This window comes from Oncorhynchus nerka, linkage group LG28 (genome assembly GCF_034236695.1).
Source record: "Oncorhynchus nerka isolate Pitt River linkage group LG28, Oner_Uvic_2.0, whole genome shotgun sequence".
Taxonomy (NCBI): Eukaryota; Metazoa; Chordata; class Actinopteri; order Salmoniformes; family Salmonidae; genus Oncorhynchus; species Oncorhynchus nerka.
Genome location: NC_088423.1, coordinates 60,668,287 through 60,812,465, shown reverse-complemented (window position 1 = coordinate 60,812,465; position 144,179 = coordinate 60,668,287). Strand labels below are relative to the sequence as shown.

Sequence of the window (144,179 nt, the reverse complement as noted above, 5' to 3'; positions counted from 1 at the left end):
ACTAAATGGATTTAACAAATGTGGATCCAGCACCCAACTTTTTTTGAAAGAATAATTTGTAAGTGAGCACATTGTCTATTATCTCATCTTAATTACAGCGAATAGTGAAACAAACATCAAAACAGAACATCGGTCTCGCCCCTAAATAAACTATAGTGGTATGAGAGAGGGCACCTGCCATCCATCCATCACACTTCCCAGCCCGGGGACAGTGTCAAAAGGTGCCAGCCTGATGCTGATCTCGTCAAACCTTCTAACAGCCCCTGTGAAAACCTCTTCACCAGCCACAACCAGGATGTATCTGTCAGATCTCTCAGTGATGTTATGAGCCTAATCCATATTCACCGACATCAGATTTATTTCCCAGATGTATTATTTATTTATAGGAGAATAATCTTCTCCGCTCAATTTCTATGCAGTCGAGGAATGCTTTCTTTATGCATCCGCACATGCAGATTACGAACATTACTGGGAATGAGTGAGTTTCTAATGAATGGGTGTTGAGACGGGGTAGATGTAACGATTCTGACGAAGAGGAGTAGTAGGAAGGATTGGAGGACCAATGCGCAGCGTGGTAAGTGTCCATATTGTTTAATAAGAATAATGAACACTGAACGACACCATGAAATAACAAAACCGAAACAGTTCCGTGTGGAACAAACACTGACACGGAAAATAATCACCCACAACTCAAAAGTGAAACCAGGCTACCTGAGTATGGTTCTCAATCAGGGACAACGATAGACAGCTGCCTCTGATTGAGAACCATACCAGGCCAAACACAGAAATAGAAAAAGAAAATAGAAAAAGGAACATAGACAACCCACCCAACTCACGCCCTGACCATACTAAAACAAAGACAACAAAAGAACTAAGGTCAGAACGTGACAGTAGAGGATGTATGTGAGACTGACACAGGGACACAAAACTGGGGTTAGGGGAGGTGTTGGCTCATCGCAAGTCTAATCCTGCAGCCATTGTCTCCAGAGGAATTAGATGAGATTAGGGGAGAAAATCCCCCTTGAGGACAGGGTGTAAGGACATCATCCATCTATCACACATACACACACTCATAGATCACTCCCCCCCACACGCACATACTGCTTTTACATAGGATTTAATGGTATTTTGCCTATAAAAAAAGGCCAATGTTTATATGACACCCTCACAAACAGGCCCATTTTTACCGCATTCTTGCCGGCATATGCCTTTTATACCTCCCGTGTGCATGCCTGTGACAAGTGGTAGTAGTGGTGCGCAGATGTGGGTGGGCGTTTATTTGAATAAATCCATTGAATATACATCATCAAAAGTAAATCCATTATTCAATTGTTTAGGTGGGTGCTAAGAAACATTATAAGACTAATAAAAATGTATTTTTAAAACAATTGCATGGTATATTTTGAATTGAATTATGTTACGTTCAAATGAATTAAATCAATAGTTAATTATTTTATTCATTAAAACAGACAAAGCACACCTGCCTCGATCACAGTCAACACACATACTTTGTAGTAAGTATATAATGGAACTTAACAGAATAAAATACAACTTGTGTCACGGGAAGATGCTTTCATTTGAAAAAAAGTGATAAAAAGCCCATGTCTCATCTTTTTCCTACCCACTTTGTTAGGGAGCAGGCATACAGTCTTACATTGAGAGTATCTTCATCATGATACTGATAGAAAATAATAGCAATCCTATTTTCAAAAGCATGTGACCCCTGCGTTAATATTTCAACCTCGCGGGCTTGTGTCGTTGCCTATATGCGATCGTGCAAAATGAAAGGCCTAAACTTGATTTGGGCTACATTATTGCATGCTGAATGTTTCTGATCAGTGATAGATGAGCAAACGAATAGATGAGCTATACCACATCCACTTGTTTTTTTTATTTAACCTTTATTTAACTTGGCAAGTCAGTTAAGAACAAATTCTTATTTACAATGACGGCCTACCCTGGCCAAACCCTAACCCGGACGACAGTGGGCCAGTTGTTCGCCGCGCTACGGGACACCCAATCACAGCTGGTTGTGATACAGCCTGGAATCAAACCAGGGTCTGTAGTGACGCCTATTTCACTGAGTTGCAGTGCCTTAGACCGCTGCGCCACTCGGGAGCCCAACCAGAAACCATTTTTTGCCCAGCCAGAAACCAATTAACCAAATAGCCTACACAGACAGAGATTCAGTGAAACAAACTCACATTGATTGAGTCAAGAGAAGGCCTAAGCTACTAAGCGCCTGAAGAGTAAAAATCATCCACTTGTTAAACTACATAACATGCTGGCAAAATGTTCCAATAGATGAGCCAACTAGACAAGATGATCATGAGCAGCACTCACCTCAATTTAGCTAGCATTTCCCCAGCGTAATTGTAGGCTAACCAATATGAAAACGGAGATTCAGTCCCAGCAATGGATCTGTCCCAATCAAAACGGTGCTGAGCTCATCATCTAGTTGACCACACTATTGCTTGGATGACTTTGGGAGTTTCAGTAAGCAACAACTTGATACATGCCTTGAATTTCAATAGCCTACTTTATTCCAATATTTTTGCCATTCAGTGATATTTATTCCCACTGCAATTCTTTATGGATCCATCCAGTTGGGGTTAAGAAAACAGTGCATGCTTGGTGGTGGGCTATGCGGTGAGACATGACATGCTTGACAAAGTTTAGAACTGGCAGGAGGATGGTTAACTGGTGCTGCCTAGCAACCATCAAGAGAGAACCATTTAAGAGCATAGTGCGTGCCAATGCCGCCTCAGCATTAAGGCTACGTTTCATACTAAAGGCATGCTTCGGTTCGGCTGGCGCTTAGCAAGTGTGCTCGCAAACTCCCTTAAAAAGATATTTGCTTGAAAAAACGAAGAAGAAAAAGAAAAAAAATCGACAATATTTCTGTGTCTATCTTGAGACGCCGTAGCCAGAATAAATCTAAAATAACTCAAGAAATCTGTCATTAATTTTGACGTTTTTGCCAAGGAGATTTTAGTCGCACAACTTTACATCTAACTAAAAGGTTTGGTGAATAATCCCTACTGTTGACTAATCACCAACGTACCTACTTCGGCTTGCCGCGAGACAAAAATTGTGTGCGCACGAACAGCCGGAAAACCCTTGTTGCAGACCAAAACGAACAAAAACATCACATAAAGGTTGTATATATATATATATATATATATGCACAAACTTTTTCAGATGGGAAGTATAAGTATTCTCGCTATACACCAAGTCACTTGGCTCTGTCATAACTTCACATGGTCTCTCCTATCATTGCTATGCAGACGACACACAATTAATCTTCTCCTTTCCCCCTTCTGATGACCAGGTGGCGAATCGCATCTCTGCATGTCTGGCAGACATATCAGTGTGGATGACGGATCACCACCTCAAGCTGAACCTCGGCAAGACGGAGCTGCTCTTCCTCCCGGGGAAGGACTGCCCGTTCCATGATCTCGCCATCACGGTTGACAACTCCATTGTGTCCTCCTCCCAGAGCGCTAAGAACCTTGGCGTGATCCTGGACAACACCCTGTCGTTCTCAACTAACATCAAGGCGGTGGCCCGTTCTTGTAGGTTCATGCTCTACAACATCCGCAGAGTACGACCCTGCCTCACACAGGAAGCAGCGCAGGTCCTAATCCAGGCACTTGTCATCTCCCGTCTGGATTACTGCAACTCGCTGTTGGCTGGGCTCCCTGCCTGTGCCATTAAACCCCTACAACTCATCCAGAACGCCGCAGCCCGTCTGGTGTTCAACCTTCCCAAATTCTCTCACGTCACCCCGCTCCTCCGCTCTCTCCACTGGCTTCCAGTTGAAGCTCGCATCCGCTACAAGACCATGGTGCTTGCCTACGGAGCTGTGAGGGGAACGGCACCTCAGTACCTCCAGGCTCTGATCAGGCCCTACACCCAAACAAGGGCACTGCGTTCATCCACCTCTGGCCTGCTCGCCTCCCTACCACTGAGGAAGTACAGTTCCCGCGCAGCCCAGTCAAAACTGTTCGCTGCTCTGGCCCCCCAATGGTGGAACAAACTCCCTCACGACGCCAGGACAGCGGAGTCAATCACCACCTTCCGGAGACACCTGAAACCCCACCTCTTTCAGGAATACCTAGGATAGGATAAAGTAATCCTTCTCACCCCCCTTAAAAGATTTAGATGTACTATTGTAAAGTGGCTGTTCCACTGGATGTCTTAAGGTGAACGCACCAATTTGTAAGTCGCTCTGGATAAGAGCGTCTGCTAAATTACTTAAATGTAAATGTAAATGTAAGTATTCGGACGCCTTAAGCAGAAGTTTACTGAAATGATTACTAGGTTGTTAGGTCGAAATAAAAGTTTCAGCTTTGATACCGGCAATACACTTCAGATATAAGGAAAAGTTGGCGGTATGGTAAAGTTGGCAGAAAAAAACGTCTTGGTATGAAAGGGATCTTACACAAATGCAGAAAGCCCATTCAGAACGCACCTGGCACACATCTAAGCATGCATACAGCCCCACACACACCTACACAAGCCACTGGGCTCACTCACATCATGGCGTTAACACAGTATAGCAGGTGAATAACGGCGAAGGGACTGGAATCGCAGTATGAGTAATCTCGTCACTAGCTTTCTCTGACAGGTGTTGGCTACAACCAGAGAACTTGATTAAGAGGGAAAGCAAGGAAAGTGACAATGGTAAAAGAGAGTGGTAAATGCAGATTAAGACAGAGAGCATTGGGGGCACATGTCAGGTCAGTGGGCAGTTTTTTGTGTGTGTGTGTGTGTGTGTGTACTGTGCATTACTTTGTCTTTGATTATAACCAAAGCCATTTCCTTCCCAAGGATCATTCCTCATTACCCTCTCCACGTTAGATTGCACTAGATAGTTCAGCAGATACAAACACATTACTGCCTCATATCTGTCTTGCATTCACGTGTAATGGATTCCCGGTTCCCAAGGGTATATAATCATCCACTTAACCTGGCAGTATAAAGAATGAGAACCAATATGCTGTTGTTTGATTATGGTAGCTACCAGCTTAGCAGGCCTTTCCTGGTGCAGACAGTGTTGCTGGTGAGCTAAGGCCAAACAACATGGCCAATGGCATAGGGCTACACTCTCAGAATATAGGAGAACCCTTTTTGCTTCTCTTGGTTCCTCTGTGAAAAGGGTTCCACCTGGAGCCAAAAAGGGTTCTTCAAAGGGTTCTTCTATTGGGACAACCAAAGCACCCTTTAGGTTGTAGATAGTTCCTTTCTTTTTCTAAGAGTGTAGAATTCAATCAAACTCTCACTGCAGGCGTAGCTCAACTGTGGTAAAGCTGGCCTCATCATAATCAGTGCAAGCTTAGAGACATTGATTTAAAACTGTTAGTGGGAAATGCAGAGGTCCTCAGAGGTTCTCACCATATAGAATTAATTATCGTAGAAATATAATTAGACATTCTATTGCTGCAGTTCACACCCCCGCTGTGGGAACATAACAGAGTTCCGGTGTCGTAACCCGGACGATCGTGTTTACTAGTTGAAACATCGGCTGGTAAGTAATTAATGTTTGAAATGAATGAATTATATTATAGTCCTCTGCATATGCTCCCCCACATTTCCTAACAGAGTGACTGGTCGAAACACACATCATGTTTGTTTCGCAGTACTGGTCTGATAGAATCCAGCCCTAATTATGTTCACTTCAGTTAGCGAGTGTTTGCAATTTAGCTCGCTTCAAAAAAATATATAACAAAATAGACTAACACAAAGGAGTCCGAAAAAGTTACTCACAGAAGACAATCAAATACACTTCCCACTGGGCAAAAAACAGGTTGAATTAAAGTGTGTGTGTCCCCCCCCAAAAAATAAAAGTTAATGTGATGATGTTCAATCAACATGGAAAACTGATTGGATTTGAAAAAAAGTCATCAACATAAGGGATTTAAAAACAAACAAATGATGTAACTTTTAACCTAAATCCAATGACATGGTGAATCTTTTTTGTTCATTTCCCATTGAATTTCCCGTTGAACCAAATGTAAATCAAAACTAGACGTTGAACTGACGTCTGTGCCAAGTGGGTTGGATGTTTAGTTGATGTACTAAAATGTTAATTGAAACAACACCGAAGTTGTTAGGTAGCAAAGAAATTGAGACTAGTTAACAGTGGCGGTATATTCTTACGAATTCTTTCAAGGACAAAAGCCTGTGAGAACATAATTATCAAAATCATAATTACTGTTGGTGGAGTTAGTGGAGGACTGTTGGCATGGAGAAAGAGGATGCTAATTAGTAGACTCACACAGAACCGTAATAATAATAATAAACAATAGGAAAACAATCAAATAGAAAGAACAGTAATATAGAGAGATAAGCACTCCAACAGATTGTGGGCCACTCCTCCACACATCTTTTCCAATAAACATATAGTACCATTTCAGTCATGTTGTCTTTACCCGTGTAAAAAAAATGATGCACGTATGACTGTACGTCTCTTTGGATAAAAGCATCTGCTAAATGGTATATATTTTTACGTGATATAAAAGAGTACGATTCAGTTTGAAATAATACAAAAAAAGTGGTGAGTCCAACATTGATCTTCCCTCTTTGCAAGGCAGGTCTATAGCATATCTTCACAGCCTGAGTTGCATTAAAAAACCCTCTTTTTTTAAATTTTTGCCCAAAATGACATCCCCAAATCTTACTGCCTGTAGCTCAGAACCTGAAGCAAGGATATGCATATTCTTGATACCATTTGAAAGGAAACACTTTGAAGTTTGTGGAAATGTGACATTAATGTAGGAGAATATAACACATTAGATCTGGTAAAAGATCAACTCAGCAAAAAAAGAAACGTCCCCTTTTCAGGACCCTGTCTTTCAAAGATAATTCGTAAAAAATCCAAATAACTTCACAGATCTTCATTGTAAAGGGTTTTAACACTGTTTCCCATGCTTGTTCAATTAACCACAAACTATGAATGAACATGCACCTGAGGAAAGGCCGTTAAGACACTAACAGCTTACAGACGGTAGGCAATTAAGGTCACAGTTATGAAAACTTAGGCCTCCTTAGTGTCCTTTCTGCTGATTCTGAAAAACACCAAAAGAAAGATGCCCAGGGTCCCTGCTCATCTGCTTGAACATGCCTTAGGCATGCTGCAAGGAGGCAGATGTGGCCAGGGCAATAAAGTGCAATGTCCAGACTGTGAGACACCTAATATCCTGACTACAGCGATGCGAGCGTTGAAAAATAAATTTAGAAATATATATTATTCAATTATTGCACCCACACTGCTCCCGTGCGCCAACGAGCATCTGCGTTGCCAAGGGTTCAAATGGAAGTCAGTTCTATTTGTGACACAGATCATGCTGCAAGTCCTGCCTCTCTCATCTCCTCATTGGTTTATAGGAGCAGGTACCCTGAAAGACGAACGAGGTCGGTGGCGGTAATGCACCTAATTTATGAAAGTTGCCAATCGCAATATAAAGTCCAGAGAAGAAAAAGCTCGGAAGGAGGAGAGATGCCTAGAAATTATTCAGTTGACTGTTTTATGTGTGGATTAATTGTCAAAGTGTGCATTTCAGGTAAAATAACTCAATGTTTATATCTCAGGACAAATTAGCTAGCAACAGCAAGCTAGCTAAATAGGACAAATTAGCTAGCAAGTGCAAGCTAGCTAGCTAATGTGCCAAAAATGTTAAATGCTTTTCGACCGGTTCCCAAATTAATGTAATTGGTTCAGAGTTTTTTATATTTTAACCTGCGTGACATGAACGCGTTTAGTGTGGGGGGCCAAAATCCATTTATGCATGATGGCGCACATGCGCAGTCGGTTTGGGTTCCGTGTAAGACAGCGCTACAGGGAGACAAGATGGACAACTGATCGTCCTCGCAGTGGCAGGCCATGTGTAACAACACCTGCACAGGATCGGTACATCCGAACATCACACCTGCAGGACAGATACAGGATGGCAACAATTGCCCGAATTACACCAGGAACGCACAATCCCTTCATCAGTGCTCAGACTGTCCACAATAGGCTGAGAGAGGCTGGACTCAGGGCTTGTAGGCCTGTTGTAAGGCAGGTCCTCACCAGACATCACCGGCAACAATGTCGGCTATGGGCAGAAACCCACCATCACTGGACCAGACAGGGCTGGCAAAAAGTGCTCTTCGCTGACTTGTCTCACCAGGGGTGATGGTCGGATTCGCGTTTATCGTCGAAGGAATGAGCGTTACACCGAGGCCTGTACTCTGGAGCAGGATCGATATGGAGGTGGAGGGTCAGTCATGGTCTGAGGCAGTGTGTCACAGCATCATCGGACTGAGCTTGTTGTCATTGCAGACAATCTCAATGCTGTGCGTGACAGGGAAGACATCCTCCTCCCTCATGTGGTACCCTTCCTGCAGGCTCATCCTGACATGACCCTCCAGCATGACAATGCCACCAGCCATACTGCTCGTTCTGTGTGTGATTTCCTGCAAGACAGGAATGTCAGTGTTATGCCATGGCCAGCGAAGAGCTCGGATCTCAATCCCATTGAGCACGTCTGGGACCTGTTGGACCGGAGGGTGAGGGCTAGGGCCATTCCCCCCCAGAAATGTCCGGGAACTTACAGGTGCCTTGGGGGAAGAGTGGGGTAACATCTCACAGCAAGAACTGGAAAATCTGGTGCAGTCCATGAGGAGAAGATGCACTGCAGTACTTAATGCAGCTGGTGGCCACACCAGACACTGACTGTTACTTTTGATTTTGACCCCCCTTTGTTCAGGGACACATTATTCAATTTCTGTTAGTCACAGGCCACATGTGCCTAATTGGTTTATTAATACATTTTCAAGTTCATAACTGTGCACTCTCCTCAAACAATAGCATGGTATTATTTCACTGCAATAGATACTGTAAATTGGACAGTGCAGTTAGATTAACAAGAATTTAAACTTTCTGCCCATATCAGATATGTCTATGTCCTGGGAAATGTTCTTGTTACTTAAAACCACGGTTGAGCTAACATAGGTGTCAGATATATGTGTATAGCTGGCAGGGAAGTCAGGCGCAGGAGTCAAGCGGAGTGTAAAATGGAGTCTTTTAATAAATGTCCAAGTAACATGCTCCATAACACTAAATAGAAAAAATGAATATAAACAAATATGGGTACGAAGACCCGTCGCGCACCTATACAAAAAACACTACACTGACAATAAAACAATCTCTGACAAAGACATGAGGGGAAACAGAGGGTAAATACACAACAGGTAATGAATGGGATTGAAAACAGGTGTGTGGGAAGACAAGACAAAACCAATGGAAAATGAAAAATGGATCAATGATGGCTAGAAGACCGGTGACGTCGAACGCCGAGCACCGCCCGAACAAGGAGAGGGTGACAATAGGCTAATGTGATTAGCATGAGGTTGTAAGTCACAAGAACATTTCCCAGGACATAGCTGTCCAACATGACTCCAAACCAAAGATGTTAAACAGTAGGCCTACACAACAGTGGTGGCTGGGAGAGGTGGGGAGGATGGAGAACTTATTTAATCTGCAGACAATTTGCTCCAACAGAATGTTGATAGTCATAATACGTAATAAATCCCAATTGGCTTATTTGTCTCAGGTCGGTCTATTTTTTTTTCTTCGTTTTTCTGCATATCTATCTGACTTATGCTAATGTTCTGGTGACTGGTGAAAAGAAATAGCAGGAAAGAAAACTGGAGCACATATGGAAATGAAAGGAGGTGAGAAAAGAGGGGGAGTGTAGAGTAGAACACCTATTTATGTTTTGGGGAATGAGATCGACAGAGGGTAATTGTGGGACGAGGGAACCAACTCCAGTAGTTGATGTAATGATAAAAAGGGCAAAACACTAAATAACTACCAAACACACAATCCCTCAGACTATTTCATTCACACACACTACCATAATGTTTCTTGACAATGTTTAGATGAGGTGAGACACACTTCCGTTTGACTATCTTTCCCACTGGTGGTCAATTTAAACCCTGCACGCTCACAGAAACGTTACACTATATCCCGACAGTGTCAAACCTGCTGATGCAGTAAGTCCTTTGTGGCCTCATTCAGCTTTTAAATCAAAGTAGCCATAACACCACTGTCACCCAGGAAGTAAACAATGCCAGAGTGAGCACAAAATATATGTGTCTGTTTCATAAATAACGTCCCCTGCCTCCCTCTCCAAGCATAGGAACGCTTGACAGCCGGCGTGTCATTATCCCTAATTGCATCTTCACTCTCTCCAAAGACACCAGGAAGAGTAATTCAACTGCACAAAAAACAATGAGAGTCAGTCAACTACTGCAGATTAACAATATCGAATCAGGCTAATCTATTAAATGTTCAGAAAACAATTGAGAACACATATACTGTCAGACAGACAGACAGACAGACAGACAGACAGACAGACAGACAGACAGACAGACAGACAGACAGACAGACAGATAGACAGACAGACAGACAGGCAGGCAGACAGGCAGACAGGCAGACAGACAGACAGGTACGTACGTACTGAGAAGGAGAGAGAGGTACTGAGAAAGAGAGAGAGGTACTGAGAATGAGAGAGAGGTACTGAGAATGAGAGAGAGGTACTGAGAAAGAGAGAGAGGTACTGAGAATGAGAGAGGTACTGAGAATGAGAGAGGTACTGAGAATGAGAGAGAGGTACCGAGAAGGAGAGAGGTACTGAGAAGGAGAGAGAGAGAGAGAGAGGGGGGAGAGAGAGGTACTGAAAAGGAGAGAGAGAGAGAGAGGTACTGAGAAGGAGAGAGAGAGAGAGGGGGGGGGTACTGAGAAGGAGAGAGAGAGGTACTGAAAATGAGAGATAGAGAGAGAGGTACTGAGAAGGAGAGCGAGAGAGCAGGAGAGGTACTGAGAGTAAGATGTAGACAGAGAGAGCAGGAGAGGTACTGAGAGTAAGAGGTAGACAGAGAGAGCAGGAGAGGTACTGAGAGTAAGAGGTAGACGGAGAGAGCAGGAGAGGTACTGAGAGTAAGAGGTAGACAGAGAGAGCAGGAGAGGTACTGAGAGTAAGAGGTAGATAGAGAGAGTCCGAGTAGGAGAGAGAGACTTTGCCCTGGGACTTTGATCAGGCTCACAATTTTTTCAAAAACAGAGGGAATACTTGATCTAGGAAAATCTATGGCTGTGTGAACCGTGTCGCAAACTTTACCCAGAACGTATTTTCGAAAGAAAGCTTCAGCTTTCAGGTTCAGCATCAACACACTCTTCCCGATTTCCAACAGATTTGTTGCCATGGCAACTAAACCCAGAGCTGAGCAAGTAAAACAGCACCTTGTGAACTTCTCAATGAGGGAGCGAGTCACTGTGGACTGTGGTGTGGGGGACCATGCATGCTAATGATATAATGGAGGACCTTGTTACGGGTGAAACTAATAGAAGCAAACACATTTACAGAAGTTTCCATTTGGTTGATTTGATTTGTTGCGTTTAGTGTACTTCCTTGTTCCAACCATGGATCTCTATTTGCCTCAATGAAGACAGCAAATCACCATCGAGCAACTCTTCGCAAGATGAAACACCCATCCATGACGGGTGATCTGCATGTACCCTACATAGAGTCCGGTGTGGATCAGTCGGAAAAGCGCGGCACTTGCTGAGTTGTGATCGTCGGTTTGATTCCCACTGAGGCCACCCATATGAAAATGTAGACATTAAGTCTATAAGTCACTTTGGATAAAAGTGTCTGGTAATTGGCATATGCTGTATTTCACTTTCAATACATTTGCAAATAATGTCTAAAAACTTATTTTCACATTGTCATTTTTATTTATTTATTTATTTTACTAGGCAAGTCAGTTAAGAACAAATTCTTATTTTCAATGACGGCCTAGGAACAGTGGGTTAACTGCCTGTTCAGGGGCAGAACGACAGATTTGTACCTTGTCAGCTCGGGGGATTCGAACTTGCAACCTTTCGGTTACTAGTCCAACGCTCTAACCACTAGGCTACCCTGCCGCCCATTAATGGGATTCTGTGTGTAGATAGATGAGGAAAAAAAATCTATTTAATTAATTTTGTATTGAGGCTGTAAAACAACAATGTGGAATAAGTCTAGGGGTGTGAATACTTTCTGAAGGCACTGTATACCTCACATGCGACCTACGAGCTGACAAGGTAACAAACAAAAAAATGTCGTTCTGCCTCTGAACAAGGTAGTTAACCCACTGTTCCTAGGCCGTCATTGTCAATAAGAATTTGTTCTTAACTGACTTGCCTAGTTAAATAAAGTTAAAATAAAACATTTTAAATGATAAGACTATGTCATGTGTATGTCATCAAAGTCTATTAAACTGAATAGCTGACCATTTAACATTCTAGAAAAACCGTGTGCAATCAAGTATTATGTGTTTAGCTGACTAAGATCAAGGAATGGTCATGAGAAACAAATATCAAAGCAAGTATTTTAACTTTGCAAAAATGAATGGATTCACAAACAAGGCATAACGCTTAAGCTACAAGGCAATACTGACATTAACAAAACATAATTATAGGCATTTTACAGTGCATTTGGATAGTATTCAGACCCCTTGACTTTTTCCACATTTTGTTACACTACAGCCTTATTCTAAAATTGATTCAATTGTTGTTGTTTTTTCGCCCTCATCAATCTACACACAATACCTCATAATGACAAAGCGAAAACAGGTTTGCAGACATTTTTGCAAAAAATACAAATATAATATCACATTTACATATGTATTCAGACCCTTTACTCAGTACTTTGTTGAAGCACCTTTGGCAGCAATTACAGCGCCGAGTCTTCTTGGGTATGACGCTAAAAGCTTGGCACACCTGTATTTGGTGAGTTTCTCCCATTCTTCTCAGTAGATCCTCTCGAGCTCTGTCAAGTTGGTTGGGGAGCGTCGCTGCACAGCTATTTCCAGGTCTCTCCAGAGATGTTCGATCGCGTTAAAGTCCGGGCTCTGGCTGGGTCACTCAAACACATTCAGAGACTTCCCTCCGAGGCCACTCCTGCATTGACTTGGCTGTGTGCTTAGGGTGATTGGCCTGTTGGAAGGTGAACATTTGCCCCAGTCTGAGTTCCTGAGTGCTCTGGAGCAGGTTTTTATCAAGGATCTTTCTGTACTTTGCTCCGTTCATCTTTCCCTCGATTCTGACTAGTCTCCCAGTCCCTGCCGCTGAAAAACATCTCCACAGCATGATGCTGCCACCACCATGCTTCACCGTAGGGATGGTGCCAGATTTCCTTCAGACGTGAAGCTTGACATTCAGGCAAAAGAGTTGACAGGCAGAGAATCTTATTTCTCATGGTCTGAGAGTCCTTTAGGTGCCTTTTGGCAAACTCCAAGTGGGCTGTCATGTGCCGTTTACTGAGGAGTGGCTTCCGTCTGGCCATTCTACCATAAAGGCATGATTGGTGGAGTGCTGCAGAGGTGGTTGTCCTTCTGGAAGGTTCTCCCATCTGCACAGAGGAACTCTGGAGCTCTGTCAGAGTGACCATCGGGTTCTTGGTCACCTCCCTGACCAAGGCCCTTCTCCCCCAATTGCTCAGTTTGGCCGAACAGCCAGCTCTAGGAACAGTCTTGGTGGTTCCAAACTTCTTCCATTTAAGAATGATAGAGGCCACTGTGTTTTTGGGAACCTTCAATGCTGCATACATTTTTTTGGTTCCCTTCCCCAGATCTGTGCCTCGACACAATCCTCTCGGAGCTCTATGGACATTTCCTTCAACCTCATAACTTGTTTTTTTCTCTGACATGCAATGTCAATTGTGGGACCATATGTGTGTGCCTTTCCAAATCATGTCCAATCAATTGAATTTACCACAGGTGGACTCCAAACATGTTGTAGAAACATCTTAAGGATGATCAACAGAAATAGATGCACATGAGCTCAATTTTGAGTCTAATAGCAAAAGGTCTGAATGCTTATGTAAATAAGGTATTTCTTTTTTATACATTTGAAAAAATTGATAACCTGTTTTCGCTTTGTCATTATGGGGTACATTATGGTGATCAATGAGGATTTTTAAAATTTAATCGATTTTAGAATAAGGCTGTAACGTAACAACATGTGGAAAAAGTAAAGAGGTCTGAATACTTTCCAAATGCACTGTAGATCTTAAGGTTAACTGACAAGACAAAGCATGAACAAAGAGATGCCCACTAGGCCAGAGGCTTAGGAAATTAGAATTGATCATTCAACCTTCCTCCGTGGACTAGATATAGTATAAGAGACAGAACAAAGGTGTTTAATTCCATTGGTAACATCTGAAGGTCAAACGATGTATAACATCTGAAGGCCAATCAAACGATACCAAGTTTACAGTAACCTGAACACCCATAGGGTGTCACAGCATATAAAGGCTTGTGTGGCGGGATGAGACCAACGTAAATAAGACAGAATTCCAGAGAAGACAATAAAATCCCTTTGTATAGAGTCATTTAGAGTTCCACCGGTACAGATACAAGTTACCATAGAGATCCTACATCCATATAGGACGGCATAAAGGTTATCCTCAGAGGACAAGTTTAGATAGATTCCAGACATGGCTGCTGTAGAATTATTATATCACGTTAAAATCGGTCCTCTGGATACTGTAGAGAGAGATATATATTTTTGCCCTTTTGAGGGGGGAAGGGCTGACTGATCCTTGGGAATTGTCCGTTGTGTCTTCCTTGTGCGCCTGGGCCATTTGGAATTCAGCCCCAGATGACAGACAGCACATACTGTATCTCATTTACATAAGTATTCACACCCCTTTGCTATGGCACTCCAAATTGAGCTCAGGTGCATCCAATTACCTTTGATCATCCTTGAGATGTCACTACATCTTGATAGGAGTCCACTTGTGGCCAATTCAATTGTTTGGACATGATTTAGAAAAAAAACACACCTGTCTATAGGGTCCCACAGTTGACAGTGCATGTCAGAGCAGAAACTATACCACGAAGTCCAAGGAACTGTCCGTAGATCTCTGAGATGAGACATATATCTGAGGAAGGGTATAAAACAATGTATAGTGTTGAAAGTTTCCAAGAGCACAGGGGTCTCCATCATTGGGAAATGTAAAAAGTATGGATCTACTCAGACTCTGACTATAGCTGGCCATCTAACCAAACTGAGCAACCAGGCAAGAAGGACCTTGGTCAGGTCAGAACCCAATGGTCACTCTGCCAGAACAACAGAGTTCCTTGGCTGAGATGGAGAATCTGCCAGACAGAGAACAGTCTCTACAGCACTTCACCAATCTGGGCTTTATGGGAGAGTGGCCATACGGAAGCCACTCCTGAGAAAAAGGCACATGACAGCATACCTGGAGTTTACTAAAAGGCAAGTGAAATCCTCTGAGAACATAAGGCAAAATACTCTGTGGTCTGATGAGACAAAAATGTAACTCTTTGGCCTGAATGCAAAGTGCTATGTCTGGAGAAAACCAGGCACAGCTCATCACCCGTCTAACACTGTCCCTACCGTGAAGCATGGTGGCAGCATCATCATGCTATGGGGATGCTTTTCAGCGGCAAGGACTGTGAGACTGGTAAGGATAGAGGGAACAATGAATGGTGCCAAATACAGGCAAATTATTGATAAGAACCTGCTTCAGAGTGCAAATGACCTTAGATTGGGGCAAAGATGTGTGTTCCAACAGGACAATGACCCCAAGCATACAGCCAAAGCAATGCTGGAATGACTTCAAAACATGAATGTGAAATCCCTTGATTGGCCCAGCCAAAGCCCAGACTTGAATTCCATTGAAAATCTGTGGAAAGACTTGAAGATTGCTGTTCACCGCAGCTCCCCACAGTGCCTTGCGAAAGTATTCGGCCCCCTTGAACTTTGCGACCTTTTGCCACATTTCAGGCTTCAAACATAAAGATATAAAACTGTATTTTTTTGTGAAGAATCAACAACAAGTGGGACACAATCATGAAGTGGAACAACATTTATTGGATATTTCAAACTCTTTTAACAAATCAAAAACTGAAAAATTGGGCGTGCAAAATTATTCAGCCCCCTTAAGTTAATACTTTGTAGCGCCACCTTTTGCTGCGATTACAGCTGTAAGTCACTTGGGGTATGTCTCTATCAGTTTTGCACATCGAGAGACTGACATTTTTTCCCATTCCTCCTTGCAAAACAGCAACGGGCTCAGTGAGGTTGGATGGAGAGCATTTGTGAACAGCAGTTTTCAGTTCTTTCCACAGATTCTCGATTGGATTCAGGTCTGGACTTTGACTTGGCCATTCTAACACCTGGATATGTTTATTTTTGAACCATTCCATTGTAGATTTTGCTTTATTTTTGGATCATTGTCTTGTTGGAAGACAAATCTCCGTCCCAATCTCAGGTCTTTTGCAGACTCCATCAGGTTTTCTTCCAGAATGGTCCTGTATTTGGCTCCATCCATCTTCCCATCAATTTTAACCATCTTCCCTGTCCCTGCTGAAGAAAAGCAGGCCCAAACCATGATGCTGCCACCACCATGTTTGACAGTGGGGATGGTGTGTTCAGGGTGATGAGCTGTGTTGCTTTTACGCCAAGCATAACGTTTTGCATTGTTGCCAAAAAGTTCCATTTTGGTTTCATCTGACCAGAGCACCTTCTTCCACATGTTTGGTGTGTCTCCCAGGTGGCTTGTGGCAAACTTTAAACAACACTTTTTATGGATATCTTTAAGAAATGGCATTCTTCTTGCCACTCTTCCATAAAGGCCAGATTTGTGCAATATACGACTGATTGTTGTCCTATGGACAGAGTCTCCCACCTCAGCTGTAGATCTCTGCAGTTCATCCAGAGTGATCATGGGCCTCTTGGCTGCATCTCTGATCAGTCTTCTCCTTGTATGAGCTGAAAGTTTAGAGGGACGGCCAGGTCTTGGTAGATTTGCAGTGGTCTGATACTCCTTCCATTTCAATATTATCGCTTGCACAGTGCTCCTTGGGATGTTTAAAGCTTGGGAAATCTTTTTGTATCCAAATCCAGCTTTAAACTTCTTCACAACAGTATCTCGGACCTGCCTGGTGTGTTCCTTGTTCTTCATGATGCTCTCTGAGCTTTTAACGGACCTCTGAGACTATCACAGTGCAGGTGCATTTATACGGAGACTTGATTACACACAGGTGTATTGTATTTATCATCATTAGTCATTTAGGTCAACATTGGATCATTCAGAGATCCTCACTGAACTTCTGGAGAGAGTTTGCTGCACTGAAAGTAAAGGGGCTGAATAATTTTGCACGCCCAATTTTTCAGTTTTTGATTTGTTAAAAAAGTTCGAAATATCCAATAAATGTCGTTCCACTTCATGTTTGTGTCCCACTTGTTGTTGATTCTTCACAAAAAAATACAGTTTTATATCTTTATGTTTGAAGCCTGAAATGTGGCAAAAGGTCGCAAAGTTCAAGGGGGCCGAATACTTTCGCAAGGCACTGTAATTTAACAGATTTTAAGAAAATCTGCATGGAAATCTGGGAGAAAATCCCCCAATCTAGATGTGCAAGTCTGATACAGACATTCCCATAATGACTCAAAGCTGTAATCATCTAAATGGTGCTTCTACAATAAAAATCATTCTGATTGGCTGGGCCTGGCTACCAAGTGGTTGGGCCTATACCCTCACAGGCCCACCCATGGCTGCGCCCCTGCACAGTCATGTGAAATCTATAGATTAGGGCCTAATGAATTTATTTCAATTGACTGATTTCCTTATATGAACTGTAACTCAGCAAAAATCTTTGAAATTGTTGCATGTTGTGTTTATATTTTTGTTCACTGTAATATGCTTAAATGCGAACGATGTGCGACAGACACTGGGAGCTAATTGAGGATATAATTACATCAAACACCCTGAACTGGAATGGATATTTGTTCAATGAGGAAGTGTCATATTAGCTGCACTGTGACACTTCAGCTGTATTTATAATAATTGCAAACTGGAGGAGAGCAGTGGGGAGGATGAGGTGAAAAGGGGAGTGGAAAATGAGTCTTTTAAAAAAGGTCTTATTTGCAATAACTAGATAGATAATGCAGCAACCATGTCGCTAAATCTAGCACTCTGCGGCCTGCTGACTATCAAGAGCAGGCTCTTCAACAAAGTGCTTGTGGATTGTGCTGACATGCATGAGGTCCCTGGTTCAAGTCCAGCTCCTGGCTCTATCCCCCAAATTCACAACAGCGTCTTAAGCTTTTTTTTAGTGTTATAATACTTAATGTCATACAGTGAAGAGCTTTTTTGCTCATTAAAAGGCGCTATACAATATAGCATAAGAGCATTATCACAGTATACACCAGGCATACACAACACCACCTGATCAAACCGATCAGATCTGCAAGAAAGATCCTCAGTCAGCTGATTACACATTCATGTGTGACAGAGTTTTACCATCGGAGTATTGAGTTGTGGACTGAATGAAGCCGCCATCTTTACAAGCACTCAATCTCACTACTATGCCAGATTAAAGCTAAACTCTTGATACCCTGTCACTCTCCAGAGGTCTAAATAGCCCCATGTAAACCATCAAAATATTAATGAGCCTTCTATTGCAAAGTGTACTCATTTTGAGGGAACTTCCCACAGAATGATTGGCAAGAAAAAACATTCATTCGTGACATTCTGGACAACAGCGTTTGAAATGCAGCAAAGAGTAAATCAATGTAGTCTCACTGAAATACAAAATAAATATAATTGAAAACGAGAGAGAGAGAGAGAGAGAGAGAGAGAGAGAGAGAGAGAGAGCATGAAAGAAGAGAGACTGAGCAAGAGACAGATGCTGTCATTGTTGCCCAAATGTTTATTGATGTGTAAAGGGTGTGTTGGTGAGACTGTTGGTGAGACTGAGAGGGAGGAAGAGTGTGTGGTTGAGGCATTTGGTTTTACACTCCACTTAACGTCAGCACTCTCCCACACAATAGGAAACAAACAAAAGACACTTCAAAATAGGTCCAGCATGGCCTTGATCACATCGGCATCTGATTTCACAACCAACCTGACAAGAGGCACAATGGTACATTTTGTGAAGTGTGTGTATGCAGTACAGTGCCTGTCTAGTACTAGTACATTTCCCTCTCCCTTTAGAAGGCAGTACCTGTATGTACGAATGTTTCCTTCCACTTAAAAGGACTTCTCTGTGCATTGTCCAGGAACGAACACACACACACACACACACACACACACACACACACACACACACACACACACACCTTTAGCCTAGTGGTTAGAGTTTTGGGCCAGTAACCAAAAGGTTGCTGGTTCAAATCCCCCGAGGTGTATCATCTGTCTGTTCTACTCTTGAGCAAGGCAGTTAACCCCCCACAACAAAAAGCCCCCCCGCACATCTCCAATTCAGAGGGGTTGGGTTAAAGAGGGGTTGGGTTAAAAGCAGAAGCAGAGTTTCGGTTGGGCCTCGTGTGCAACTGATGATACAAAACATGTATTATTTATTATGACCTCTTTCTCCCTCTCTTTTACACACATACACACTCCTACTATACAGAGTTGGGTTGGCATGTTCACCCTCAGTGGAGCCAGTGTTTGTGATAATTATCCCGACCCGAATGTTGGCACACCAAGAGGGAGCTACAAGTCGCCCACAAAACTCTCAAGGACAAAAACAACACCAGCTGCAGGAGCATAACGTAAACACTCCCTCTACTTTCTCCACCCCCCCTACCCTTTTTTTTTATCGTTCCTGTTAAAAACTGATTTTCAAATACTTTTTTAAAACCTTGGCCTTGTTAGGGAACACAACAGGAGAAAAAAAACATGGCTAAATAGAAAAGGCCAAAACTTGGGTTATGCCTGTTCCATTTGCTCTCGGCTCGTGCAAGTCAATGTAAACAGTGGGCTACAGCCAACTGAGAAGTCAGAGTTCATCAGTTCACCCGCGTTGGCCTGTTGAAGCATGGGAGCGCATATGGAGGAGGCGGTGTCTGTGCCCTCACTACGTTTACTCAGCTCGGCATTGTCATAACACCGACACGTTCTTAAGCATTTTGCTGCAATATACAACATCAACAACAAGACTTCCATTGATTTGAATGACAAGTGATGGTCCTCAGTTGGTTGGTCAAAACACACAGTGCATTCGGAAAGTATTCAGACCCCTTGACATTTTAGACATTTTGTTACATTACCGACTTATTCTAAAATTGATTAAATTGTTTTTTTCCCCCTCATCAATCTACACACAATACCCCATAATGACAAAGCAAAAAAACTGTTTTTAGACATTTTTGTACTTCGTTGGCAATGATTACAGTATTCTAGGGTATAATGATACAAGCTTGCCACACCTGTATGTGGGGAATATTTCCCATTCTCCTCTGCAGATCGTCTCAAGCTCTGTCAGGTTGGATGCGGAGTGTCGCTGCACAGCTATTTTCAGGTCACTCCAGAGATGTTCAATCGGGTTTCAGTCCTGGCTTGCCCACTCAGAGACCTGCCGTGAAGCGGTGTGTTGGCTGTGTGCTTAGGGTCATTGTCCTGTTGGAAGGTGAACCTTCACCCCAGTCTGAGGTCCTGAGCACTCTGGAGCAGGTTTTCATCATGGATCTTTCTGTACTTTGCTCCGTTCATCTTTCCCTCAATTCTGTCTAGTCTCCCAGTCCCTGCAGCTGAAAAACATCCCCACAGCATGATGCTGCCACCTCTACGCTTCACCGTAGGGATGGTGCCAGGTTTCCTCCAAACGTGACGCTTGGCATTCCAAGCGGGCTGTCATGTGCCTTTTACTGAGGAGTGGCTTCATTCTGGTCAACATAAAGGCCTGATTGGTGGAGTGCTGCAGAGATGGTTGTTCTACTGGAAGGTTCTCCCATCTCCACAGAGGAACTCTGGAGCTCTGTCAGAGTGACCATCGAGTTCTTGGTCACCTCCCTGACCAAGACCCTTCTCCCCCGATTGCTCAGTTTGACAGATGGCCAACTCTAGAACGCGTCTTGGTGGTTCCAAACTTCTTCCATTTAAAAATGATGGAGGCCACTGTGTTCTTCGGGACCTTCAATGCTGCAGAAATGTTTTGGTACCCTTCCCCAGATCTGTGCCTTGACAAAATCCTGTCTCAGAGCTCTATGGACAATTCATTCGACCTCATGGCTTGGTTTTTGCTCTGACATGCACCGTCGACTGTGGGACCTTATATAGACAGGTGTGTGTCTTTCCAAATCATGTCCAATCAATTGAATTTACCACAGGTGGACTCCAATCAAGTTGTAGGAACATCTAAAGGATGATTAATGGAAACAGGATGCACCTGACCTCAATTTAGAGTATCATAGCAAATGGTCTGAATACTTATGTAAATAAGGTATCTGTTGTTGTTTTTTATATACATTTGAAAACGTTTCTAGAAATCTGTTTTCACTTCGTCATTATGGGGTACAGTGGGTAGATTGATGAGGACATTTAAATATATATATATATATAAATATTTTAGAATAAGGCTGTAACGTAACAAGATGTGAAAAAAATCAAGGGGTCTGAATACTTTCCGAATGCACTGTAGAGAATTGAAGTTAAGACATGTGTAATAAAAAAAAAATCCAAAGTTCCTATACCAGCCTGTAAGACCACATAAAGTATTCTTGTCCTATGATGAAATTGTACTGTAGGGCTGATCAGCCTGGCTTTATCTGTGGGTATGAGTTGGGCAGTCAGTGGGGCTCAATGTTCCTCTTCCAAAAGAAGGAAAGCCAATACAAGGGATGGTGACAGCTCCAGGAATGCTTGGAATTCTGAAATGTTATTCTCTAGGGAAAGTTTATTTCTGTATTTTATCCTGAACCAGGGGAATGTTTCTCTCTAACACCCATTCTTGTTCCTCACTCCACAGCTACACACTGTATATTATAGCCTCATTATTGTAATTTTATTGTCTTTTTTTTTTTTTTGCTAAATATTTTCTTAAAACTGCACTGTTGGTTAAGGGCTTGTAAGTAAGCATTTTACTGTAAGGTCTACACTTGTTGTATACAGCACATGTGACTAAAAACAAAACCTGAGATAATTTTGAATCATCACGTGGTTGCTATGGGATTGGATAAATATTGACTTAGTAAATTAGTAGCCTTTGTGAAGGAAAGATACCACTATAATGCTAACTCCCCTAGGGGATATTTGTGTGATTTTTGAAGATGTTGCCATGATGATAAGAAATTGCTTGTTGCCATGACCATGTATCCAAAACACTTCCCAAAAAGTATTAAAGTTGCAGTCATAATAATAAATAGTTATTATCTGTGTGTGTGTGTCAGAAAATATAAAATTAACATTGTTTGCCCAGCACATTAGCATCAATTAGTATGTTAGCTAGGTCTGTAATCTGGGAATTGGCTGAAAATAGCAATATTGACAGGGAAATGTAGGCTTACCTCTATCTTTTCTCGTCAAGAATGGTCCTCCCTGTAGGATACTCGGTGAGTAGCCTAACTTTCAGTCTCTCTCTCTCCCTCTCTAGTTGTCTCTCTTGTGCGTGAGGTTCCCGTTGTAAAACTAGAACCGCTTTAAAATATATCAGTACTGTAGAAATAGTAGTTTACACATTTGAATCCCCATTGGGCGAACACGTTTCTGGAACTCCGCAATGGTGATAGGCTACATTTCAATCAGTTTACATTGCGCTCCTTCTCCAGTACAGAAGGTGGCGGTAACACCATTTCTGTTTCCCTGTTTTACTTTGTGGTTTTAGACTCAGTTCCAGGAAGTGTTGATTAACGTCATGGTAGCAACACTAGCTGGATCACGATTAATACTTCCGGTTTTCAAATTTAGCCTCCAAAATAAAAGTACGCTGTAAACGCTATGTGTATGCTGTAGCATCCCATTGGTTCCTGCATTAACGCCACACCTAAGTGCACCACATTGGTTCCTGTATGAACACACCCGTATCCCCCGTACGCCTCGATCACACCGACAGGGTTTCACATTTTGGATACACCAGAAATACATTCATTTCTGATGGAACTCTGCGTTTGCCTTGCATCATTGCTTTGCAGAGGCAGTTGCAATGCGTTCTCTGTGGTGCGTACGTTGGATTTATCGAACATATGTGTCAAACTGTATGTGAACACAGAAATGGTAGCAGAAGGTGAATGTTGAACTTTTGTTGCACATAACAAGATGATGCGTGTGTAGCATTTTGTGCCATAACACTGTAGGTGTGATCATGGCATAATAAAAGCCTACTGGTAAAAAAAAATCTGCAATTCATATTTTGTTTAATAATCATTATTTGCGTTGTATGATTCTTGTTTATTGACTGGTGCTGTTGTTAAAGGATGCGATTTTGAAATGTCATGTTTATGAAAAGTCTTACTGTATATTTGTTGTATTACACAAACAAATTGCACTGTATACAGGAAAAACAATAGATTATGTGTCTATAAAACTCGGGTCCAGTCTACTCACTAGAGTCCCTAGAATACAAATCAGATGAGTTTGAACAAAAAGAAACTAGGTCATAGGAAGTGTTGCTGGGCTTTTACTGTGGTCAAATGAGGTGCCTGGACAGTATTTGGTACAAATATAGCACTGTACATGAAAAACTATTATTTGTGCCGATGTAAAAAAGTGGGGTGGGGAATACTCAGTAAGGTTTGTAGAATCTATATATATATATATGGTTTCATTTCAATAATAATATGGAGTGTTGCTGGCCTTTCACTCCACCCATTACATTGTCCACAATGCAAATCACCTCAGTGGTGGTCGGTGCCGTTTAAAATGAGTGAGGATGATTTTTTTTATGAGCATGGCCTTATTTCTATCACAGCATATTGGATAACTGTCGTTCATTTGCCCAGCTCAATGTAACATTGATAGGTTTAGGCTACCCATCATGAGGTTGCTACAACCTAGCCCATGAATGAAAGTTTACAACGTAGGTAGACGGGTCGAACGAATTTTGAGTAATCAAAGTGACTGACAGTGACACATTCAATACCACCTTGCACACTCTTGCCTGCATCTAGCTGATTTAGGGTGCAATCATTAGTCCAACAGTCACAAATCAGAGTTTCTATTGGCAGTAGAGGTGCGTGGATAAAATCACTGGGGAAGTCAGTGACCTTTGTGTTGTTATAATTGTGTTGTTTGCTCTATAACCTGTTAGTTCATATGCCTTGCGACCGTGATATATATTATAGGCCTAAATCAGAGACAATAAGAAGACACAGTGGCAGAATAAATTCTTATACCACAACTTTGTTTTATCACAAAACCAGATAGCAACCTCTTTCCAGTGAAATCCACAAAGCATATTGCACGTACAGTAACGGACGGGTACATGACCTACAGTATGGTCAAGCAAGTTCATGTGTTTGACATTTTCGGACCACTAAACAACTATTGATATTGAACCACAGAGAGTTACAGCAAGTCGCAAAGGAAACAGGAGCTGCCTCCACTATTCCAGCTCCATTTCAACATAAATCACCGACGCTTAGTCTAATACAGTGACAACTAAAAGATACCAAAAACAATTTAGTCCAATCAACGTAAGCTAAATATGATGTTGCTGTCCATGGTTCTGATTTCTGTGTGTGTGTGTGTGTGTGTATGCGTGTATGCACGTTCACGCAAGTAGAAAACATGTTGACTCACCCTACTTGTACAGAAAAGCCAATGCCATCCTCCTCTCTTTAATGTTGACGAAACGTCCTACCACTGTCACACAGTACACACTTTTATTTTTTGTTGTCCTAGGCTACCGGGCTAAAATGCTTGCTCGCTAGACTAACTTCCATTCATGGGCAAAGTTAGCTAGTTAACTCTAGCCTTCTACATCTAGCTACATATTGCACTTCCATCCACTCAGGCCAGGGGCACAGCAATGTATGAATTAATGGTTGGATCAGAATCGAAATTATAATTATATAATAAATAAATTATATAAATTATATAAGTCCAAATCCCTATTTCCATCCATGGCTAATTTTGGAAAAGGACATTTTTAGCTAGCTGGCTATCTAGCCCTCGGAGGACAAAAACACAACGAGATGCAACAATTCAAGTGTTTCTGTAAATTACAAATGTTCTCAATGGGATTTGATAGGATTCCAACTGGCTTCACTTGTCACTTTGTTTTGTGCTCCAGGACCATTCACAATTGCGCTCGCTTAGTTTAGCTCAAAGCTGATTGGCTAATTTTATACTTTTATTGTCAAGGGACGCCAGATGCTAGCTGGCTTCTCTTGCCTTCAATGTTACCGGCGGCAACAATGGAATACTCGTTTGGACCAGACAGCATCAGATACATGGCCTACACGTAGAGACAGAGGGCGCTGTTTCGCTCGCTTATAGGCCTTCTCCTGTGAGATGCATTCAGCCTCTTGCAAATTGAAGAAAAATTATGAAACACAGAGAGACGAACGATACATATTTTTTATATATATATTTTTTTATTGGTCAATTTTGGGTGGAAGCCTGGCTTCCCTTGGCATCTATGAATTTGCGTCCGTTTCAGAAATGTTTTTCAACATAATCGGTAGAATGAATTACATCCCTGATCACACACACACAGTTAATTGTCATAGCAACCACATAAAAACAGCATGATCACTTTCCTTGTTGTATATATAATTCCTTCTCACAACTATCTACGTGTTCTCCTCCTCTCACCTTTTCACTTTGCTTGTGGACTTCAGTGCACAACACATCAGCTGTCTCACACCAGGCAAAAAACTTCTCTCTCGGCATGTCCAGCCCACTCATTATCTCAGCCAATCATGGATAGTGGGAAGGTTGCCTCTTGTTCTGTGGCTTAACCAACAAGTTTCGTAATTGAACCATTTTATTCATATGGCATACAAGTTTGTTATTAAGGCACATGAAAGTTCACATGTCCCAGAAGGCATTTCTGCCCAAAAACACATTTTTATTTTAAAAATGTAAAAAAATTGACTCTCCTGTGAAGTTGAGACTTTCGGAGATGAGGAGATGGGAGAGGCAGGACTTGCAGCGTGATCTGCGTCACAAATAGAACTGACTTCTATTTTAACGCTCGGCAACGCAGACGCTCGTTGGCGCGCGCGAGCAGTGTGGGTGCAAAAATTGAATAATATAGATTTCTACATTTATTTTACAACACTCGCGCACACGACGCGGGAGACAGAGAGCACGTTCTAGAGAAAGGCAGCCTACTAGTCTGTCTTCGCCACACACCCCTTCACTAGAAAACAGACAAACAGGTCACTGACCATCTCGAATCCCACCGTACCTTCTCCGCTGTGCAATCTGGTTTCCGAGCCGGTCACAGGTGCACCTCAGCCACACTCAAGGTACTAAACAATATCATAACCGCCATCGATAAAAGACAGTACTGTACAGCCGTCTTCATCGACCTTGCCAAGGCCTTCGACTCTGTCAATCACCATATTCTTATCGGCAGACTCAGTAGCCTCGGTTTTTCGGATGACTGCCTTGCCTGGTTCACCAATTACTTTGCAGACAGAGTTCAGTGTGTCAAATCGGAGGGCATGCTGTCCGGTCCTCTGGCAGTCTCTATGGGGGTGCCACAGGGTTCAATTCTCGGGCCGACTCTTTTCTCTGTATATATCAATGATGTTGCTCTTGCTGCGGGCGATTCCCTGATCCACCTCTACGCAGACGACACCATTCTATATACTTTCTGCCCGTCATTGGACACTGTGCTATCTAACCTCCAAAAGAGCTTCAATGCCATACAACACTCCTTCCGTGGCCTCCAACTGCTCTTAAACGCTAGTAAAACCAAATGCATGCTTTTCAACCGATCGCTGCCTGCACCCGCATGCCCGACTAGCATCACCACCCTGGATGGTTCCGACCTTGAATATGTGGACATCTATAAGTACCTAGGTGTCTGGCTAGACTACAAACTCTCCTTCCAGACTCATATCAAACATCTCCAATCGAAAATCAAATCAAGAGTCGGCTTTCTATTCCGCAACAAAGCCTCCTTAACTCACGCCGCCAAGCTTACCCTAGTAAAACTGACTATCCTACCGATCTTCGACTTCGGCGATGTCATCTACAAAATGGCTTCCAACACTCTACTCAGCAAACTGGATGCAGTCTATCACAGTGCCATCCGTTTTGTCACTAAAGCATCTTATACCACCCACCACTGCGACTTGTATGCTCTAGTCGGCTGGCCCTCGCTACATATTCGTCGCCAGACCCACTGGCTCCAGGTCATCTACAAGTCCATGCTAGGTGAAGCTCCGCCTTATCTCAGTTCACTGGTCACGATGGCAACACCCATCCGTAGCACGCGCTCTAGCAGGTGTATCTCATTGATCATCCCTAAAGCCAACACCTCATTTGGCCGCCTTTTGTTCCAGTACTCTGCTGCCTGTGACTGGAACGAATTGCAAAAATCGCTGAAGTTGGAGACTTTATCTCCCTCACCAACTTCAAACATCAGCTATCTGAGCAGCTAACCGATCGCTGCAGCTGTACATAGTCTATTGGTAAATAGCCCACCCATTTTCACCTACCTCATCCCCATACTGTTTTATTTATTTACTTTTCTGCTCTTTTGCACACCAATATCTCTACCTGTACATGACCATCTGATCATTTATCACTCCAGTGTTAATCTGCAAAACTGTAATTATTCGCCTACCTCATGCCTTTTGCACACATTGTATATAGACTCCCCTTTTATTTCTACTGTGTTATTGACTTGTTAATTGTTTACTCCATGTGTAACTCTGTGTTGTCTGTTCACACTGCTATGCTTTATCTTGGCCAGGTCGCAGTTGCAAATGAGAACTTGTTCTCAACTAGCCTACCTGGTTAAATAAAGGTGAAATAAAAATAAATTAAAAAAAATAAAAATAAAAATTGTGTTGACATTTTAAATTAGGGATGTCATTTATGAAAATATTAAGCTGCATTATTTTAGACTTTTAGAGTTTAGCCTACAACAGAAAATGCATGTGAAACATTAATGTTCACTGCCTGGCAGACAAGTCTAAACAATTCTGCTGGGTTGCGCAGCAATAAAGCGCTGCATTTTTTTCATCTTTTTCTTTGGATACCTATGGGTATACCCGATACAGACCTGACCCGATTTGGATCCAAATCTCCCTCATCTCGGATATATTTTGAGTCGGATCTGGTCCACCTCGGACCTGAATCGAATGGGGTTTTGATTTTCACGCAAAACAATGTGGGTCCTGCCCTGTGTCGGGATGGGAATTTCACAGATCCAATTCGGTTCCGATTTCAATTTCTGTATCTGAGAAGACCTCTAATATACAGTACTCACAGTCACTGGTTCAACTTCAATAAGAATTTCTCATGGTGAAAATCACAAACCTGGAACTCAGCCTGCAGAAAGACAGAATGCATAGTCATGGTAAAAATGTTTAATGAAACCCGAATGAACAAAATAGCTACTTATTTGAAACAGTGAATAGTTTTCAAAGTGAATGAAGCTCACTCACCTTTTGCAAATTAAAGCACGTTCTTCCTGAAGTCTAATGACTGGTCTCCTTTCAAAATGATAATTTTCTTTTTTTTTCTCCATTCAATTAGTCTTTTCAAAAACAAGACCAGGCATCAAACGTGAATAGAAGGCCAAGGGAATCTACAAATGATTGAGACCAAGCCCCAGCCCTTTTCCTGACAGCACATTTCGTGAAAAAGCTCCATATTGGATTTTAAAACAATATAAAAACAGGTAAGCACGTGGAACCCTTCACATTCCCAACTACATGTGGTACTGAATGGACAAGCGTTATTATTCGACGTTCAACAGTTACTGACACTACGTTTGGACATCATTAGGCTATACGGTAGATCCTAAAATAGGTATATAATGTAACTATATTAAAACTTGCATCTACTTCTTGTCTGAACTCTTGTCTGAGGTTGCATTGCTGTTTATCTTTCACCAGTCTGAATACAAAAGCTAAAGTGGCTAGAAAGAAAATTGTCATTTTTTTGAAAGAGCTGTCAAGGCAATGCCATGCTATTAAAATGTTCTGTACTGTGGTTCATTAGTTCATTAGTAAATAAATAAATAACAAACAAATATATAAAGACTAATTCATCCAGTCTGTAATGTCTATTCCTTTACAATTTCTATTCGTCTGCAGGTGTGGCAGTGAGCTTTTCTTCCTTTGCCTACGCTGTCTGGGATGCTTTCATCATTGACACTATTTTTTGGTTCATCCAAAAAGGTCAGCCAATCCCAAGTGGGATTCTTCTTGCACATGTCCATGCCTTCAATGGCAATACTTATTGCCTATGGCTTAGCTTTTTGCAATTGATCGAATATTGCCAAATCCTTCCTGAATCGATAATTTTTCTTTGACCGGAGATCTAGATCGACTGGACGCATCATACAGCATACCTTCAGAAAACTGGCTTGGATCAACTCAACAATCTGAACAGTCAACTCAAAAAAAAGTCTGTGTCTGACCACACGGTAAGCCTGTCAAACACAAGTTTCTTGGGTTCCTCAATGTCATCAAACAAGCATACATTTCCTTCAACAAGGTCTCTTCCATCTTCCATGCCATTCATTAAGCTTGGTAACAAGGGTTTGGTATCTTTCTTCCGTCTCCAACGCGTTCCCCTTCAAAGTTAAGGCTCTCCAGAGAGGATCAATGATAAGCTTGCAAACCAGACCCAGAGCTCTGCATCCGGCCTTGAACTGTAGAACCTCCAAGTCAGCAAGTCAGCAAAACCTGCTGCAGCAAACTACTCTCAGCTCTGTACGTACTGGTAAACTCAACCAAATCATCCTGTACGTACTGGTAAACTCAACCAAATCATCCTGTGCGTACTGGTAAACTCAACCAAATCATCCTGTACGTACTGGTAAACTCAACCAAATCATCCGGGATGCTATACACCCCAGCATAATTATGAAACAGACCATCAATTCTGTGTCCAATGGATAGAGGCAAAGGAACTTCATCAAATTCTCCTTTTTTTCTGGTCAAAAAGGTTTCGAACGCAACGAGCTGACCATCCTCTGCCCATCCAAGCTCTTGCACAGCATCACACACATAATTCACCAAACACACTGTTCCAGACTGTTCCAAACTCTGTTGTCCCAATGTTAGGGGAGCTATGGAATCCTACTTCTTTATCTCCTAAAATCATATTCTCCCAAATTACAAGAGTCGTTTTTTCCTGGTGAACTAAGCCATCAATCAAATGTAAGCCACAGAAATGCTGACTTACAAGGGACATCATTGTCTTTTCAGTGGAACTCAAGGCAACATGTTTCTCAACTATCAGTGGTAGGATGTCTGATCTGTATTCAGAGAGGATTTGTTCAAATTTCTTTTCAGAACCGGTCCCAATACCTTTAATCAGAAGTCAGTGGGTCCATTATCCTGGCTGTTTCATCGGTTTCGATAGAGGTGGTCTCTTCAGCATGCAGAGACCATACAGTTCCTGCATCAACGACCAGATATTTCAAACCGATCTTGCTAACCATCTTCTCCACTGTATCATTTGCCTCGTGTATCCTTTTCGAATCCAATCTTTTTGACGATCTTGCAGGTGGAGTAGCTTCTTTTTTCTTGCATTGTTTAGCCACAAGAGGTATTATAAACACTTACTTTTAAAATTCTTCATTTGTGACATGTTTTTCTTAAAAATGCTACTTTCTCCCTCACCTCAAACTTTCTAAATGCCTGTTGTTTTTCAGTTACAGCTCATGAAGTACACTTCATCACCTTCTCACCCTCATCTCCGTGGCCAGGCTTCTCACTTACCTCTTCACTAGTGTTCTGGGGACACGCAGCTGTAACTGGAAAACTGCCTTTCCACTCTCTGCTGTCTTTCAAGAGCATGCGATGTTGCTGTAACTACTGTAGCAAATCGGTTGTCTCTTCTCTCTTCAGTCACATGCTGCATTCTGTTGTTATGTGAACGATTGGCTGAGCCTTGGATACAGCCGGTATTGCTCCAAATCGGCATCACTCGTTCGCTTACAGCCAATAGTGATCCAAAGCCCCCCTCAATAAAACTTTTCTCATCGGATCTACACGAATCACGTAGGTCGCCAAAAGGTGACTAGTTTGCATCCCTGACGTTTACAGCTGTTTGAGGTTGAGCACCAACAGTTGTTGAATTCGTTTTAATCTCCCTATCACTTGATTTTGTATCTTCTAACGGACCACAAATAAGGCTTTGTTTTGTTGTGTCGTACCAGTTTTCAGCATATGAATAACCTGCATCAAAGTGTCAGACCAAATGATAACTGGGGATATCTCCACCTCCTCCTCCTCTGGCTTTATATCTACATCCATCTCACACCAACTAAACTAGCTATCTGGGTGACAGCCAGGGTCCATTTAAATGAAGTAAGTTAGGCTAGACCTAGTCATTTCCAAGTAGCTGACCAGGCCTATCTCCTTAATCCTATCAATCAAATTGATTTTATAAAGTCCTTTTTACAACAACAATGAAAATGAGGAGATTCTGAGGAAATAAGTTCTATAATATTATAAATAATGTTAGTGGTGTAAATACAGTTGGTTCCAAGTGTAACGTTAGGCCTATAACAACTGACCAAGAGAGTAGCCTTCCATACGAAAAAAAATGTTGGTCCTACGGCAAAATACCCCATCTTCCAGGTGGGTAACTGGTTAACTGAGTCCGACGGTGCATATCGAAACATTTAAAAGTCATTCGAGACACTTAGCTAGCATCTTAGTCACAAAAACATAGACAAGTTGTGGTTCCGGGTGACCTAGCTTCCTTTTCCGGATGTGGGAACTCCACTCAAGTGTTATGATTCCGGGTTCGTCTTTCTCGCTCCAGATTCAAGTATGATTAATCTCATACTTGGAGCAAAGATTTTTTATAACTAACCCAAGATAGATCCTGTCGTTTCCAATGGGAGCAAAGGAATGATAGAACAAGCAAGGAGGTGTGCAGAATCACGCACGAGATAGTGAAATCCTATTGGTACGTTTTAGTATTTATTTGCATATTTCCGTTAGGGAATGACTACTCTGATGTGCGCGTGTGCAGTAACTCAATTTGCCCTTGCAGTCCTTCTAAACAACACTACTTTGGCAAAGTCTACAAAACGCAGTCCACGTTGTTTGTTACAGATTAGAATTTGGGAAACAGAAAACTGTATGGAGATCAATTGTTTCATCGATGAGAAAATGTGCAGAATGTAGGCCAAAATCCATCTCTCTCCATCTTCTCCCACTTGCCGGCCCCTGGGCTTCCTCTCATCACCATATTTAGCAGTGAGTGGAAATGCCAACAGGATGCTTCACATTTATACATCCCGTGAAATATCTGGCTCATTGTTCTATCCGTGCCTTGAGTGTGTCTGAAAGTGGGCGTTGCAAAAGAAAGGGGTGATTAACAGCAATGGTGTAACATCAGTGGGTGGATCAACAGCGATGGGTGTAACATCAGCGTTCCATTATTGCTTAGACTGGCCATAGGGTGCAGCGGGGGTCAGCTTAATGTTTATATAGCAGGCTAAGAGAACTAACATAGCAGCTGCCAAAGAAGAAGAAGAGTTTGCTCGGGTTGGAACATGCTGCAAATGGTGAACAAGAAAAAAAGGAAGGAAGTGGAACATTTTATGTATAAATATGGAGTAGGGGATTGCATATCTGGAATATCTGGTAAAGGAGAAGACGGCGGACAAGAAAAGAAGGAGAAAAGTGGAATATGTTTTGAGTGAATGGAAGATTAAGTGCTTTTGGAAGACTTTGAGGAGGAAGTTTAACGTGACGAGAGTGAGGATGAATTGACTGTGGCAGTTGCAGTGATGACTGCTGAGAAGAAGTTGAGTGTAGAGGGAAGTAGTATGGTGAGGAAGTTTGGCATTGAGTGCAAAAAGAGGGATACACTCCCAAGTACTTCAGAGATGGAACCTGGCGAGAGTGAGGATGAAGTACCTGCGGTGAGGACCCCCGAGTTCGGGCCTCATCCCGAGGATGATAAGGATGATTCAGTCCCAGTAAGATTTGCAGAGAGAATAGATCCTTGCATTTTGGCTGATCCATATTTTTTTTTACCTTTATTTAACTAGGCAAGTCAGTTAATTAAGAACAAATTCTTATTTACAATGACGGCCTACCCCAGCCAAACCCGGACGACGCTGTGCCGATTGTGTACCTCCCTATGGGACTCCCAATCACGGCTGGATGTGATACCTCTTGCACTGAGATGCAGTGTCTTAGACCACTGCGCCACTCGGGAGCCCATATGTGGTGTCAGGCTGGGTGGGGGAGAGGTTGGGAACCTTTGAGTTGGTGAAGGTAACTCGGAGTAGACTCATGATGATTTACTGTCTTTCCTCCACTCAGAGGGAGCGGGTGCTCCGGATTACGAGATTATTGACAAGAATTGTGACTTGCTTAGCTCTCTGGAGCAGGGCGCCCATGAGAGGTGTTACAACGGAGTCGGCATTAAGTGTTGAGGAGGAGCAGTTGAAACTGAAGATTCCCGGTGTCTTCGACACCTGCCGTTTGGTGAGACGTAGAGCCGGTGGAGATTGTGGGGAAACGGAAAAGGCATTATCTGTCATGCTGAGTTTATATGCCAGATAAGGTCAAGGTAGGAAATGTTAGTTATCCCGTGAGAGCTTTTGTTCCGAAAATACTATGGTTTTAGGTTTCAAGTGTATGGGTATGTTGCAGCAATGTGTAGGAGGGAGATGCCTAAATGTGAGAAGTGTGCAGGAGGGCATGAGACGATGGAATGTGTGGTATCTGTGGAGAAAGTTGTGTGTTAGTTGTGGGGGTGTGTGTTAGATCGGAGGTGTCCGGTGAGAGAAAGGCCGATTGAGGTTTCCATGGTTAGAGTAGTTACAGAAAGTGTTAGAGTAAAATGGGTAGAGGGTGATGGATCCTGAGAGGATTTGTGTGAGTAGGCAGGAGAGAGTGATGGGAAGAATATGTTCTTTAGTAAGGTGGACCTTTTTTAGCGTGTATAGCCATGGTTGTCAATTGTACTGCAGGAATGGATGGAAAGTCACAGAAAATAGTGGTAGCGGTGGCAGCGGCAGAGAAGTACTTGGGATTGAGAGGATTTACTGCATAACAGCTACAGGGGGTGTTGAGTGGTAGTGTTATGTTCTCTCAGACCGTTGGTCTGGAGTAGGACTAGATTGAAATAAATAGTGTCTCCTGACCCCTCCTGTCTCAGCCTCCAGTATTTATGCTGCAGTAGTTTATGTGTCGGGGGGCTAGGGTCAGTTTGTTATATCTGGAGTACTTCTCCTGTCCTATTCGGTGTCCTGTGTGAATCTAAGTGTGCGTTCTCTAATTCTCTCCTCTCTTTCTTTCTCTCTCTCGGAGGACCTGAGCCCTAGGACCATGCCCCAGGACTACCTGACATGATGACTCCTTGCTGTCCCCAGTCCACCTGGCCGTGCTGCTGCTCCAGTTTCAACTGTTCTGCCTTATTATTATTCGACCATACTGGTCATTTATGAACATTTGAACATCTTGGCCATGTTCTGTTATAATCTAATCTCCACCCGGCACAGCCAGAAGAGGACTGGCCACCCCACATAGCCTGGTTCCTCTCTAGGTTTCTTCCTAGGTTTTGGCCTTTCTAGGGAGTTTTTCCTAGCCACCGTGCTTCTACACCTGCATTGCTTGCTGTTTGGGGTTTTAGGCTGGGTTTCTGTACAGCACTTTGAGATATCAGCTGATGTACGAAGGGCTACATAAATACATTTGATTTTATTTTATTTTGTGATATTTTTTTTGAGAGGGCCAATAGTTAGCAGGGCAATTTAAATTTTTCACAATTTTGTATTACTGTATCAAAGAATTTCATGTAGTTAGGCCATGAATTACCTCACACACCAGTACAGTAGGTGGCGGTGTATGCACCTAAAAATTGGATGCTATCCTCCAACCAAATCCCAAAGAAGAAAAATGTAGCAGGCTAGGAGAATTAACATGGCAGGTTGGGAAAATGAGGTTATTAAGGTTAGGAAAATGATTAGGCTTAGCTAAAATGCGTAGCAGGTTTGGATAATTAACATGGCAGGTTAGGAAAATGAGGTTATTAAGGTTAGGAAAAGAGTTAAGGCTTAGCTAAAATGCTACAGTTGTCAACGATCTACACATAGTGAAGCTCAGACACGCAAAACTGTCTTGAGTGGCAACAAATCTGCCCAATTAGCTGATTCACTTTCCATACACCCACTTCTGCTGATCCTCCCACTTTTGTTGACACGCCCACTTTCAGACACACTCCATGTATGCAGCCCATGATACTCTAGATTGGACATTTTTTAGCATTTACAGTCATAAGCTAATTTGTAGAAAGCTGTAAACATATTTATTGTATGTGCAAGCAGCTAACTCTCCCTTTTTAAGTGTTGGTACCTTTTGGGTGAGGAAAGAGTCCAATTCATCTTTAGTTTCTGTGTACATTTGTTTCCAAAAGCACACTTTCTCCTTTAACTTCACCAACCTGGGGTCTGTTTCAGTTCTCACATTCTCCCTCGTTACACACAGCCATCTTAGAAAGCTTCTTGTATCTACTGAACAAGAACTTGTTGTCCCTATAAGCTCTCTGAAGTTGCACTCCTCTCTCTTTCTTTGCCTCTTGCCTCTTTCAAATGATCTTTGTGCTCTTTCAGGGTGTCACATTTTTCTCTTGATGACAAGTCGCTTTCTATCAATCGCCTTTTTGAGGTTGTATTCGTCTTTCACTAGAGATATGGTGCTGCCCTCAACGTCGATGTCGGTTTCACTGGACATCACTGGTGATAGTACGCCTACACCTCTAGCATGGGGTCACTTTTTGGGGGGTTATTGGTATCAGGCAATGTAAACACTTGCTCCTGGTATGAAAGGTTCTCTGCCAAGCGGACAAACACCTTAAATGGACCCCTCACTCTTTTAAGTTTTAAAACTACTCTCTTAGAGAAGCCTATTGTCTGTTGCTCACTGTCCAGACAAAGATCAAAATTGGACTCTTAAATACTTAGGGCTGCATATCTGTAAACTCCATCTGACTTTTTGGCCCAATTGTGAACTTCATACCTTACGCCATTTGTCAACACATGCGGGTCAAGTTTTTTATTTTCAGTAGACTTTGATTTCAAATCCAGGTCAAATCCTATTTGCTTGCAGAGAGGATAAGAGTTATTGTCGTCTTCTGTGGTAGATACTGAATTGCACTGATTTGACTCAGTACTAGTGCCTTCCCTAGCCTCCAACTAAGCATTCACTTTCCTGATTTCCTTTTGCATTAGAACATTCTTTCTGGCTTTTAACAGGAGGAGCAATCCGTGATTGATCTTGATTTTCCAGTGCATTATTATGACTCAAGACTGTAGATAGTGGTTGCAATACAGAGGGTTGGGAACAGGTGTGTCCAAACATTTGACTGGTACTGTATGTATATTTGTTTTGTTTAAATGGGTGTGTGCATGTGAGTGTGTGAGAGTTAGGTTATATGGAGGAGATTACTGGAGTAGTTTGGTTCATCAGTCTGACCCCCAGTCTTCCCTTGAAGTTGTTGAGGGATGATGACGTTTTGGCAATGTGAAGATGAGAATTCCAGACTATGGTACCTCTATATCTGATAGAGAATTGATTATGTGAGGTGCGGCAGTGGGGAGGGTGAAGGTTATCGTGACTTGTGTTATATAGATGGATTTAAGAATTAACTTGGAAGAATCCATTGAAGGGTTTAGGTAAACTGTCTGGGAGGTAAGAGTATTTGTAGATGAAAGTGCATAATGGGCGTACATTAATGTCGTAAATATAGAAGATATTGAGTTTCTTAAATAAAAGGTGCAGATGGCGCCAGGTAATTAGAGGGGGAAGCTAGTCTTGGAAATGTATTTTGTATGATGAGTAATTTGTGTAGGTAGGTGGAATACAGTGCATTCGGAAAGTATTCAGACCCCTTGACTTTTTCCACACTTTGTTACCTTACAGCCTTATTTCTATATGGATTAAATCATTTTTCCTCATCTACACACAATACCCCATTTTATTTGCACATTTACTTAAAAAAAATGAAATATCACATTTACATAAGTATTCAAATCAAATGTTTTAATTGTCACATGTGCTGAATACAACAGGTTAGAGTGAAATGCTTTACAAGCCCTAAAAACTTCTTCGGGATCAGTGTCCCTTCCACGGGACGGTTGAGCTAACATAGGCTAATGCGATTAGCATGAGGTTGTAAGTAACAAGAACATTTCCCAGGACATAGACATATCTGATATTGGCAGAACGCTTAAATTCTTGTTAATCTAACTGCATAGTCCAATTTACAGTAGCTATTACAGTGAAAGAATACCATGCTATTGTTGTATGAGAGTGCACAATTTTGAACATTAAAAGTTATTAATAAACAAATTAGGCATATTTGGGCAGTCTTGATACAACATTTTGAACCGAAATGCAATGGTTCATTGTATCAGTCTAAAACGTTGCACATATACTGCTGCATCTAGTGGCCAAAATGTATATTGCACCTGGGCTGGATTATGGCCTTTCTCTTGCATTTCAAAGATGATGGTACAAAAAAAATACAAAATAACGTTTTTTTTCTTCTTTGTATTATCTTTTACCAGATTTATTGTGTTATATTCTCCTACATTCCTTTCACATTTCCACAAACTTCAAAGTGTTTCCTTTCAAATGGTACCAAGAATATGCATATGCTTGCTTCAGGGCCAGATTTGAGTATGTCATTTCAGGCGGGGAAAAAAAGGGTTGGATCATTATTAACCAACAACGCAGTTAAGAATAAAAGTGTTAAGAAAGTATTTACTAAAATAAGCTAAAGTAAAAAACTAATAAATGAAATAAAAAACAAAAATAACAAATAATTACCCAGCTAACAAGGAACGTAACAAACATTTGTAACGTTCCCCATTAAGTCTTGTAGAGGTATTGAATGTCATAGCCCGTTTGGGACATTATAGGCACATTCATAACGTTTCTAATAAGTATTATAGAGGTTATAAATATCCGGTCGCTATACAGACATCATGAGAACATTAACACATGAAATGTTCTGAATATCATGTTATTTTGGAGATATACTAGGAACATTTCATGACGTTAGATTTAGAGTTATGGTTTGTCTTCATATAACGTTACACTCGGAATGATACAAATACATTTTGGAACGTCGTCTGTAAGTCAAGTGGTGGTACACTTGTAGCGTTGTCTTATAAAGTGTGTAGGAACATTTGTTATGTTCTAAACAAGTACTTTAGACATTCTGAATGTCAGGACACTTTGGTGACATTGTAGTAGTATTTGTAACGTTCACAGAATGTTCCTAAAATGTACTGAATATCGGGTCACTTTGGCAATATTTTACATAACGTTCCCAATGAGTCTAGTAGATGTTGTGAATGTCAGATCCCTACATGTCAGGATATCATAGTAACCCAGCTCAGAAAATTACGTTTGAGGACGTGACCACAAAGTTATTTTAGTCCCCACATAAGTCATGATAACATTATTGTGAAACGTGCCTTGTACGTAGCTGTGGTGTCAGCTGACAAAAGTTACGTCCAAAGTCTTTTCATGACGTTGAAATATCATGGATCTTAAATAGCTAAATGACGTTATTTAGTAACGTCATAAGAGATGTCCATTGTCAGTTAGTCGAGTGGTGGTGCACTTGTAACATTGTATTTCTGACTACATATGAGTATCAGTTACGTTTTCAGTAAGACTTCAGGACACTTTGGTGACATTTTAGTAGTATTTGTAACATTCACAGAAGGTTCCTGAAATGTGCTAATTGTCAGGTCACTTTGGCAATATTCTACATAACATTCCCCAATGAGTCCAGTGAATGTCAGAACACTTTTGGGATATCAAAAGGACATTTAGGAATGTTCCTTTGAGAGCCCTGGTGTTTCTCCAAACAACATTGCAGTTGTGTTACGCAAAAGACTTAGGAATATATATTTATTGTGCAGTACGTCCCTTACTGATCTATATGTCACATTTTCTTTCTGAGCATAAGGGGACATTATAAAAACATTTTTTTTAAGTCTAGGCAAGTTAAAAAATTACTTAAACAATATGATGATTTTGGTGACATTTTGGGAATCTTCATAACATTCCCAGTTAGTCCTTTCAATGTTCTAAATGTCAGGTGAATATTGGGATATAACAATTCAAAGCATTTGGTATAGAGCCATGCATAGTTACATCTAAAGTTGCAATGAGAATTATACATAGACATAATGGAACATTGTCAGTAGGGCAAGGGGTGGTATATCTGACTACATATGGATATTAGTTATGTTTTCAGAAAGTACTTTGGAGGTTCTGAATGTCAGGACACTTTGGTGACATTGCAGTAATTGTAATGTTCACAAAAAAGTTCCTCAAATGTACAGCATGTCGGACTACTTTGTGAATATCCAAAGAACATTTTGAAATGTTCATTTGAGAGTTGTGATGTGTCTACAAACAACGTTGCAATTGTGTTACTAAAGAAACATTTAAAAATGTTACTTAACATCTTTCTAAACATTTCATAATGTTAACAGAGATATATACATAAAGTAATAAATATCCTTTCTGGAATATATACACTTAAAGTAAATACAGTGTTTATCATAATACATATATTAAAACAATACTAAATCAAATAAACATAAAGTAAAATGTTGCTAGGGCTGTCTTTTGTCTATTCTCTAAAGAAGACATGCAGGAAAAGTCAGGAATTTAAGTATCCACCTTAACTTGAATGTAGCACAATGCAGCTTTGCTTTCATGTCAGGGACCAGATTGCCAATGGCCATGGATGACAGCCTGCATGGACCCTGGAGAGTGCTGCTTGTGGTTGTGGATCCATGTGAAGTTGTTCCATGTGTAACGGAGTAGCCCTGTGTGTGAATAAACCTGAAACCGAGCGAGGATAAATACCTGACTGCTCCACAGTAGTCTTGTAGCAGCAGTGACTCTGGGGAGGAGCTGGTCTTGGAACCTATCTCCAAATACAGTTGAAGTCGGAAGTTTACGTACACTTAGGTTGGAGTCATTAAAACTCGTTTTTCAACCCCTCCACAAATTTCTTGTTCACAAACTATAGTTTTGGCAAGTCGGTTAAGACATCTACTTTGTGCATGACAAGTCATTTTTTCAATAATTGTTTACAGACAGATTATTTCACTTATAATTCACTTTATCACAATTCCAGTGGGTCAGAGGTTTACATACACTAAGTTGACTGCGCCTTTCAACAGATTGGAAAATTCCAGAAAATTATGTCATGGATTTAGAAACTTCTGATACGCTAATTGACATAATTTGAGTGAATTGGAGGTGTACCTGTGGATGTATTTCAAGGCCTACCTTCAAACTCAGTGCCTCTTTGCTTGACATCATGGGAAAATCAAAAGAAATCAGCCAAGATCTCAGAAAACAATTGTAGACCTCCATAAGTCTGGTTCATCCTTGGGAGCAATGTCCAAATGCCTGAAGGTACCACGTTCATTTGTACAAACAATAGTACGCAAGTATAAACACCATGGGACCACGCAGCAGTCATACCGCTCAGGAAGGAGACGCGTTCTGTCTCCTAGAGGTGTACGTACTTTGTGTGCGAAAAGTGTAAATCAATCCCAGAAAAACAGCAAAGGACCTTGTGAAGATGCTGGAGGAAACAAGTACATAAGTATCTATATCCACAGTAAAACGAGTCCTCTATCGACATAACCTGAAAGTCCGCTCAGCAAGGAAGAAGCCACGGCTCCAAAACCGTCATAAAAAAGCCAGACTACGGTTTGCAACTGCACATGGGGACAGAGATTGTACTTTTTGGAGAAATATCTTCTGGTCTGATGAAACAAAAATAGAACTGTTTGGCCATAATGACCACTGTTATGTTTGGAGGAAAAAGGGGGAGTCTTATAAACCGAAGAACACCATCCCAACCGTGAAGCACGGGGGTGGCAGCATCATGTTGTGGGGGTGCTTTGCTGCAGGAGGGACTGGTGCACTTCACAAAATAGATCATGGGGAAGGACAATTATGTGGATATATTGAAGCAACATCTCAAGACATCAGTCAGGAAGTTAAAGCTTGGTCGCAAATGGGTCTTCCAAATGGACAATGACCCCAAGCATACTTCCAAAGTTGTGGCAAAATGGCTTAAGGACAACAAAGTCAAGATATTGATTGGAGTGCCCATCACAAAGTCCTGACCTCAATCTCATAGATAATTTGTGGGCAGACCTGAAAAAGCGTTACACAAGCTCAGTTACACAAGCTCTGTCAGGAGGAATGGGCCAAAATTCACCCAACTTATTGTGGGAAGCTTGTGGAAGGCTACCTGAAACGTTTGACCCAAAGTTAAACAATTTAAAGGCAATGCTACCAAATACTAATTGAGTGTATGTAAACTTCTCACACACTGGGAATGTGATGAAAGAAACAAAAGCTGAATTAAATCATTCACATTCTTAAAATAAAGTGGTGATCCTAGCTGACCTAAGACAGGGAATTTTTACTAGGATAAATGTCAGGAATTGTGAAAATGGAGTTTAAATGTATTTGGCTAGGGTGTATGTAAACTTCTGACTTCAACTGTAGGTCTGTAGCAGTTTGGGTCTAGAGTGTCTCCCCCTTTGAAGAGGGGGGTGACAGCGGCAGCTTTTCAATCTTTGGGGATCTCAGACGATACGAAAGAGAGCTTGAACAGGCTAGTAATAGTGGTTGCAACCATTTCGGCTGATAATTTTAGAAAGAGAGGGTCCAGATTGTCTAGCCCGGCTGATTTGTAGGGGTCCAGATTTTGCAGCTATTTCAGAACATCAGCTATCTGGAAATGGGGAGGCTTGGGCAAGTTGAAGTGAGGTGTGCAGGGCTGTTGACTGTTGACCAGGGTAGGGGTGGCCAGGTGGAAAGCATGTAGATAAATGCTTATTGAAATTCTCAATTATCGTGGATTTATCGGTGGTGACAATGGTTCCTAGTCTCAGTGCAGTAGGCAGCTGGGAGGAGGTGCTCTTATTCTCCATGGACTTTACAGTGTCCCAGAACTTTTTGGAGTTTGTGCTACAGGATGCAAATTTCTGTTTGAAAAAGCTAGCCTTTGCTTTCCTAACTGCCTGTGTATATTGGTTCCTAACTTCCCTGAAAAGTTGCATATTGCGTGGGCTATTCAATGCTAATGCAGTACGCCACAGGATGTTTTTGTGCTGGTCAAGGGCAGTCAGGTCTGGAGTGAACCACGGGCTATATCTGTTCCTGGTTCAATGTATTTTTAATGGGGCATGCTTATTTAAGATTGTGAGGCAAGCACTTTTAAAGAATAACCAAGCATCTTCTACTGACACAATGAGGTCAATATCCTTCCAGGATACCCGGGCCAGGTCGATTAGAAAGGCCTGCTCCCTGAAGTGTTTTAGGGAGCGTTTGACAGTGATGACGGGTGGTCGTTTGACCACAGACCCATTACGGACGCAAGCAATGAGGCAGTGATTGCTGAGATCCTGGTTGAAGACAGCAGTTTTTATTGGAGGGCAGGTTGGTCAGGATGATATCTATGAGGGTGCCTGTGTTTATGGTTTTGGAGTTGTACCTGGTAGGTTCATTGATCATTTGTGTGAGATTGAGGACATCAAGCTTAGATTGTAGGATGGCCGGGGTGTTAAAGCATGTCCCAGTTTAGGTCACCTAACAGCACAAGCTCTGAAGATAGATGGGGGGCAATCAATTTACATATGGTGTCCAGGGCACAGTTGGGGGCAGAAGGTGGTCTATAGAAAGCAGCAATGGTGAGAGACTTGTTTCTGGGAAGATGGATTTTTAAAAGTAGAAGTTCAAATTGTTTGGGCACAGACCTGAATAGTAAGACAGAACTCTGCTGGCTATCTCTGCAGTAGATTGCAACTCCACCCCCTTCGGTAGTTCTATCTTGTCAGAAAATGTTATAGTGAGGGATGGAAATTTCAGGGGTTTTGGTGGCCTTCCTAAGCCAGGATTCAGACACGACTAGGACATCAGGGTTGGCAGAGTGTGCTAAAAGCAGTGAATAAAACAAACTTTGGGAGGAGGCTTCTAATGTTAACATGCATGAAACCAAGGCTTTTACGGTTATTCTCCACACTGGCTATTATTCTATTGAGCCCTGCCCCCAAACAACATATTTTGTTTGGTCTGGACCGGACCAATCACAGATAATCAGAAGTCACAATCACAAGTTTGCCACATAGTACAGCACAGTAGAGCACAGTGCAGTATAGTTTGGCACAGTACAGTACAGTACTGTACAATAAAATGTGGTACAGTAAAGTAGAGTTCAGTACAGTAGGTTTAATACAGTAGTGAACTACAGTACAGTAGAATACAGTAAATGATACTGTGCTCTACTTAAGTGTGTGCCACTGTACTAAGTTATACTGTACAGAACTATATTGTACTGATTTATACTCTACTTTGTGTACTTCTGTGCTGTCCAAACTTCTGAAACAGACTTGGCCATGCGGTAACGGAGACACATTTCCAGAAAAAGGCTTTTGAGGTCGGCTTTTCTCCCATTTGATGGGTGTGGCGACGTGTGGCCTGATTAATATGGGTGTGGTCATTCGAAATCGCAAAATATGTTCAGCACGCCATACACAATCGTCCTGTGGTTGTTCAGTACAGTTTCCGTTGAATTAAACTCTCTACACTATTCAGTTGTAGTGAATGCACACCTGGTCTACTCAGAATTCGTCCATCAAGAGTATTTCCTTGAATATCCCATGCCTTGCATTTGGCATACACCTATATATAGTTGACCTCTCGGACACGACACATCCATCGTCTCTTGCCCGTCCATCGTCTCTCAGCCTGAAGACGATATTGACAACCATTAGGAAATTCTGAAGTATCTGGATGTGTAGGGGTTCACGCTGTTGCAACATGGTAGATATGGGATCAAACTGTACTGCTATTTTTCTCATAGTCTTCTATTTACCTGTAGATAACACTAAATTATTTCATTAATGTATTTTATTGGAATTATATGACTGGACAATTTGAGGTGGTGGCTGCATGCATGCTATATTGGGTCAGTTTGTAATTCAAGCCTATTTCGTAAAATTGCTTCAGTAATCCTAGTCCAGATCTATCCATTTATTGATTACATTTCTTCATCTATCAAATCCCCTCATGTAGACCTATACCTCAATCCCTTTATAGATTATAGAGAACAACATAATATTTCGTGTCTGAATGTAGCCTACTCGATTTATTTTAAGCATTTTGGCATCACAGCATATTTTATTAATTTTAAGATTTGCATGATCATTTAAAAAAGTATATGAGTAAAATGTGCAACTGGTGGATGTCGACTGTGGTCTCTCGTTTGAGAATCCAGTTTGAGAACCCCTGGACTTCACCAAAGTGTTTAAGCATTGTTATGAGACGCAATGTGGATGGATGATTCAGTGATTGCCAACTCATCTCTTTGGATTTCTCATCTTCTACACAGCGCAGATGTGTGGCCACTTGGTTTATGATTTGCCGAATGGACACCTGCGCTTTTATGCATATATTTATACATATTTTCTGATAAAAGGATTGACAACCATAACCCGAAAATGTTTTGACTGTCCATGGGTAGGCTATGCCTAAAATATGGGAAACTTGTCCCCCCGCACGTGAGGAATTATGCATTGAGACACTCTTCCCAATTTCGATGTCTACGCGATCTACGGCCGACTCTGTGATGCTGAGCGGCCGTGGGCATGTGCAGCGCGCAATGCATTTCGATTTACAGTACCACAATCACAGCAGCTCTCCTGCGGACGTTAAATGGAACACGATCTACCGCTGTCAGGCGGACGTCGGCGAGATGTATGTGTCGCGTCTGGGATGTAAATATAGCCTTTTATTTTGCTGGCTTTCTCTAAGAACTCCCCCTGTTCTGCCACCAATTTGCGCGCATCGCCCTTGTGCCGCAATGTTTGCAAACACAGAAAGGGGTCTATAGTCCGATGAATAAAATAAAACTGAGGGATTGTAGGCGGGACGTATACTGTGGCCCATATATACAGGAAATTGTGGTCGAAGGGGAGGGAAGTTCGCCAGTAAAATAAAACGTTTTCGTTGTCCTCTCGTCACAGTTCTGGCTGTACAATGGATTGGAAGGGAGATACTGGCGTAAGTTGAACTTTACAGTGATTCTTGATTGAAGAGGAAGGGAATCATTGTTTTCTATTCAGAGCGTTGCTAAAATAGCCAGCATGTGTAGCTGCTGATAGTTAGCTGCTTCCTGAACTGGCAGCAAGTTTGGTGGAAATGCCATTGAGAAGAGGCAGCAGTCATGCACGCCAAGGCGAGCTAACGTTCGCTTGCTAATAACGTTAAAATAACTAAACTGGCACTGATCAGTAGGCATGTAATGTCAGATTACCAACGACGTTTCAGACAACTGTCATCGTCTATGCATCTGGCGTTAGTATAGCTAGCTAGGTTGGTTTGGTAGCTGTATCACAACCGGCGGTGATTGGGAGTCCCATAGGGCGGCGCACAATTGGCCCAGCGTCGTCCGGGTATTTGCCGTTGAAGGCCGTCATTGTAAATACAAATGTGTTCTTAATTGACTTGCCTAGTTAATAATTTTATTTATTTTAATATCTGGATATGTGTGTCGTAGAACTGGGAAACTGTATTAGTTAGCTAACTTCCTAACAAAGCTGCAGTATAACTAGTTTAGCTAGGTTTGATAACTGGTGGGATCAAGTCACTATTGTTCGAGTCACTAGGTCCGTGTCCCAGGAAGAACAGGTCGAGTCAAGGCCAAATCGTGTTTTGTTAGAGAGAGTAGAGTCCAGTCAAGTTTTTTTTTTTTTTTTTACATCTAAAATCAAGGGGGGAAAAGCAATATATTTATTGAAACTACCACACAGCCCTGTTCATTATGTTGTCTACAACATATTTTGATTATGTAATTATGATTTTTTTTTTTACAAGAAATTTCAAATGCACGTTTCATAAGTTTATTTTTATTTTTTAAATGACATACCAAAAGACCATTAGGCCAATGCTAGTAATTATTGCTTGATGCCAGAGTATGTGAGCCCAATTTGACTGGAGCGCAGAGCAAGTTTCCCTAAAGCTGGAGCGCTCACATCACCATCCCCAGTGGCTCTGCAAACAGTGAGAGGTGTTTCTCCGCTGCTGGCCTGCTCTCCAGGCACCATCACATGAGCCTGAATCTACAGACTGTCCAAACTCATGTTTCTAAAAGTGAATTCAAAGGCACTGTTGGCTGAGCCTAATAATTTAAACAAAGTCAGTCTATATGCACCATTTATAGACAAAAATCATGATTTCATACAACAAAATGGTTAAATGCTGAGCGCTTAATGTTCCTGCCAGCTTAGTGTGTCGCACTCGCAAATGCTTCACAATGTATTTATTTGTAGGCTATAGCCTTGAAATAATTTAAATAGGCAAAACAAATATAGCCTCAATAATTCATATTCCTTCCTTCTCTGGCTACCGGTCTGGCTCCTGACCTATTTAGTGTTTATATGCTGTTTAATACGACATGTAGCCTATTTAAACTTATGAGTGCTTCTTAGTCACCTTTTCATGTTTTATTAAAATACTTTTTATTAAAATCGTATGGCCTGGTTTTAATACTTCAAAACCAAATGGTAGGTCCAGGTAGTCCACAAAAATAGATGGGTGTTGGTTAAATGGTGATTTTAAAAACATTTTTTTTTTTTTAAAGAATGGAGCAGATGTTACAAGTGGTTGGAAAGGCGTTTTGAGTGGGATTTCCGACCGCTTAACTCTACTCACATACTCTGCTTGATGCCTCATTGCTGGTGAGCTTGCAAAGTAAACCATTTCTATTTTTGATTACCAAACCATTTTTGGAGCTGAATATTTATTTACGGTAATCCTCTCCCTACAATTGGGCACCCGATCCAGTAACTGTACAGCAAGTCATTGTTAGTATTCGATATCAAGTAGGGATACCATGTCGCTTCTCTGGAGTCCAGAGCAAGCAGAATCATACGGCCCATCTACCTGTATGCAGTGAAGATTGCAGGATCGGAAGGAAAGCATGGTCTGTCTGCACCACACTATCACTTTGGAAGGCTGCCTGCCAACTGGGGAGGCCTTTTCTTCCTCACAAATACTGCAATTAACATGCCAGATTATGTTACTTCTTCATCCCATAATATTGAAGGCAGTGCAATGTTAGAGCCAGTGGTTTAGTGGTGCCTGGAAAAGTGTGTATACTCAACACTTTCTCTTATTATTAAAATAGATAAATGAGACTGAAATTCAGATTATTCCCCCAAAAATTCAGTCACACACTTTTAATAGCAAAATAACTAAACGGAATGTTCTAAATCCACAACAATGTTTAAACCACATCAGGAGAACACTTTTGAGGTCTGGAAAAAAATCTAAGAAATGTATTTGAGTGTAGTTACCCTTTAATTAAACTGTGCAGGCACCTAGCAAAAAAAGAAATGTCCTATTTTCAGGACCCTGACTTTCAAAGATCATTTGTAAAAATCCAAATAACTTCACAGATCTTCATTGTAAAGGGTTTTAACACTGTTTCCCATGCTTGTTCAATGAACCATAAACAATTAATGAACATGCACCTGTGGAACAGTCGTTAAGACAATAACAGTTATCAGACGGTAGGCAATTATGGTCACAGTTAAGGAAACTAGTGACACTAAAGAGGCCTTTCTACTGACTCTGAAAAACCCCAAAAGAAAGATTCCCAGGGTCCCTGCTCATCTGTGTGAATGTTCCTTAGGCATGCTGCAAGGAGGCATGAGGACTGCAGATGTGGCCAGGGCAATAAATTGCAATGTCCAATTTGAGAGACGCCTAAGACAGCGCTACAGGGAGACAGGACGAACAGTTGATCGTCCTCGCAGTGGCAGACCACGAGTAACAACACCTGCACAGGATCGGTACATCCGAACATCACACCTGCGGGACAGGTACAGGATGGCAACAACAACTCCCCGAGTTACACCAGGAACGCACAATACCTCCATCAGTGCTCAGACTGTCCGCAATAGGCTGAGAGGCTGGACTGAGTGCTTGTAGGCCTGTTGTAAGGCAGGTCCTCACCAGACATCACCGGCAACAACGTCACCTATGGGCACAAACCCACCGTCGTTGGTACCAGGCAGGACTGGCAAAAAGTGCTCTTCACTGACGAGTCATGGTTTTGTCTCACCAGGGGTGATGGTCGGATTCGCATTTAATCGTCGAAGGAATGGGCGTTACACCAAGGCCTGTACTCTGGAGCGGGATCGATTTGGAGGTGGAGGGTCCATCATGGTCTGGGGTGGTGTGTCACAGCATCATCAGCCTGCAATGACAACAAGTTCAGTCTATCTCAACGCTGTGCATTACTGGGAAGACATCGTCCTCCCTCATGTGGTACCCTTCCTGCAGGCTCATCCTGACATGACCCTCCAGCATGACAATGCCACCAGCCATACTGCTCATTCTGTGCGTGATTTCCTGCAAGACAGGAATGTCATTGTTCTGCCATGTCCAGTGACGAGCCTGAATCTCCATCCTATTGAGCATGTCTGAGACCTGTTGGATCGGAGGGTGAGCGCTAGGGCCATTCCCCCCAGAAATGTCCGGGAAGAGTGGGGTAACCTCTCACAGCAAGAATTGGTGCAGTCGATGAGGATACTCATTGTTACTTTTGATTTTGACCTATCAATAGCATTGCTATATTTTTCCTGTTCCTTAATTGTTTGAAACCCGGATGTTTTTACTTCACATTATCAGTCATGTCTTACTGTGTGCACGTTCCTGCTCTTACGAAGAAATAATACTTTTTCAACATTTAAGCTACATATTCTGATATGTTCCATCAGCCTTATTAATTGATATGGTGTTTACTTCCACTACACTAGCCTACTTAGATACGCATTGTGGGTATTAAGAAGTGAGTATACCAAAAAAGTGTGTCTACGGAGTATACCTGCGTATTAGTGCTTTCTGAGGTCAATTCAATTCAATTCAAGGGCTTTATTGGCATGGGAAACATGTGTTAACATTGCCAAAGCAAGTGAGGTAGACAACATACAAAGTGAATATATAAAGTGAAAAACAAAAATTAACAGTAAACATTACACATACAGAAGTTTCAAAACAGTAAAGACATTACAAATGTCATATTATATATATACAATGTACAAATAGTTAAAGGACACAAGATAAAATGAATAAGCATAAATATGGGTTGTATTTACAATGGTGTTTGTTCTTCACTGGTTGCCCTTTTCTCGTGGCAACAGGTCACATATATTGCTGCTGTGATGGCACACTGTGGAATTTCATCCAAAAGATATGGGAGTTTTTCAAAATTGGATTTGTTTTCGAATTCTTTGTGGATCTGTGTAATCTGGGGGAAATATGTCTCTCTAATATGGTCATACATTGGGCAGGAGGTTAGGAAGTGCAGCTCAGTTTCCACCTCATTTTGTGGGCAGTGAGCACATAGCCTGTCTTCTCTTGAGAGCCATGTCTGCCTACGGCGGCCTTTCTCAATAGCAAGGCTATGCTCACTGAGTCTGTACATAGTCAAAGCTTTCCTTAATTTTGGGTCAGTCACAGTGGTCAGGTATTCTGCCGCTGTGTACTCTCTGTGTAGGGCCAAATAGCATTCTAGTTTGCTCTGTTTTTTTGTTAATTCTTTCCAATGTGTTAAGTAATTATCTTTTTGTTTTCTCATGATTTGGTTGGGTCTAATTGTGCTGTTGTCCTGGGGCTCTGTAGGGTGTGTTTGTGTTTGTGAACAGAGCCCCAGGACCAGCTTGCTTAGGGACTCTTCTCCAGGTTCATCTCTCTGTAGGTGATGGCTTTGTTATGGAAGGTTTGTGAATCGCTTCCTTTTAGGTGGTTGTAGAATTTAACGGCTCTTTTCTGGATTTTGATAATTAGTGGCTATCGGCCTAATTCTGCTCTGCATGCATTATTTGGTGTTTTACGTTGTACACGGAGGATATTTTTGCAGAATTCTGCGTGCAGAGTCTCAATTTGGTGTTTGTCCCATTTTGTGAAGTCTTGGTTGGTGAGCGGACCCCAGACCTCACAACCATAAAGGGCAATGGGCTCTATGACTGATTCAAGTATTTTTAGCCAAATCCTAATTGGTATGTTGACATTTATGTTTCTTTTGATGGCATAGAATGCCCTTCTTGCCTTGTCTCTCAGATCGTTCACAGCTTTGTGGAAGTTACCTGTGGCGCTGATGTTTAGGCCAAGGTATGTATAGTTTTTTGTGTGCTCTAGGGCAACAGTGTCTAGATGGAATTTGTATTTGTGGTCCTGGTGACTGGACCTTTTTTGGAACACCATTATTTTGGTCTTACTGAGATTTACTGTCAGGGCCCAGGTCTGACAGAATCTGTGCATAAGATCTAGGTGCTGCTGTAGGCCCTCCTTGGTTGGTGACAGAAGCACCAGATCATCAGCAAACAGCAGACATTTGACTTCGGATTCTAGCAGGGGGAGGCCGGGTGCTGCAGACTTTTCTAGTGTCCATGCCAATTCGTTGATATATATGTTGAAGAGGGTGGGGCTTAAGCTGCATCCCTGTCTAACCCCACGACCCTGTGTGAAGAAATGTGTGTGTTTTTTGCCAATTTTAACCGCACACTTGTTGTTTGTGTACATGGATTTTATAATGTCGTATGTTTTACCCCCAACACCACTTTCCATCTGTTTGTATAGCAGACCCTCATGTCAAATTGAGTCGAAGGCTTTTTTGAAATCAACAAAGCATGAGAAGACTTTGCCTTTGTTTTGGTTTGTTTGGTTGTCAATTAGGGTGTGCAGGGTGAATACATGGTCTGTTGTACGGTAATTTGGTAAAAAGCCAATTTGACATTTGCTCAGTACATTGTTTTCATTGAGGAAATGTACAAGTCTGTTGTTAATAATAATGCAGAGGATTTTCCCAAGGTTACTGTTGACGCACATTCCACGGTAGTTATTGGGGTCAAATTTGTCTCCACTTTTGTGGATTGGGGTGATCAGTCCTTGGTTCCAAATATTGGGGAAGATGCCAGAGCTAAGTATGATGTTAAAGAGTTTTAGTATAGCCAATTGGAATTTGTTGTCTGTATATTTGATCATTTCATTGAGGATACCATCAACACCACAGGCCTTTTTGGGTTGGAGGGTTTTTATTTTGTCCTGTAACTCATTCAATGTAATTGGAGAATCCAGTGGGTTCTGGTAGTCTTTAATAGTTGATTCTAAGATCTGTATTTGATCATGTATATGTTTTTGCTCTTTATTCTTTGTTATAGAGCCAAAAAGATTGGAGAAGTGGTTTACCCATACATCTCCATTTTGGATAGATAATTCTTCGTGTTGTTGTTTGTTTAGTGTTTTCCAATTTTCCCAGAAGTGGTTAGAGTCTATGGATTCTTCAATTACATTGAGCTGATTTCTGACATGCTGTTCCTTCTTTTTCCGTAGTGTATTTGTGTATTGTTTTAGTGATTCACCATAGTGAAGGCGTAGACTCAGGTTTTCCGGGTCTCTATGTTTTTGGTTGGACAGGTTTCTCAATTTCTTTCTTAGATTTTTGCATTCTTCATCAAACCATTTGTCATTATTGTTAATTTTCTTCGGTTTTCTATTTGAGATTTTTAGATTTGATAGGGAAGCTGAGAGGTCAAATATACTGTTAAGATTTTCTACTGCCAAGTTTACACCTTCACTATTACAGTGGAATGCTTTACCCAGGAAATTGTCTAAAAGGGATTGAATTGGTTGTTGCCTAATTGTTTTTTGGTAGGTTTCCAAACTGCATTCCTTCCATCTATAGCATTTCTTAATGTTACTCAGTTCCTTTGGCTTTGATGCCTCATGATTGAGTATTGCTCTGTTTAAGTAGACTGTGATTTTGCTGTGGTCTGATAGGGGTGTCAGTGGGCTGACTGTGAACGCTCTGAGAGATTCTGGGTTGAGGTCAGTGATAAAGTAGTCTACAGTACTACTGCCAAGAGATGAGCTATAGGTGTACCTACCATAGGAGTCCCCTCGAAGCCTACCGTTGACTATGTACATACCCAGCGTGCGACAGAGCTGCAGGAGTTGTGACGCGTTTTTGTTGGTTATGTTGTCATAGTTGTGCCTAGGGGGGCATATGTGGGAGGGGATGCTGTCACCTCCAGGCAGATGTTTGTCCCCCTGTGTGCTGAGGGTGTCAGGTTCAGTTTCTGTTTGTTATTAAAAAATAATCACGGTTTTCGATTTATTTTTTGCCATGAAATGCATTGTGAGTTGAATGTATTAACGACACAGAATAATACAATTAATAAGTCTCATGATGGTAGTGACTGTCTACTACTGCTTATCACTTATTCACATTACTTTAATAAAATACTTGTTTTAAAACATTTATTTCATTCCAAGTCATCTCATCTCTATAGAGCTGCTGTCTAACAAAATCACAATTTTAGTAGTTCTTCAAAGGTAATAGGGAATGCTTTTATGACTGCTGAATACCAACTATTAATCACTTAGATCATGTATTTTAAGGCTTGCGAAGCAACTGCTTTCTATCTCCCTCGAATTGTATATTCTCTTTCATTTTTTTTCCTTAGGGGGTCAAGTGTGATTCATCATTTCATAGTGTGATTCCACTGCTCCAGAGTCCAATGGAGGCGAGCTTTACACCATTCCAGCCAACGCTTGGCATTGCACATGGTGATCTTAGGCTTGTTCGGCTGCTCGGCAATGGAACCCGTTTCATGAAGCTCCCGACAAACAGTTATTGTGCTGATGTTGCTTCCAGAAGCAGTTTGGAACTCTGTAGTGGTGTTGCAACCAAGGACAACGATTTTTACGCGCTTCAAGCACTCGGTGGTACCGTTCTGTGAGCTTGTGGCCTACCACTTCGCGGCTGAGCCGTTGTTGCTCCTAGACGTTTCCACTTCACAATAACAGCATTTACAGTTGTCTCGGGGCAGTTCTTGCAGGGCAGACATTTGACGAACTGACTTGTTGGAAAGGTGGCGTCCTATGACGGTGCCACGTTGAAAGTCACTGAGCTCTTCAGTAAGACCATTCTGCTGCCAATGTTTGTCTATGGAGATTGCATGGCTGTCAGCAACGGGTGTGTCTGAAATAGCCGAATCCACTAATTTGAAGGGGTGCCCACATACGTGTGTATGTATACAAAAATACAGATGGTAGGCTTTATGTAGCCTATTAAAATATGTATTTTTTTCCCACTCGCAACTCCCCAAAACCTCCCCAATTTGAGAACCCCTGCGCTAGCTCACCCGACCTGAGCGTGTTTGCTGCTCCTATCAGAGAGCTGTATGAGTTTCACTAGCCAATCCATGGAGAGATTGTTACAAAACCTGGCCAGATAATTTCAAGTCATCAGTCTCAAGTCGAGTCTTGAGGCTCCAAGTTCAAGTCAAGTCTCCAGTTACTTTATATCACGTCGACTCTCAAGTCAGCAAATTTGTGACTTGAGTCCAAGTCATCCGACTCGAGTCTACACTGCTGTTTGTGGTCCAACTCCGTACAGTAACTGAGGATATGTGTTTGTGCCTTATTTTATAGATATAGCATTTTATTGATATTGGGGTAGTTTGTACAGTATTCCATTATGCCAAGAGGTCCCGTTAGAAACATTTCTTGAATGATGACCAATTCATCAGTGATGTTAGGTTCAAAGCCCAGTTTGGTTAATAACCCATGTTAGTATATTGGCTTGGTATTGTAGCTACTAAGAGATCAGTAACCCTTGGTTTGGTGACTTGGAGGATGGTACATTGTGCATACCAGGGATTGACATTAAAGTCTGAAAGGCTTTATGCCACCGGGCATGTCAGGAGTGTTTTAAAAAAAATTTAAAAATTGTTTTGGTTGCCCGAAGATTATCACTTGCCCGAAAATCTAAATGAGCTATTTACACTCAGTTTCATGATGCCTGCCTTTCACCAGTGCACTCACACTGGGGAGGAATCAGAAAAATCACTAACGGAATAATTTTATTTTGGTTCTCAGTAAAAAAAAAAGAGCGATCAACTTGCCCGATTTGACATATATTGTAATATCCATGTAAAATGACCCATGAGACCAACATGTGAAGTTCATAGTAGCATGTCAAATGAAAGCTGTCTATATGTTTGAGAAATTAAGGCATATATACAGGTTTCTACCATTTTCCATCCTAAAAATGTGGAATAAGCTGGTCAAACAGCCGGAAAATAGGTATTTTTAGAAAACATCTACCAGAAAAAGTCTGAAGATATTAGAAATACACCATAATAATGAAGAAAAGACCCCTGGCAACTAATATCAACACTTATATTTCGTTTTGATCAAATTAATTGCCTTCTGTAAGTTTAAGTTTAAAGAAACATGGCCTTGTGCCTTGAGATTCTATTAACCAAAAACCCACTTATTGTATCTTTTAAGATGGTTCCTTATTTCTCTCCCTCATGAGGGAGGGTAACGACATTTCGCAGAAGTAACAAAGTAGACCTATCAATTAGTGTTTTTACTGATATCAATTTTGTTTATGAATTAAGTGTTTTTCAAACTAAATTCTGCTACCAAATCGGTAACAGAATTACTGCAATTGAATTTGCCACAATGAGATTATAGTAGTCAAACCACAGTTGGGTTCACAAGTTTGGACAGCACAGTAGTGGAGTACATTCATGTACTGAACTCTGTACTATGTTGAGCTATACTTTGATGTCCACATTTAACATTTTACATTTAAGTCATTTAGCAGACGCTCTTATCCAGAGCGACTTACAAATTGGTGCGTTCACCTTATGACATCCAGTGGAACAGCCACTTTACAATAGTGCATCTAAATCTTTTAAGGGGGGTGAGAAGGATTACTTTATCCTATCCTAGGTATTCCTGAAAGAGGTGGGGTTTCAGGTGTCTCCGGAAGGTGGTGATTGACTCCGCTGTCCTGGCGTCGTGAGGGAGTTTGTTCCACCATTGGGGGGCCAGAGCAGCGAACAGTTTTGACTGGGCTGCGCGGGAACTGTACTTCCTCAGTGGTAGGGAGGCGAGCAGGCCAGAGGTGGATGAACGCAGTGCCCTTGTTTGGTCCAAACTTGTGAAAAATAGATGTCTATGATTAGTTCAGATTTGTCCGGACCAACCTATTTTTGTCAATAATTGCCATCATTGTAAATAAGAATTTGTTCTTAACTGACTTGCCTAGTTAAATAAATTAAAACATTTTTGAATTACTAGTGTGTAGAATAATACCCACGTATGCAAAGGAGGATATTGCATATTTCTACCTTTTGTGTGTGTACCTATTTAGGATACATTACCATGAAGAGTGACATAATTAAGCATTTCTGTGGAGTACAGATCAGGGACCCATGATTAAATTCCGTTACCGCAATTCCGTTACAAAGTGTAAATCCACTTCTTACTGTAGTTAAATAACCAAAATGGATTTATTTTCAAATTTAATGTGTCATGTCACAGCTGACGCCCCATTTCTTTCTGCAAACATCGTTGAATCTTAATTCGGAGCGTATTCTGAGATTTCAATGTTTGTTTGGCATACATTTTTTGAGTCTCACTGTAATTTGGTTACCATGGTATTGCCTTAATGCCATAAATTGTCTGTCTTTCACGTAAACAATAGGGAGGAACCCGAAAGATCAGGCTACTGGAATTCTTTGCAGTTTGGATGTTTTCACGATTTTGTCGTTTTATCACCTGCCCAATGGGTCAACCTCAGAGCAGGCTCAATTTACGTGACTGCTCAGTTCAATTTCCCCAGGCAGTAGGCCAACCCTTAATGTCAATCACTGCATACCATCTATTTGCAAGTCAGGCAAACTCACCAGAATTGAGAATTCTCATCCATAGTTGATAATGTGCCCATTCTCTCTTTTTGTGTTTTTACAGGGTCACAACCATGACAGTTGCCATGGCCACGGGGGTCACTCGCATGTGCCTGCGGTGCATGGCTTCGGGGATCACGGCAGTAGGATGGCACACGGATTCATGCCTGCTTTCCATGGCCAGTTTGGCCCAAGAGCTGGCCAGATGATAGACCCCACTCAGCAGCCCAAGAAACGTTCGCATATGGATGACAGCAGCAGCTGGGACATTGTCAAGGCAACACAGTAAGATTCACCTCTGTTGCTTCATACGAAGCCCTATTAATGGCCACACATTACAATTGTTGTGCTCCCAGCTCCATACCTCAGGTCAGAATTAGTGCACTTTATGGGTAATAGATTTTCATTTGAAATCCCCCTCTGGAGATCCATAAAGCAGTAGGGATCAGATTGTTATGCTTACTACTTTGCCTTCAGGCTAAATGGCAATTCTGAGGACTGAATAGCTTTCAGGGATGTGAACACGTCACTCTTCCAGCGATATTCATCCACGTGAATCCGTAAAATTTGGGCGGTGGGGTGGCGCGCACAAACAGATCTTCTCCCTGTGTGATCACTACCTTCTCTGGTGGTTGTGTCATCACGCACTCCACGCAACAAACGTGTTTCCTTACCGGGAATTTTGGAATGCAACCTGTATTCGAAATGATGCATACAGTTATGTATGTTTCAATAGCGCAAATTACACACAAGTTATTAACGTTAGCTACCTGATATTAGCTATCTAGCTGACTTTAGCTAGCTAACTACGTTAGCATTTAAGTTGGCAAACTAACATTACCACCCGCTTGCCTCAGCTAACTTCATTTTTCCTCAGTTTACTTCACATCTGTGTAATAACCGACAGAACCCTTATATGCATTGGTCCAAGATGGCGTAGCAGTAAGTCGTCCTGTCGTGTCCCCTGTAGATATCTTTTTCGTTTTTTTACGTATTTTTCTTCGCATATCTCTTTAAAAACTTTTTGCTAAACCTAAGCTTCCAAATACTCTCCTGCAACCCGCCTCACCCAATGTAGCTATTTTTCCTAAAGTATTTATATTTACTTCGGAACCCCTCAACTGAAGCTCAACTGAAGCTAACCACTAGCCATGCTAGCGGTCTTCAGCTAACCGGTCATCAGCTAACCTTCAGCCCGGAAAGCTCTCGCTTTCGCTCTCGCCAGTTCGAACAACGTGACTCTAACCAGAGCATAACGGACCTATTTACCAGAGCATAACGGACCTATTTATTTTTTCATCCCCGGATTCTTCCCCGGATTCCTCCCCGGATTCCCACCGCAAATGGAACATTTTTCAGCTGGATCTTCACAACTAGCTATCTACGAACTGTTAGCTTGCTAGCACAGGCCTGCTAACCGTCTGCATCGCCGCGTCCCAAACACCCATATTTACTTTCTATCTCTTTTGATTTTTAATTTGTTTATACCTTCCGGGAACCTTTCTCACCCAATGTGATACGGAATCACTATTCTTTTAATTTTTTAGAACACACTCAAGAACCTCCAGAAGCTAACCAGCTAACTAACTAGCTACAAGCTATTTAGTCATTGTTAGTTTTTTTTTTTTACCTGGATAACACTCGCCAGTCCAGCTTCCCTGCCCCATCCACCACTGCCCCCTGGACACTGATCTCTTGGCCACATAGCTGATGCACGCTGGACTGTCCATTAATCACGGTACTCCATTCTGCTTGTTTGTTTTATCTGTTGGCCCCAGCAACGCCATTTTACCTGCTGTTGTCGTGCCAGCTGATTAGCTGTTGTTGTCTAACCTACTGTTTTAGCTAGCTTTCCCAATTAAACACCTGTGATTACTGTATGCCTCGCTGTATGTCTCTCTCAAATGTCTATGCCTTGTATACTGTTGTTCAGGTTAGTTATCATTGTTTTAGTTCACAATGGAGCCCCTAGTTCCACTCTTCATACCCCTGATAACTCCTTTGTCCCACCTCCCACACATGCGGTGACCTCACCCATTACAACCAGCACATCCAGAGATACAACCTCTCTCATCATCACCCGGGGCCTGGGCTTACCTCCGCTGTACCCGCACCCCACCATACCCCTGTCTGCGCATTATGCCCTGAATATATTCTACCATGCCCAGAAACCTGCTCCTCTTATTCTCTGTCCCCAACGCTCTAGGCGACCAGTTTTGATAGCCTTTAGCCGCACCCTCATACTACTCCTTCTCTGTTCCGCGGGTGATGTGGAGGTAAACCCAGGCCCTGCATGTCCCCAGGCACCCTCATTTGTTGACTTCTGTGATCGAAAAAAGCCTTGGTTTCATGCATGTCAACATCAGAAGCCTCCTCCCTAAGTTTGTTTTACTCACTGCTTTAGCACACTCTGCTAACCCTGATGTCCTTGCTGTGTCTGAATCCTGGCTCAGGAAGGCCACCAAAAATTCAGAGATTTCCATACCCAACTATAACATCTTCCGTCAAGATAGAACTGCCAAAGGGGGAGGAGTTAGCCTGCAAAGTAATGTCATACTTTCCAGGTCCATACCCAAACAGTTCGAACTACTAATTTTGAAAATTACTCTCTCCAGAAATAAGTCTCTCACTGTTGCCGCCTGCTACCGACCCCCCTCAGCTCCCAGCTGTGCCCTGGACACCATTTGTGAATTGATCGCCCCCCATCTAGCTTCAGAGTTTGTTCTGTTAAGTGACCTAAACTGGGATATGCTTAACACCCCGGCAGTCCTACAATCTAAGCTAGATGCCCTCCATCTCACACAAATCATCAAGGAACCCACCAGGTACAACCCTAACTCTGTAAACAAGGGCACCCTCATAGACGTCATCCTGACCAACTGGCCCTCCAAATACACCTCCGCTGTCTTCAACCAGGATCTCAGCGATCACTGCCTCATTGCCTGTATCCGCTACGGAGCCGCAGTCAAACGACCACCCCTCATCACTGTCAAACGCTCCCTAAAACACTTCTGTGAGCAGGCCTTCCTAATCGACCTGGCCCGGGTATCCTGGAAGGACATTGACCTCATCCTGTCAGTTGAGGATGCCTGGTCATTCTTTAAAAGTAACTTCCTCTCCATTTTAGATAAGCATGCTCCATTCAAAAAATGCAGAACCAAGAACAGATACAGCCCTTGGTTCACTCCAGACCTGACTGCCCTCGACCAGCACAAAAACATCCTGTGGCGGACTGCAATAGCATCGAATAGTCCCCGTGATATGCAACTGTTCAGGGAAGTCAGGAACCAATACACGCAGTCAGTCAGGAAAGCTAAGGCCAGCTTCTTCAGGCAGAAGTTTGCATCCTGTAGCTCCAACTCCAAAAAGTTCTGGGACACTGTGAAGTCCATCGAGAACAAGAGCACTTCCTCCCAGCTGCCCACTGCACTGAGGCTAGGTAACACGGTCACCACCGATAAATCCATGATTATCGAAAACTTCAATAAGCATTTCTCAACGGCTGGCCATGCCTTCCGCCTGGCTTCTCCAACCTCGGCCAACAGCTCCGCCCCCCCCCGCAGCTCCTCGCCCAAGCCTCTCCAGGTTCTCCTTTACCCAAATCCAGATAGCAGATGTTCTGAAAGAGCTCCAAAACCTGGACCCGTACAAATCAGCTGGGCTTGACAATCTGGACCCTCTATTTCTGAAATTATCCGCCGCCATTGTCGCAACCCCTATTACCAGCCTGTTCAACCTCTCTTTCATATCGTCCGAGATCCCCAAGGATTGGAAAGCTGCCGCAGTCATCCCCCTCTTCAAAGGGGGAGACACCCTGGACCCAAACTGTTACATCCATTCTGCCCTGCCTATCTAAGGTCTTCGAAAGCCAAGTCAACAAACAGGTCACTGACCATCTCGAATTCCACCGTACCTTCTCCGCTGTGCAATCTGGTTTCCGAGCCGGTCACGGGTGCACCTCAGCCACACTCAAGGTACTAAACGATATCATAACCGCCACCGATAAAAGACAGTACTGTGCAGCCGTCTTCATCGACCTTGCCAAGGCCTTCGACTCTGTCAATCACCATATTCTTATCGGCAGAATCAGTAGCCTCGGTTTTTCGGATGACTGCCTTGCCTGGTTCACCAATTACTTTGCAGACAGAGTTCAGTGTGTCAAATCGGAGGGCATGCTGTCCGGTCCTCTGGCAGTCTCTATGGGGGTGCCACAGGGTTAAATTCTCGGGGCGACTCTTTTCTCTGTATATATCAATGATGTTGCTCTTGCTGCGGGCGATTCCCTGATCCACCTCTACGCAGACGACACCATTATATATACTTTCGGCCCGTCATTGGACACTGTGCTATCTAACCTCCAAACGAGCTTCAATGCCATACAACACTCCTTCCGTGGCCTCCAACTGCTCTTAAACGCTAGTAAAACCAAATGCATGCTTTTCAACCGATCGCTGCCTGCACCCGCATGCCCGACTAGCATCACCACCCTGGATGGTTCCGACCTTGAATATGTGGACATCTATAAGTACCTAGGTGTCTGGCTAGACTGTAAACTCTCCTTCCAGACTCATATCAAACATCTCCAATCGAAAATCAAATCAACAGTCTGCTTTCTATTCCGCAACAAAGCATCCTTCACTCACGCCGCCAAGCTTACCCTAGTAAAACTGACTATCCTACCGATCCTCAACTTCGGCGATGTCATCTACAAAATGGCTTCCAACACTCTACTCAGCAAACTGGATGCAGTCTATCACAGTGCCATCCGTTTTGTCACTAAAGCACCTTATACCACCCACCACTGCGACTTGTATGCTCTAGTCGGCTGGCCCTCGCTACATATTCGTCGCCAGACCCACTGGCTCCAGGTCATCTACAAGTCCATGCTAGGTAAAGCTCCGCCTTATCTCAGTTCACTGGTCACAATGGCAACACCCATCCGTAGCACGTGCTCCAGCAGGTGTATCTCATTGATCATCCCTAAAGCCAACACCTCATTTGGCCGCCTTTCGTTCCAGTACTCTGTTGCCTGTGACTGGAACGAATTGCAAAAATCGCTGAAGTTGGAGACTTTATCTCCCTCACCAACTTCAAACATCAGCTATCTGAGCAGCTAACCGATCGCTGCAGCTGTACATAGTCTATTGGTAAATAGCCCACCCATTTTCACCTACCTCATCCCCATACTGTTTTATTTACTTTTATGCTCTTTTGCATACCTGTACATGACCATCTGATCATTTATCACTCCAGTGTTAATCTGCAAAATTGTAATTATTCGCCTACCTCATGCCTTTTGCACACATTGTATATAGACTCCCCCTTTTTTTTTTTTTTTTTTCTCTACTGTGTTATTGACTTGTTAATTGTTTACTCCATGTGTAACTCTGTGTTGTCTGTTCACACTGCTATGCTTGATCTTGGCCAGGTCGCAGTTGCAAATGAGAACTTGTTCTCAACTAGCCTACCTGGTTAAATAAAGGTAAAATAAAAATTGGAGGAAGCGCGGGATTAACTATGGGGAAATCCATTTTTAATTCAATCATTTTTTTACAGCATAATTTTTTGTTTTTTTATTTAAAACATAACTTACCATACATGTTTGCCCATGGAAGAAGTGGTCAGAAACAGACTTTTTAGCCCTGAATGCCAAAACATTCCGGAGATCAAGGTGCTCAAAGTTGACCCATTTTGCATACCATGAGACATCCATGTCTTCGTCACTGGAAAATATAGTCTGATTATAATTTAAGTCTACAAACAGGGCTGTCATTATTTTAAAATAAATGACCCAAAAAATTAACAATTGTGCCATTAACCTTAAGATAAATTATATAAAAATGTGTGAACATGCGTAAACACCTCATCTGAGGTTTGTGTGTTGTGTGTTGAGACGCATGCTCTTGAATACAGGGTGGGTGTCATTTCAATCATTAACGGTTTCCATTAACTTGTGCAGTGCACATTTTTTTTGTTGTTGACATTTAGAAAGCTCGCATAGATGTGATGAATGGAAATGCACCCTAGCAGGAAATTGACTGTGTTGATTAAAACAGTTGACCGTAATTTCTTCACACCTACAAAAGAACAACGCTATTTTGCAAAAACCTACAATGTTGAATAAAAATGGAGTGGTTGAAGTGTTTCCATGACTCATTTAGGCAAATTACGCGTTAATAAATTGGCGACAGCCTGCATGCCCTCCCATCTACAGTGCCTTCAGAAAGTATTCATACCCCTTGACTTTTAAAAAACATTTTTGGGGTTACAGCCTGAATTTAAAATGAATTACATTGAGATGTTTTGTCACTGGCCTACACACAATACCCCATAATGTCAGTGGTATTGTCTTTTTATAATTTTGTGCAAATTAATAACAAATGAAAAACAAAGGTCTTGATTCAGTATTCAACCCCTTTTGTTATGGCAAGCCTAAATAAGCGCAGGAGTAAAAAAAAATGTGCTTAACAAATATATAATGTTTTGTCACATGCGCCGAAGGTGTCTGGTAACATGACCGAATACAAACAGTGCAGCTATTCCCTCCGCAAGGCTATCAAACAAGCTAAGCGTCAGTACAGAGACAAAGTAGAATCTCAATTCAACGGCTCAGACACGAGGCATGTGGCAGGGTCTACAGTCAATCACGGACTACAGGAAGAAATCCAGCCCAGTCACGGACCAGGATGTCTTGCTCCCAGGCAGACTAAATAACTTTTTTGCCCGCTTTGAGGACAATACAGTGCCACTGACACGGCCTGCAACGAAAACATGCGGTCTCTCCTTCACTGCAGCCGAGGTGAGTAAGACATTTAAACGTGTTAACCCTCGCAAGGCTGCAGGCCCAGACGGCATCCCCAGCCGCGCCCTCAGAGCATGCGCAGACCAGCTGGCCGGTGTGTTTACGGACATATTCAATCAATCCCTATACCAGTCTGCTGTTCCCACATGCTTCAAGAGGGCCACCATTGTTCCTGTTCCCAAGAAAGCTAAGGTAACTGAGCTAAACGACTACCGCCCTACCTGACACCCTAGACCCACTCCAATTTGCTTACCGCCCAAATAGGTCCACAGACGATGCAATCTCAACCACACTGCACACTGCCCTAACCCATCTGGACAAGAGGAATACCTATGTGAGAATGCTGTTCATCGACTACAGCTCGGCATTCAACACCATAGTACCCTCCAAGCTCGTCATTAAGCTCGAGACCCTGGGTCTCGACCCCGCCCTGTGCAACTGGGTACTAGACTTCCTGACGGGCCGCCCCCAGGTGGTGAGGGTAGGCAACAACATCTCCTCCCCGCTGATCCTCAACACTGGGGCCCCACAGGGGTGCGTTCTGAGCCCTCTCCTGTACTCCCTGTTCACCCACGACTGCGTGGCCACGCACGCCTCCAACTCAATCATCAAGTTTGCGGACGACACAACAGTGGTAGGCTTGATTACCAACAACGACGAGACGGCCTACAGGGAGGAGGTGAGGGCCCTCTGAGTATGGTGTCAGGAAAATAACCTCACACTCAACGTCAACAAAACTAAGGAGATGATTTTGGACTTCAGGAAACAGTAGAGGGAACACCCCCCTATCCACATCGATGGAACAGTAGTGGAGAGGGTAGCAAGTTTTAAGTTCCTCGGCATACACATCACAGACAAACTGAATTGGTACACTCACACAGACCGCATCGTGAAGAAGGCGCAGCAGCGCCTCTTCAACCTCAGGAGGCTGAAGAAATTCGGCTTGTCACCAAAAGCACTCACAAACTTCTACAGATGCACAATCGAGAGCATCCTGGCGGGCTGTATCACCGCCTGGTACGTCAACTGCTCCGGCCTCAACCGTAAGGCTCTCCAGAGGGTAGTGAGGTCTGCACAACGCATCACCGGGGGCAAACTACCTGCCCTCCAGGACACCTACACCACCCGATGTTACAGGAAGGCCATAAAGATCATCAAGGACATCAACCACCCGAGCCACTGCCTGTTCACCCCGCTATCATCCAGAAGGCGAGGTCAGTACAGGTGCATCAAAGCTGGGACCGAGAGACTGAAAAACAGCTTCTATCTCAAGGCCATCAGACTGTTAAAAAGCCACCACTAACATTGAGTGGCTGCTGCCAACACACTGACACTGACTCAACTCCAGCCACTTTAATAATGGGAATTGATGGGAAATTATGTAAATATATCACTAGCCACTTTAAACAATGCTACCTTATATAATGTTACTTACCCTACATTATTACATCATTGCTATGCAGACGATACACAATTAATCTTCTCCTTTCCCCCTTCTGATGACCAGGTGGCGAATCGCATCTCTGCATGTCTGGCAGACATATCAGTGTGGATGACGGATCACCACCTCAAGCTGAACCTCGGCAAGACGGAGCTGCTCTTCCTCCCGGGGAAGGACTGCCCGTTCCATGATCTCGCCATCACGGTTGACAACTCCATTGTGTCCTCCTCCCAGAGCGCTAAGAACCTTGGCGTGATCCTGGACAACACCCTGTCGTTCTCAACTAACATCAAGGCGGTGGCCCGTTCTTGTAGGTTCATGCTCTACAACATCCGCAGAGTACGACCCTGCCTCACACAGGAAGCGGCGCAGGTCCTAATCCAGGCACTTGTCATCTCCCGTCTGGATTACTGCAACTCGCTGTTGGCTGGGCTCCCTGCCTGTGCCATTAAACCCCTACAACTCATCCAGAACGCCGCAGCCCGTCTGGTGTTCAACCTTCCCAAGTTCTCTCACGTCACCCCGCTCCTCCCTCTCCACTGGCTTAGCTCGCATCCGCTACAAGACCATGGTGCTTGCCTACGGAGCTGTGAGGGGAACGGCACCTCAGTACCTCCAGGCTCTGATCAGGCCCTACACCCAAACAAGGGCTCTGCGTTCATCCACCTCTGGCCTGCTCGCCTCCCTACCACTGAGGAAGTACAGTTCCCGCGCAGCCCAGTCAAAACTGTTCGCTGCTCTGGCCCCCCAATGGTGGAACAAACTCCCTCACGACGCCAGGACAGCGGAGTCAATCACCACCTTCCGGAGACACCTGAAACCCCACCTCTTTCAGGAATACCTAGGATAGGATAAAGTAATCCTTCTCACCCCCCTTAAAATATTTAGATGCACTATTGTAAAGTGGCTGTTCCACTGGATGTCTTAAGGTGAACGCACCAATTTGTAAGTCGCTCTGGATAAGAGCGTCTGCTAAATGACATAAATGTAAATGTAATTATTCATCTCATATGCATACGTATATACTGTACTCTATATCATCGACTGCATCCTTATGTAATACATGTGTCACTAGCCACTTTAACTATGCCACTTTGTTTACATACTCATCACATATGTATATACTGTACTCAATACCATCTACTGTATCTTGCCTATTCTGCTCTGTACCATCACTCATTCTTATATCCTTATGTACATATTCTTTATCCCCTTACACTGTGTATAAGACAGTAGTTTAGGAATTATTAGTTAGATTACTTGTTGGTTATTCCTGCATTGTCAGAACTAGAAGCACAAGCATTTCGCTACACTCGCATTAACATCTGCTAACCATGTGTATGTGACAAATAAAATTTGATTTGATTTACAACAGGTGTAGACTTTACTGTGAAATGCTTACAAAAATGTAGTTGTAAGAAAAATAAAAGTAAAAAAAATATTTACTAAATAAAGTAATCATTTAAAAAAAACAACACTAAAATTTACCGTAATTTCCGGACTATAAACCACTACTTTTTTCCCAGGCTTTGAACCTCGCGGCTTATACAATGACGCGGCTAATTTATGGATTTTTCCTGCTTTCACAAGATTCATGCCGCCAAAGAACTGAGCACCGTCACATAATGTGACGTAAATCAAGCGCGCTCAAACTTCCCATCAAGGTGGCGCTCCTTGTTCTGTGGGAGGCTTGGATGACAAGTGGGGAGAAATCCTTCACTAAAACGGGCCACATGCGAAGAGCAACTTATGGTCAAGTCTGCCAGTGGGTCCTGACAGCGTGGAGCATTGTCAAAAAATCCACTATCAACGGGTTTCGAAAGGCTGGACTGCTGCCTGTTGAAGGGGCAGCATGAGCTCAGCGGGGAATTTGCCTCCGAATGAAAGTGACGAGAGCGACAATGAAAACGATCCAACATCGGATGAAGCAATTCTGAGGCTATTCAACTCCGACACCGAAGGAGATGACTTCAGTGGTTTCAGTGCACAGGAGGAGGAAGATGGTGACCAATGACTTTCTTGGTAGGCTACTGTTTACTGCTATTTTTTAAACATTTTTGTTACAAGCAGTGTTTCGTTTAAAGGTCTATTAAATTTTGTAACGAGCCGTGTTTCGTTTAAAGGCTGTGTAAAGTTAATTTGTTTCAATGTACCGGTAGGCACCTGCGGCTTATAGACGTGCGGCTTATTTATGTACAAAATACATATATTTTTTTAATTCAATGGGTGCGGCTTATATTCAGGTGCGCTTTAATAGTCCAGAAATTACGGTAATGAGGCTATATACAGGGGGTACCGGTACAGAGTCAAAGTAATTGAGGTAATATGTATGTGTAGGTAGGGAGTAAAGTGACTGCATAGATAAACTGCTGTGAGTAGTGGGGGGTCAATGCAAATAGTCTGGGTAGCCATTTAATGAACTGTTCAGCTGTTTTATGGCTTGAGGGTAGAAGCTGTTTAAGGAGCATTTTGGACCTAAACTTGGCTCTCCGGTACCGCTTGCCGTGCGGTAGCAGAGCGAACATTCTGTCTAGGGTGGCTGGAGTCTTTGACAATTTTTAGGAATCTTCCTCTGATGCTGCCTAGTATAGAGGTCCTGGATGGCAGGAAGCTTGGCCCCAGTGACATAATGGGCTGTACCCACTACCCTCTGTAGCGCCTTGCAGTCGGATGCCGAGCAGTTGCTATACCAGGCGGCGATGCAACCAGTCAGCATGCTCTTGATGGTCTAGCTGTAGAACCGTTTGAGGATCTGAGGACCCATGCCAAATCTTTTCAGTCTCCTGAGGGAGAATAGGCGTTGCTGTGCCCTCTTTACTACTCTTGGTGTGTTTGGACCGTGATCATTTTTTGGTGATGTGGACACCAAGGAACTTTAAGCTCTCGTCCTGCTCCACTACAGCCCCATTGATGTTAATGGGGGCCTGTTCAGCCCTCCTTTTCCTGTAGTTCACGATCAGCTCCTTTTGTCTTGATCACGTTGAGATAGAGGTTGTTGACCTGGCACCACACTGCCAGGTCAACACACTCGCTCTGTGTGCAATAATAGGGTTTAACATGAATGACTACCTCATCTCTGTACCACACACATACACAATTGTATGTAAGGTCCCTCAGTCGAGCAGTGAAATTGAAACACTGATTCAACCATAGAGACCAGGGAGGTTTGCCAATGCCTCGCAAAGAAGGGAACCTATTGGTAGATGGGTAAAAAATAAAAAGCAGACATTGAATATCCCTTTGAGCATGGTGGAGTTATTAATTACACTTTGGATGGTGTATCAATACACCCAGTCACTACGAAGATACAGGTGTACTTCCTAACTCAGTTTCGGGAGTGGATGGAAACCGCTCTGAGATTTCACCATGAGGCTGTAACTTTAAACCAGTTACAGCGCTTAATGGCTGTGATAGGAGAACTGAGGATGGATCAACAAGATTGTAGTTAATCCACAATTACTAACCTAATTGACAGAGTAAAAAGAAGGAAGCCTGTACAGAATACAAATATTCCAAATCATGCATCCTGTTTGCAACAAGGCACTAAAGTAATGCTGCAAAACATGTAGCAAAGCAATTATCCTAAATAAAATGAATGTTTGGGACAAATCCAATACATTACTGAGTACCACTCTCCATATTTTTAAGCATAGTGGTGGCTGCATCATATTATGGGTATGCTTATAATAGTTAAGTTCTGAGGTTTTTCAGGATGAAATGGTATTGCGCTAAGTACAGGCAAAATCCTAGAGGAAAACCTGGTTCAGTCTGCCTTCCACCAGACACTGGGAGATGAATTGACCTTTCAGCAGGACAATAACCTAAAACACAAGGCCAAATCTACGCTGCAGTTGCCTACTTACCAAGAAGACAGTGAATGTTCCTGAGTGACCGAGTTAGTTTTGACTTAAAATCTATGGCAAGACCTGAAAGTGGTTGTCTAGCAATGATCAACAACCAATTTGACAGAATTTTGAGAAGAATATAGGGGAAAAGTTGCACAATCCAGGTGAGAAAAGCTCTTCGACTTACCCGGAAATATTCACAGCTGTAATCGCTGCTAAAGGTGTTTCTACAAAGTATTGAGTCAGGGGTGTGACTAAAAACATGTTTGCACTTTGTCATTGTGGGGTATTGTGTGTAGTGGGTGAAAGAAAAAAACACATACAATTTGAAATCAGGCTGTATCACAACAAAATGTGGACTAAGTCAAGGGGTATGAATACTTTCTGAAGGCACTGTATCTGTTTCTTGTCTGTTAGCTCGCAAAAGCCAGCATTGATAAAATGCAATCATTTACTAATATTTGACATTCTAATAATTATCATCTACTAGCGTATCACAATGCTCCATGCCATGAAACTTTGCACTCTGAAATAATTGGATAATGAAACTTCCCAGACAACCAAAAAAAGCAACCCGAAGCAATACAGGCATTCTTGAAAGTCAGCACAATACTTGTCCTGCAAAGAAACATTATTTTTTATAGTTGGATAAATGGCTTTAGCAGCAGTAGGCATTTAGAATTAAATGTTGAGTGGAACTTCGGGAAGTATTCAGACCCCTTGACTTTTTCCACATTTTGTTACATTACAACCTTTATTCTAAAATTGATTAAATTGTATTTTTTTTCCTCATCTACACACATGAGGATTTGTATTTAATCCATTTTGGAATAAGGCTGTAATGTGGAAAAAGTCTTGGTCTGAATACGTTTCAAATGCATTGTGTAGTCTATCTGCCGTTTCCATGTCGCGATGCTTCTCTTTGCCACATTGCTTTGTAGAATAAACCTGTGTCAATGGAAACCTGCCTATTTAAATAGGATTTAGCAGACCTTGACTTTCTTTAAATTGACATTTTAACTTCTAATTACTACCACAATTACGGTCCACCCACCGTTGAATGTCAACTTTTAAATGGTCATGTCTTTTTTTTTTTTCTTCCATATTTCAATAGCTTTCCTATGGACAGTATAATTTAAAACACCTATTCCCATTCAAGTCAACATTCTCTGACGTCGACCTCCAAGAATCGTGACACCATTTGAAAGTCGAAATTTCAATTTTATCAGCCAAAACATGACACCCATCCTGTATTAAAGAGCATGATGTCTCAACCGATTGCGGGCACAACACAAAACCTCAAATAATGGAAAATAAGGTCTAAGCTAAAACATATGCGAATATAAGTTCACACATTATTGGATACTACAACTGACATTGAGGTAAATGTATAATTTAAGAAATTGTGAAATAGTTTGACAATCTTGTTTGTAAGCTTTTAAATGATATAAATCTCAACTGTTTTGAGTAGGCTAAACTAGCTGGCTGCATTCGCTAGCTAAGTGAATGAAAGTGAGGGGGAAAAATACTATGAAATATAGCTTGCTCTCTCCCTATGGTACTACCCTACAGAGTGCTGTTGAGGCTACTGTAGCCCTTCATTGCAAAACAGTGTTTTAATAAATTATTTGGTGATGTGAATATATTTATAGTTTAATCTAAAAAATATATATTTAAGAAATTCGCTGAGGAAGATGGTTCTCCCTTTCCTCTGAGGACACAGCTTTGTAGAACCAAAATATGCACAGCCTCTGCTCAACTAACTCGAACTCGAGAACGAATCATTTGTGTGGTTTTGGTCTAATCCCGTTATTTTAACCCCCTCAGCCCTCTTGCTAGCCACTTTCCCTCTGGGGAATCCCTGTCTAAACCAGAAGCAGTTTGCTTGCCATCTTAAGTGGTGGTCCAATTTACAAACATTGCCCCCTCGGCCCTCGATATAGCTCGAGGGAGCGAGTGAACAACTTTGAATATGTGACTGACCGGCTCAAATCGGTCTTATGTAGCAAAATTTGAAATGTGTGTGTGTATATATATTTTTTTATATTTGATAAAAGTAGAGACATACCATTTTGTAGCTATCATACACTGCGTTTTTTTAGGAACAATGGGGAAGTAATTCTGATTTGAAAGTTGATAAACTTGTAAACTCACTTTTGAGAAAAGGGCCTTTGAATATTTTTTTCATACCTACTGGAGAGTTCTCCTTTGTCTACACCATTAAGCATTGTTCACACCCTCTAAAGTCATCCCCACCCATCTCTTTAAGGATTCACATGTGAAGGTCATGTGCTAAACAGTGAGTAGTGTAGTAAAGATTAAGACTAAAAGTAGTAGTAGCCTACAATAAGGGGACAATTCCAGGTTAACAAAGTGTCCTGATAAAAATATTAGATGGTGCTAACCCAGACACGCTTGTCTAAAATTAATGGGTCATGTGAAATAAATGCTACAACCCCCAGCCACATCCAGTGGTGGAAAAAGTACTAAATTGTCAAATTCCTTATATTAAACCAGACAGCACAATTTTGTATTTTTTTTTCTTGACGGCTAGACTGGGGCACACTCCAGCACTCAGACATAATTTACAAACTAAGCATTTGTGGTTAGTGGGTCCACCAGATCAGATGCAGTAGGGATGACCAGGGATGTTCTCTTGATGTGTGTGAATTGGACAATTTTCCTGTCAAAATGTAACGAGTACTTTTGGGTGTCCGGGACAATGTATGGAGTAGAAAGTACATTACTTTCTTTTGGAATGTAGTGAAGTAATTTTGCCAAAAATATAAATAGTAAAGTACAGATACCCCACACAAATACTTCAGTAAAAATACTTTCAAGTACTTTACACCACTGCCCAAATTCCTTCACAACAGTGCATTAGCATACTTAGTATTCCATACATAAGTGTGTAACAGTATACAATGTGATGAGGCCATGAGTTGAAACCTGGAGTGAGGTGCACATGTACGATGCATAAACGGATACATGCGGCATATATTTGTGTGGTGGACATTTGATACGGTCACATGAGATTGTTGCAGTATGTCAACAATAGGCCCCAGAGCCGCGAAACTGTAAAACAGGGAATAAAATCTAAAAATCTGAAGACATTTACTACCCTGCACAACATCAATTCACCTTCCAAGTTTAGGTAAGAAGAATAATGTCATGCAATGAAAATGATATTCACCTGATGTGCTGGTACTGCTTGATCTGTGGCAGCGGCCCGAAGTACGGAATCAGGTGTTGTTGCCAGCCATGGCTTTCCACCAGCACCGTACCATCCTCCAGTCCAATCAGCTGTGGGATGTTAACCCCTGTCACAGTGCTCTCCTTCACAACACCCGCAATCTCAGACAGTGTTCACTCCAGTCTTTCTGAAGCGCTGCTTGATTAGGCCGATGCACCAGTCGGGGGCAAACTTGGTGTGGACTGTGATCAGGAAGTGAAGTTCCAGACTGTGGTGAAGCTGTTGATACACCAAAGACCAATCTGAAAATCCTCTCTCAGCATGTCCAGCCCACTCATTTTCTCATGGCTAGCAGGAGGTTCCTAACTTTTTCTTTGGCTAAACCAACTAGGCTTGTAATTTAACAACTTTATTTGTATTTACAGATGGCCAACAGTTTGGTATTAAAAAAGGCACATAAAAGTTCACATGTTCTAAAAGGCATTTCTGGCAAAAAAATGCATTTAGAAAAAAAATGTACGTTCAAACGGCGCTCCTGTGAAGTTGTGACTTGCGACATACGCCTAGTTTCCTGAATTGGGACACGTGACCAATTAAAATGGAATTTAATCACTTGCGGGGTTGATATGACCCACAATTCAATGCAAATTGTAGTTGCGTGTCAAACTCAGTTGGCCGCAAAGTGTCATTTTATCAACACTGCTTCATATTCGGCATGTGAGACAAACTTACAACGCTAGCTTGCTAAAAAATATACATAGATGACATTGATTTTAGCGTTGAGCGTCATTCGTTTGCCAATGTGACTCAGACTCCTAGTGAGGAGCCTATAAAACATAGATAGCTAGCTTCATAAACATATTTTGGGGGAATTCAGAAATGTATTGGAATAAATTACCAAACTATAAATCTAGCTAGCCGGCTATGGGTAACTATAGCTAGCTACCTGAGTGCTTGCTAGGTACATCAATAGCTTTTAGTTTTTAAAAGTTGTTTTTATAGGCTCAACTTCAAGATTTCCATCAAGGACATTAGAGAGGCAATCATCACTCTCCCTCGCTTGGGCAAGGAACATTTTAAGGTACACTCAGATTACGATGTAAAATGTAATTTTTTTGATTCAACCTTTTATTTAACTAGGCAAGTCAGTTAATAACAAATTCTCATTTACAATGACTGCCTTCCAAAAGGCTGGGATTAAACATTTAAAATATAAATATAGGACAAAACACACACCAGGACGAGACAACACTACAGAGACCTAAGACCACAACATAGCAAGGCAACAACACATGACAACACAAGATGGTAGCAGCATAAAATATGGTACAAACATTATTGGGCACAGACAAAGGGCAAGAAGGTAGAGGCAACAATACATCACGCAAAGCAGCCACAACTGCCAGTAAGAGTGTCCATGATTTTGAGTCTTTGAATGAAGAGATGGAGACAAAATGGGTCCAGTTTGGGTGTTTGTTGCAGCTCGTTCCAGTCTCTAGCTGCAGAACTGAAAAGACTAGCGACCCAGGGATGTGTGTGCTTTGGGGACCTTTTTAACAGAATGTGACTGGCAGAACGGGTGTTGAATGTGGAGGATGAGGGCTGCAGTAAATATCTCAGTTAAGGGGCAGTGAGGCCTAAGGCTTTTATAAATAAGCATCAACCAGTGGGTCTTGTGACGGTTTACAGAGATTACCAGTTTAGAGGAGTATAGAGTGCAGTGATGTGTCCTATAAGGAGCATTTTGGCTAATCTGATGGCCGACGGGTGAACTTCTTGCCGTTCGAGAGTACCCTTACCTGCCAATCTATAAATTACTTCTCCGTAATCTAGCATTGGTAGGATGGTCACCTGAATTAGGGTTAGTTTGGCAGCTGGGGTGAAAGAGGAGCGATTAGGATAAATTAATCCAAGTCTAGATTGTGCTGAGAAAGGGACAGTGTACCATCTAGCCATACTCCAAAGTACTTGTATGAGGTGACTACCTCGAGCTCTCAACCCTCGGAGGTAGTAATCACACCCGTGGGGAGAGGGGCATTCTTCTTCTTCCAAACCACATTACCTTTGTTTTGGAGGTGTTAAGGGCAGAGAAAGCTTGTTGGACACACAGCTTTGTTGTAGAGCATTTACCACAATATCCGGGGAGGTGGTTGAGGGTTCAAGGGCTGAGGGTTTAGGGCCAAGGCCTTTCTACTTTGCACTTGGACCGCAACCCCAGACTCCTTGCTCCGGCCAAACGCTACGCCACGCCCACGGACGTTAGTTTGTTCTCCACAATGAGAAGTATGTGACGAACAACGGCAGCGGAAGAACTTAGCGTGAAGCCGAAATCACACGGAAAAGACACTGTCAGCAGAGTACATTTTGGTGCGAGAGTAGAGCATCAATTCACATACACTGCGTAGCGTTTGCCAATTTAATTGTCATACGAATCCATAATAAACGGCTGTGTTTGCTATGCAGCCCCTTTGAATTATTGTTGTGTGTTCCTTTGGACTCACCTTATATGTCCTACAGAGCCACCTAAACTGCCTTCTGTTATGTTGGCTCAGGTTGTAAGGAGGAGAGTTGTAGCTAATACACCCTAGCAGGTTCCAAAGAATTTAGCTAGTCTCGTTCTTTCTACATAACAGTATTCTCTCTTGAACGGAGTTCCTGGAGTTTCCCAGCCGTAGCCTGCAGGCTATATGGCTGTGCTCGAAAATCAGAGGTAGGCGTAAAGTTATTGTTTTCAAATGTGTATTATTGGCAACTAAACTTTTCAACACTAAATAGACATTTAACTATACATGTCACAATTCCAGACATGACAATGCACAAACTGTCTTTTCTTTGCAATTTATGCGCTCACTTTACCAGCTCGCACAGACGCAAGGAAAAATAAACCTGCTTTTTAATTTGAAGCTTCTGACGCAGTTGACGTCATTCACTACCGGGAATTGGTTCCGGGCATTTTTTTAAACGGTTTTTGAGCTGGGCTGGAGTCGTCAGGCTACTTATCACCCTCATGGCTGTCAAGTAATGCATTCCGTGAAGAGTCGTTCACAATCTAGTCCGTTTGCGCCCACAACTAGATCTCGTTTGAAATGTATCAAGAAATAATTGTACAACTAACAATCAACAAACCGTTGTTTTATGGGACGTTTATAAGTCTGTCACAAATGACCGCTCTAATAAGCTCGCTATGGTCAACGAGAGCGACTCTTTCTCGTTTTCAGTTCATCGGTAGAGGGTCCTGCGTGCTCTGGGTATTACTGACTCAAGTTAACAAAATGAGTCGAAAGAGCCAACATCTCCTTCGCGTAGAGCTGATCAGGCTGTTGATTGTGGCCTGTGGAATGTTGTCCCCCTCTTCAATGGCTGTGAAGTTGCTGGATATTGGCGCCAACTGGTTCACGCTGTCGTACACGTCAATCCAGAGCATCCCAAACATGCTCAATGGGTGACATGTCTGGTGAGTATCCGGGCCATGGAAGAACTGGGACATTTTCAGCTTCCAAGAATTATGTACAGATCCTTCCGACACAGGGTTGTGCATTATCATGCTGAAACATGAGGTGAATGGCACGACAATGGGCCTCAGGATCTTGTCACAGTATCTTTGTGCATTCAAATTGCCATCGAAAAAATGTGGTCCGTAGCTTATACCAAATTCTCTAAAATGTTGTTGGGGGTGGCTTATGGTAGAGAAATTAACATTGAATTCTCTGGCAACAGCTCTGGTGGACATTCCTGCAGTCAGTGTAACGGATGTGAAACGGATAGCTTAGTTAGCGGTGCGCGCTAAATAGCGTTTCAATCGGTTACGTCACTTGCTCTGAGACCTTGAGGTAGTAGTTCCCCCCGCGGCTTTTGTGGAGCGATGGGTAACGATGCTTCAAGGGTGACTGTTGACGTGTGCAGAGCGTCCCTGGTTCGCACCAAGGTCGGGGTGACGGACGTAAAGTTATACTGTTACATCAGCATGCCAATTGCACGCTCCCTCAACTGTGTTTGACAAAACTGCACATTTTAGTGGCAGTCTCTAATGATCATGCTGTTTAATCAGCTTGATATGCCACACCTGTCAGGTGACTGGATTATCTCGGCAAAGGAGAAATGCTCACTAACGGGGATGTAAACACAGTTGTGCCTGAAGTTAATTGTGTGTATGGAACATTTCTGCAATCTTTTATTACATTTACATTTAAGTCATTTAGCAGACGCTCTTATCCAGAGCGACTTACAAATTGGTGCGTTCACCTTATGACATCCAGTGGAACAGCCACTTTACAATAGTGCATCTAAATCTTTTAAGGGGGGTGAGAAGGATTACTTTATCCTATCCTAGGTATTCCTTAAAGAGGTGGGGTTTCAGGTGTCTCCGGAAGGTGGTGATTGACTCCGCTGTCCTGGCGTCGTGAGGGAGTTTGTTCCACCATTGGGGGGCCAGAGCAGCGAACAGTTTTGACTGGGCTGAGCGGAAACTGTACTTCCTCAGTGGTAGGGAGGCGAGCAGGCCAGAGGTGGATGAACGCAGTGCCCTTGTTTGGGTGTAGGGCCTGATCAGAGCCTGGAGGTACTGAGGTGCCGTTCCCCTCACAGCTCCGTAGGCAAGCACCATGGTCTTGTAGCGGATGCGAGCTTCAACTGAAGCCAGTGGAGAGAGCGGAGGAGCGGGGTGACGTGAGAGAACTTGGGAAGGTTGAACACCAGACGGGCTGCGGCGTTCTGGATGAGTTGTAGGGGTTTAATGGCACAGGCAGGGAGCCCAGCCAACAGTGAGTTGCAGTAATCCAGACGGGAGATGACAAGTGCCTGGATTAGGACCTGCGCCGCTTCCTGTGTGAGGCAGGGTCGTACTCTGCGGATGTTGTAGAGCATGAACCTACAGGAACGGGCCACCGCCTTGATGTTAGTTGAGAACGACAGGGTGTTGTCCAGGATCACGCCAAGGTTCTTAGCGCTCTGGGAGGAGGACACAATGGAGTTGTCAACCGTGATGGCGAGATCATGGAACGGGCAGTCTTTCCCCGGGAGGAAGAGCAGCTCCGTCTTGCCGAGGTTCAGCTTGAGGTGGTGATCCGTCATCCACACTGATATGTCTGCCAGACATGCAGAGATGCGATTCGCCACCTGGTCATCAGAAGGGGGAAAGGAGAAGATTAATTGTGTGTCGTCTGCATAGCAATGATAGGAGAGACCATGTGAGGTTATGACAGAGCCAAGTGACTTGGTGTATAGCGAGAATAGGAGAGGGCCTAGAACAGAGCCCTGGGGGACGCCAGTGGTGAGAGCGCGTGGTGAGGAGACAGATTCTCGCCACGCCACCTGGTAGGAGCGACCTGTCAGGTAGGACGCAATCCAAGCGTGGGCCGCGCCGGAGATGCCCAACTCGGAGAGGGTGGAGAGGAGGATCTGATGGTTCACAGTATCGAAGGCAGCCGATAGGTCTAGAAGGATGACAGCAGAGGAGAGAGAGTTAGCTTTAGCAGTGTGGAGCGCCTGAAACGTGGGACTTTACATGTTGCGTTTATCTTTTTGTTTAGTGTAGTTTTTATTGAGAAGGCAGATGGTGTTTTTATCAAAAGCAATCACTTTTGCATGTGACAACACAGAATCCACAGAACCTACATCACCTACATCACTTTTGTTTTAAGCCGACTTTGCCGTCGAACAGGGCACCCGGCTCATGGCAGGTAGCCCAGTTCAAAAACGAATGCAATCACTTTTCACTCGGTGCGAACTACGCCTACCCGGGTCGGCTTAATCGAATCCCCTTGATACCAACAAATTATGGTGTGTTTCTCGTATCAAAATTGAATGACCTGAGCACAGAATGCAACCTTATGCGTCCTACAAATAGAATATCAAACAGAGTTCAGAGCGTGATGTCATTCAGAATGAGTTCTCCATCATATATAACGCCAGCTTAGTATCCTACAAAAAGAAATTGAACTGTATTTTAAGACGGTTAAATGCTCTACTAACAAAAAAGCTGTTAGAATTGTAAGTATATGCATGTCCCTTAAGGTCCTTGTGTAATTGTAATGTGAAATTGTACCCCCTAGCTCGATTGTCCATTGTTTGTAATCTATGTATGCTTGTGTTCCCTCATGTGCTTTATGTATTGATTTGTTGTTAATAAAAAATTTAAAAAAATAAAAAAATAAAAAAATAAAAATATATATATAACGCCAGCTTCATCCCTAACCACACTGGCTACTCAGCTGCTTCTCTCCGTCCGTTGTTTCTGCGCGCCTCCATCAGTTTTAAAATGTTATTTAGCCGTGATGACAAGCTGCGGTGTGCAGAGTGATGGGGTTTCTGTTCCATTTGCTTAATTATTGGAGCGTTTGTGCGAAGTGGATACTTTTTTATTTTGCCTGTAAGAACATACGGGCCAGTCTGACTTCGCTGTCAGGCAGTCTCTAAATTACACTGCCAAAGAGGAAAAACGGAGCACCGTGACAGTCATGCTTGCGCTTTCACATAACTTAAAACGGATTTTTTTTCTTTTTCTAGCCCAAACCACTCAAACGTGTTGTTCTATATTACCAGAGCTACTGTACCATCTTCCCTTTCTACGCGAATTGGCGCACATTTTATAAGCCATGTTGCGGGCGGTTGTAAACTACTAGCGAGCCACGAGTTTCTGGTAAATTTAGTCAATTTACCTGGCCAGCTAGCTAACAACATTTGGATGGCACAGGAAAAAGGGATAGATGTATGTCTTATCAATGTAATTCTCAGCTAAATCAGAATAAAACGGCTACATTTTTCTGGTGTACTTACAGTAGTGAGTGTATACATTGTCATACTGGTCCCCCATGGGAATCGAACCCACAACCCTGGGGTTGGAAGCGCCATGCTCTACCAACCAAATCTCTCCAGCAACTTCTCTCTCAAACTCAACATCTCTGTTCTCCAACCAGACCATGTAATTGTAGTCATGCATGATAATAACTAGCATAACTTTTCTGACCAAATGCAAAAAAGCCATGGCATCAATTTATGAGCAGGACTAGATACTGACCCCTTGTGTTGTAGCTTTCTGTCAAGTTGGAAAAATGGTAACCTTGTTTATTGTTCAAAAGGTTCTCCTTTTGATTCATGTTTATATTCCAGTACACCTTCCAGAGATGGACAGAAAGATGTTTTCTTTGTGCGAGTGAATCGATTTTTCAATATCTTTTACCCCCGTGCTTGGTTTCTAGGTTTGGTATCCTGGACCGATGTAAGGAACTGATGGAGGCTGGTTACAATGTGAGACAGCCTGACAAGGAGAATGTCTCCCTCCTACACTGGGCAGCCATCAACAACCACGCAGAGGTGGTCAAGTAAGGGCTCTACATCAAACACGTGTCTGGTTGTGCAGCACAGCTTCTATCTCAAGGCCATCAGACTGTTAAATATCCATCACTAGCACAGAGAGACTTGAAATCATTGGCCACTTCACTTTTTAATCATGTTTACATATCTTGCATTACTCATCTAATATATATATATATATATATATATCAGTATTCTAACTGTTGTATGTGACCAATACTATTTTATTTGGTTAGGACTGTAGTTTTAGATTTTGAATGTTGACTTTTTTTTCTTACAAACAACATTCCCAAAGAGGAGCCCATGCTAAGCGTGAATATTCCTGTGCAAAGACATTGGTAGGTGTATTTTTAACATGTCCTTTCAATACTCTTTCATAGGTATTATATATCCAAAGGGGCCGTCATAGACCAACTAGGTGGTGACCTGAACTCCACACCCCTGCATTGGGCCATAAGGTAATTGCTTTGTTGGTAGGCAAGGTCACCCCTTTCTCGCTCTCTATCCACCATTACAGTTTCGGTCAAATATATTGGCACCCTTATATGATTTACTATTTCTTCTCGGATAAGTTTAAATAGAAAACCTGCGACGTTCACAAGTGTATTTGTTTGATTTACGACTTCCTACGACCAAGACTATAAACTGAAATTATTATTTTTCACTTCAAAGTAAAAAATGGCCTGGACTGAATTTTTCAAATGAATTTGGTCGGAGGCAAGTGATCTCATTTACTGTTTAATAGAGCCAAACAGGGAAATTGTTCCAATTAGTTTTTCCAACCATTCATTTCCCCATATGGGACTTTAGAAGTGCTTAATATAAGGGCTGTGTTTCGTGTAGGCTTACCCCGGCGTGACGTTTTGATAACCACATTAGTAGCCAATCAGCATTTCATTTTTTGGGGTAAATACAGGCGAAATGTATCGATAAGTCACCTCGTCGAGAGATTTGCACGGTTATCAAAACGTCACGCCAAGGTGAGCCTACACGAAACTCGGCCCTTATTTTAAGTGTCTCTAAAAATCCCCTATGGGGAAAAATGAATGACTCGTACCATGGTGCTCTATTTATCTCATTGTGGTAAGTTGTAGGTGCTTACATGGTTAACATAGTAATTCATCCACTTTTGAAAAGAGGAGTAAAGCAGAACATTCAGCTCCATTGAAGAAGTAAGGGTGCCAATATTTGGTTTGGTGACTTTATGTATGGTTGTCTGTGAACAGGCAAGGCCACCTCTCCATGGTGATCCAGCTGCTGCGGTACGGAGCCGACCCATCTGTGGCCGACGGGGAGGGCTACCGCAGCCTGCATCTGGCAATCCTCTTCCAACACATGCCCATAGCAGCCTACCTCATGGCCAAGGGACAAGTGAGACTCTTTCTCTCTTGCTCGCTCTTTTTCTCTCTCAGCCACACACTCTCCTTCTCTCTTTTATTCTTGTGCTCTCTCATCCTTTCTCCTTTATTCACCCTCTTCAGTCTAACAGGGCCCTTTTTATTTTATTATTTTTTGCTGTTGTAGGAAGTTGACCTTCCTGACTCAAATGGGCAGACACCCCTGATGTTGGCAGCACAGAAAATCATTGGGTACGTTTCCCTGCAACCCAATGATTATTTGTTTCTTTCCCATGTATGCTTACAATGACATATGTCCTCAATAACTGGCCTATTAGGCTTTTTTTGGTAAGGTACTAACTACTAAGAAAGGTCATGGTTAGGGGCGGGGAGATCTAAAGTCAATAAACCAATCATTGAATGCAGGCCCGAGCCCACTAACTTCCTGATGAAGTGCAATGCGTCGGTGAGTGCGGTGGACAAAGTGAACAGGAACTCTCCGCTGCACTGTGCCGTGCTGGCGGGAAACGTAGACGCCGCCCACATCCTGCTGGAGGCCGGGGCTAGCGTGGATGCCGAGAACGCCAACGTGAGATCTCCCATACACACACTAATTAATCCTATCATAAATGTGAGCTCCTGAGGGGGATTATAAAAGCATAGACTAAATTGATGCTTGCATCATACTCTGGATGTTACTAACATAGAAGTCTCTGAGATACACGTGTTGGCGTATTAGAAAGATGAACATGTGCGTATTTATTTGCTATCTTGAATACAATGGACTATAGTGTGTGAGGTTCACTAAGGATTGTGACTGTGTTGTGTTTGTCTCCTCAGGGTGACACTCCCATAGACCTGGCCCACCAGGTGCACAGCCCCCTGCTCGTCCACATGCTCAACCACGTCAAGCAGGAGAGGATACGCTCCAAATCCCGTTGCCTGCGCCTAGTTAACCGGTACAGGGTAAGGACACCACACACACACTTTTCCTCTGCCTACGTTACTTCAACACACACAGGGTGTGGGGCACTACACTTTCATATGCTCAACAAATGCCTATGAGAGATCTTGACCCATATTTCCAGTATCGTGTGTGCGTGTGCGACAGCATGAGGGAGAACAATAATTAACCTTGGCTTAAAACGGATGCCAACGCTGCAGTTTTCTTCACATTGTGGTTGAAATTAATATTTTGTATTTCTCTTCAGTAAAGATTATTTAAGTGATTTACTTCTCTCTCTCTCTCTCTCTCTCTCTGCTCTTGTCTCTCTCTAGGTGTGTCTTCAGTTTATGTTCTGCGTTGCTGTGCTGGGCAGTGTGGGAACGATAGCCGACTTGAGCTCAGAATCCTGGCTGCTGAAAGGGGTTCTGCTGGCCTGTGTGATGGCTGTGGTCAACCTGGCTCAACGGTGAGAATGCACATTGGCCGCCCGTGGTCAATCCAGTAGACAAGATCACGCGGCATCACAGTGGTAAGGGTTGATCAACTGTTATGAGTGTACTTCAACTCCTAGTTAACTGAGATGCATTGAGAGATTTGCAGTGCACCCCATGTCTAGAGCTCTGTTGGTATTACTAGGGACCTCCGCAAGATGGCGCTCACGTACTGACTCTAGTAGCCTGCTTTTAGTCATACTGTCCGTGCTTGGTTCTGTCAAATCTCCCTGGGCAGTTGTTTGCTGACGTGACTGCTCATTAAGTAGATGTACTTTCTAGGAGCACTTATGGGGAAACTCATTTTTCATACAAGACTGATATTTTTTTTATTTAAATTTTAAATGTAACCTTTTATTTAACTAGGCAAGTCCGTTAAGAACAAATTCTTATTTGGCCTACCCCGGCCAAACCCAAACGACACTGGGCCAATTGGGTGCCGCCCTATGGGATTCCCAATCGCGTCCGGATGTGATACAGCCTGGATTCGAACCAGGGACTGTAGTGACATCTCTTGCACTGAGATGCAGTGCCTTAGACCGCTGCGCCACTCGGGCAAACAGTTGAAACAATATTATAACGTGTACAATAATAAGTGTGGTGTGTGTGTGTACACTTACAGGCAGTTGGCGAGCCCGGCCCTGCAGTCGCTGGTTCCTGCTACAACTCTTATGGCATCAGTCTTCTGGATGCTGGTCACCTGGTGCCTGTGCTTCCTGCCTGATATCCTTTAACACAGGGCCTCTACTGTCACTCACACTCCAACCCAGCGCAGCACTCTACATTCTGTATTTACCCAGCATGTAACACTGTACTGAATCAACACTAAAAAGCTCCCCTGTCATTGACTGTCCTAGTCCATCTCAATCTCGTCTAGTTCAGTCCAGACCTTTCTAGTCCAGCCTAACCAAGTCCATCTCTTTTTTTTTTTTCTTTTTTTGAAGGAGCGCTGGAGCTCCTTTCTCCTTGCGTATTTTATCAGATGGCGGGGTGCAGGGCAGACGGTACTAAAGTATAGGGTTTGTGTGGTATTTTCTACCCATGCCGCTATGTGCTTGAGGCTGCAGCACTACCGCTGCACCGCGCTCTTGTAACCACATCCTTGTACCACGTCCATCTCAGTCGTCCAGTATCATGGTTTAGGTGTTAAAGTAGTTAATATTTCATACCCATAAAATTCTAATCTGGACCGCAGTCAGTTTTTTTTTTTATTAAAAAAAAAAAATCTCATTCTTCCCCTCCAATCAGGGACCTATTTAGTCCTGGGACACTGGGTGGGTGCAATTGAATTATCAGGTAGAAGATGACTTTCAGGGTAGGATTGGAATGCACCTACTGTATGTGGTGCGACGTCATGTCCTCAACCCGTCTCCCTACATGGTCCCAGTGCCACGGTACAGGTGTTGTTCACTGTCAACGCCACGGCTCTGCTCTACTACTACCTCCGCTCCTGTCGGACTGACCCCGGCATCGTCAAGGCAACTGAGGAAGAGAAAAAGATGGTAAGGAGCAGGACATCGGGAGAGGCGTTGTTCTATCACTGTTGTTTTGTTTTTAAAAGACTGGTAGAAAACCATTATGGACAGGTCAACATTTACCCTGGTCTGGCTGGAGGGGACGTTGGCATGTGACATGGCTGCCAATCTACTTCAATGACATGGATGTGATGGATCGTGTTGGTCTTCTGTGTCGCCTCCAGAATGTGGTGTTGCTGGCAGAGGCGGGCTGCTTGGACCCCAGTATCTTCTGCACTTCCTGTATGGTAAGCCACAAGTAGGCCAGTTCCATTCCAACGTGTTTACTCAACCATCGCTATTAGCGAGATAGAGGGATACTCATGACCTCCCAATTAACAAATATGTTTTGCTCAAGCTTTCACGTGTTAGGAAATGTGGTGATATGAAGAAATGCTGATTGGTTGATTTTTGTTGTTGTTGTGCGTTTCGGTTCTGCAGATGAAGAAGCCTATGAGGGCCAGTCACTGCTTCTCCTGTGACGCCTGCGTGGCGAAACAGGACCATCACTCCATCTGGATCAATGGCTGCATCGGTGACTAAAACCAACAGAGCGTATATATTTCTGTCTACCCTAAATTATACATACAGTTTGTTGGATAATCTACACAAAACCTCAGTACGCACTAATAGGGTTGCGTAGTGGAACGCAATCGTTGTCGTGGCAGTCGACTAGTATTTGAACACTTGGAAACACAGTATTCGTCTAAGTTTAGCCGACACAAATACACAGCCGGCATTTGCTGCCTTGTCAGCGCCAGAGTTTTGCGTTTTAATGACAAAAGTTTTGTGTCTTCTCTTTCTCCCACCCATTCTTAATTTCTTCAGGTGCCAGGAATCACCACTTCTTTGTTCTCTTCCTCCTCTATCTCTGCCTGATGGGAGCGTGGATGTTCTACGGATGTCTCGTGTGTGAGTGACTGCCTCAATTAATCACATAGACAAATGCACTTTATTTGTGTACATTCTTAACGCATGTACTTGTCTTCCTGCCTGACATTCTCGTGTGTGTTGCCAGACTGGTCAAAGCACTGCCCGCTGCACTACCAAGAGGAGGGTGTGTGGAGTGCCATCTCTGCCCTGGTGGGCTGTTCTTCCTGGGTACTGGGTGTCTTCTGTCTAGCTTTCTTCCATACCTCCTGGGCTTCCATACTACTGGTCATACAGCTCTACCAGGTAACTGTGTGTGTGTAGTAGCTATATGACGCTACAATGCTACCGTCACGTCTACAACTGTAGGCATGTTGTATTTGAATAACTTCTTGAAACGCGCTGAAAGAAAACTACCGCATTTATTACTATGTGCACTCAACCTATAAACCCTATTTGATTTCCTCGTTTTGCTCGAGCTGCCAACGTTTTCGCTGTGTCTTTCTTTTGATTTGCTCCGAATCAAATGCAGCTTGTGTTATTCATGATTCATGTGTTGTCTTCTGTGTTGGCGCCGTCTTGCTGCAGTGTCTTCCCCGGGGCAGTCCCCCATGCTGCTCACTGCCTTAATGATGCCGGGAGCTGCTATTTCTGTTGTCTTTTTGAGGAAATATTCAACGGAGGCATTAGTTATCGTTGTTTTATCATACTTTTTTTTTTAACGACAGGGACTCGTAAGCCAATGTGACAATTTGGAGGCGTAGTGTCGTTTCTGTTTTAGTTAGAATGTGTGTGTCTGAACAGATTGCGTTCTACAGCCTGACAAACGCAGAGATGGCAAACCTGGTGCTTCGTCAGAGGAAACTCCCACAATCCATCTCTCTCAGACAGAACCCTTACAAGTAAGTTGTCTTCTTTTAGTTTATTAATTTCACCATTTAAAAAAAAACACACACAAAAAACAAGCACACGTAAAACTTGAAAAAGCCATACGTGCGAGTAAAATCATTGAGGATAACACACAAAGTCTGGGACTTATTTCCATTGTGGATCTTCTTGAGACGAGATGGCTAGACAAGATAGGCTAACCTTCATCAGGCTAGCCTGCCGATTCCGTTTACTTGGTGACTAAAAGCAATAAACAGACAAATATCCTCACACCTATTTACTATTGTGGGCCAGTGCTTCTCTCTTTCTCCGTTACTCTCATTTCTCTCTCTCCCTCCATAGTTTGGGTGTGGTGCGGAACCTTGTGTCGTTCTTCCAGCTGCGTTGCTGTGGGCTGTTCAAGCCCGCCATGGTCGACTGGACCCAGCAGTACCCACCCGGCCGAGACCACATGTTCGGCCAGCCCGACATAGTCTGACCCCACAGGGGGCAGCTAGGACCTGGATCCACTATCGTTCTGGACCAAACGGATGAAGCTTATTTTAAAAAATATATATTTTCTATATTTTGGACTGCCTGTGAAGAAACACCACTATAAAGGGAAATGGCATGGAGGAAGTTGTACTGACTTTATTTTATCCGTTTTCTTTTGCTACAGACTGCTGCTGCCTTACGCTGGTATATATTAATGAGGGGGGAAAAATGAAATCTGAAATGTATCATTTGTGCCAAGTTGAATTCGCCTTTATGGCTTAAATTGTATATTAAGTTAGTAATTGTTTTCTTTTTAATATAAATAGTTGTCTTTTGATCAATTTTTTTTTTTTTTTTTTGTGTGTGTCTGTTTTTACAGTATTCGCAAGAGGCTGTAAGTGAGAATTTTTAGATTTGAAGGACCGACACTGTAGACAGTTTAAGCAAAGCCTCACATTGGTTTGTCAGTCACTGAACTCTTATACAGTGCATTCTCTAGAGCAGTTTGTTCTAATACTGGTCTTGTAGTACTGTACCTCTAAATATGCCGATTTTCTATCCAGCCGCTCTCTTGACAGTGGACACGCACCCAAGTCCATAGCCGTTTCCCTCTCCCATAAGTGTGCGCTCGTTCACTCCCCCTCGTGGATTTAGAAGGAATGGACAGGTGGAAGAAATATGGTGGACTGTTGGCAGTTGTTACACGAATGGAGTGTTTTTACATCAATTTAATTTAAGGGTGAACTAGTGCTCACTGTTGGGAGAAGGCAAGGAATTTGGACTCATATCTCCCATAACTCAACAATCCACGATCCTATCCACTATGCTCTTCTCTCTCAGCCTTAAAGCAACAGTCTGAGATTTCCAGTCATTTCGATTAATGACCAACTGTCTTGTGTTATCGTATCCAAAACCAAATACCTATTCCTCCATTAGTGATGTTTTCGTTATTTTAGGAGCATTGTGTGAACTAATGTATAGCGCCAAGTCATGCTGAGTCAAGTTGTGTTCTCATGGAATATCATTCCCACAGCGAGATATGTTCTTGTGAAAATGTCACGGTATGCATTTGATTCATTGTTTTCATTTGTGTTTGAAGCCACACTGATGGTATGCGCATCTTACAGGGTGTGACTTTAATGACACTGGACACCTTATTTTTTTTGCAGTGACATTAAGCATCCAAGCTATGTTGCTTTTTTTTTGTTTTTGTTTTCTGCATTACCACGTGAAGTAATGTGCCATTGTAACTCACTGCACTGGATGTTCCAACGATGGTGTCAGAAAGCCTTTTGAGTTTAGATACTCTGTGGGTACATAAATCAAAGCTCACGACTGTTTCGGGAGAGATTGGCATCTTCATGTTTCAATCGATCCTGCATAGCCCAGTGAAGACATGGTAAACCTAATGATCCTCTTGTTTACCTTTTGTTATAATTGATAAGTTGGTATTCGTCTTGGGGGTAATCCTGTACTAAATCAGGCTCCCAATTGACTTTGTTATCCAGACCACTGGAGACATTTTAATGAAACAAATGAGGCATAACGAGACCTCTTTTAATTGAAGCCAAAGAAAGACACCATTCAAGACATTTCTTTATAGTTTATAAGAGGTCATACAAGAAGTTTTGCAGTGGTTCATATGTTGTTGATTTAAAGAATATCTGCTGGTCTTGTGTGTAATGAGGCGCAACCAGACGCTGCACTTGACACATTTATGAAATGAATTATTCCAGTTACTAGTAAGCCCCCATTAAGAAAGTGACTGTTAAATCCCTTTGGATTGATGAGGAATTGAAAAATTGTATGGTTGAGGGATGAGGTATGGCAATTAAGTCTGGCAGCCCAACTGATTGGCAAAATTACTGCAAATTAAGAAATTGTGATTAAGCTAAATAAAAAATTAACTATACTCTGAAACAAATATAAGTGATATAAAGAATGATAGTAAAACGCTTTGGTGCACCTTAAAGAAATTTTGGGTAAAAAAGCCAACTCGGCTCCATCACTCATTGAATCAGATGGCAATATCAGTGAGCGAACTACTTGAATGATTTTTTTTTCATTGGCAAGATAAGCAAACTTAGGGATGGGATGACATGCCAGCAACAAACACTGATGCTACACATCCAAGTGCATCAGACCAAATTATGAAAGATAAGAATTGTACTTTTGAATTCTGTTAAGTCAGTGTGGAAGAGGTGAAAAAATTGTTGTCCATCACCAATGACAAGCCACCGGGGTCTGACAATCTGGATGGAAAATGATTGAGTATAATAGCGGATGATATTGCCACTGCTATTTGCCACATCTTTAATTTAAACCTACTAGAAAGTGTGTGCCCTCAGGCCTGGAGGGAAGCTAAAGTCATTCCGCTACCCAAGAATAGTAAAAACTCCTTTACTGGCTCAAATAGCCGACCAATCAGTCTGTTACCAACTCTTAGTAAACTTCTGGAAAAAATGGTTTTTGACCAGATACAATGCTATTTTACAGCAGACTTTCAGCACGCTAATAGGGAAGGACATTCAACAAGCACAGCACTTCCACAAATGACTGATGATTGGCTGAGAGAAATTGATGATAAAATTATTGTGGGGCTGTCTTGTTAGACTTCAGTGCATCTTTTGACGTTATCGATCAGTCTGCTGCTGGAAAAACGTGTGTGTTATGGCTTTGCACCCCCTGCTATAATGTGGATAAAGAGCTACTTGTCTAACAGAACACAGAGGGTGTTCTTTAATGCAATCCTCTCAAACATAGTCCAGACAGAAGCAGGAATTCCCGAGGGTAGCTGTTTAGGACCCTTGATTTTTGATCTTTACTAACGACATGCTTTGAGTAAGGCTGCAGTTAGTTTTGGAATGGGTAGCAAGGAATAAGTTAGTACTAAATATTTCCAAAATGAAAAGCATTGTATTTGGGACAAATCATTCACTAAACCTCAACTACAGTTGAAGTCAGAAGTTTACATGCACTTAGGTTGGAGTAATTAAAACTCCACAAATTTCTTGTTGACAAACTATAGTTTTGGTAAGTCGGTTAGGACATCAACTTTGTACATGACACAAGTCATTTTCCCAACAATTGTTTATTTCACTTATAATTCACTGTATCACAATTCCAGGGGGTCAGAAGTTTGCATACACTAAGTTGATTGTGCCTTTAAATAGCTTGGGTAATTGCAGAAAATTATGTCATGACTTTAGAAGCTTCTGATAGGCTAATTGACATCATTTGAGTCAATTGGAGGTGTACCTGTGGATGTACTTCAAGGCCTACCTTCAAACTCAGTGCCTCTTTGCTTGACATCATGGGAAAATGAAAAGAAATCAGCCAAGAACAAATTGTAGACCTCAACAAGTCTGGTTCATCCTTGGGAGCAATTTCCAAACGCCTGAAGGTACCACGTTCATCTGTACAAACAATAGTACGCAAGTATAAACACTATAGGACCACGCAGCCGTCATACCGCTCAGGAAGGAGATGCGTTCTGACTCCTAGAGATGAACGTACTTTGGTACGAAAAGTGCAAATCAATCCCAGAACAACAGCAAAGGACCTTGTGAAGATGCTGGAGGAAACAGGTACAAAAGTATCTATATCCGAAGAACACCATCCCAACCGTGAAGCACGGGGGTGGCAGCATCATGTTGTGGGGGTGCTTTGCTGCAGGAGGGACTGGTGCACTTCACAAAATAGATGGCGTCATGAGGAATTTAAAATTATGTGGATATTTGAAGCAACTCAAGACGTCAGTCAGGAAGTTAAAGCTTGGTTGCAAATGGGACTTCCAAATGGACAATGACCCAAAGCATACTTCCAAAGTTGTGGCAAAATGGCATAATTAAGGACAACAAAGTCAAGGCATTGGAGTGGCCATCACAACGCCCTGACCTCAAACCCATAGAAAATTTGTGGGCAGAACTGAAAAAGCATGTGCGAGCAAAGAGGCCTACAAACCTGACTCAGTTACAACAGCTCTGTCAGAAGGAATGGGCCAAAATTCACCCAACTTATTGTGGGAAGCTTGTGGAAGGCTACCTGAAACGTTTGACTGAAGTTAAACAATTTAAAGGCAATGCTACCAAATACTAATTGAGTGTATGTAAACTTCTCACCCACTGGGAATGTGATGAAAGAAATAAAAGCTGAAATAAATCATTCTCTCTACTATTATTCTGACATTTCACATTCTTAAAATAAAGTGGTGATCCTAACTGACCTAAGACATTAATTTTTTACTCTGATTAAATGGCAGGAATTGTTAAACTGAGTTTAAATGTATTTGGCTAAGGTATATGTAAACTTCCGGCTTCAACTGCACATCTCGTAATTAATCATGTGGAAATTGAGCAAGTTGAGGTGACCTAACTGTTTGGAGTAACGCTGGACTGTAAAACTGTCATGGTCAAAACATATTGAAACAACAGTAGCTAAGATGGAGAGAAGTCTGTCCATAATAAAGCACTACTCTGCCTTCTTAACAACACTATAAACAAGACCGATCCTACAGGCCCTGGTTTTCTTCACACTTGGGCTACTGTTCAGTCGTGTGGTCAGGTGCCACAAAGAGGGACTTGGGAAAATTGCAGTTGGCTCAGAACAGGGCAGCACTGCTGGTCTTTAAAAGTACACAGAGAGCTAACATTAATGACATGCATGTCAATCTCATGGCAGAGAGATTGACTTCATCATTACTTGTTTTTGTAAGAGGTATTGACAAGCTGAAGGTACAGAGCTGTCTGTTTTAAAATACTAGCACACAGCTCGGACACCTTTGCATACCCAACAAGACATGCCACCAGAAGTCTCTTCTGTATAGTCCCCAAGTTCAGAACAGACTATGGGAGGCGCACAGTACGACATAGGGCCATAACTACATGGAACTCTATTCCACATCAGGTAACTGATGCAAGCACTAGAATCAGAATTTTAAAGCAGGTAAAAATACACCTTATGGAACAGTGGGGACTGTGAAGTAACACAAACAAAGGCACAGACACATGCATACACACACATGATAACATACGCAAAATACACATGCATACACACACGCATGATAACACACGTACACATGGATTTCTGCATTGTAGATATGTGGTAGTGGCGTGTGGGCTCGAGGTCACACACTTAATATGTTGTGACTTCTGTAATCTTTGTAATGTTTTTAAAATATGTATAACTGCCTTAATTTTGCCTGGACCCAGGAAGAGTAGAGTAGCTAATGGAGTTCCATATTAAACACAACAACAAAAAATACATTACAGGTAAAAAATAAAATCCATGTACACACACCCTCATCAGCCTCCTGCAGCTTAAGTACTTTTAATTACAAAAAACTTGCGCTTGGGCACCAAGACATAGTAGTTTGGATAGATTAACGCAAATGTGTTTGGTAATTAGCGTTGCCTTGTTAATTTAAATGATACGGGCGTATTTATGAGCGCAGATTAAATCCTATTAATAATGAATTTAAAAAACAGCTGGAGGCATGTTGGTGTAGCTGTCTTCGCCAGGCAGCACATTAACACAGAATAGAAATATGACGTAATTATGTTTTCCTTCCCTCTTTTGTTTTCGTTTTCATGCTCATTTGTTTTTCATGCGGAGCGATGTTATTAGCTAAATGTTTTGTTGGCTTTTGTTTGACGCTTAATGTTTTTGCCTCGAAGCCTCCTTATTTCTTTTGAGGTGTTTTTATATTCTATTGTGTGTCAGTTTCAATATATTTTGAAGAGCATCTGGTTATAATTGATTCATGTCATTTGAGGTCTACCCGTCCTATACACCATCCATAGGTCGACCGTCTGTATTGTACCCAGGCCTGTGTGGTGGTCCAGGTTATTTGGCATACAGCTCACTTTGATATGATGACACTTAGATCAACAATGCCCTTTTTATGCAAATGAAGCAGTGCTGTTTCATCCATTGCCTTGAACACAAGAAAGGGATGTGCAGTTGATATAAGCTAGATAGACATCACTCTCTCAATCGTTTGTGTTGATAAATGCTGTGATGTAGTTACTATTGTCAAGTGTTTTTACATAATTGTAAGGCAAGAGAAAGACGTTTTAAGAAATGTGAATGGTGAAATGTTTTATTAACACACATTTTCAATTAGTGCTCAAAATGCTCTATATTTGAAGAAAAGAAAACTAACACACACACAAACTATTACAAGGAATTCATTCTCCATCTTCCACCATTCCCATGTTCCCCAGCCCTTTTCCTTTCGGCCCGAAGTTCTTGGCGTAGCAAACTGCAAAGACAGAGGGAAGAAACCAACTAAGAAATAATGAAACACCGAAAGATACAATACTGAGCTCCTGGTGACTGAGAGTCACTGAGTTTCTAGCAATGGAGGCTCCTCGGAGTAGGAAGGGGAGGACCATCATCCTCAGTGAATTTCATAAAAATTAAGATAGTGAAACATTTAAAAAAAGTTATAATTTTTAGATAAAACTCTAAATACAGTGGGGAGAACAAGTATTTGATACACTGCCGATTTTGCAGGTTTTCCTACTTACAAAGCATGTAGAGGTCTGTAATTTCTATCATAGGTACACTTCCACTGTGAGAGACAGAATCTAAAACAAAAATCCAGAAAATCACATTGTATGATTTTTAAGTAATTAATCTGCATTTTATTGAATGACATAAGTATTTGATACATCAGAAAAGCAGAACTTAATATATGGTACAGAAACCTTTGTTTACAATTACAGAGATCATACGTTTCCTGTAGTTCTTGACCAGGTTTGCACACACTGCAGCAGGGATTTTGGCCCACTCCTCCATACAGACCTTCTACAGATCCTTCAGGTTTCGGGGCTGTCGCTGGGCAATACGGACTTTCAGCTCCCTCCAAAGATGTTCTATTGGGTTCAGGTCTGGAGACTGGCTAGGCCACTCCAGGATCTTGAGATGCTTCTTACGGAGCCACTCCTTAGTTGCCCTGGCTGTGTGTTTCGGGTCGTTGTCATGCAGGTAGACCCATCTTCAATGCTCTTACTGAGGGAAGGAAGTTGTTGGCCAAGATATCGCGATACATGGCCCCATCCATCCTCTCCTCAATACGGTGTAGTCGTCCTGTCCCCTTTGCAAAAAAGCATTACATTTACATTACATTTAAGTCATTTAGCAGACGCTCTTATCCAGAGCGACTTACAAATTGGTGCGTTCACCTTAAGACATCCAGTGGAACAGCCACTTTACAATAGTGCATCTAAATCTTTTAAGGGGGGGGTGAGAAGGATTACTTTATCCTATCCTAGGTATTCCTGAAAGAGGTGGGGTTTCAGGTGTCTCCGGAAGGTGGTGATTGACTCCGCTGTCCTGGCGTCGTGAGGGAGTTTGTTCCACCATTGGGGGGCCAGAGCAGCGAACAGTTTTGACTGGGCTGCGCGGGAACTGTACTTCCTCAGTGGTAGGGAGGCGAGCAGGCCAGAGGTGGATGAACGCAGTGCCCTTGTTTGGGTGTAGGGCCTGATCAGAGCCTGGAGGTACTGAGGTGCCGTTCCCCTCACAGCTCCGTAGGCAAGCACCATGGTCTTGTAGCGGATGCGAGCTTCAACTGGAAGCCAGTGGAGAGAGCGGAGGAGCGGGGTGACGTGAGAGAACTTGGGAAGGTTGAACACCAGATGGGCTGCGGCGTTCTAAAAGAAAAGCATCCCCAAAGAATGATGTTTCCAACTCCATGCTTCACGGTTGGGATGGTGTTCTTGGGGTTGTACTCATCCTTCTTCTTCCTCCAAACACGGCGAGTGGAGTTTAGACCAAAAAGCTCTATTTGTGTCTCATCAGACCACATGACCTTCTCCCATTCCTCCTCTGGATCATCCAGATGGTCATTGGCAAACTTCAGACGGGCCTGGACATGCGCTGGCTTGAGCAGGGGGACCTTGCGTGCGCTGCAGGATATTAATCCATGACGGCGTAGTGTGTTACTAATGGTTTTCTTTGAGACTGTGGGCCCAGCTCTCTTCAGGTCATTGACCAGGTCCTGCCGTGTAGTTCTGGGCTGATCCCTCACTTTCCTCATGATCATTGATGCCCCACGAGGTGAGATCTTGCATGGAGCCCCAGACCGAGGGTGATTGACCGTCATCTTGAACTTCTTCCATTTTCTAATAATTGCGCCAACAGTTGTTGCCTTCTCACCAAGCTGCTTGCCTATTGTCCTGTATCCCATCCCAGCCTTGTACAGGTCTACAATTTTATCCCTGATGTCCTTACACAGCTCTCTGGTCTTGGCCATTGTGGAGAGGTTGGAGTCTGTTTGATTGAGTATGTGGACAGGTGTCTTTTATACAGGTAACGAGTTCAAACAGGTGCAGTTAATACAGGTAATGAGTGGAGAACAGGAGGACTTCTTTAAGAAAAACTAACAGGTCTGTGAGAGCCGGAATTCTTACTGGTTGGTAGGTGATCAAATACTTATGTCATGCAATAAAATGCAAATTAATTACTTAAAAATCATACAATGTGATTTTCTGGATTTTTGTTTTAGATTCCGTTACTCACAGTTGAAATGTACCTATGATAAAAAAATTACAGACCTCTACATGCTTTGTAAGTAGGAAAACCTGCAAAATCGTCAGTGTATCAAATACTTGTTCTCCCCACTGTATTTACACATCACTAAATAATTTATTAACATACATTGTTTTGTAATGAAGGCCTGCAGTAGCCTCAACAACACTCTGTAGGGTAGCGCCATGGTGTAGCCGGAGGATAGCTAGTTTCTGTCCTCCTCTGGGTACATTGACTTTAATACAAAACCTAGGAAGCTCATGGTTCTCATCCCCTTCTACGGACTTACACAGTAATTATGACATCTTCCGGAGGCCGTCCTCCAACCTATCTTGCAGCAAAACTGACTTTTTCTCCACCCAGTCAAAGGATCAGAGAATGAATCTAGTACTGAAAGCATAAGCTACAGATAGCTAGCAATGCGGTGCATAAAATGTGAGTAGTTGATTCAAAGAGAGAGAAAGACAATAGTTGAACAGTTTTGAACAAATGTATTTATTTAAAAATGAAGAAGCAAGAGAAAGCGAGAACTATATTTAGTTGTGTTTTTTTTCAAACTTAGCTAGCAGATGCAGCTAGCTAGTTTAGCCTACTCAAACAGAGAGGGATGCTATGTTAACTAGCTGGCTATGGCTAACCAACACTGGAACTCTTTCAAATCAAGGTAAGCTTTTGGTTTTAATAATTTACTGCTGCCGGTGTAACGGCTATACTGCTTGCTGCTGACTACACTGTAGTGCATGATTGTAGCGGGTTTATTAACGTATTCGTTCTAGTAGATATGTTGACTATGACATTAATATGGTGACAACGATGTCGGCTGTGTGTAGTGGTTAGCGGTTATCATATGAAGAAAGTTTTTTTTTTTGCCTGTTCACTGATGTGTTGTGCACTAAAGTCCACAAGCAAAGGGAAAAGGTGAGAGGAGAAGAGCTCGTAGATATGAGAAGGAATTACAACGAGCAAAGTGATCATGCTGTTTTATGTGGCTGCTATGAAAGTGAACTGTGTTTGTGTTAGATCAGGGGTGTATTCATTCCACCGATTCTGTAAGCATATCTGAATTTGTCTACCACAAAAGAAACTTGTTTGCAACTGTTGGTCTAATGATTACACCCAAGATCAGCTAGATGCAGGCAAGAGTGTGTAAGGCGGAATTGAATGTGTCAATGTCTGCCACCTTGAATACTCAAATTTCTCTTGGCCTGTGCACCTATGTTGTAAACTTTTTAATTCATAGGCTAGGTTGTAGCAACCGTATGATGGGTATAAGGAAAATTTGAGCATCATGTAGTAGCCTAAACATATCGATGTTACATTGAGCTGGGTGAATGGAATATGAAGGACAGTCATCCAATATGCAGTACTATAAATAAGGCCACACTCATTAAAATAAATAAGGCCACACTCATTAAAATAAATAAGGCCATGCTCTCGCTCCCTCATCTTAGCCACTAGATTCTACTGAAGCCTGACTGTATCATTGATCAAAGGGAGCTCTCTATGGCAGGCTAGCTATGTGGTCTTTACAGTGTTTAAATGGTGGGAGCTTGTTTGGTCCTGTGTGTATGTACCTTTACAGTAGAGTTCTCCATCCTTGTCTGTCACTGTGGTAGACTCCAGGCTCTTCCCACACAGCAAACAGCGGAAGCAGGTTTTATGCCAAGGCTGCAACAAGAAACACATACACCCCATCTATCAGAGTTAGGTGATCGTTGTATTGTTGTGGACTAAAGAGTGCAAGCAAGCCTTATATAGAGGACTTTTACCTTTCCTGCCCCCATGATCTTCTCTGCTGCGTAGACAGCCTTCGAACATCTTTGGCAGCGATCTGAACTTCCAAACCTATGCGCAAACTTACTGGAGTTGGAGTTTGTGGATGTGGGGCGAGGCTTTGAGCTTCATAATGAAGAGGAAAGAATAAATGACAATAAATATCTGAAGAGACACAGACGAACATCCATATTTACAATTAAAATGTTTCCTTGGTAACATTTACAAGTCTGGAAAGCTTTTTATGAAAGCTGTATTCGTTTCCTTGGTAACATTTACAAGTCTGGAAAGCTTTTTATGAAAGCTGTATTCGTTTCCTTGGTAACATTTACAAGTCTGGAAAGCTTTTTATGAAAGCTGTATTCGTTTCCTTGGTAACATTTACAAGTCTGGAAAGCTTTTTATGAAAGCTGTATTCGTTTCCTTGGTAACATTTACAAGTCTGGAAAGCTTTTTATGAAAGCTGTATTCGTTTCCTTGGTAACATTTAAAGTCTGGGAAGCTTTTTATGAAAGCTGTATTTGTTTCCTTGGTAACATTTAAAGGGGGGGGGGGGTCAGAGAGAATAACGAGAGGGACCTACTCTTGAGATTGCATGTCCAGGTTCTGTCCAGGGGGGTCTGAGCTTAGGGCTCCAGCTCCCTGGCCGTACCCGTAGCCTTTTGGCCCATACTTCTTGCCGTAGCAGGACTTGCAGTAGATCTCTGACTCATGCGCTGCGACTGTTGTACTGTCCAGTCCTTTCCTGCAGGCCACTGGGGTGAAGAGCAAACCAAACCAACACATTGACTCACTGTCCATACTTAACCACAGTTAACAGGAGAAAGAATGGACAAACTTTCGTCAGTTTTGTCAGGTTGGACAGCAAAAACACTTAAGTATTCTGTTCCTTTATTTTAATACCAAAATATATATTTTTCATGCCCGGATACCTATTAAGCAACTATACCAGGCTGTGGATAATGGCATTATTCATATTACTCGGCCACAGAAGCATGTGCCTGGGGTCTAGCAATGGTCCCACCCAGGTCAATCAACACACCCCTTTCAGCTGTCCCTGGTCAGGGTCTATTTTTGACGACTACAGTCTGGAGGGGTTGTGTAGAACCAGTGGTGCAAAGTACTTAAGTAAAAATACTTTCAAGTACTACTTGAGTAGTTTTTAGGGGGATCTTTACTATTTATCATTTTGACAACTTTCACTTTTACTGTACTACATTGCTAAATGTAGTTTTTACTTCATACATTTTCCTTGACACCCACAAGTACTTGTTCCATTTGAATGCTTAGCAGGACAGGAGAATGGTCCAATTCACGCACATCAACGGAACATCCCTGGTCTTCCCTACTGCCTCTGATCTGGCGTACTCACTAAACACACATGATTCATTTATAAATTATGTTGCAATGTTGGTGTGCCTCTGGCTATTATTTTTTAATTATTATTATAAAAAAAAAATTAAATGTTGCTGTCTGGTTTGCTTAATACAAGGAATTTTAAAGGATATATACTTTTAGTAATGACATTTATTTTTGATACTTACGTATATTTTAAACCAAATCCTTTTAGACTTTTAAAGTAAAGTAAAAGATACCTTAATAGAAAATGACTCAAGAAAAAGTCACCCAGTAAGAATCTACTTGAGTCATTTTCTATTAAGATATCTTTACTTTTACTCAAGTATGACAATTGGGTTCTTTTTCCACCACTCTGTAGGACAGATTCTCCCATTTGCCAGCCCCAGCAGATGGAGAAGCAGATCCCTCCTCAATTGCAGATAATTACAAAGGCCTTTTAGTGCTCCCAGTGGTGCTATCTACCTATTGGCAGCCCCCAGTTCAAAGCCCAGCCCCAGCCATTCATGGGTAATTAGGTGAGATTGAAACATATTACTTGAGATGGGCATTTTAGGTGGTCCATTTTGTGTTCCCCGATAGGGTCTCCACCTCTCCCCTCTCTTTGCTGCTACCGTGATCGCTAAGATACAACCTGCAAAAGCTAAGAGGCTCTCTGTGTAAGAGGCGTCCGGATTCAGGGCTCAAATCGTAGGGTAAAAAGTCATCTTAAAAACACCACAACACTGATAGACTGGCTGACTCTAATTACGGTTGCCTACGGAGTGAAGGGTTTGCTGGTTGTTAAACAGACAACCTCAAAGCCAAACAAAAGAAGATGATTATTGTTTGTGCTAATGAAGGGTGGGACAGGGCTAGTCTTCTGAACTGCAATAAGATGCTTATCTTCAATGGCCACTGTAGAACTGTAAACAGAAGCAAGAAGCCAGCTTGTCCAAATCTTCTCAACTTTGTATTCCTGTGTTTGCTATCATTTAAAATGGCCAATTTGGGTGCAATCAATTACCTTAATTTCTCTGAGATAAAATACAATTTCAACATAATGTTTCAGGGATGCCAATATTTCCTGTTTCTAACTACAACAGAAGCAATTTTAGAACAATATGAGATGGTAGGTGTCATGGGTTGCTGAAATTACATGGAACGACTCTTTAAGCAGATCCTGGTTTTATGAATAAGTAAGGAGAGTTTATTACCGGTCTTGGTGTCATCAGTTTGTCTTCTTTGTCAGTCTAGGCCTACATGGCGTGTGACTGAGGATAACTCACTGCAGATGAAGCAGGTCTTGTGGAAGCTCCTCCCGTTGCATTGGATCTCCTCAGCGTGGTACACAGTCTTTTCACAGGCCGCACACTTGGCCCCGCCGCCCCAGTTTGGCATCCTTGTCTCGGGGTGAGAGTCTGCATCGAGAGGGGTGTTTAGATGGAGGAATAGATGGCTGCAGATTGAATCTACTCTGGGGTGACCTCAAGACCATCAGTGTTTTTCTGACTTATGACATAGTGGTCAATAAATAAACATGTGGGAAGATGTTTAGGGGTGGACGTGCTGTCATCGGGGTGGGGGAGGTCTTCCCGCTCTGCTGATGAGAATTGTTATCTACTCAGGAGTAGTAAAGCCCTAAAGCACTAATTTGGTGGAAAATTATTTTTTCCCAAAATATTATTTTAAAATAATGTTATTTTAATACTGATTTATCAGGGGATGCTGCAGCACCCTCAGCAGCCCTAATTCCTGCGGTTATGCATGCGTTGCAATAGGTTCAGACTACATTATATAGATTTTTTTTAAATGTCTACATTTGGATTCTCTTTGATGATACCCATCGTAGTATAGTGACAGCGATGTTGTCGAGCCTGTTCTTCTAGCAGAGATAAGGTATTGTCACCCATTCATTTCAGAGGTAGTCCGTCACATCATAGGGCTGGTATGTGGTGATAAGACTCCAGGAATAGAGCCCATTTGGACCATGGAAGAACACATGCCAGTATCCACCCTGGACCGCTTGAAGCAGCCTGGTCACTAACACTTACCTCACATGGAAATTTCCAACATCCAGTGAGTCGTGATGGATGAATTCAAATCATGTTTATGCAATTCAACTTAGAGATAGCTTGATCAAGTTCAACATCAGTCTCGTCCATTGACCCTTGGACCAAATATTCTAAAAGTATGGCACTGATTGGACACGAGCCAGTATATGATATCGGTTTTACTGTAAATACAGCTGGTCCCAGTCAATTACATTTCTATTCCACGTTGGATCAACGTAATTTAATTGAAGCAACGTTGATTCAACCAGTGTGCGGTTACATTTATCAATATCAAACATGTCACTCACAAATCATAAACATTTGACTACTATACCTGCACAAGTCTGGATGTATCAGCATCAATCTCTTCCCCCTCAGTTCAGTCTCAAATCTTGAGTGCGACCGCCCCAACACCACCGAGGGGAGTCCTTAAATACAGCCCATGTCTCTCATCACCCAGCAGCCCATCTCTCTCATCACCCAGAGTTTAATGGTGACGCTCAAATTAAAACATCCTCCTAAAATAACTTAGGACAAACACTCGAGACCTACAGTAGTCCCCCCACCCCACCTCGAACACAGGCCACAGAGACCCCTGGCCCTGAGCTGAGGCCCCGGAGATTTCACCATTTGTCCTGGTCTTACACAAGCATGATTGATAAGAGATTTCCCGAAACTTCTGGGTGACAGTAGCCGAGCGGAATTGTCTGGCTGATGGTAACTGGAATGTCACATGATCTTAAAGGGGTGTCTACACAGAACTAAATAGATCTAGACGGGTTTGTATTTTTAATTGAAGGCATGTACTGTATTTACTGTTGGATATGAAACCACCTTGATCATATTCATACTCTAGACTAATGCTATAGGACAGCAACATATAGTTGACCATGTATTCATCAACCGAGGGAGACAGTAACGAATACATGAACAGAAACCGGTTTAAAAATATGTTTATTTACCATTTTATATACAAGGACATCTGAGCTGAATTTAATGCTTAAAGTCCATTCCTTATACATTAAGATTCAATTTCAATTACGTGATTTGCCTAAGGTAGGAAGCCATCGCATACATTCACCCCTTACAGTTGAATCACATACAATCCAGCTTTTTAAGGCTAACAGTTAATTAACATGTACAGCGTGCAAAATTGTAATCTTGACAATTTTACACATACAAAAACAGTTCATCAACCATACTTTTCAGTCATTAAAGTCCCGCCGTCACATATTAATGTCATCCCGGTGAACGGAGGTTAAGTTGTTGTTCTTCTCTATGGCACGTTGATGATGTAAATGTCCCTTCAATACAACTTCTCTTTGAGAAATGTTGAAATACTCAGCCAGCATATTAGATTTTGGCAAACAACCCCTCAAAACCAAAATAAGACAGACCGTTTCACTATTTAGTATTTAGACACAGAAAACACCCCTCACCAGTTTAATACCTACTGGTGATCCCTAATCTTAAATCCATACATAAACCAGTATCAAAAGTATGCTGTAGTATTACACAGTAATATCCGGCATATTGTGTCTCAAAGCCCCAGGGCTAAGAGTATTTACCATGGCTGGTCTCTCCATCAGAGTTATATTTGGAGCTGACGGTGACACGCAGCTGTTCACATACTTTGTCTTTCCCCCTGTAGAAATGGAATAAACCAGGGCTTCCGAAACTCGGTCCCTTGGCACCCTAAAGGGAGCACGTTTTGGTTTTTGTCCTAGCACTACACAGCCGATTCAAATCAAGCTTTTGATCATTGGAATCAGCTGTGTAGTGCAAAACCCAAAACGCGCTCCCCTTGGGGTCCTGAGGCCGAGTTTGGGAAACGCTGGAATAACCCATGGACTAGTTTTGGATTAAATCATTTGGAGACATCACATACCCTAAAACATAAAAATCACTCAACCTTAAGTACGCCTTCACAATATGACAGTCAGACCATAGAAAACCATGCAGACATGCACAGACACACACATTGAAGGGCTGGTACACACACACACACACGTTGTGTAGCAGCATAGTCTTTAGGTGTCCTCAGTGGTGACTTCCAGCTTCCTCTGAGGGATGTAAACGGGTTTAGCGCCCGCCGGCGCCGTGTGTCCGTGGCTGGTGGTTACCACGGTAGCCAGCGGGGAGAGGGAGACAGGGGTGTGGAAGAAACTGTGCTGGGTGAGGGCCGTCCCTTTGGGCGTGGTCACCTGAAAGGAGGAGAAATAGACAACAACAGAGAAGTTGGCAGAGAAGTCAGTTAGCAGATGTTTGCAATCAACATCACACCTCATTTATATAATCAGTGAGGCTATTTACACAAGCACTGAACCAGCAGCAGACAATTATCAATTAGGGAGGAGTTTGACTGACTGTATGCGTGTTAAGCTTGGGGTTTGAGGCTGTGTGTGTGTGTATGTATACTGTATGTGTGACCCAGTGTTTGTGCAACAGTGTTTGTGTGGATGTATGTATGAAAGTATGCCTCTCACCTGCTGTAGGCTGATTAGCGTGAGTGGTTGCCCGTCTGGGCCGGTCATCTGGTGTTGGACTGGCACGGGGGACATGGGCTTAACGAAGACCATGCCGCCCCTCTGATGCAGGCCCAGGTGGGGAGGCAGGGGCACGGAGCTGGGGTGCTCCGGGGTTTGGGCAGTGCCAGGACTGCAAGCGGGTACTGAGCCAGGCCCAGGGATGAGGCCCAGGTTCTGCAGGGTAAAGTTGAGAATGGCAGGGCTGGGGCTGTGGAAGCGGTGCCCCTGGGCAGAGAAGGGCGAGGCAGGGGGAGGCCTGTGGAGGGAGAGGCTGGTGGGGGTCAACTCCTGGATCGGGGGAGGTCTAGAGCCTGGGAAGGAGAGAGGGGAAGACATGTTAATTAGTCATAAGAAACAGATTTCCAGATTTAAGTCATCTGATACAGTATGCTTTACTCAAAGACATAGTTCAAATTTGCGTTAGCGTGTGTACGGACTGCAAATAAATGTTAAAGGTGTGTATACCTGCAGTGGGTGTGTGGTAGATGTAGGTGGGTGTGGAGGCTTTGCTGCTCTCGGGGTTGTGGATGTCTTTGTAGCTGAAGGGGGACTGCTGGGAGATGGGGATCAGGTAGCCAGTGGGGATCAGAGTCTGGAACACACACAGAGAGTCATTAACACAGCATTATGGATGTAACGATTCACCGATATACATCGGTCCCAGATTCAAATGCTTAAGAATAAACGTGCGTCGGTACGCAGACCGCAACTCAATCCAAATGTAGCATGCATTGGTCAGAAAAATCGATTCAAACGTTACAAATCACTGGTTCATAATTGTTGGGGGCTCTTTCTACCTCCCGAAAATCTCTCTTCTCTTTTGTGTTGAACTGCATGTAACTGACAGTCATTGATCGACAAGTCATTTTGCATGCCGAACAACTCCAGGCAATATCAGTAGCCTAGTCAAACGTGCTTCACGTGCTGGGTCACTTGCAAATCTGTGTGGCACCGTCAGCATTGAAATACTAAAATGGCTTGCGTGATATTAAGATTGTGACAACCTATGTGATTTGCTAGGTTATTGTTACCGGTGCACTGTTGAAAATAATGTTTTACTAGAATTAAAGTAAACTACCAGAGACAACTCTCACCTGGCTTTTCCTGCTGAAAGGAGAGTACAATAGATGTCATTTGGATTATTCAGGTTCACCATCAGCAATAGTTTTGGTAGATTTGCTTTTAACAATTAGTATGCCAAACATTAGGAACACCTTCCAAATAGAGAGTTGCTTGGGGGTGAAATACATTCCAAAGTTGTGAAATGTATTCATTGGCTATGTCATAGCTAATTTGTAAACAATATATATTGATACATTCCCTGACTTAGGTCAGTTAGGATCACCACTTTATTTTAAGAGAAATGTCAGAATAGTAGAGAGAATGATTCATTTCAGCTTTTATTTCTTTCATCACATTCCCTGTGGGTCAAAAGTTTACATACACTCAATTAGTATTTGGTAGCATTGCCTTTAAATTGTTTAACTTAGGTAGCCTTCCACAAGCTTACCACAATAGGTTGGGTGAATTTTGGCCCATTCTGCCTGACAGAGCTGGTGTAACAGAGTCAGGTTTGTAGGCATCCTTGCTCACACACACCTATTCAGTTCTGCCCACAAATGTTCTATAGGTTTGAGGTCAAGGCTTTGTGATGGCCACTCCAATACCTTTACTTTGTTGTCCTTAAGCCATTTTTTTCACAACTTTGGAAGTATGCTTGGGGTAATTGTCCATTTGGAAGACCCATTTGCGACCAAGCTTTAACTTCCTGACTGATGTCTTGAAAGGTTCCTTCAAAATATCCACATAATTTTCAATTCCTCATGCCATCTATTTTGTGAAGTGCACCAGTCCCTCCTGCAGCAAAGCACCCCCACAACATGATGCTGCCACCCCAGTGCTTCAATGTTGGGATTGGTGTTTTTCAGCTTGCAAGCCTCCTCCTTTCACCTCCGAACATAACGATGGTCATTATATCCAAACAGTTCTATTTTTGTTTCATCAGACCAGAGGACATTTCTCCAAAAAGTACAATCTTTGTCCCCATGTGCAGTTGCAAACCATAGTCTGGCTTAATGGCGGTTTTGGAGCAGTGGCTTCTTCCTTACTGAGCGGCCTTTCAGCTTATGTTGATATAGGACTCGTTTTATTTTGGATATAGATACTTTTGTACCCCTTTCCTCCAGCATTTTCACAAGGTCCTTTTCTGTTGTTCTGGGATTGATTTGAACTTTTCGCACCAATGTTCATTCATCTCTAAGAGACAGAACGCATCTCTTTCCTGAGCAGTATGACAGCTGCGTGGTCCCATGGTGTTTATACTGGCATACTATTGTTTGTAGAGATGAACGTGGGACCTTCAGGCGTTTGGAAATTTCTTCCAAGGATGAACCAGACTTGTGGAGGTCTACATTTTCTTTTCTGAGGTCTTGGCTGATTTCTTTTGATTTTCCCATGATGTCAAGCAAAGGGGCACTGAGTTTGAAGGTAGGCCTTGAAATACATCTACAGGTACACCTCCAATTGACTCAAATTATGTCAATTAGCCTATCAGAAGCTTCTAATGCCATGACATCATTTTCTGGAATTTTCCAAGCTGTTTAAAGGCACAGTCAACTTAGTGTATGTAAACTTCTGACCCACTGGAATTGTGATGCAGTGAATTATAAGTGAAATAATCGGTCTGTAAACAATTGTTGGAAAAGTGACTTGTGTCATGCACAAAGTAGATGTCCGAACCGACTTGCCAAAACTATAGTTTGTTAACAAGAAATTTGTGGAGCGGTTGAAAAACAAGTTAATGACTCCAACCTAAGTGTATGTAAACTTCTGACTTCAACTGTACACACTAGCCTATATATACACACACACTGCACTGAAACGCAAAACCGACACACACACATACATACACAAACACTCATTATATTCTGCTGCTACTCTGTTCTTCATTTTACTCTTATTATTATCTATCCTGATGCCTTGTCACTTCACCCTGCCTTCATGTACATATATCTCAATTACCTCATACCCCTGCACATTGATCTGGTACCGTCTGTACAGCTCCATTCTTGTCCATGTTATTTCTCGTGTTACTAGTTTTAAACTTTGCATCGTTGGGAAGGGCTCGTAAGCAAGCATTTCACGGTAAAGACTACACCCGGTGTATTCGGCGCAGGTGACAAATATATACACTGCTCAAAAAATAAAGGGAACACTAAAATAACATCCTAGATCTGAATGAATGAAATATTCTTATTAAATACTCTTTTCTTTACATAGTTGAATGCGCTGACAACAAAAATCACGCAAAAATGATCAATGGAAATCAAATTTATCAACCCATGGAGGTCTGGATTTGGAGTCACACTCAAAATTAAAGTGGAAAACCACACTACAGGCTGATCCAACTTTGATGTAATGTCCTTAAAACAAGTCAAAATGAGGCTCAGTAGTGTGTGTGGTCTCCACGTGCCTGTATGACCTCCCTACAACGCCTGGGTATACTCCTGACGAGATGGCAGATGGTCTCCTGAGGGATCTCCTCTCTGGTGCAACGTCTCTGGTGCAACGTGGCGTTGGTGGATGGAGCGAGACATGATGTCCCAGATGTGCTCAATTGGATTCAGGCCTGGGGAACAGGCGGGCCAGTCCATAGCATCAATGCCTTCCTCTTGCAGGGACTGCTGACACACTCCAGCCACATGAGGTCTAGCAATGTCTTGCATTAGGAGGAAACCAGGGCCAACCGCACCAGCATATGGTCTCACAAGGGGTCTGAGGATCTCATCTCGGTACCCAATGGCAGTCAGGCTACCTCTGGCGAGCACATGGAGGGCTGTGCGGCCCCCCAAAGAAATGCCACACCACACCATGACTGACCCACCGCCAAACCGGTCATGCTGGAGGATGTTGCAGGCAGCAGAACGTTCTCCACGGCGTCTCCAGAATCTGTCACGTCTGTCACATGTGCTCAGTGTGAACCTGCTTTCATCTGTGAAGAGCACAGGGCGCCAGTGGCGAATTTGCCAATCTTGGTGTTCTCTGGCAAATGCCAAACGTCCTGCACGGTGTTGGGCTGTAAGCACAACCCCCACCTGTGGACGTCGGGCCCTCATGGAGTCTGTTTCTGACCGTTTGAGCAGACACATGCACATTTGTGGCCTGCTGGAGGTCATTTTGCAGGGCTCTGGCAGTGCTCCTCCTTGCACAAAGGCGGAGGTAGCGGTCCTGCTGCTGAGTTGTTGCCCTCCTACGGCCTCCTCCACGTCTCCTGATGTACTGGCCTGTCTCCTGGTACCACCTCCATGCTCTGGACACTACGCTGACAGACACAGCAAACCTTCTTGCCACAGCTCGCATTGATGTTCCATCCTGGATGAACTGCACTACCTGAGCCACTTGTGTGGGTTGTAGACTCCGTCTCATGCTACCACTAGAGTGAAAGCACCGCCAGCATTCAAAAGTGACCAAAACATCAGCCAGGAAGCATAGGAACTGAGAAGTGGTCTGTGGTCACCACCTTGCTAATTACCTATAATTTCCACCTGTTGTCTATTCCATTTGCACAACAGCATGTGAAATGTATTGTAAATCAGTGTTGCTTCCTAAGTGGACAGTTTGATTTCACAGAAGTGTGATTGACTTGGAGTTACATTGTGTTGTTTAAGTGTTCCCTTTAATTTTTTGAGCAGTGTATATTTTTTATTATATGAATGGGTTCATGCAACAAAAGGTTGTGCATAGAATCGTTCCCTAATCAAACCGAATCGCACAGAATCATTTCAAACTAAAACGTATCTGTCCTGTTTTAGAGCCCATGTATCTGGATACCTATCCAATCTTCTTGAAAGGGAAAGATGCACATCATCCAAAGATACTATTCACACACAGCATCTAAAGCCAAGTGTTTTCGGTTAACACCAGTATCGGTCTTTTAGCTATGTGTGTGTGTGTCGTTTTACTTTGTGTATATGTCTTGTGTGTTTACCTCTGTGTGTAGGTGGTGGGGGGTCAGTGGAACAGCTCTGACCGGCGTGAGCCCTGCCTCGCTGTCTGAGGTCGCGACCTTCTCCTCCAGGAAGGTCTCCAGGTTCTGCTCCAGTGTCTGATTGGCTGCGGCGGCCACGGAGCTCCCAGGTGTGTTGACAAACTCAGGGTCCATGTGGAGGGCCCTGGGCGAGGGACGGTTGGAGAGGAGTCCCCCGCGACGCGCCTTCAGACGAGCCTGGAGGATCTCACACAGCTTAGGAGACGTGTCCTGGAGGAGAGGAGAGAAAGAGGTGGGTTAGCTTCGTATGACCTTTGCTATTACTATTTAACATGCTTCTTTATTTGTATGACATTGCCAAAGTTCTCTGCTAGTGACATGTCACCTCACATTCTGGTCAAAGTAGGTACAGTGTAAAGAACAGGTCTTACCCCGGTGCTGGGGTCAATCTTCTTGGCCTTGGAGGGGCTTTCCTCAGAGGGTCTCTTTGAACACACACGTTTTAGTGCCAAGGGGCTGCTGGTTGACATGTTGTTCGTAGCAGGCGAGTGGCCGTGCACTGTGGCATCACTCGGGCTCCGCCCCGTCTTATCCTCGAAGGTCATGGAGCGCACAGCGAGGCTGGTTGGCTGAGGCCTGGTTAGGGGGTGTGGCCTGAAGGAGTGGTGCATATAGATGGCGTAGGGTCCACCTCCCTGGAGTTGGGGCAGCAGCACAGGGATGAGGGGTGAACACTGGGCAGGGTGGAAGGACATTGCCCCAGTAGGTTGGGGGGTGAACTGTGCCTGTGGGGTGAGGTGGACAGTGCTGGCACGGGGTTCTGTGGGTGTTAATACTGGTGGCTGGGGAGCTCCTGGCTTTTTAGCAGCTTTCTGTTCATGATCTGGCACTGCCTCAGTCACAGTAACTTCAGGCTTAGGTGTCCTGTCAACAACCCTAGAACAAGACAAGACTCATTGGAACATCTGACGGTCTGAGTTGATGTTAAGGAAATGTAGAATACTTCTGGTTTATTTAGAAGACTAAAGGATACGATACTGTAATGAGAATCAGGCAGCACTTACTTGTTTGATTGCTGGTCAAGCTGGATCTTACAGATTGCCGCTAGTTGGGCCATTTTGGTGGGAAAGAACTCGCTGCTCGAGGAATCATCTGAAAAGAAAAACAGAAGCTAATCTAGACACCCAACTCTCACTTAAAAACATCTGAACACTACATCTTCCAGACTCTAATGTCTAGATATTTCCCAGGACTTACTCTTGACAGGGCTGGTGGGGGCCGAGTTGATCTTGCGTCGGTCTTCCTGGATGCTCTTGGCCAGTTTGATGAGGGAGGGGTGGCGGATGAAGCTGTGTTTGCTCCCCGGAGAGGAAAATAGATTTTTGGCACAGTTGTCTATGGAGGTACGAGACTCAAGTGTCCTCTTGGCAGTGGCTGTAGTGGCAGCGGTCTCTATGTTTGAATTGAAACAAAAGACAAGATTTAGTCTGGTGAACTGGGAGAGGCAGGTTGGACACCATTACAGATTAAATGGTTCTGACTTAAAGCTCATATAAACCACTAGGTTGTATAGCAAAGGTTCAGCATAGCTTCAATGGCACATGGTACTTGTATATAAAGTAGAAATCAAGGACATGTGATGCCTATAAAAAGCCTTGTGATAGTGTTATTATGTATGGTAACCCCTTCAAGTGAAGTATTATTGGGAAGACTGTGTTCTGCTAAGTACTTACCCTTCACACCGGGGAAGTCCTCAGGGCCGGTCCATTCAAAGGCTGGCTTCCTCCCTCTTTCCTCTGTCACGTGGACCTTCTCTATCAGCTTCAGGCTCCGCAGCACGTTGGCTATATCATACAGCCTGCGGACCTTAGCTGCAAACATGCAGACACACACACATTCAAACATTAGACTCATCACCAGATAAAGACAGTACGGTCTTAACACACTTGGTTGGAGCATCTCGGTGTGCAGAATCTTACTTATTGCGCCAACTACACACAACTTTTAACCATAAAGCTTGTGTGTCCAAGCTAGAAACGTGCTGAAAGAACACAGGATGTGCCAGAGGCGTGAAGGACTGCTTTGCCCACATGGACTCAACACTCACTCTTGAACTTGCTCTTGTCCTGATCAGCCACCTGGTCCTCTCCAATGAGGATCCTGGCAGCCACCTCCAAACTGACCACCCGAGGCGTGGACACCAGGAACAACATGACAAACTTCTGGCTCATCACCCTCAGAGACTTGTCCTTCCTGCTGTTCACCGAGGCTGGAGAGAACACAGGTGAATAATAGCAAGGTTATTATATAGCCAAGACCACGGTCACTCCGTTCAGCCCACTAAAACAAGAAATATCTACAGGGAAAACCTTTTCTTCTACAAAAGCCTTGCAGTACAGGACCAATCATGCTACATATTACGAAAGATTGTATTAATAGCTCGTAATCAAACAAGGTTCAACCTGGCCTCTCACCTGCTTTAAACTCCACCCCAGGAAGCTCCACAAAGAACATCTCCTTCTGGCCCCCTCCTCCTCCCTCCACCTCCTCATTCTCCTTCTCGTCGCCGTCCGAGTCAAACTCCCTTTCCAGGCTGCGCTGGCGGATCTGCTGCATCTGTTGCCCGTAGCGGTGCTCCTCGCCCACCTGCCGCAACTTGGCCAGGGTCTGTGGCAGGTTAGCGCGTCCGTGCCATGTGTAGCGATTCTTTGCTAGCCGGCTGACAATGTGCAGGCTCTCCAGCACATTCATGATGTCATAGATGCGCCTGCGCTCCACGTCTGTTCGGACAGAGAAGAGCGAATGCGAGTTGAATAAACAGGCGTAAAATGGTCTTGTTTGTATACGGCCTGTCTATAGTTTGTAACTGCTTATTTACAGCATCAGCATATAGGCCTAAGCTTAGGGAATACATGTTGTAGTTATTGCATTCTTCAAAAAACTACATTTGAAAATGTAAGGGTAATATAGCTCGACTATTCTGAGAAAAAAATGAAGTGGGAATTAAAGACAGTGGAGAGAGAGAAGTAAAACAGGACGTACTAAGCTCTGCGGCAACATCATCCAGACTGATGTCGTTGTTGAGTGCAGGGTTGGGGTAATCGGGGTAGCGGGCAAGGAACTTGTGACAGAGCAAACCCAGACTCTTCTCTTTTCTGCTGATCTGTTTCTCCCCTTCCTCTCCAAGCTCAGGGTCCTATGGGTGAAAAGGAAATAGATCAAACAGGCAATCAATACATTTCTAAGGTCTTAGCTGCAGACTCATTCATGTGTGTGTGTGTGTAAGTGAGTGTGTATTATTTTACCATGGCATCCCCTCCCTCAGGGTCCATACACAGCTCTTTCTCTCTGTTCCTGATCTCAGGGCTGGCAGCGCTGATCAGCATTTTCAAATTGGAGGTTGGAGTCCAAGGCTCACTAGGTCCAGTTTCCTTTCCTTTAGTTGGGGTCGTAAGGGGTCCCATGTTGGATTGAATCTCTGTTAGCACAGTGCCTTGGGTAGATACTTTCCTTGGTGTTGTTGTCAGTACTTGTGGCTCTGCAAAGACATTACCCTGTTGGACAAAGTAATTAAATAGCAGAGTATTTAAGGATGTCATGGTTAGAGTTAGTTTATGTAACAGTCAGTCAAATGCCCTTGAACATACCTTAAACAGAATCTGCTATACAACACATATACAGAACTACCATATAAACACTAAGATAGTAACCTGTTTTTATTTTTAAACAACAGTAACCTGGATTTTTTTTAAACAACAGAAACATGTAAGTTAGCTAGAAATGACTAACCTTGTGATTAGAGGTGGTGGTTTGTGTTTTATGGCTCAGATTCTGTGATTCGGGTAAAGTGCTCGACATTTTCCACCTAAATTTCAATCAAACACAGGATGTAAGACTGATATTATATAACAAAAAACCAGTGTCTAGCTAGTTAGACTAATAACAGTTAACATTAGCAAGCGGATCAATGTATTTGATTCACTTAAATCTAAGTTTCACAAACTGTTCTAGGTTTTAGTTCCCGTTTCTTAACCGCATTACATGTATTCGGCGTTAACATACACTAATGACATAGCTAGCAGCTACGCCTCTAATTCAAAATCACATTTACCAAATAATACCGTTCCTCTTGTTCGACTACCTACACGAATCTTAAAAATCGAATCGAACCAAAAATATCAGTTAATGCTTGGCGGTAAATGACATGCACTCTATCGAATGAGCAAGCGAAACGGTTTCAACGAACACGCCTATTTGCGACAAGCAACCAGTAAGAATGAAGCGGGGAGATGACCTCAAGGAAATTCGGACCGTCCCGCGCAGGTAAATTTAAAATAAAAAAAATCTTGGCGCGGAAGTTCCAGACACATTCCAAATGACACAACCCGGAACATTGAAATGTGAAACGCACGGATAACTTGTGATATTTCACATGACTTCTAGTACACGAAAGCAAGCCCGCATGAATAAACGAGTGTATTTTTCTTCTTAGCGTTATAAGTTAATAAAGGCTGGCAGAATAAAATTGTATCGCTTTCCAACTCGTTTGTTAGCCAGCTAATGAGCTATTGCGCGGGTTAATGTCACCACCGCACCGGTTTCTAATCAGCTGGCTCCCTAGCTACGTCTTCAAAAACCACTACATTTTTGTGTTGTTGCTAGCTACAAGTCACACATACGCGCCTTAATACTTCACAAGAGGTGTATTAAATATGATAGAAACTACAAATGCACATACATTTTACACGAGATCCCATGCAATATGGATAGCAATAGTTAGCTGACCAGCAAGCCACGTACAGTAAGGAGTGGGTTAACTATGATTCCCAACAAATGGTGTAAAGTACAGTAGCTATCTAGCTAAAGGTGAATATCTGACTGGCGATCAGTCCCATAAAGAACAATGAAGACCACAAATATATGTAGTTACTTACCTATAACACTGGTTACATTTGTACACCTCTCATTCTTGTTCGCATCCCCTTGAAAAGTCAAGCAGCTAAAGGCATCGGTGATAAAAGTGTGCTTGGCTTACAAAACAATCCTAATTACCTGGAAACATTTAGAAATGTTGTAAATATCCCCATGCAAATTCGTAACCAGGCGGTCAGCTAATTCACACTAAAGGTATAAAACGAGAGACAAAATTACTTTTGTCCTGTAGTTATACCCAAGTGAGTAAAATACGTTTATTTCAGGACCATTTCATTTGTCCCGCCTAGTTTCACGCATTCAGCACTTTCGCCACCGGATAGAGCCAACCTCCTTGTGCAACTACTCACAGGCGGGGGTGCCTGATATCTTGCCAGAAAAAACTCAATTACATTTTGTGCAATATTTTGCTAACGTTAAATGTGGCTACATATATTTCAACAGCTTCCCATAGTTGATGTTTCTCTAATTTTGCCGAAGAAGAAAAAACGACTATACAGCAGAGGTGGCTGTTGGGAGGAGCTATTTTGCAGGACAGGCTCATTATAATAGCTGGAAAGTTTTTCTGGAACTTAGTCGAACACTTCAGACATATGGAAACCACGTTTGACTCCGTTCTAAAGTCCATTCCAGCCATTATAATGAATTCTTCCTTCTATAGCTGCTGCCACCAACCTCATCTGATATAAAGTACCCCCATAAACGTATATAATAGTACCACCGTTTCTAGTAACCATATCGGTGTAGCCATTCTGTAAAATCTTATCGTATCATGCATACTAGCACAAGACGGTAACATGCTGTTTCAATTTGTTGGAGATAAAAAATGAATGAAATAGAAGTAAATGTATACCATACATATATCTCCACAAAATACTCAAACTTATTTCAACAATGTCATTTTGAACGATTCATTGGGATCGGTGTTTTATTTTGTGCGTCGACTTTGCACAGATTTGCTCTAGGCATGAGACATTCGATACAATGTCGCTAGATGGCCCCAAAATCATTCTTTCTGTGAGTATCCATGGAAACGGATGGCGCAGGGGAGCTGGTGGAGAAAACGCTGGGCGCATTGGGCGCACTCGTCAGTGACGTGATGTTATCGATCGAGGAGAGAGTGGGACCTTGCCGAGGAAAGCGAAGCAGGCACTGGCTGTGAAGGAAACGGGAAAGAAGGGAAGGTAACGTTAAGCGAGCGATGTGCTGTAGGGAGCATTTCGTCCTTGAAGGGAAACGTTACATTCGTTGCTGCTGCTGATGTGTTGGGTGAGTAGCTACTTCCCACCCTTTACTTAAATTCACTCTATTTATTAGGATGTTAAGTTAGATTACGTCTATTTCAAAAGCTTTCCATAGTTTATTTTCCACCTTTAATTTTGGTGAGCGACCCCATATCAGAGCAAAGGAAATGCAGCACCTGCCTTATCGGAATGTCTGCAGGGTGATATACCATCATCCATATTGCCTCTTGCATGTTTATTATTTGGAAATGTATGTGCAGAAATTATTGAGGGCTTGCTTTGCATAACTGATTTACCTACAATCGTTAGTTTAATACACTATGTAACTATTGCATGCGGCTCACGCTACACCCAATGCACCTGCCTAATACAACTCTCGCTGTTGGTTTTCATGAAGCTCCAGCCAGAGAACCTGCCATTTCATCCCGAAATTCTGAAAACTCATGCATTATGTTTATTTTTCTATAACATTCTCAGGTAGCCAGCCTACACCTCACGTTAGTAGCCTACTAACCCTTATTTGAGTTATTGTCAGCCATTTATGCAGTTACATTCAATGTCGTATACGTATCTATTCATATGATTGACACTTTATTGTCAGAGATTATTGTGTATTCTTCCAAACCAATTACAACTTCAAGCAGTAATTTATTGCATGTAGCCTATACATTTGCAAGTAACATAACATGGGACATTTTGATGGGTGTGAGGGCCAGAAAAACATCTGAACTAATCACAAGTGTCCACAGTGGCTCGCCGGTCTGTGTACCCACACCCACACATGCAGAGAGAAAAAAAAAGTTTTTGTGAAATTCCTGCAATTCTACATATTTTGCAATGGGGTGTAGAGAAAATGTTGCAGTTTTAAAGTAAGCTTTCTGCAATTCTACATATTTTGCCATGGTGCTGAGAGAAGATTTTGCAATTTTACAACTAATTTCATACAATTCTACTCATTTTGCCAATTCAACCGTGATTACTATACATTTACATAGCTGGCTACACTAATTTACCAATCCATTTTTTTTGCTGACATGCTAATTGAGTGACTGTAAGTGATGGACATAAAAATAACCATATTTCGAAATGGTACATTGTGTATTCTACTATTCTGAGACCCCGACTGAGTTCCTAAATATTGTTGCATGGTGTTGTCTAATTGGTAGCTTGGTTAAACATATATTTTTTTACCCATCCAGTTGTGCAAATGGAATAGTTTGGTGACTATCACAGGTTAATCCAGCAGACTTTACAGGGCTCTTGATTTTACAATGGAGGAATGTTGGCCCTGTGGGAATAGGGAGCCATGATCATATCCAGGGAGAAGATTAGAGGTTTTCACTCTGGGTGAAAGCTTGAGGAGAGAGGGCCACCATGGTTGTGGAGCTCCGGATCTCAGGACCCCTGCCTATCCCCTGATGCCCAGTCTGGGTCAGCCTCAGTGGGCTCAAAACTGCAGCTGAGAGCCATGGAGTGACAACATAACTCCCTGAGCTAGCTCCACCCAGGACATACCCCCATGAGATAGCTTGTTGGGTGTTTTTTTTTTCTCCCACAAAGATTTTGGACCAATAGTGATTTTGGATGAAAGAGTAGGGGGTTTGAATGACTTTGGAATAAGCAATTCTCTTTGTTTCTGGGAGAGGATATTTGATTGGATATTTTTTAACAAAGAAGGGACTGTTGGATATTGTAGAAGGGAGAGAAAATGGAATCAGGAGCAGAGGCATCCCCGCAGCAGCACCAGAGGAGGAAACCTGTGATGCACGGTCTGGAAGACCAGAAACGGGTGAGTGACCAAACCTCTCTTTCCTCCCAATCTCCCATTCAGAACTCTGCTAATTGTCTATACCTTTGACTTGAGCTCGGAGGAAGTCATGTGAAAATCTCTGAGAAGAAATACAAAAAAATCAGTAGGTGCATTGTTGGGTAGAAACCATGAAGAAATTGTGATTTTGAGTCTGAACATGCACATGTCAATCTTATGAAAGTGTTGATGTTTGTATCCTAGAATGTTGCTTGTATCCTGATCCTGCAAAGGAAAAATGATACAGCATCCAAGGATAGTGATGGGGGGGGGGGGATCGTTACAGTTAGATATAGCGATATTGTTTTTGACGATATATACTATCGTATCGTTTTGACAATATCGTATTTTTCCTTCATAACTTGTTCTCCAATTTGTTTTCAGCACTTTTATTTCCATTACTGATCGTTATCTCAAGGCTCGCATTTCTGCAGCAGACATATGGTGAGCAATATGTTTGGACCATGGAATAGCAATAAAATCACAGTATTGAATCGGAATACTACAGTGCCTTCAGAAAGTATTCATACCACTTGACTTTTTGAATTTAAAATGATTAAATTAAAAATAATTAATGTGTCAATGGCCTACACACAATACCCCATAATGTCAATGTGGAATTGTGTTTTTAGATTTCTTTTACACATTAATTAATAATGAAAAGTTGAAATGTCAGTATTCAACCCCTTCATTACAGCCAGCCTAAATAAATTCAGGAGTAAAAATGTGCTTAACAAGTCACATAATAAATTGCATGGACTCACTCTGTGTCCAATAATAGTGTTTAAATAGACATTTCTATGACTACAGTACCAGTCAAAAGTTTGGACACACCTACTCATTTCAGGGTTTTTCTTAATTTTTTCTATTTTCTACATTGTATAATAACAGTGAAGACATCAAAACTATGAAATAACACATATGGAATCATGTAGTAACCAAAAAAGTGTTAAACAAATCAAAATATATTTTATATTTGAGATTTTTCAAAGTAACCACCCTTTGTCTTGATTACAGCTTTGCACACTTTTGGCAGAGGAAGGAAACCTCTCTGGGGTTTCACCATGAGGTCAATGGTGACTTTAAAACAGTTACAGAGTTTAATGGATGTGATTGAAAACTGATGATGGATTAGCAACATTGTAGTTACTGCACAATACCAACCTAATTGACTAAGTGAAAAGAGGGGAAGCCTGTACAGAATAAAAAAATATTCCAAAACATGCATCCTGTTTGCAACAAGGCACTAAAGTAATACTGCAAAAACTTTGGCAAAGCAATTAACTTTTTGTCCTGAATACAAAGTTTTATGTTTGGAGCAAATCCAATCCAATACCACTGTTGCGTTATTGTATTTAGAGGTAGGTGAAGTAGTCAAGTGCAGGAGAGCAGAGATGTCCAAGTAGTGTCTTTTAATAGACAAGTCCACAACAATAGTGTCAGGTACAATACCAAATGAACGCCCACGACAAAAGAGAACACAGTTACTCACGGAAGGAGGAAAAACGACGCTCCTTAAACTTATACACAAACGGTATATACGTGAAAATAACTGAGGCACAACCTCAACGACCAACATGAAACTAATAATCCCGCACAAACCTAAGCAGGCAACAGGGGTAATTATACACACAGTAATAAAGCAAATGAAACCAGCTGTGAAAGAACCAAAGACAAAACAAACAGAAAAGGAAAAATGGATCGGTGATGGCTAGTAGGCCGGCGACGCCGACCGCCGAGCACCGCCCGAACAGGGAGAGGAACCAACCACCTTTGGTGGATGTCGTGACAACCACTTTCCATATTTTCAAGCATAGTGGTGGCTGCATCATGTTATGGGTATGCTTGTAGTTAAGAACTGGGGAGTTTTCCCCAGTTTTTCCTAAGCACAGGCAAAATTCTAGAGGAAAACCTGGTTCAGTCTGCTTTTCACCAGACACTGGGAGATGAATTCACCTTTCAGCAGGACCATAACCTAAAACACAAGGCTAAATCTACTCTGGAGTTGCATATCAAGAAGACAGTGAATGTTCCTGACTGGCCGAGTTACAGTTTTGACTTAAATCTCCTTGAAAATCTATGGCAAGACCTGAAAATGGTTGTCTAGCAATGATCAACAACCAATTTGACAGTGGTTGAAGAATTTTGAAAAGAATTATGGTCAAATGTTGCACAATCCAGGTGTGGAAAGCTCTTAGAGACTTACCCAGAAAGACTCACAGCTGTAATCGCTTCCAATGGTGATTCTAACATGTATTGACTCAGGGGGTTGAATACTTTTCTAATTATGTATTAGTGTTTTTATTTGATCAATTCTAACATTTGTAAAGGATTATTCTTCCATTGAGTATTTTTTACAAAAACAATTTTAATCCCACTTTGTAACACAACAAAATGTGGAAAAAGTCAAGGGGTGTGAATACTTTCTGAAGACACTGTAAGTATGAAGATCATATCGTATCGTGAGCTCCCTGGCAATTCCCGGCCCTATCTATAATGACATATCAATCTGAGATTTGTCTTATGTGACTATACTTAGACAAGGCTAGAGAGCCTTTCCGGCGGCACCCCCCACCCCTAAGTGCTGTGATTTATGATTGGCTGTCGCAGCGGATGTCCCATACCATCTGGGCCAATGGTGGCATCCGCTGTAACTGGGGCTCAATTGACTTGTGTATTGATGCGTGTGTGTGCCTTTTATGGAAATGCATTGGGCACCACCAACATCAGAAAAAAATTACATTCGACATTGGTGGCTTTACAACTGCCCCCCATGTTTAAAAAGAGGAACTTGTATTGTGATAGCTACGATGATATTAGTATGTGTGCGTGCCTGCATGTGTTTTGTGTGCATTTTTAGGTAGAAGTGGAGAGGGAGGGAAACATATTCTCCATCTGTTTGGTCCTCTGACAGAGGGTGATGGTGATGGGCGGTAGAACTCCCTGGGGTATGGAGCTGGTAACAATCTCTATCTACGATGTAGTTGAGAGTGGGACCCGGGACAAATGGGTCAATGCGTTGCAAGTCGACCCAACCCCTCTCCTGTCACGTTAAGTATGGAATACTCCTAGGACCCAGTATTTCTCTCAGTAATACTGATGGAATACTCCCGCCACCCCTTGCTACAGCCCCCGTCAGTCTCTCACCACCATCTCCAGTGATGTGTGCATGCACCGACGCCTTCTAATGACTCCTGGAAGGGTGGTTGGGAGGCAGCAAACACTGATCCTGTGTGGGCACAATGAATCTCTGTGTTGACTCAGATTGCATTCCTCTTCATCTGGATGTGGAGTCGGATTGAATTACCTACCCCCACCCTCAGACACTCAGGCTCTGGCATGCTGAACTAATGGTCTTGAGTCTTTGAGACCCTCTTCCGTGTTTGTCCTTCTCCGTTTTCAACAGGAACTCATTTGGGGGAACCCTTTTTCCTTTCTCATTTGATCAAGGCTGGTTTCCTAAATGTGTGTCACATACTCTGAGCAGCTGGGGAGGCCGGAGAGGATGGCTGCCCTAGGGAGGATACTGCAAGCAAGAGTTCCACCACAGGCAAATTTGGTTCTTTGCCAAAAATAGGGATGCAAGAGATCTTGACGCTCTCATATTTGAGGAATTGCAGCACTCTCTCCAGCAGTCTGAGGACTGGCTAGGTTAAAATGAATGCTTATTCTTGCATTTTCTTCTTTATTGTCTTTCTCTCTGCCCACTAAATTATTGATTTGATCAGGTGTTTTAAATTCATCACCTCAGATTTTCTAGAGCATGAATATTAATTGACGGGACAGGAATCCCTGCTGCTGTTTTCCAATTTTACAGACTGCTGCATCTTTCAGATGCTAAGTGCCACAATGAGCACCACAAGAAAACAAAAAATGGCGCTGATGGACTGTGTATTAGTGCGTTTAAAACCAGTGCCCCGGACAAGGTACTAATTTGGTCTATTTTAGCAAACGAGGCCTAGATTTCTGTGTTGTTGCTATGGCAATTCCCTGTGATTCTGCTCATAATGGGTGTTTTTGTCCCCTGAATGCCTGATGAGGTATCGACGTGTGTCACATCCTGTCTGTAAAACCAATACTTCCTCTAAGCCTGCCTCAGCCATCAACCTAGCGACATCATCAATGTGAGAAGAGACGACCATGAGACGAGACACTTTGGTATCTCCGGGGAGGCTAGGTAGTCTGGGAGCCTGTTAGATAGAGCCAGATGGTTAATGGACATCAGCGGTCTTGAATAAATTTAAAGCACAGAGGTAGTGATGTGAGCGGTGGGATCCCATTGTTGAGGAATTACTTCTGGTTCCTGTGTAGCACGCCTCAGTGTCCCCCAAATAACCTGGGCTGTGTGAGCTCCACATCCACAACCAGATACGTACCCCCTGGTTGAGGTAATTGGATTCCGTTCACTTTGTAGATTCTGCCTCGGCGTATGTGTCTCACCCCTCCGAATATTAATGTTCATTGAGTGTCAATCATTGGATACATGGCATCGCGGAGTATTACATGAGAAAGGACTGGGAGTGCATTCATCCAATCCACTGAAGCAATGCCTAAAGAGAGATCCTGTGGGGTGATCGTTGGGAATGTGATGTATTAGCATTCATTGAATTAGGGGGGAGTCCTTGGGATGTAGCAATGAGAAACATAGATGTAGTCTAGATGTAGGGAAGACTTTTTACTACTAGACTGTGGTAAAATGTGCGGTGTGAGTGTGTGTTTGGGTGCCCATGGACGTCCGTGCGGGTTGCGTGTTTGTGTGTGGTCCTCGACAAGGCAAGAGTTTGCTTAAATGGAATATTGAGGTTGCGCTTGGCCTTGAAAAGTATGGGACTTAAGGAACTCCAAGCACACCGTTCTGTCTGCTTTATCCCCTTTTGACTTCTAAAACGCTTCAGAGAAGCGTGGATGGTGCCAGTCGGCTTTTCCTGCTATACTCAGCTACTGCAGTGAGCTAAACCCTGTCGAGCGGCGTCATCACAGATTCAACTTCAGTGTCATCCACCCTGGTCTTTTCACTGTGCTTTTAGCCCCTGTGAGTTGAGTCTGAATCAGAGGGATTTCAGGCCTGAGAAGGCAGGTTCAAACACTGTGAGAGCTCAGTGTTTTGTACAAGGCACTCGGCTGGCGGGTTTATTGGAGAACCGTCAGAGCAGTTGAGGGAACTGTTTGCTGATCTTTAACCAACGAGGTTCGAAGTTTACGTTTGCATTTTCTGTGCCTCACATGGAGCTCTCGGGGGGGCTCTACAAAACCTGTTTCTTCAAGGTTATTAAGAAACGTCTCTCTTGATTTACATTCTGACCTCGGCGCTGGGTTGCTGTGGAAACGGTTTGATTTACAGGATCAGTGTTATACCAAGGCAAAAAAGCACAGATGGTGTTGACTTTGGGTCACCTATAGTGCATACGGAGACACAGTATAATGGTTTCATATTGGTGGCACTTTAGAGTGAGACGTTTTGATGGAGGAACATGGAAAGTCAAACACCTCCATGAAATAAATCCAGGTGTCAAAGTAATAAAATATAATTCAAGCGTCAACGATTTTGCTCTACAAGGGTGTTTTTTTTGTTGCTTTATTCACATCACAGAGGGAAGCTAAATAATATATTAGCTTTGAGAGTTTGTACAGCTAATGTTTATAGGCTGGCTTTCCCTATCGCAGCCCTGACTTCTAAGAGCAGAATACAGGCCAGCTTCTTTCTTTTTTTCCACCCCTTTTCTCTCCCCAATTTCGTGGTATCCAATTGATAGTAGTTACAGTCTAGTCTCATGGCTGCAACTCCCGTACGGACTCGGGAGAGGCGAAGGTCAAGAGCCACGCGTCCTCTGAAACACAACCCAACCAAGCCGCACTGCGTCTTGACACAATGTCCATCCAACCCGGAAGCCAGCCTCACTAATGTGTCGGATGAAAACACCGAACACCTGGCGACCGTGTCAGCGTGCACTGCACCCGGCCCGCCACAGGAGTCGACAAGGATATCCCTGCCGGCCAAACCCTCCCTAACCCGGACGACGCTGGGCCAATTGTGCGCCGCCCCGTGGGCCTCCCGGTCGCAGCCGGCTGCTACAGAGCCTGGGCTCGAACCCAGAGTCTCTAGTGGCACAGCTAGCACTGCGATGCAGTGGCTTAGACCACTGCGCCACTTGGGAGGCCCACAGGCCAGCTTCTTGGATGAACACACAAAGTCCAGACAAGGTTTCTAAGGCTAACTTTCTATTTTTGCTCACCAAAAAGCCTACTATTTAGAACGCAAGTATGGGTATTTGGACACAGCTTGATTGCCCAATCAAACCCTTTGGTTGTGTTTGCTAAGGCATCTGGTCTGTTCTGTAGGCTAGATTGTACAGCTCATTAAACGTGTTTGAGACGGGTTTAGTGTGTGTCCTCTTCCAGGACAGCGAGACATGTTTGTTGTTGATCGTATGTGCCTCTGTATACTCTAACGTGAAGGGTAATAGCAGCCTAATGAGCTAAGAGTTGGGGATGGAACGAGGTGGGAGGGGACGCCTACATCGTACATGTTTGTGTTTATTCTCCTACTTGACGGTCTTTTAAAGAGCCTCTTGGGCTCTTCATGTTGAGATGAATTTCTAACAGTGCTTTAGAGTCGGGTAAGTGACCCTGGGCCAGTATGTTACAACGGACACAAGGCAGTAAGATCCACTCTTTTAGAGAGGATCTACCTTTGCTTTACCAGTGTGTAGTATGCTATAGGCACACACACGGAAAGAGATACCGTCAGTAAGGATAGCATCACTTAATATCTCATGACTGCATATTCTCAGGGCTGAACCAGTGGCCCGTTCTGGACATATGGCTGAGGTCATTCAGTCATTCAGCACCCAGGTGAGGTATCGCCGCCAGTGAAATATGCTTCACCTCTTAGGCCATATTCCCCTCTCAGTGATAATTTGCGGTGTGCATATGATCAGATTTGAATGATGAGCTGTCTCTCTCGACTCAGAGTGAACTGATGAAATGTTCCTTTGACGCTGTATTTCGACCCGCAGGTTGAGACATCCATTAGACCGAGTAATCACATCCTTGATTGGTCTCCTTCACTTTCCTGTACAGCACACTACTACATAGCTGTAATGTTGGTTTGTAGCCCAGATATGGCATGTCGAATTGATAGGGCTGCCAATTGTCGCTGACAAGCTTTGATTGACCGCGAGTGTCACCAGCGCTCGGCTGCTCCTATCTGAAACTAATTGAACGTTAATATCAGGGAGGCATGATGACAAACGGCCAGCCTTGTGTGATTATTTAAAGCCTACTGTAAACAAGAGCCTACTGTATTTAGAGCCTACTGTAGCCATTATCCATCCATTCATCTACCCATCCCCCCTGTGCAGATCCTGCAGTGCAAATAAGTGAGGAGATTGCATAATTGGGTTGGATATCATCAGTAGGCTTTCTCTCCTAGCTGAAGTGTCCTCCATTGGGGGAAATGGTCATTGACGTTTCACTCGGACAGAACCAGATCTTTTGAGAATAGGCTATTCCTCTCCTCGTGGTTACTGCAGAAACAGCTACTGTATAGCCCCAAAAAACCTTTCCCATTTGAGTATTTATTTACAAAGAGAGTGTGGGTCATTGGACCGACCAGCCTTTGCGACAGTGGCATAGAAATCCTTTATCCATTTCTATATGCCAAGGTCCTTTCATGTTTTGCTAGCACAAAGCTAGCAACATTTGCTAACAGACCAGGCAGCTGCTGATGCAAAGAGGAAAGGATACAGGGGAGCAATTTTGGAGAGGGACTGTGTTTGACCAGCCAGGCGGCACTGACGAACTCTGGGGCTGAGGGGTTTGGGTAGGGGAGGAGGGTGGAGTTGGGTTTGGGACTGGAGCTGGGGCTTGGTGATAGGGGAAGCACAAGTCAGGACTGTGGTGCTGGTTGGCCCCTCAGCACCATCTGTCAGGCCCCCTCTCCACAGCCCTGAAGGTGGGTGAAGGACCGGTGGCAAGGGCTGATGGGATGCTCTGGGTTACTGGACCAGGGGATTGGCTGGTTGGCCTCAACCTATCACCTCTCCTCACACATCCGTGTTGGCATGCTCTGTCACAGAAAGGACAGCTCAGATGACCTTTCTTCACTTCCTGAGTTCCTGTGATGTTTCAATGGTCCCTTCCAGAAGATCAGTGTGTGTTTGTTCACTATACCCAGTCTTGTCTTTCTCAACCACTCTCTTACACAATGCAGTAAAGCTTAGTAGTGGTCAAATGACATGTGTGATTCAAATACGGCATAATAGTAATTGGTCATCTCCATGTAAAAGGACCCATGAGCAACAACCTGAAGTTCATAGGAGCATGTCAAATTGAGTGTCAAATGAAAGCTAAGAGTTTATATTTGAGAAATTAAGGCATATATTCAGTACCAGTCAAAAGTTTGGACACACCTACTCATTCAAGGGTTTTTCTTTATGTTTTACTATTTACTATATTACTAATAGTGAAGACATCAAAACTATGAAATAACACATATGGAATCATGTAGTAATCAAAAAAAGTGTTAAAACAAAGCAAAATATATTTTAGATTTTAGATTCTTCAAAGTTAGCCACCCTTTGCCTTGATGAGAGCTTGGCATTCTCTCAACCAGCTTCATGAGGTATTCACCTGGAATGCTTTTCCAACAGTCTTGAAGGAGTTGTGGGAAATGTATACAAAATAAAAACTCAGAAATACCTTAATCAAATAAAATGTTATTGGTCACATACACATGTTTAGCAGATGTTATTGCGGGTGGAGCGAAATGCTTGTTTACATAAGTATTCAGACCCTTTGCTATAAGACTCTAAATTGAGCTCAGGTGCATCCTGGTTCCATTGATCATCCTTGAAAAAACAAAACAAGCCGTGAGTTCGAAGGAATTGTCCATTGAGCTCCGAGACAGGATTGTGTCCAGGCAGAGATTCGGGTAAGGGTACCAAAACATTCAGGGGAGTAGGGTCTTTGTCAGGGAAGTGACCAAGAACCTGACGGTCACTCTGACAGAGCTCCAGAGTTCCTCAGTGGAGATAGGAGAACCTTCCAGAAGGACAACCATCTCTACACTAATCAGACCTTATGGTAGAGTGGCCAGGGGGAAGCCACTCCTCATTAAAAGGCACATGACAGCCCACTTGGAGTTTGCCAAATGGCACCTAAAGGACTCTCTGACCATGAGAAACAAGATTCTCTGCTCTGATGAAACGAAGATTGAACTCTTTGGCCTGAATGCCAAGCGTGAAGTCTGGAGGAAACCAGGCAGCATCCCTACGGTGAAGCATGGGGGTGGCAGCATCATGTTGTGGGGATGTTTTTCAGCAGCAGGGACTGTGAGACTAGTCAGGATCGAGGGAAAGATGAATGGAGCAAAGTACAGAGAGATCCTTGATTAAAAACCTGCTCCAGAGCACTCAGGACCTCAGACTGGGGCAAAGGTCCACCTAACAACAGGACAACGACCTTAAGCACACTGCCAAGACAATGCAGGATTGGCTTCGGGACAAGTCTCTGAATGTCCTTGAGTGGCCCAGCCAGAGCCCGGACTTGAACCTGAATTAAAATCTCTGGAGAGACCTGAAAAAAGCTGTGCAGCGATGCTCCCCATCCAACTTCACAGAGCTTGAGAGGATCTGCAGAGAAGAATGGGAGAAACTCCCCAAATGTAGCATCATACCCAATAAGGTGCTTCAGCAAAGCACTGAATAAAGGATCTGAATACTTATGTAAATATGTTGTTTTTTTTTTTTTTTTGCAAAGATTTCTAAACATGTTTTTGCTTTGTAATTATGGGTTATTGTGTGTAGATTGATTTTAGAATAAAGCTGTAAAGTAACAAAATGTGGAAAAAGTCCAGGAGTTTGAATACTTTCCGAATGCGCTGTATTTTATGTGATTCCGTTACTGAAATTGCGTTTCCTCGGAATTGCCCAATTGTTAATATGGTGGAGAAGTGTATTTTTGTTGTGGCTTTTCTACTAACCAACCAAAGCACCACAGACCATCTTCTCAACCATTTCCACTGCTAGCCTAGATGGGTGTATGAGGGATGTGTGAGGACCAGGCTGTTTGACTCACACCAGGTCCTTATCCCTGTCTGGGGGTGAGTGTTCAGAATCTGGTTCAGTCTAGATCCGAGGAGGTGGTCTGGGGATGAACAGGTGCTGTAGCCTTGTTCTGTTGTAAAGGGATGGGATTTCCTCACCAACCTATGCTGGTGTGTCCTGATACACATGCATGTATATTGACACACACAAACACATTATTTTTCCCTCTCGCCCTCCCTCTATTTCTCTCTCCTTCTATTAAGTTCACCTACCAGTGTTTCCCCTAAGATTTTTTTTCTGCAGTGGTGGCAAGGGTAGCTGGGTGGGGGGGAGCCAATGACTATCCATTTAAAAGCACTTCTTGGCAGAAATATACACGGAATATATCAAACATTAGTAAACACCTTCATTAGGAACCCTCCCCCCCTTTTTTGTATCAATTAGTCGGGGCATGGACTCTACAAGGTTTTGAAAACGTTCCACAGGGATACTGGCCCATGTTAACTTCAATGCTTCCCACAGTTGTGTCAATTCGGCTGGATGTCCTTTGGGTGGTGGACCATTCTTGGTACACACGGGAAACTGTTGAGCGTGAAAAACCCAGCAGTGTTGCAGTTCTTGACACAAACCAGTGCGCCGGGCACCTACTGCCATACCCCGTTCAAAGGCACTTAAAAATCCTTCTTTATCCTGTCTCATCTACACTGATTGAAGTGCATTTAACAAGGGACATCAATAGGGGATCATAGCTTTCATCTGGATTCAGCTGGTCAGTCTGTCATGGAAAGATCAGGTGTTCTTAATGTTTTGTATACTCAGTGTATATATATATATATATATATATATATATATATATATATATATATATATATATATATATATATATATATTATATATATATATATATACAAAAAATGACATCATACTTTTTTTTTGCTGTGGTGGCCACCACTGCTAAATGAATATAAGAGAAACACTGCACACTGACTAAGTTACACCTGTCTCACAGCTGTTTCTGTAACTGCTCAAAATGGCCCTAGAATTTAGATTTTCTCCAAGATGATCCTCAGTGATGATCCTCACTGATGATCCTCAGTGATGATCCTCAGTGTGCTGAAATTCTGCTTTCTCACACCTCTTCACCTCTGAATCACACAGAGCAGCGACAGCAGGTGACTGAGAGGGCACCGAGAGTCGTAAACCAGCTCTATTCTCACATCACAGGACACGGCCAGACCTGGAGTTCATCTCACTGAGAATGAAAATCTGAGGAAAATTGTCTTCGTGTCTCTACATGTAACAGTACTCTTCTTGCGTTGTGTACAATCAGTCATCGACACGGAACTCCAATATGTAGCACCAGTCATGTAGCTTTATTCTGATAGGAACGACACAAAATTGCACGGCATGCAATGCACGTCTCACCATCCAACTCTGCACTCACGCACTGTACAAAACATATGAACCCCCCCCCACCAGACACAGTAAGTTGCTAGCTAGTACTGGCGGGAATTCTTTACAACAAAATGCACAACAAATATTCTCCAAAAACCGCTGCATCTTATGTGTGATGTTCGAATAACATTTACAAACAATTTGATATAAATTGTACATTTAAATCATCACTTGAGAGTATAAAAATCACTTTTGATGTACAGTGCTTGGCAACCAACAACTTACCGCTGGTTTGGTGCTTGTTCACTGGGACGATTCTAACTGGAACATCCCCCCTCGTAAGCAAGCTACGCAAACCAGCCAATAAGATGCCATGTTGAGTAGGTGAAGGCAAGACAAACTCAAACCAAAAACCCATTGGCTTAACAATAAAGTGGCAAGGGGAATCACCAATATAACCCTGTTACATACAGATGCTCGCCAAGCCGAGTTGGGCTCAAGGTATCTAACTGTATGTGAGAGACTGCTTGTTCCATAACATTCTGCCGCTAGAAAAATGTATTATTTACCTTTCCTTTGTGTCCCAAACTTGCAGAGAAATGAAGAATGCCTAGCGTCTGTAAGGATAGCCTTAGAATTGTAACTGAGGGTGTTTGAGTCAATTAAATAAACCATGTCAATAGATAAATCACTGAATAAGAATCCGCCTGGACTTGAATGACAAATGGCCACTCTGTCCATCGTTTGTTACTAGTGGAGTGTGAACACACCTCAACATGACGCCGCTGGTGAAGGCACCTGGCCAGATCCACATCTCCACCCATTATAGGCCTACCTCTCTACCTGCAAAATGAGGTCCCACTTTGCCCCTGGTTCTGCAGAGATGGAGGGCCTGTTATCACTTGTCCTCAGTGTGTGTGTGTGTGTGTGTGTGTGTGTGTGTGTGTGTGTGTGTGTGCGTGCACCACGTGTGTGTCAGAGAGAGAGAGAGAGAGTTGTAGGCTATAGTAGGGGGGAATTGCACTTTGATTCAGAATGTATGCCAAACAAAAAAAACATTGATTTCAAAGTTTAACAAACCATACAACTCTATGCACCGGCGCTACTTCGAAAAATGTACACAGCAAATGTCATGAAGGCACATTTATTGGAAGAGCTGTGTAGATGCAAAGTTAAGTAACAGATTTACGGTAAAATCGGCCATAGTTCTGTTTACGCGAACCATGTTTTCTGTTAACTAGCTTCTTCGAGATTAAGATTCAAAGATATCTCTGCAGAAAGAATGGGATGTCAGCTATGTGTAAAAAATCAAATAAATATGTGCTTACAGGAGGTGAGGTGGATTTACATTCGGTAATGGAATTATGGTAACGGAATTACATCATGGGTTCCTGATCTGTACTATACAGAAATGAATGTATGGATGTGAATACCAATCTCTTAATGGTGATGTGTCCTGAATAGGTACACAAAGCTAGAAATATGCAATATCCTTTTTTTTTATATACATATTTGGGATTACTCTACACACTTGCTATTTACTATTCTCTTATCCGGACCAGACAAAATCTGAACCAATCATAAACGTCTATGTTTCAGAAGTTTGGACCATAGTACAGCACAGTACAGTAAAGTATATATGTTCAGTACACCACAGTAGAGAAGAATGGAGTACAGTAGAGAACAGTAAGGTAGATATGTACGGTGCAATGCAGTACATTGTACTGTACTCTACTCTACTGAGCTCTACTCTTACTTCTCTTTACTTGATTGTACTGTTTGTTCTCTACTCTACTGTACTGTGCTTTGCTGTCCAAACTGGTGAAACATAGACCTCTATGATTGGTTCAGATTGTTCCAGGCCAGGGTGGACTGACCAAATTTCAACTACGTTCCAGGGAACGTCCAGTGTCGTTAGGTGCTCAGTGGGTGAGGGTGCTTGTTACAGTAAGTGAAACGAGGTTAGGTGGTAGGTGTCTGTAAGAGCCGGGAGAGGAAACCGAAGAGAGAGAGAGAGAGAGGTTGTTCCCATAGACTTCCAGACATTGAGCCAATGCCTATCCGTTTTAAAAGTGTAGCTTGGCAGAAACGCGGTGCATTCGGAAAGTATTCGGCCCCCTCGACTTTTTACACATTTTGCTACGTTAAAGCCTTATTCTGAAATGGATTTTTAAAAATTATTATTATCAATCTTGCATCCAATACCCCATAATGACAAAGGGAAAACAGGTTTTTAGAAATGTTTGCAAATGTATTAAATATAAAAACCCGAAATACCTTATTTACATAAGTATTCAGACACTTTGCTATGAGACTCGAAATTGAGCTCGGGTGGATCCTGTTTCCATTGATCATCCTTGAGATGTTTCTACAACTTGATTGGAGTCCACCTATGGTAAATTCAATTGATTGGACATGATTTGGAAAGGCACACACCTGTCTATATAAGGTCCCACAGTTGACAGTGCATGTCAGAGCAAAAACCAAGCCATAAGCTTGAAGGAATTGTCCGTTGAGCTCCCAGACAGGATTGTGTTGAGGCAGAGATCTGGGGAAGGGTACCAAAACATTTCTGCTGTATTGAAGGTCCCCAAGAACACAGTGGCCTCCATCAGTCTTTAAATGGAATAAGTTTGGAACCACCAAGACTCTTCCTAAAGTTGGATGCCCGGCCAAACTGAGCAATCGAGGGAGAAGGGCCTTGGTCAGGGAGGTGATCAAGAACCCGATGGTCACTCTGACAGAGCTTATTTTTATTTCCCATTGTAGCCAATTCAATTGCAATTTGGTAACAGAAGTATGAATTTCATTAACTTAATATTTCGTAAACAACTTAATTTCAGTAAAAAACTATAACGAATTGGTAGGTCTATCTTTACCTGTTACTAATTTGACATTTCATTAGCTTTCATCCTCATGAGGGAGAGAAATAATAAAATATCTTAAATATATGTGTGTTTTTGGTAACAGAATTACAAGGCACAAGGTAATATTTCTTAAACTTACATAAAGCAAATAATTTCTCCAAAACTAATATAAGTGTAACAAAAGTAACAAGTACAGGTAGACCTACCATATTCATTAGTGTTTTTATTGATACCAAGTTTGTTTATGAATTATTACGTGATTAAAACTCATAATTATTCCATCTCTTTGACCAGAAATCAGTCTTTGCTTAATTCAACATTTTTAGGATGGAACATTTTTGAAAATTGTATGCTTAATTTCTCAAAAATATAGACTCTTAGCTTTAATTTGTCACCCAATTTGACATGCTTCTGTGAACGTCACATTGGTGCTAATGGGCCCTTTAGGGTGGAAATACCCTGGGGCTTTGATTTCTGGTGAAACAGATGGAAAATGGGTCTTTGACAACATCTACCTCTTAAAAGGTATTAGAAATACAGCAAAACATCATGTTGAAGTGAAGTCTCCAGACAACTAATATCAACACTAGTTTTGCAGAAATTATTTGCCTTCTGTAAGTTTACGAAACATTGCCTTGTAATTTCTTACATACATATCTTTAAGATATTTTCTAATATCCCTTCCTCTTTGGCCGCCTCTCCTTCCAGTTCTCTGCTGCCAATGACTGGAACGAACTACAAACATCTCTGAAACTGGAAACACTTGTCTCCCTCACTAGCTTTAAGCACCAACTGTCAGAGCAGCTCGCAGATTACTGCACCTGTACATAGCCCACCTATAATTTAGCCAAAAACAACTACCTCTTTCACTACTGTATTTATTTTATTTATTTATTTATTTTTGCTCCTTTGCACCCCATTATTTTTATTTCTACTTTGCACATTCTTCCACTGCAAATCTACCATTCCAGTGTTTTACTTGCTATATTGTATTTACTTTGCCACCATGGCCTTTTTTTTTGCCTTTACCTCCCTTTATCTCACCTCATTTGCTCACATCGTATATAGACTTGTTTATACTGTATTATAGACTGTATGTTTGTTTTACTCCATGTGTAACTCTGTGTCGTTGTATGTGTCAAACTGCTTTGCTTTATCTTGGCCAGGTCGCAGTTGTAAATGAGAACTTGTTCTCAACTTGCCTACCTGGTTAAATAAAGGTGAAATAAAAATAAATAAATAAAATGTGGAGGGAAGATAATGAAAGTTCACAGAAGTAACAAGTAAAGGTAGACCTACCAATCAGTGTTTTTACTGATATGAAGTTTATGAATTATTAAGCCATTAAAACTCATAATTCTGTTACCAAATCACTAACGGAATTACTGCAATTGAATTGGCTACAATGATAAATCATCACAGGAGGTTGGTGGCACCTTAATAGGGGAGGACGGGCTTGTGGCAATGGTTGGAGTGGAATGGTATCAAATACATCAAACACATGGTTTCTTTGGACCCATGATGTAATTCTGTTACCGTAATTCCGTTACCAGATCCACTTCACCTGCTGTAGTTCAATATCCCAAAAATATATCTAACTTAAGGTGTCATGTCATACTCTAGCTGACACCCCATGATTTCTTCAGACGTCTTCGAATCTTCATTCGGAGCAGATATTTAAGAGTTTTTGGAAAACTTGGTTGAATAAAAAAAAATCTGGGAGATTACAAAGTTACCAAACTTTGCATCTGGACAGTTCATCCAGTAAATGCATTTGTAGTTATTTTCTGTGTAAAAAAAATAAATAAAAAAAAATAATTCTTGTTCAAAGTAGTCCTTGTTCATAGTTTTGTTTTTTGCTTGACATACACTTTAAAGTGTAAAATCTGAGTAAGAGCGCAGTTCCGTTACCGTGGAATTGCTCAGTAGCTATTCCAGTCCATTTTACAGTCTCTCCCTTTCTAATCTTTTCCTGGGTAAAACTACAATTACATTTTTACACTCCAGGAATTTACAACAGTGGTAAGGATGATTTAAAAAAATATCCAGACCCTGGAGTGAGGAGCTGGAGGTTCCTCGCGTCCACCACCTCCCCGCTGCCACACACACACACACCCTGGCAACCTCTACCAGACGCCCCCCGGTGTAAATCCGGCACGTTAGGAGGGGAATCCTAATCGCCCAGGCACCAGACAGAGTCTCCAGATAAAGAGGGGTGGAGGAGTGAGGAGAGGAACATGGAGAGGAGCTCCATATTAATCTGGGGCCTTTGTCATATGAAATGTGTGTTTTTTTGTGCTGGGTAGTCCCGTGAAAAATTGTCTGATGCCGGTTGCCCGGGGCAGCAGGAAATGGAATCGGCATGGTGACAATGAGCGATGGCACCCAGAGAAGGGAGGTGTTTCTTTTTTCTCTCTCTTTTTTTCTGCTCACTTTCTTTTAGCCGGACCGGTATGGATTTTTCTGTAGTGGCTACAACCATTGATCGTGTGGCCTAGCTCACTCATATATCCACACTTTCTAATTTCACTTTCCTTTGATGACTTTGGTCCATAACACACTGTTCATCACAAAAGCTCTGTACTGTTGTTAAAGAACCTAAGGACCACTGGACTTTGTCATGGATCAATGAACGTCAGAACTCCTATACTTGCCATCAGGCTCGGGCTCCCGGGTGGCGCAGTGTTCTAAGGCACTGCTTTTCAGTGCTAGAGGCGTCACTAAAGACCCTGATTCCAGGCTGTATCACAACAGGCCGTGATACAGAGTCCCATAGGGCGGTGCACAATCGGCCCAGTGTCGTCCGTGATTGGGTTTGGCCGGTGTAGGCCGTCATTGTAAATAAGCATTTGTTCTTAACTGACTTGCCTAGTTAAAGAAAGGTTCAATAAAAATAAAATAATAAAAATCAGATGTCCTCACATATAGAGCCTTATAGACACAGACTTACCCAATTCGATAAAAGTAGCAAATAGTAGGCTATAGTTCAGAAAAAGGAAACCCTGACTGTATATTCAAAGCTTATCAGTCCATCTCCTTGTACAAACCTGTATCTCAATATACATTTCAGTATTTCCAGTATAGGGATAGTAATCTACAGGCCATGGATTTAGAGATATCTTTCAGCTCTGAATAAATAACCCACTATTCCCTGCATGGATTTTCACCCCTGCCTTTTTCACCATGTAATCTCCTGAAAATGAGGTGATGAATCAGACAATGATTTCCTGTCTCTCGTCCTCCACTCCAACCCCCCCCGTCCCCGTCCCCGTCCCGTCTATAGCCGTGGTGTGAGCAGGTAGACTCAATGACCACTCTGCATCTCAATGATCTTTGTGCTGGAGGGGGATCATCCAGGGGTTTGTGTTTGTGGGGAAGATATATTTATTTATTTCAAATGTAGCGGTGTGGGGATTTTACAGGATTGTATTCTTCCGAAGATTTATCCTAATCTCATAGTTTGCAGGGGTCAGCACACTATAGTCCCTACATGTGCTTAGGCACCAGGCCTTACAGTATTTCACATGGCACGTCTCCCCTCCCTTTTCCCTCTTCCTCAGCTCTCCCTCAGCAATACATACTCTACAGTGTATTTCTCTAGAATGCAGCTCCCATTGGAGCTATCAATGTGGTAAGAAAGGAGATCAAGACATCCATTTCCAAGCCCCAAAGGGACACGTGTGAGTTTCTGATGGGACTTTGATGCCACTGGGCTGCACTGAGCGAGGTAGCTTGCTCCCCACCATACTGCTGTAATTGGCCCATTAAAAGCCATGGAGAGTAATTGGGTTGTGTTAAAACAGATGTTCTCTACGTATTTACCGCCTGAAGCAAGGTCACAATCAATGCAGATGAATGGCAGCTGATGACAGGCTAGGCAGCAGGTCTCTGAGTTGGGTTACGGTAGAGTACGGATCATCAACTAGATTCAACCAGCGAATGGTCAGGGGGCTGGAACATAATTACAAATAATTTCTTGACTGCAAATTGAACGCGAGAAGCCCGTAGAGGTATAACTATGTTTGACTTAAACATAATCATTCCAAACCTCGCTTGGTATATGATCGCATACACTGAGTATACAAAACATTAGGAACACCTATCTAATATTGAGTCACCACCCCCCCCCCCTCTTTTGCTCTCAGAACAGCCTCAATTTGTCGGGCATGGACCCTACAAGGTGTCGAAAGCGTTCCACAGGGATGCTGGCCCATGTTGACTCCAACGCTTCCCACAGTTATGTCAAGTTGGCTGGATGTCCTTTGGGTGGTGGACCATTCTTGATACACACGGGAAACTGTTGAGTGTGAAAAACCCAGCTGAAAAACCCACACTCAAAACCCACACCAACATTTCTGTTATTTTTTGGTTTTTAAACAACTAATCGACCAAAGTCAGTTCAATTATTTGAATTCCATTTCGCTCTGTTTATTCTGTGAGCTCAATGCGCACATTGCAGAGTTTCTCTAGAGATAAATCAGATCCAGCCTGAACTGTGCGATGTAGTAGAGAGTTGTAGTTTCTCTAGAGAGTAATCAGATCCAGCCTGAACTGTGCGATGTAGTAGAGAGTTGTAGTTTATCTAGAGATAAATCAAATCCAGCCTGAACTGTGCAATGTATAGTAGGGAGTTGTAGTTTCTCTAGAGATAAATCAAATCCAGCCTGAACTGTGCGATGTAGTAGAGAGTTGTAGTTTCCAACAGGCTTATATTCTACATAATTTAGCGCATACGTGGTAATTATCTACAATGACCATAATTCATTGTGAATCTACTTTTCTGGTCTGTGTTTCTTTTACGCCTGCTACGATGGAAGAATGCACCATCATGAGGTGCTATAGAGAGCAGATTTTGCTTCGAGGTATCTCTTGCTGAAAATACACTGCTCAAAAAAATTAAGGGAACACTTAAACAACACAATGTAACTCCAAGTCAATCACACTTCTGTGAAATCAAACTGTCCACTTAGGAAGCAACACTGATTGACAATAAATTTCACATGCTGTTGTGCAAATGGAATAGACAACAGGTGGAAATTATAGGCAATTAGCAAGACACCCCCAATAAAGGAGTGGTTCTGCAGGTGGTGACCACAGACCACTTCTCAGTTCCTATGCTTCCTGGCTGATGTTTTGGTCACTTTTGAATGCTGGCGGTGCTTTCACTCTAGTGGTAGCATGAGACGGAGTCTACAACCCACACAAGTGGCTCAGGTAGTGCAGCTCATCCAGGATGGCACATCAATGCGAGCTTTGGCAAGAAGGTTTGCTGTGTCTGTCAGCGTAGTGTCCAGAGCATGGAGGCGCTACCAGGAGACAGGCCAGTACATTAGGAGACGTGGAGGAGGCTGTAGGAGGGCAACAACCCAGCAGCAGGACCACTACCTCCGCCTTTGTGCAAGGAGGAGCAGGAGGAGCACTGCCAGAGCCCTACATAATGACCTCCAGCAGGCCACAAATGTGCATGTGTCTGCTCAAATGGTCAGAAACAGACTCCATGAGGGTGGTATGAGGGCCCGACGTCCACAGGTGGGGGTTGTGCTTACACAACACCGTACAGGACGTTTGGCATTTGCCAGAGAACACCAAGATTGGCAAATTCGCCACTGGCACCCTGTGCTCTTCACAGATGAAAGCAGGTTCACACTGAGCACATGTGACCATCCGCCACCTCATCAGGAGCATGCCCAGGCGTTGTAGGGAGGTCATACAGGCACGTGAAGGCCACACACACTACTGAGCCTCATTTTGACTTGTTTTAAGAACATTACATCAAAGTTGGATCAGCCTGTAGTGTGGTTTTCCACTTTAATTTTGAGTGTGACTCCAAATCCAGACCTCCATAGGTTGATAAATTGTCGCCCATCTGCCCCATTATCCCCTGTGTATTTATACCTGTGTTCTCTGTCTGTTGCCAGTTCGTCTTGTCAATCAAGCCTACCAGCGGTTTTCCCGTACTCCTGTTTTTGCTGTAGTCCCTGTTTTCTATTTCTCCTGGTTTTGACCATTCTGCCTGCCCTGACCCTGAGCCCGCCTGTCGTTCTGTACCTTGTGATGCTGCCCTGGTTTACTGACCTCTGTCTGCTCTGACCCTGAACCCGTCTGTCGTTCTGTACCTTTCGGACTCTGCTCTGGTTTACTGACCTCTGCCTGCCCTTGACCTGTCATTTGCCTGCCCCGCTTTTGTAGTAAACTTTTGTTACTTCGAACTGTCTGCATCTGGGTTCTTATCCTGAGGTCTGATAGTTGGTATTCAGCAGTCTATAAAAGTATGCCTTATTTACTGTGAAGAACTACAAAATAGTGATTTTGTCAGAAAGTATAGGTAGCAGCTCTATAGAGATGATATGATGACATGGAATGAAATCATATAAAATGTAATATACACACCTGAAATATTTTTGTAAGCAGTAATGAGCAGTAACTACCCTCATGGGACGCGTATAATTTATTTTATTCTATGCTACAGCATTCAACCCCATAATGCATAGTGCACACATACACAATGTCGCAATTGTCTCAAGGCTTAAAAATCCTATTACCTTGTCCACGCCCCCCCCCCCCCCCCCAGTATAACGACCCCCCCTCTCATATCTCTTACACACATAATCAATACACACGCTCTCCTGATATTGATCCAGGCTGTGTGCTGAGCTGCTGTACACCGATGAGAAGCTCCTGCCTGGGGTCGCAGTCCCATCCCAGCTCCCTTAGAGCTCAGACACCTGGCTCTGTCCTCGTGTTACAGTCATTGGGGCTTCCTATGCACGTACATGGAAATTACATTAGTCTAGAATTAATCACCCCTCTTCTCATACTGATAACTATCAACATATATTGTCCTCTTACTAATCTCTGTCATGCGGACATAGCATAATAAATTGTGCTTATATACACTGAATGTACAAAACATGAGGAACACCAGCTCTTTCTGTGACAAGGACTGACCAGGTGAATCCAGGTGGGTGAATCCAGGTGAAAGCTAAGATCTCTTATTGATGTCACTTGTTAAATCCACTTCAATCAGTATAGATGAGGCGGAGAAGACAGGTTAAATAAGGATTTTTAAGCCTTGAGACAATTGAGACATGGATTGTGTATGCGCCATTCAGAGAGCGAATAGACAAAACATTTAAGTGCCTTTGAACGGGGTATGGTTGTAGGTGCAAGGCGCACTGTTTTGAGTGTGTCAAGAACGGCAATGTTGCTGGGGTTTTCACACTCAACAGTTTCCTGTGTGTCAAGAATGGTCCACCACCCAAAGGACATCCAGCCAACTTGACACAACTGTGGGAAGCATTTTTAGTCAACATGGGCTAGCATCCTTGTGGAGTCCATCCCCGACGAATTGAGACTGTTGTGAAGACAAAAGGGGGTGCAACTCAATATTAGGAAGGTGTTCCTAATGTTTTGTACACATATATATATATATATATACTTGTAAAAAATAATCACCGCTATTTCTTCTCAGTATCTCAGATGCGTGCCTGTCTTTCCCAGCGAACGTCATAGAGTTAGATGGGAGTGATATGATGATGATGAGAGCTGGGCCCGTACTCTCAGGACGTCTCAGAGTAGGATGCTAATCTAGGATCAGGTCCCCCCCTTTCCATTAAATCTTATTCATTAGGATTTACAAAACGATCTGGCCCAGGTTTACCGAAGCTAGGCAATTCAATTACCCCCGATGTTACCCTCTCCCGTTGGTCGTATTATCCCCAGTCAGAACCAATCAGTATAATCTAATTAAAATAGAGTTGAATCTATTAGTTCACATTGAAATGGCTTACCACCTTTTAGTAATTGAATTGTAGTTATCATTGTCACACAGAGGGTTTTATAGTGGGGTGTCTTATACATGGTTATACATGAGAGCTTTGCTGCAAATGAAAAGCATTCAATAATATGAAGGAAAAAAATGTTTTAAATTAAAAGGTGTTATTACCCACTATAGACTACTACTGTTTTCTCACCACCATTTGATATCATAAAAATAGAATTGAACTCAACATCACTGCTCGGAGAAGTGACTTGTATGTATTCTCTATGGTGCATACGGCCGGCTAGTTTTAGTACTGGCTGAGTAGACTATAGTTACTGCTTCAAGTTAGGGTTATTTAACGTCACAGTAATAGAATCAGGCATCCAAGCCAGAAATAAAAAAATCAGATAAATACTTGTTATCATGTGTGAAGTGGTGAGGTTGGACCCAGGTGCAGAGAAGAGATCAGACGAGGAATCAGTGGTTAAGGATAAACGTAATACTTTACTGAGAAACGGTAGCCACAGGAGCACAGTACACTTCAAAAACAACTAACACTGAGCCTCAAAAACAACTAACACTGAGCCTCAAAAACTCCATTCAGGAAACAACCCCCCCATTCAGGAAACAATTCAAGCTTCTGCAAAAGACAACAGAAAACACACCTCTTTTAACAGGGAAATCATAGCGAGTAAATAGGACACAGCTGAGTGTCGTAAATGTCTCTAGGACAGTCTCTGCCGCCCTCTGGTGACAGGTGGAACCATGACACCATGTGCCTGAAAGGAATGAACAGGTCAGGTTAGTTTGGGGAGTTCCCTTTGAAATGTGTCTTTCGTTGAACAGCTACAGGGCAGGGATTGTGTGGGGCCTACTCTGTGTGTGTGTGTGTGTGTGTAGGCTGAATCAAACAGCACTTCCTCATCACTTCTGGGATGTGTGTGATTTTGTACTTGAATGTGCAGGTGTGTGTGTTTGTTTGAGTATGGTGCACTATGCCAGTGGTGTATGATGCCTGTACTGGTAATCATGCCCAGGGGGTGATGGATATCACTGGCAGTGGTGGTTGGTTGGTAGAGTTGCCAAGGACATTGTGTCTCATCCCCTCCCCCTAGCGTGCTCACAGACACATCCTGTGCTCTCACAGCAAGACACCAATTACCCACCAAAACACCAATCAGAGAAGAAATACGACTGTGCTGCTCCCACAGCTCAGTGCACTGTAGCCATGTTACATCTGATAGCCCCAACATCCTGTTTCTCTGCCTGTCTGACTGTACTGCATCACGCTGCCTGTCTGCATTCCCAGTCCAATCGAAGCCGATGCTAGCCTGGCTTTGTCACAGTGTTAAACTGTGACCCAGAGCGAGGAGAGTTGTGCCTAGGCTCATGCTGGGCTAGCCTCTAGGGTGATAGAGTGAGCGAGTCTCCCTCGCTCTGGGTCACATGCTAAGTGGATTTCCTCATGTTCTCGCATTGTGTCTCAAGCCCTACGTCAAGCTATAACCATAAGGCCTAAACAACCCCAATCTGGAGAACAAGCCACCTCTCGTCCCCTATACACACTCACGCCTGACGCACGCACACACACACACACACACACACACTCCCCCCAAAAAACAACACACACACCTTGCATTGGTAATCTTAGTCGTTTCTCGGCGGGACAAGTGCTTGTGTAAGCAGGAAGCCAGGGGTCGTGGTGGATCAAGGACGTTGCAGTAATGTAATCTCAGCATAAGGCAGGGAAAGCACTGTAACACGATCCAACGTTACACACAAACACACGCGCGCACGCACGAACACACACACACACACATACACGCATTCACCTTAGCTCACTGGGCTAACACTGGTTGAATCAACATCGTTTCCATGTCATTTCAGCAAAATATTCAATATTCAATATTCAAAAACTTGATTTGATTTGCAAAAAGTAATCAATGTAAGGGAATTTAGATTTTTTTTAACCCAATTTGTAACCTAAATCCAATGGCAAGGTGAACTTTTTTTGTGCTGAGCGATTAGTGCTTTTTGAGGGGGGTTTGGTTTTGGTTCGATTTGGTACGTTTTTTTAACATTAAATACACTATGTATTATGTGGGTTAATTGCTGTAACAACACGGCATAAAACAACCAATAAAACTCAATAAGATTGGTAGTGACTGCCCATTACTGCTTATCACTTAATAACCATAATTTATTCACATTACTTTAATAAAATATTTAAAAATATTTGATTACTTCATTTTTTAAATTCCATGTAGTTACCTTATCTCTATAGAGCTGCTGCCTACGCTGTCTGACAAAATCTCTATTTCAGTAGTTCTTCAAAGCAAATAAAGTAGACTTTTATGACTGCTGAACACCAACGATCAATCACTTCGATTGTGTATTTTCAGGTAAAGATACCTTGCGAAGCAGCTGTTTTCTATGATCGCGCACACTCCCGTCTCCTACGTAGCAGGCGTGAAATAATCGCAGACCGGACAAGTAGGCGCACCATTGATTATGGCCGTTGTAGTTAATTATCTTATTTTCTGCTTTAAACGATGTAGAACATTGGCCTGTTGGAAACTACAACTACCGCAACACAGAGTTCGGGCACGATCTGATTTATCTATTTAAAAAAAACATTAAAGTGCACATTGAGCTCGCAGGATTTTTTTTTTTAATGGAATTTAAATAAATTAACCGATGTCCAGTCAATTAGTAGTTTAAAAAATGAAAAATAACGGACAGACATTTCGCTTTATCGTTCAGCATACATTTTTTTGTTGTTGATATATTTAACGTTGAATTCACGTCAGTTGACAACTCCAACAACTCTTTAAGCTGACGTCTGTGCCCAGTGGGAGCACTGATTCCCTTCATATCACTGTCATCTCTAGAAATCACTTTAGTGTAGCTGCTGCTCTAAACGTTTTAACCTTTCATTCGCGTGTTTTGTTTGTTTTCAGGTCTGTTCTCTCGGCGTCACACTCTTAGGGAAAAAAAAGGTGCTATCCAGAACCTTAAAGGCATCTTTGGCTGTCCCCATAGGAGAACCCTTTGAAAACTACTTTTGGTTGCAGGCAGAACCCTTTTGGGTTCCATGGAACCGAGGGTTCTACATGGAACCCAAAAAGGTTCTACCTGGAAACAAAAAGTGTTTTCCTAAAGGGGCAGCTGAAGAATCATTTTGGAACCATTTTTTTCTAAGAGTGCAGTAACTGTTAATGGTGATAGTGGTGTTAGGACCAGGGGTTAATTTACAACACTCCTATTGAGCTTATCCTAACAGTCTCGTGAGCAATGGGCTTGGCAGCATGCCACCTCTTACCTCACTCCTGCTGTTTTGCTCACTGAACCAAGGAGTTGGCAAAGAGAGCGAGGGGAGGTGATGGGTGGTGAGGGGTAGGAGGAGAGGGAGGAGGAGAAGGAACGGGAGTTCTGGTAAAAGACCCCCTGTGGCCTCGGTGATAAGAAAATGACAGTGTGTGTGTGACTCCAGCCGAGGACACGGGCAGCTGGATGTGCTGTGGAGAGAGGGAGATAAGAGTAAGGACATACAGACACTCACTCACACACAGGGATGCATACACACACACACACACACACACACACACACACACACACACACACACACACACACAGTAGAGCCTAGGGAGGTCACCTTCAAGTCCCACTCTGCAGTACCTCTAACTGGTACCGCGTCCGCGTCTTCCCCTCATTCTTCTCTCCTTTCCATTTTTCCTTTCTCACAGAGCCACACATATGGGCACCATGGGGTTACCTGGGGATTCCTCTAAATGCTATCTAGCTGTGAGAGGGGTAGAGGGGTAGAGGGGTTGGGTAGTGTAGCTTCAACTCCCACCTTCTTATTGAAGGGGGGGGGGGGGTATGCTGGTACTGTCAAATCAGAGCGCCCCCCCATCTCTATTTCTCCCTTCTTTTCCCCAGTCTTCTCTGCAGTATTCTATTTCTCCCTTCTTTTCCCCAGTCTTCTCTGCAGTGTTCTATTTCTCCCTTCTTTTCCCCAGTCTTCTCTGCATTATTCTATTTCTCCCTTCTTTTCCCCAGTCTTCTCTGCAGTGTTCTATTTCACCCTTCTTTTCCCCAGTCTTCTCTGCAGTATTCTATTTCTCCCTTCTTTTCCCCAGTCTTCTCTGCAATATTCTATTTCTCCCTTCTTTTCCCCAGTCTTCTCTGCAGTATTCTATTTCTCCCTTCTTTTCCCCAGTCTTCTCTGCAGTATTCTATTTCTCCCTTCTTTTCCCCAGTCTTCTCTGCAGTGTTCTATTTCTCCCTTCTTTTCCCCAGTCTTCTCTGCAGTATTCTATTTATCCCTTCTTTTCCCCAGTCTTCTCTGCAGTGTTCTATTTCTCCCTTCTTTTCCCCAGTCTTCTCTGCAGTATTCTATTTATCCCTTCTTTTCCCCAGTCTTCTCTGCAGTGTTCTATTTCTCCCTTCTTTTCCCCAGTCTTCTCTGCAGTATTCTATTTCTCCCTTCTTTTCCCCAGTCTTCTCTACAGTGTTCTATTTCACCCTTCTTTTCCCCAGTCTTCTCTGCAGTGTTCTATTTCTCCCTTCTTTTCCCCAGTCTTCTCTGCAGTGTTCTATTTCTCCCTTCTTTTCCCCAGTCTTCTCTGCAGTGTTCTATTTCTCCCTTCTTTTCCCCAGTCTTCTCTGCAGTATTCTATTTCTCCCTTCTTTTCCCCAGTCTTCTCTGCAGTGTTCTATTTCACCCTTCTTTTCCCCAGTCTTCTCTGCAGTATTCTATTTCTCCCTTCTTTTCCCCAGTCTTCCTGCAGTATTCTATTTCTCCCTTCTTTTCCCCAGTCTTCTCTGCAGTATTCTATTTCTCCCTTCTTTTCCCCAGTCTTCTCTGCAGTATTCTATTTCTCCCTTCTTTTCCCCAGTCTTCTCTGCAGTGTTCTATTTCACCCTTCTTTTCCCCAGTCTTCTCTGCAGTATTCTATTTCTCCCTTCTTTTCCCCAGTCTTCTCTGCAGTATTCTATTTCTCCCTTCTTTTCCCCAGTCTTCTCTGCAGTATTCTATTTCTCCCTTCTTTTCCCCAGTCTTCTCTGTAGTATTCTATTTCTCCCTTCTTTTCCCCAGTCTTCTCTGCAGTGTTCTATTTCTCCCTTCTTTTCCCCAGTCTTCTCTGCAGTATTCTATTTCTCCCTTCTTTTCCCCAGTCTTCTCTGCAGTGTTCTATTTCACCCTTCTTTTCCCCAGTCTTCTCTGCAGTATTCTATTTCTCCCTTCTTTTCCCCAGTCTTCTCTGCAGTATTCTATTTCTCCCTTCTTTTCCCCAGTCTTCTCTGCAGTATTATATTTCTCCCTTCTTTTCCCCAGTCTTCTCTGCAGTATTATATTTCTGCCTATCTCTCACACTTTTGCTGGAATCCCACACATTCTCTTACACTCTCTCTATGCTTTCCTTCCCTCCCTCTCTTTCTTTCTCACTATTTTTCTCTCTTTCTCTCTGTCTCTACCTCTCGCTCTTTCTCTCTCTAAAATTCGCTCCCTCTTTTAAAGCTTTTCATTTGAAGTGAAGGGTTGAAACACATTCAGAGGGGGTTGAAAGAAATACGATTGCTCTGGGAGACCAGTGTGTGTGTGTGTGTGTGTGTGTGTGTGCAGTGAATATGTCGGTATTTCTGATACCTCTCTCAGCGTCTGATCCACAGTAATTGTTTTTGTTCCCAAGATGTTTAGAGGTGGAAGAGTTCCATCTACCCTATAGGACCCATAACTTCTGTTAGGTTCCATTTACAGTCTGTGTTATAGTAGGCCCTGCGTGTGTGTGTCCATGTGTGTGTCCATGTGTGTGTCCATGTGCGTGTCCATGTGCGTGTGAGTATGTGCGTACTGAACATCGTAATCCAATGGTTAAGAGTGGCTTTTAGGGACACCTAGGGGAATGGAACTCTCGGCTTTGCAATTTCTGGTGACGTAACATTTTCTGGGCCTAAATACTGTAGGGCAGGTATTCCCAAACACGGGGTACACACGCAATGCCATCAGGGGTACGCCAAATAAAAATGTGGTTCACATCTAAAAATATATACAAAATGTAATCAAAAAACTAACAATTTCTTCATATTTTCAAACAGTCCATTTATATTTTCCAACGGGGCTATACATTTGGGTGAGTTTTTTTTTCTCGCCTGAGTAGCCTCGTTTCACTACCAAAAATAAAATGAAACCATCTAGTGTTCAGCAAAATAACAACACAATGTCAAATACAGGTAACCTCGTCAAATAATTAACATCCAATCACATTAACCGTTACCCTCTCGCTGGAATTCCACTGACGGTCCGTATGTAGCCAAACCTAGCTGCTGCTCATTCCGTTTGCTCGAAAATTGATAAAAGGCTAAAAAAAGTAAGTCCATAGAGACACATACCAGCTCTACTGGCAGTACTGCTACTACCAGCAATACTGCACCTGTCGACGACACAAGTTGTTCTGCTTCCACGAGCACATCCAATGCTAGCATCAGTAATTCTACATTTGTTGTTAGCCCAGCTAGCATGGACACTGACAGTTGTGGATCTGATTCAGCCGAAGAGCTACTGTCCCCTGACCCGGGAAAGCACCGAACAACAGGCAGGGACTTTGGACCATTGAAGAGGCTCAAATATGATGAGAACTACATTGATTTGGGGTTCACTTATATTGGGAGTAGCGCCGTTCCTCAGCCACAGTGTGTTATATGTGATAAAGTATCTCACAACTCGATGAAACTTTCACTCTTGCCCAGACATTTAGAAACAAAACATATCAGTTTGAAAAATAAGCCACGGGAGTTTTTTGAGCGAGAATTAAGATGACTTTCGAGTAGTAAGACATGTATAAAAGCAACAAATACCTTTAATAAGAAAGAGCTAGAAGCGTCTTAAATGGTGAGCTACTGAGTGGCTGGGACAGGCAAGCCCCATACTATTGTGGAGGACTTAATTCTTCCTGCTGCCGCGGATATGGCTGGGACAATGCTGGGGGAAAAGGCCCAAAAAACTATACAGACAATTTCTTCATCAAACAACACTGTTTCACGATGCATCAGTGACATGGTGGGAGATGTTTTGAAACAGTTACTGCTTCTCATACAAGCCAGTGAATTCTATGAGTTGCTGGATGAGTCAACAGACGTGGCGGGCCTGGTACAGCTCCTGGTATATGTCCGTTACGTTTATGGGGGGTCAATTAATGAAGACATCCTCTTCTGCAAACTACTGGAAACCAGGACAACGGGAGATGATATTTTTAAAGTACTGGAAAGCTTTGTGACATCAAATGGACTTTGGTGGTCAAGATGTGTTGGTATCTGTACTGATGGAGCAAATGCCATGACAGGGAGACATAATGGAGTGGTAATGCGCATCCAAGCAGTTGCTCCCGACGCCTCTTGGGTACACTGCAGCATCCACTGAGAGGCTCTTGCTGCCATGGGAATGCCTGACAGCTGGAAAGACGTTTTGGACACTACAGTGAAAATGGTTAACTTTGTTAAAGCAAGGCCCCTGAACTCTCGTGTAGTTTCTTCATTATGCAATGATATGGGCAGCGACCATGTAACGCTTTTACAACATACAGAAGTGTGCTGGTTATCAAGGGGCAAAGTACTGACACGTTTATTTTACTTGAGAGACTAGCTTAAAGTTTTCTTTACTGACCATAATTTTCACTTGTCTGACCACTTGCATGATGATGAGTTTCTCACATGACTGGCCTATCTGGGTGATGTTTTTTCTCACCTGAATGATCTGAATCTAGGATTACAGGGACGCTCCGCAACCTTATTCAATGTGCCCAGCCAGCTTGTCCAGCGCCCATGCCTCGGCCGGCCCGTCAGGCTCGCCTAGGTGGGACGCATGGTAGTGCCCCTAGAGGGGGGGAGGGTACTGTCACGCCTGCCCCCGCTCTCCGTCTCTGGTGCTCAAGGGCGCCAGGCTGCCCTGCATTACGCACTCCTGCCGCCATCATTATGCACACCTGCCTTCCCTCGTCACGCGCATCAGCGATTATTGGAC

At 42.8% G+C, this 144,179-nt stretch overlaps 3 protein-coding genes across 6 annotated transcripts; 1 reads left to right on the top strand and 2 right to left on the bottom strand.

Moving 5' to 3' along the window:
• Positions 1 to 44,786: 44,786 nt before the first annotated feature.
• LOC115113463 (putative palmitoyltransferase ZDHHC13) lies at positions 44,787 to 86,300 on the top strand. 3 transcript variants are annotated; one of them, XM_065012965.1, is made up of 18 exons: positions 44,788 to 45,070; positions 46,650 to 46,746; positions 55,844 to 56,064; positions 78,257 to 78,379; positions 78,752 to 78,829; positions 79,598 to 79,742; positions 79,896 to 79,960; positions 80,135 to 80,297; positions 80,549 to 80,674; positions 80,987 to 81,120; positions 81,768 to 81,870; positions 82,525 to 82,647; positions 82,845 to 82,907; positions 83,101 to 83,194; positions 83,488 to 83,571; positions 83,678 to 83,835; positions 84,348 to 84,431; positions 84,760 to 86,300. In XM_065012965.1, exons 3-18 carry the CDS (start codon positions 55,928 to 55,930, stop codon positions 84,949 to 84,951), a joined length of 1,872 nt encoding a protein of 623 aa, XP_064869037.1. In that variant the 5' UTR covers positions 44,788 to 45,070; positions 46,650 to 46,746; positions 55,844 to 55,927; the 3' UTR covers positions 84,952 to 86,300. The 3 variants fall into 3 exon arrangements, with proteins under 3 accessions (XP_064869035.1, XP_064869037.1, XP_064869036.1); XM_065012963.1 differs by lacking the exon at positions 46,650 to 46,746 and having other exon boundaries at positions 44,787 to 45,070; XM_065012964.1 differs by lacking the exon at positions 46,650 to 46,746 and having other exon boundaries at positions 44,793 to 45,070; positions 84,334 to 84,431.
• A 4,670-nt stretch (positions 86,301 to 90,970) lies between these two features.
• On the bottom strand, positions 90,971 to 99,147 carry csrp3 (cysteine and glycine-rich protein 3 (cardiac LIM protein)). The gene is made up of 6 exons (XM_029641143.2): positions 98,923 to 99,147; positions 97,824 to 97,955; positions 95,783 to 95,954; positions 95,196 to 95,325; positions 95,001 to 95,094; positions 90,971 to 91,153 (listed from the first exon to the last, which is right to left on the bottom strand). The coding sequence occupies exons 2-6, from the start codon at positions 97,933 to 97,935 to the stop codon at positions 91,080 to 91,082; spliced, it is 582 nt and encodes a 193-aa protein (XP_029497003.1). The 5' UTR covers positions 97,936 to 97,955; positions 98,923 to 99,147; the 3' UTR covers positions 90,971 to 91,079.
• Positions 99,148 to 99,525: 378 nt separating this feature from the next.
• Positions 99,526 to 111,363, bottom strand: LOC115113461 (transcription factor E2F8-like). Of its 2 annotated transcripts, none has more exons than XM_065012961.1 (14): positions 111,038 to 111,363; positions 109,893 to 109,968; positions 109,409 to 109,657; positions 109,146 to 109,299; positions 108,578 to 108,883; positions 108,211 to 108,372; positions 107,837 to 107,974; positions 107,361 to 107,555; positions 107,168 to 107,255; positions 106,535 to 107,039; positions 106,104 to 106,373; positions 101,582 to 101,708; positions 101,075 to 101,427; positions 99,526 to 100,792 (listed from the first exon to the last, which is right to left on the bottom strand). In XM_065012961.1, the coding sequence occupies exons 2-14, from the start codon at positions 109,959 to 109,961 to the stop codon at positions 100,619 to 100,621; spliced, it is 2,790 nt and encodes a 929-aa protein (XP_064869033.1). In that variant the 5' UTR covers positions 109,962 to 109,968; positions 111,038 to 111,363; the 3' UTR covers positions 99,526 to 100,618. The 2 variants fall into 2 exon arrangements, with proteins under 2 accessions (XP_064869033.1, XP_064869034.1); XM_065012962.1 differs by lacking the exon at positions 111,038 to 111,363 and adding an exon at positions 110,215 to 110,695.
• Between the last annotated feature and the right edge of the window lie 32,816 nt (positions 111,364 to 144,179).

Bases quoted from the DNA above. Each gene is read 5' to 3' on its own strand.
- LOC115113463 (XM_065012963.1), top strand. From the start codon at position 45,047: ATGGATTGGAAGGGAGATACTGGC. The intron at 79,961-80,134 runs GTACGTTTCCCT...CATTGAATGCAG, and splicing joins GCAGCACAGAAAATCATTGG to GCCCGAGCCCACTAACTTCC. The intron at 84,432-84,759 runs GTAAGTTGTCTT...CTCCCTCCATAG, and splicing joins CTCAGACAGAACCCTTACAA to TTTGGGTGTGGTGCGGAACC.
- csrp3 (XM_029641143.2), bottom strand. From the start codon at position 97,935: ATGCCAAACTGGGGCGGCGGGGCCAAGTGTGCGGCCTGTGAAAAGACT. The intron at 95,955-97,823 runs GTGAGTTATCCT...TCTTCACCCCAG, and splicing joins CAAGACCTGCTTCATCTGCA to TGGCCTGCAGGAAAGGACTG. The intron at 91,154-95,000 runs GTACATACACAC...CTGTCTTTGCAG, and splicing joins TGGAGAACTCTACTGTAAAG to TTTGCTACGCCAAGAACTTC.
- LOC115113461 (XM_065012961.1), bottom strand. From the start codon at position 109,961: ATGTCGAGCACTTTACCCGAATCACAGAATCTGAGCCATAAAACACAA. The intron at 109,658-109,892 runs GTTAGTCATTTC...TTTGTCCAACAG, and splicing joins CCACCACCTCTAATCACAAG to GGTAATGTCTTTGCAGAGCC. The intron at 101,428-101,581 runs GTATACACACCT...TCTCCTTCCCAG, and splicing joins CTACCACACACCCACTGCAG to GCTCTAGACCTCCCCCGATC.